Source organism: Populus nigra, chromosome 2 (genome assembly GCF_951802175.1).
Source record: "Populus nigra chromosome 2, ddPopNigr1.1, whole genome shotgun sequence".
Lineage (NCBI taxonomy): Eukaryota > Viridiplantae > Streptophyta > Magnoliopsida > Malpighiales > Salicaceae > Populus > Populus nigra.
The window spans coordinates 48,627,166-48,767,342 of NC_084853.1; the positions used below are offsets into that span (position 1 = coordinate 48,627,166).

General features: G+C 33.3%; 5 protein-coding genes, 2 long non-coding RNA genes and 3 pseudogenes across 20 annotated transcripts; 3 read left to right on the forward strand and 7 right to left on the reverse strand.

The window, feature by feature from the left end:
* Nucleotides 1-250: 250 nt before the first annotated feature.
* Nucleotides 251-3,914, forward strand: LOC133682388 (uncharacterized). 3 transcript variants are annotated; one of them, XR_009836678.1, is made up of 4 exons: nt 257-397; nt 507-654; nt 1,216-1,301; nt 1,414-3,914. It is a non-coding gene; the product is annotated as an uncharacterized LOC133682388 (long non-coding RNA). The 3 variants fall into 3 exon arrangements; XR_009836677.1 differs by having other exon boundaries at nt 251-654; XR_009836679.1 differs by having other exon boundaries at nt 252-654; nt 1,680-3,914.
* Nucleotides 2,989-42,186, reverse strand: LOC133682382 (putative disease resistance protein RGA3). 5 transcript variants are annotated; one of them, XR_009836671.1, is made up of 3 exons: nt 38,148-42,185; nt 3,537-3,701; nt 2,989-3,299 (listed from the first exon to the last, which is right to left on the reverse strand). XR_009836671.1 is itself a non-coding variant. In XM_062105712.1 (3 exons), exons 1-2 carry the CDS (start codon nt 42,125-42,127, stop codon nt 38,165-38,167), a joined length of 3,858 nt encoding a protein of 1,285 aa, XP_061961696.1. In that variant the 5' UTR covers nt 42,128-42,186; the 3' UTR covers nt 36,540-36,900; nt 38,148-38,164. The 5 variants fall into 5 exon arrangements, 3 of the variants coding, with proteins under 3 accessions (XP_061961695.1, XP_061961696.1, XP_061961694.1); XR_009836670.1 differs by having other exon boundaries at nt 3,537-3,723; XM_062105712.1 differs by lacking the exons at nt 2,989-3,299; nt 3,537-3,701 and adding an exon at nt 36,540-36,900 and having other exon boundaries at nt 38,148-40,075; nt 40,181-42,186.
* Nucleotides 5,382-9,444, reverse strand: LOC133682384 (disease resistance protein RGA2-like). Its single transcript, XM_062105713.1, has one exon. It carries the CDS (start codon nt 9,307-9,309, stop codon nt 5,770-5,772), a length of 3,540 nt encoding a protein of 1,179 aa, XP_061961697.1. The 5' UTR covers nt 9,310-9,444; the 3' UTR covers nt 5,382-5,769.
* Nucleotides 42,187-50,498: 8,312 nt separating the features above from the next.
* On the reverse strand, nt 50,499-55,199 carry LOC133682386 (U-box domain-containing protein 35-like; annotated as a pseudogene).
* Nucleotides 51,749-55,968, forward strand: LOC133682387 (uncharacterized). Of its 5 annotated transcripts, none has more exons than XR_009836674.1 (4): nt 51,749-51,890; nt 52,013-54,584; nt 54,695-55,336; nt 55,539-55,968. It is a non-coding gene; the product is annotated as an uncharacterized LOC133682387 (long non-coding RNA). The 5 variants fall into 5 exon arrangements; XR_009836672.1 differs by lacking the exon at nt 55,539-55,968 and having other exon boundaries at nt 52,013-54,139; nt 54,352-54,584; nt 54,695-55,132; XR_009836676.1 differs by lacking the exon at nt 55,539-55,968 and having other exon boundaries at nt 52,013-52,742; nt 53,325-54,584; nt 54,695-55,132.
* Nucleotides 55,969-63,103: 7,135 nt separating this feature from the next.
* On the forward strand, nt 63,104-68,336 carry LOC133683178 (beta-amyrin synthase-like; annotated as a pseudogene).
* Nucleotides 68,337-71,553: 3,217 nt separating this feature from the next.
* On the reverse strand, nt 71,554-73,866 carry LOC133681880 (pollen receptor-like kinase 4). Its single transcript, XM_062105064.1, has 3 exons — nt 73,182-73,866; nt 72,457-73,074; nt 71,554-72,372 (listed from the first exon to the last, which is right to left on the reverse strand). The coding sequence occupies exons 1-3, from the start codon at nt 73,864-73,866 to the stop codon at nt 71,711-71,713; spliced, it is 1,965 nt and encodes a 654-aa protein (XP_061961048.1). The 3' UTR covers nt 71,554-71,710.
* Nucleotides 73,867-74,474: 608 nt separating this feature from the next.
* On the reverse strand, nt 74,475-105,235 carry LOC133681460 (beta-amyrin synthase-like). Of its 4 annotated transcripts, none has more exons than XM_062104514.1 (13): nt 105,148-105,235; nt 101,032-101,217; nt 100,828-100,917; nt 77,417-77,605; nt 77,142-77,226; nt 76,318-77,033; nt 76,131-76,229; nt 75,951-76,007; nt 75,797-75,843; nt 75,370-75,691; nt 75,200-75,280; nt 74,989-75,072; nt 74,475-74,872 (listed from the first exon to the last, which is right to left on the reverse strand). In XM_062104514.1, the coding sequence occupies exons 3-13, from the start codon at nt 100,879-100,881 to the stop codon at nt 74,750-74,752; spliced, it is 1,857 nt and encodes a 618-aa protein (XP_061960498.1). In that variant the 5' UTR covers nt 100,882-100,917; nt 101,032-101,217; nt 105,148-105,235; the 3' UTR covers nt 74,475-74,749. The 4 variants fall into 4 exon arrangements, with proteins under 4 accessions (XP_061960498.1, XP_061960496.1, XP_061960497.1 ...); XM_062104512.1 differs by lacking the exon at nt 105,148-105,235 and adding an exon at nt 101,630-101,854; XM_062104513.1 differs by lacking the exons at nt 77,417-77,605; nt 105,148-105,235 and adding exons at nt 100,569-100,757; nt 101,630-101,854.
* Nucleotides 105,236-121,745: 16,510 nt separating this feature from the next.
* On the reverse strand, nt 121,746-122,658 carry LOC133683053 (beta-amyrin synthase-like; annotated as a pseudogene).
* Nucleotides 122,659-124,223: 1,565 nt separating this feature from the next.
* LOC133682242 (beta-amyrin synthase) lies at nt 124,224-129,700 on the reverse strand. The gene is made up of 16 exons (XM_062105528.1): nt 129,213-129,700; nt 128,031-128,216; nt 127,796-127,885; nt 127,499-127,696; nt 127,328-127,412; nt 127,062-127,228; nt 126,754-126,945; nt 126,548-126,661; nt 126,335-126,454; nt 126,099-126,221; nt 125,882-125,980; nt 125,702-125,758; nt 125,417-125,607; nt 125,065-125,323; nt 124,828-124,911; nt 124,224-124,604 (listed from the first exon to the last, which is right to left on the reverse strand). The coding sequence occupies exons 1-16, from the start codon at nt 129,411-129,413 to the stop codon at nt 124,482-124,484; spliced, it is 2,289 nt and encodes a 762-aa protein (XP_061961512.1). The 5' UTR covers nt 129,414-129,700; the 3' UTR covers nt 124,224-124,481.
* Between the last annotated feature and the right edge of the window lie 10,477 nt (nt 129,701-140,177).

A 140,177-nucleotide genomic window follows, 5' to 3' on the forward strand; every position in this document is an offset into this window, starting at 1 on the left:
TAACCATGCATGTTTATAGTTGAAATTGAATCTTTCATTTGAACTACATTATATGATGTTATTGAATAAGATGTGTTGTGTTGATGATAATAAGTTGGGTTGAGACTCAGGACGATTAGGTTGTAATTGAGTTATGAGGAGATGTGAGATATTAGAAGTGTAAACAGGGTATATGTCGATAACTAGGGACCTCCCAGTATAGAGGAGACTCTGCTGAAATTTTGGTGGAACCTGTATATCAAAAAAAAAATTACCTGAAAATTTTCAATGTATCACGAAAAATGAATGTAAAAAATCGGGGTTGTTACACTTCTCTTCTAATTCTAGATTGAAGGCACCAGGAACTGAGCTCTCTTCGTGTTGCTGGATGGCTTCTTTCTGGCCTTCTGGCATGCAAGTTTAGCGCGACTTCTCAACCCTTCTCCTCTTTCTTTTCTGCTTGAGTTTTCCGCTTGTTTTGTAAGAGATTCGTTGCTGATGTGACTGCTTTTTGCTCTGATTCGCAGGTCAGTCATTCCTGGATTGGTGCACTACTGCACTATAATGATTGCCCATGAAATGTGCTCCAATTTGGCAAGTTGTTCGGATTGTAATTTGTGTTGGGGGAAGTGCTGATTGCCCGGCCATTCCATCTTCTCTGTGGGTGGTAGCTAGGTATGGTCTTCATGTAACCAAAGTTTGGTAAAGCCTTATTTTCAGTTTCATTTGATTTGCTTTTTTTATTTATTTCCCACACACCTTACCACTCCATTTCACTTCTTTTTAGGATGGGCTGCCATGTTTGCTTTGGCTATCACAGCTACTGCCCGGATTAGCTTCTTTCCCATCATGTCAAGTTGTTTAATTTTGTTCTTTAAGAGAGTAACGGATTAGCTCGGATTAGCTCTCTCGGTTTCTTTCTTGCATTTGTTTTTTGGTTGTTTTATCTATGTTGTTCTTGGCTTTGGTTCTTTATTTTTTTTTCTCATAGCAATCTCTGTTCATTGTTAATTTTTTATTTTGATTGTGAGTATGGCTGTGAAAATTGATTTTGCTAATCTTTGTTGAATGTTTTTGGACGGTGGCTGTATCAGTTGTTTTGATCTATTTTCTCTGCATTTGTTTTGGCTTTTGGTTATTTTTTGCTCTTGCAATCCCTATTTGGTGTTTTTTCTTATTGTTTTGATAGGTTAACCAGAAGATTTGGCATCTTATACATTGTTTTTTTTTTTTAAGGTTTTGTTTGCCAGGTTTGCTTTGTGGGGTCTCTTCTTCTGCATTTCCAGCTTTGTTGGGTGAGCTTATGTGGTTTTATTTTGCTGGTAAGGCCAACCATTGAGGTCCTTTTCAGCTCTCTTTTTTTCCTTTAAAGATTAGTGCATTCATGTGTTGTTTTGTGTTGTTTTATGATGTTGTTCCTTCGTGGATTTTTAGGCTCTTGGTTCGAGGTGCTTAATCATGATCCTTGGTAGGGAATCATGCGGGCAGTTAAGAATTAGTCTTGGCTGCAATAAAATACCAAGCAGCTGGCGCTTTTAGTTCATTTGCTATGACAGCTTGTTGCTCTTTTCTCTTTTGATCAAACCTATTGGTTGCTTGGTGTTTTATAGCTTTGTTTTCCCTTTCCTTTTCGGGTTTTTCTCTTTGATGTTAACAAACTTCATTGTGCTTCTTTCTCACTCTTATTTGGTGCTCTCCAGGTGCTGCTGTTCTTCTGTTTTGCTGTCTATCTCTGATATATTAACAGCTTGATTTATCAAGATCTGTTTTATACTGTTGTCATGGTGTTCATGTCCCATGGACATGGTTGTCTGGTCTTTCTAGCCCTTTTGCTTTCATTTTTTGCTTTGATTTGGTAAATGTGTTTTTCTTTTTTTTTTCCCTTTCGCACCGGTTTGCTAGGGTGGGGAGATTGTTGAGTCGGGTCTATTGTGAACTGGGTTAGAATATTGCATTTTGAGCAGCTTATGTTTTCTCAAATGCACATTCATCTTCTATATATCTTACTCAAATCGGTTCTCCCTGTTTTCCAGCAAGCTTCATTCTTCCATAATTCCATTACACTTTTAAAAAAGAGAAGTGACCACATAATAGATCGCTTTGCAAGGCATATTATATAGATTTTGCCACATTTTTTTATTGGCACGAATTACGAATTTCTTAAGCATATTGTTCTTGATATATATATGCTTCCTATATGAAAAGTGATTACACATGATTGATGTCTTAATAAATTTTTATTTTCGAAAATTTATCACTAATTGTTTTGTTGTCACCTCTGCTAAGATCACGCCCATTCTCTCCTCGGTCAGCTTCTTGGTCTTGTTTCAAGGATCTGACAGTACATCTCATTTTTTTTCTTTCGCTTATACATTTTCTTAGCTTTTCATAGTTGTTACTTTAAGTCCTCCCCCTTCCTTTACTCAATCCTTATCCATCTCTCTTAAGTTTGCTTCTACACAGTTGTTATGCTTCCCACCTCCATTTTTACCACGGAAGCAGTTCCTTTTGTGTTTTTTTTTTCTGCGGCAGTTGTTTTCTTTTATACATTGTGCATGCACTTTTTTACCCTTTTTGTTTTTTATCCAACATTTCGTTTCGTTTCGCTGGCTCAGTATCCTATTCATCACTAGATTTACGACTTTGCAAGGTGTTGTTTATGTTGGTGCTCTGTTAGCGATCTAGAGCCCTATATCAGGTTTTTTAAGAGGCCTTTATTCTTCTCTCTCACTTTTTTTTTTTTGTTATTTTCCAGCCTGTTATTTTCCGAGAGAAGCTGAAAAAATGCCCCTCGTGTAAACGCCACTGTCCCTCCTAGGTCTCTGAAACAACAAACCAGTAACCCTCCCAGTAGCAGTAGCAGAATTGCTTCGAACACCCTCCCAGTCCCCTCCACAGAAATCTCTCCCTATCCATGATGAGAGAATAATCCTTCAGGAATTTGCAGTACAACTGCATAACCATCTATCCATCAAGAACAATGGTCATTCTACATTTAGAATATTCAGCTTTGAAAAACATTTATGGATATATAAAAGTAGAATTCTTAAATGTTAAGAAACAAAATCTGATATAAAATAAGAGAAGTTACATTGCACACAGATAAGAATTCACATCCATGCCCTCATTAAGCTCTTCTATTTTCGTGATAAGCTTCCAGCTCCATGCATTTTCTTACTATCTATTAAATATACTTATCTCATAAAGACAACAGAAAACTGTGCAACTCACATGTTTATCCACCATCCAGCCCGACAAACACTATTCTGCAGAAGCTTTAAATAACCATTATGTGGCTTCCTTCAGTCTTAGAGGTTCGACTGCACATACAATAGTTAAATCAACCAACTTCTTGTTAGTCTTGGAAACAAAAACAACGCTAAACGCTAAACTGCAAAATGCAGGATGATGTCCATTGAGTAGAGAAAAAGTGGGAGTTCTATATGGTTTCTACAATATTCACAATATGAGTGCTATTCATATATTCAAGTAATACAGGAAGGAAGGCATGGATAATCTTCTCTTTTAATTTTCAATTGAGTTGAGGTGCGACATACTCTTTGTTCATGTGAAGTATTGACTGAAACTAGTTCTTGTGGATTTCTATGCATCTATTTACAGCTGATAGTCTACGGTGCTGGCCAAGCAATACCATCCTCTCTCACTGTTTTTTTATGGACGTGTGATACTGGTAATGGAGAAGAACTTTTGTACTGATGCTGCTGGAAACAGAATTTGCCATCCCTGCCAATTCAAGTTTCTTTGTGCATTTTGGTGAGTTTTGTTGTTCATTCCTCGAGCTCTTTTTTGGAACCATTATTTGCAGCATTTTTCTTCCAAACTATTTTGTGCTTTGAGCTCAATAAGAAGGTTTAAACCAAATTTATGCATGTAACTAACAGAAGTTGAACTGTAAAAATTTTGCATCCCTTTTACATTGGATTCTTTTTTAAATCTTGGAAGCTGTTTGTTTAATAGCTATATGGAAGCAATTTGTTTCTGTATTTATAAAATTTCAGAAAAATAGGATTACTACATGGTTTCTGCAATATTGACAATACGAGTGCTGCTCATTCTCAAATAATACAGGAAGGCATACATGATAAGCAGTCGACATAGACTTTGTAATTGAAGATTAAATCAATCCTCTCACTACTTATCTAAGTTAACATTTGATTTTAAAAAAAAAAAAACTTGTACTTGTATTGGTTGGAGTTAGATAATATATTAGCAATATATAATTTATTAATTTATATTTTATATAAACTGGAGCCAATTAAGTTTGCCTTTTTTTCTTATTTAAATCGTGGGGTCAACTAAAGAGTGTTTTTAGCTTTAATTGTATTTGCTACTAAAAAGTGATTGGTTAGTAATCTCACTAATAATCTTATTGGTTGGTTAAAATTGGTTACTACATGTAGGCAAGAAACGATTAGGCAATTTTTTGGTTATAATTTTTAAATTATTGATTTCATGGTTATAATTTTTAAATTTTAACAAATCATCATTAAATTCCTATGCATATGATGAATGCCTCTATTTGATTGTGAGTTTTATCAATTGGGGTTAATTTTAAGATTTAATGGTTTGTTTTAAGTATCATAATTGCATATAAAGTTTATAATAGTGAAATAAATAATAGTGTATAGATAAAGCAAATATTTGTAATATATGGAAACAATCTTAAGTTTAAATATTTATGTTGTAAGAATGATATTAGAGTAATGATTGAAAGAATGCTGGATGGCTATTGATTTTATATTTTGATACATAATATTCAGTCCACGGAATCAAATTTAGGTTAAATGGTTGGTTAGTAATCTCAGTAGTAATAATCTTATTGGTTGTTATTAAATGAAATGATTAGGCAATTTTTCAAAAAAAGTAAAAGTCTAATTTAAATTATTGATTTCATGGTTATAATTTTTAAATATACATTTTGTTAACATAATAAAAAAAGATAATAAGATATTACTCTAAAGAATGCTGGGGTATGATAATGATTGAACGAATGCTGGATGGCTATTGATTTTATCATTGATAAGTATATATTTTGATACAAAGTAAAATTAAGCTAATTAATAATGGCATGCGATAGTGTCCGTCCCAATACATTCCACATAAATAATCATCTCTAAGTTATTTGTAATGCACAGAAATAATTAAAATTTAAAATATTTAGTGATATTAATATTCAATAATGATTGATGGTTACAATAATAAGTATAAATTTGGTTAACATAATAATAAAAGTTAATAAGATATTAGTCTCTAATAACTAATTGGTTAATCTTCAGATTTAGTGGTTTGTTTAAAGTGTCATAATTGTGTATAAAGTTGATGATATTAAAATAAATAATACTATATAGATAATGCAATTACTTTTAATATTAGAATAATGATTGAAAGAATGCTGGATGGCTATTGATTTTATTATTGATAAGTATATATTTTGATACATAGTAAAAGCTAGCTAATTAATAATGGCATGTCATAGTGTTCGTCCTATAAACATTCGTAGACTATCACATGCCATTATTAATATTACAATAATGATTGATGGTACAAGTAATATTACAATAACGAGTGACGGTTATTGATATTATCATTGATCACAAGTATACATTTTGTTAACATCATAATAAAAAAGATAATAAACCATTTTTAAGAGAATGAAGTCTAATTATTGCTTTCATTATTTTGAATTCTTTAATTGGTTCTCTCTCCTCACTGCATACTACAAAGTAACGGAATAACTAAAAGCCCAACTTAACTGTACACGTGTACCCTCTACCATATATAGATTTCTGGGATATGAGAAATCTTGGGCCACTCAGAGCCATTCTCCTTTCTACAATTTGCTGATAGATGTGGACATTCCCCCCCAATACTCAACGTCTTTAATTTGGAGAGGCGTTGAATGGCTGTTGAGCTTGGCATATACTTGAGATTGTAGCAAAAATAAATATGAAGAGATTGAAGAGAAGAAAGGTTGGCCACCCATTCTGGCAATGCTTCCTCAAACTCCTCTCCATTGAAATTACATATCCGCAATGTCTCGAGGGCAGTGAGGTGTTGAAGTTGGTGGGGTACACTCTTCAGTTTATCCCATCCATATATCCATAGGGATTTGAGGGACCCACTCAAGTTGAGGTGTTGGATTGAGTTTAAAACTCCTGCAGGAAAAGCCTCCATCTCCTCTGAGAAACTACCGATTATCAATTCCTTCAGTTGGGTGAGGCCGCCCAACCAATCATCCTCTGGGATATCACTCAAACGAGGACACGTGGCGATTGATAAATAAACAAGAGAACGCAATTGTCGTAAACCATGCCAGTCAATACTGATGAGCTTATCACAACCTCTAATCCATAAACGTCGAAGCGAAGACAATTCTTGCAAATCATTGATATGGATAAGCTCTCCGCAATCAATTATTCTTAATTCCTCTAGAGATGCGCAACATTGTAGTCCGCTTGGAAGAGCTCCCAATTTACACCCATTAACAATCAATTCCTTCAAAGAATATTTCAATTCTCGAAAATCACCAGGAATTGAGATCAACTCACGGCAGTCACCTATAATCAATTGCACCAGAGCTGTGCAGCGTTGGACGCTTGGAATGGATTCCAGCTTTGGACACTCAAATATCTTTAAAATCTGAAGAGACTTGAAGCCATCAAACTCACCAGAAAAATATCTCAGCTCATCACATCCGCGAATATCAAATTCTACAAGAGATGAAAGACGACATCTCGGAATGCTTTCCAACTTTCTACACTGCCTAATGCTCAATTTTTCAAGACGAGGAAATACTGCAACAGCTTCTCCACCTGGTACCACCCATTCTTCAAGACCACCCATGCTGGATAGAGCAAGTTCTTTTAGTGCTTGAAACAGCACTGCTGCACTGCCACTGCTGCTACTATAGAACTTCTTGCCTATACATTTCACATTAGGCATTCCACTCATCTCTAGAATCTTAAGGCGAGGAAGACATCCAAGTGTTGGGAGTTGTCTGCACTTGCTGCAGTCTTTCAATCTCAGCTCCATCAGATTATTGAGTAGGATTGTAGACATCCATGATGAGAAATTTTCACCCTTGTAACCCTTAATTTCCAAGCTTCTTAAGTCTGGGTGAGGCTGCAGGCCTTCCAGCACATCCTCGCTATTGACACTGCCGTTACCTTCATCATAACTCCATTCAAACACCAATTTGTTCATTCCTTTTCCACTCAGTTCTGCCTTCTCTGCTTCTTCTCTGTCTCTCACTTGCTCAAGCTTGCATATCTTCAATGCTCCTCTTAGTTTTTTCAAACATCCCAGCTCTTCAACCATATGATCTGGACCCACAACAAAAAAAGGCAGAGTTTGAAGGCGTTTTAAAAGTCCCACCTCAGCTGGCACTAGCTTTGGATCATTAAAATGAAGATGTCTCAAGCTGACTAAATTCCTCATTTTCTTGGGAAGCTTTTCTAGTGACTTGCAATCAGTGAATCTTAATGTTTCCAAATGGTAGAGCTTGGTGATGGATTCTGGCAATGCTCTGATACTGGTATGTGAGACATCAAGATATCTCAAATGTCTCAGCTTGCAAATTGAATCTGGTAACTCTGTAATATTAAGCCCTCGCAATTTGAGAGTTCTCAAGCTTTTGAATTTCCAAGACCCGTTGAATACATCAACCATTGAGAAAACAGTTCGCAATTTTCCAGCATCAACCTCTGAAAATGCTACCTCAACATCCCCACGAGATATGAGATTTAGACGACGAATATGAGATGCACCATCAACAGCCGAATCCTCCTCCAGATTTAACGCTTCTGATTTTGAGACCTGTAATGCAAGATCATGCACTAGATCATGCATCTTGCAACTTGTTACGATCTCACACTCATTCCTTTTAACATCTTGGAAAAAGGAATTTGCAAGCAAGTCATTGAAATACTTGTTGCCTTCGTCTTCCATCCTCCCATTTGATGTCCTGAGAAAACCTTCAGCCATCCAAAGTTGAACCAGGTCTTCCCTTTCAATTTGAAAATCTTTAGGGAAAATGGAACAGTATGCAAAACATTTTTTCAATGTTGGCGATGACAAGTAATCAAAACTTAATCTCAATATGAGCAAAACTTTATTTCCACCCTGATAATCCCAAATTCTACTATTTAGAATTGACTTCCACTCCTGTGCCTGCTTGCCGTGAAGAGTTCCTCCCAAAACTTTAGCTAGCAACGGAAGCCCTCCACATTTCTTTGCAATATCTTTTCCAATAGATTCCAAGTCTGAAGCTATTGTTTCTCGTCCACCCCCGATCACCTTTTGCTTGATAATGGACCAACATTGATCATCTGAAAGTTGCCCTGGCTCGTGCTGACTCCCTAGAGAAGTCCCCATCATGCCTGCTACTTTCTTACTGCGGGTTGTAACAACAACAGCATTCCCATTCTTGCTGTTGATTTTTAACAGTTGCTCCTTCAAATCATTCCACTTATCATGGCCTTCCCACACATCATCAAGTACAAGAAAAAATGTCTTCTGTTTCAGCTTTTCCATAAGGTTTTCCATGATTGCAGTTAGATTCCTCAACACAGGTCCACCAACAACAACTTCCAACATCTCTCCTAAAATCCTCCCTTCACTAAAATCATTAGAAACACAAACCCAAATTGTTACATCAAAAAGCTTTTTCTCCCTCGCTACTTCATAAACTTTTTTTGCTATAGTAGTCTTTCCGAGGCCACCCATCCCCACTATAGGGACAACAGATAGAACTTGTTGATCAGTCGAGCCAATCAGCAATTTCATAACTTTATCGACATCATCCCCCCTTCCTACTACAACTTCTGAGATTTCAGGGATCGCATTTGTCTGTCGGTTAACTTCAGGACCACTCTCTACACGTTGAGATACATTTCCCGGCCCAAAGTGTACTTTTGCGAGTTCATGAATCTCATCCAGTGATCCATTGATCTCCTTAACTTTTTTAACCATATTCAGACGGAATACAACAGGGTTGTGCAGTGAAAAGCAGTCACGTACCTTTCCCTTCTTTTGGTCTTTTCGGAGAATCTCATAAGCAAACTCGTCTAGAACATCTTCAGCATCATAAGCTACATCTTGTAGCCTCTGCAACCAAAGCTTCACCGAAACGTCTGTTACTGGCTTTCTGGCTGCATCTTGGAGTTTAGCTTGGATCATGGTCAAATACTTGTTGAGCCTTTGCTGCTGTCCCTCCAATCCCCAGGCAAGTCTGATCCCTTCAGCAGCTATGGAACTGACCCTTGTCAAAGTCGCCTCCATGGTAAACGTAAGAAAAAGCTCTGCTGCCATATTCTCTTGTTTCTCTGGGAAATCAAAGAAGAAAGATTGAGGAAAAGAGAGATAAGAATGGTCTGAAAGTTGTGAAATAGGGATGAAATGGAGTGTGTTTTGGAATGGGGAGATGCATTCAACTTGAAAGCAGAGGGTCCCTCCCTCACTGTATTATTTGATTGATGGCAGCTGCCAGCATCTTTGATGGCAGCTGCCAGCATCTTTCACGAACCACTACGGTCAAGACAAGGACAGTTCTTTCCATAAAAATTAATTCTTTTCTTTATTTTAAATTAAAATTATTTTTAACATGCTACTATTAAAAATAAAAAATTATTATTATATATTTTTAAATAAAAAATACTTTAAAAATAATTATTTTTATGTTCAAAAATATTTTTAAAAAATTTAATTAATTTTTTTTGTTAAAATTAATTTTTTTACAAAATTAATTGTGAAGTATTTTAAAGATGAAACGAAGTGCGTATTCGAATGCATTGTACATTAAAGCAGAGAAAGTGGCATGAGGGTCGCCTCCTCCCTCTACTAATTGATTGATGGCTGTTGGCAGCATCTTCCACGAACCACCACTGTCAATTTGTCATGCCATGGCTAAGAAATTTCCAGACACCTCTGTCGGCATATTTTCGTCAATTTCTCACTACAATTTTAGCTATAGAACATCATGCAAAGGCCAAACATGAATGTTCCACCTCCGCCATGAAACAAGACCTTTCTAAGACTCCACTTTCTTATTTGGTTTCTCTATTTTCAAGCCGGGATGAAAATGAGAGATCCCACCTGCATAAGGATATTGCTATACCTTTCGTCGTCTGCATATGTTAATTTGTCATGCCACGGCTGAGAAAATTCCACATTCGCCTCTGTCAGCATTGTATTCATGAAAACGATGTTTTTTTTTTCAGCTAACTTCTTATCAAGATATCAATCAATCAATCATGCATAACACCATGGTTTTATACATAAAGTTTTTTTAAAAAAAAAACTTGATGTATTTATCTATAGTCTAAGTTATTTTAGACATATTAAATTAAATAATTTATTCTGAATGAGCTTTCATATAGTTTAATTTAAAAAAATAAAAAAGATATTAAATGTTCAAATACAAACTCATACCTAAATAATAATGAAAAAATAAATTACTAACGAATATGGATGTCTGGTTAAATTAAAAACAAAACTATTAGTAAATATCAATATCTCAAAATATAGAAAAAATATTGAGCACGGGATGAAGAGAAGTATGGTGCGAAACTGGTTATTTGAGAATAGATAATGTAGTTTTTTAAAGTATTTATTATTTATAATTATTTAAAATAACAACGATGTGTAAATATAAAAAATTATTATATTAAAAAAAAATCTAATTTTTTTTTAAAATGATTTCAACATTCATTTAGACCGTGTTTGTTTTTCAAATTTTTTTTATTTGCGGTGAAACAAACGCAGTAAAGTGTTTGGTAACAAACCAAACTGGTTTTTGTACCGCAGGACTCACTAAAAAATTAAGTTTGAAATGCAGTTTTTGTGAAGTATTTTTTACATATTGTTTTAACTGAATTTGATAAAATCTTATTTATTTTTGTATTTCAAAAGTATTTTTGAAAAAAATTAAAAAATTTTATTTTTTTCTTTGCTTCAAATTGATATATTTTTTGTGTTTTCATATCATTTTGATATGCTAATATCAAAAATAATTTTTAAAAAATAAAAAATATTATTTAATGCATTTCCAAATAAAAAGCATGTTGAAAAACAATTGCAACCATACTTCTACCAAATATTTATATATTTTTTTTATTATACATAAACTTTAAATATAATTTTTTTAACAAACACGTGTCTAATTTTACCCACTATATTTTTTTTAAAAAGTTATAATCATAAAAATTATTTTAAAAACAAATACAATGATTGAAGATAAAATGAAATGTGTTTTGGAATGATGAGATACGATTTCAAATTCAAAACAGAGGGTCCCTCCCTCTTTGATTGATTGCAGCTGGCAGCATCTTCCACGAATCAAGGCGAAGAAAATGACCCTTCCTTCTTATCTTGTGTGTCCACGAAAGCCTGTAAGAAAGTAGTGTCAGTACATAGACTTTATTTATTAATAAAAATAAATAAACTTAACGAGGCAGAAAAAAATGTAATAAATCTCATAGTTAATTTTTTAATAATTAATAAATATTAAAATTTGAAAAAGTAAAATATAGATATTTATTGTTTATTATTTATATTTAATTTAATTTTAAGAGTAAAAATTAAAAATAAAAATAAGAGGTAAAGTAATAAAGAAGAGAAAACAGAACCTAACAACCGTAATCTTGTTTGCTGCTTATAATATACTGTCTTCAATAAATGATAGCAACTCATTGTGTCCATGAAAAGGATGTGTTCATGTTTACTGAACATGAACTGCTAAATCTTTATGATCTCATTTTCAAACCTTCGATTTTGTGTTCATGATAGCTACCCAGACTTTCTTTCCTATTTCCAGAAAACGGCAGCAGAGTTTCTACTTACGTTTGCCATGGAGTAGACTTTGACAAGGGTGAGTTCCATGGCTACTGAAAGGCTTGGGGATTGGCTCTGTTAGGAAATGAGAAACACTTTAAAGGTGTATTTGTTTACATGAAAGTGAATTTCTGGAATTCAATTTCCTTGTTTTTTCATGTTTGATAACAATATAAAAAAATAGTCAAAGAAAATTAAATTCCAGTCAAACTAAAAAAGCAACGTTATCAAAGGAAAATGTTTTCCTTTTGTTAAAGAAAGGAAAACACTTTCTTTTTTTTTTCAGCTCTGTTTGTTTTCTCAAATACACAGTCTCTTTTTCTTCAAAATCAATTGAAAGCTGAGCAGGAACAAGAGCATTTTTCTGGAACAAAGCATTTTTTTGGACCAATTAATTTCAAGTATTTTTTCCCCTTTTTATTTCCTTTATGTTTTTATCTTCTTCTTCGTAGATCTGTAAAAATTATGGCATAAACCCTTTGATATTCTTGATAAATCTGCTACTGTCATATTTTTTCCATAACATTTTCATAACTCTTCATCTTATCTCGTCACATACCACAGTTAAAACTAACCAAATTCATCAAGTAACCCATAAAAAACACATTTTTTCCATGACTGTTTTCTTCTTCATGAATCACAATCGGTAGCTCAAATCATCTAACCAAATAAGAGGGGAATTTCTAACCAAACAGAGAGACAAAATCGGTGGAGGGAGATAACTGTGAACAGAGAGAGGCAAAATGGGGGGGCGCAATTTCTGTGAACAGTGAGAGGCAAAACGGGGGGGTCATTTTTGTTAATATAGAGAGGCAAAACAGGGGGGCCATTTCTGTTAACATAGAGAGGCAACACGGTGGGGGGGGGGGCGATCGATTTCTGTGAACAGAGAGAGGCCAAAACGGGGGGCGATTTTTGTTAACAAAGAGAGACAAAACGGGGGGGAAGATTTATGTGAACTTTACTGTGAAGTAGCCCCGCCCTGTCCCCGGATCCGACCAGCGTTACAGCGTTACCAGAGCAAGTAGTCGGGGGAGAGAGGAGGAGAAACCGAGAGTGAGAGGGAACAGGGGAATAGGGGAATGAGAGAAACCGAGAGGGAGAGGGAATTGGGGAAACTGGAACCAGGAGAGGGGAATGGGAACAGGGGAATTGGGGGAACTAGAACCGAGAGGAGAGGGGAATGGGAACAGTGCAATTGAGGTGTTGTAACCCATTTTTGGGTCCCCCACAAAATATATATATATGGCCAAAGGAGGTTAAGAAAAATAACAGGAGCCAAAAGCGCTCAGAAAATTGTCGGAAAATACAAAGATTGGATTTTTGACAGTATATTCTTGAAGGAGGAGAGCCCTGTTGGGGATGAGAATTTTAAATTTGAGGAGGAAAGCCCAAATTTGGATGTTTATGGACTTAATTGGATTTTTAAATGAATTTATAGGGGATTTGATTGCAAGAAAAATTGATTTTTAAGTCAATTTGGGCTTTGGTTAGAAGAAATTTAAGTTCTGGGGCCAAAATATATTTTTTAGGAATTTATTAGGTCAAATCAAGGGCTTAATTGCATAAATATTGAAGTTTAAGGACCAATTAGGGACTTAATTGAAGAAATCCAAGACCAGGGACCAAAATTGAAGAGGCGCGTAAATGGAGGGGCTGGAATTAATTGAATCAGGGGCCCAATTGAAGAAATTGGAAGTTTATTGATCAATTAAGGGCTCAATTGCAGAAATCAAAGGCCAAGGACCAAAGTGAAAAAGGCGGCCAAATATAGGGACGAGGTTCGAATTCGGCAGGGGTTCAATTGAAGGGACAAGATAATTGAGGGCCGATTTGAAATTTGGCACGTTCTGGCGCCATTTTTTAAATGAAACGGCGCGTTTTATCCAAAACGACGCCGTTTCATACTTAAAAAAAAAAAAAAAAAACAAAGGGCTGAACGGTGCCGTTTTGAACGGCACTGTTCCCCTTTCTTCTTCCCCCGAACATGCAGCGGGGAAGAAGGAAAAGGAAACATTTGTTTAAGTTGTTGGTCCCTCTAGCCCACCGACCAACCCGAGGCCCCATGTCGTTGGACCACCGACCGAAGACGTTGGCCGACCACCCGCCGCGCTGCCGAAACCGAGGGAGGCACGCCTGGACAGCGGTGCCCCGACCAGCCGCCGCGCGGCTAGCTGCTCCCCATGCTCCACAGCGAAAAGCCACTCACTTGGCTCTATAAATAACACAAACACAGTTGCATTGTGAGGGGGAGAAAAACCGAAAAAACAGAGGAGGGAGGAAGACCGAGAGAGGCGAGAAAACAAAGAAAAAAAGAAAACAGACCGAGAGAAGAGAGTGAAGGGAAGAAAGAAAAAGACCGAAACATTGGAAGAGGAAGGAAAAGTTGAAAACTGGAGGGAAACTAAACCGGAGGGTCACGGGAAAACACTGTAAAATAGAGCACCGCCGCTACCGCTTGGAGCCGCCGTCCGTGAGCCAAGACGCCGCCACCAGCCTCCGCCACAGCCCCGCCAGAAACGCAGCCAGCCACCACCTCCGCGCCAGGTAACCCTTCGGCCTCCTTTTTTTTTCCGGCGTTTAATTTCTTTTTTTCTTCTCTGCATGCATAACGTTCTGCATGCAGGGGTGGGGAGGGAAATAATTCCCCCCGCCCGTTTTGCTCTGGGCCAGGCGGATCCTGGCCCAGTCCTGTCTTCTGGGCCGGGTTTGGCCCAGAAGAGAATAATAGTATTTGGGCCGAAATCGGCCCAATCCATTTTGGGCCGAGATCGGCCCAACACCTTTGGGGCTGAGTCTGGCCCAGCCCAATTGGGTGGGCCGGACCAGCCCAGCCCATTTAATATTATATATTATATATATTATTTTGTTTTTGTATTATTTATATATATATATATATATATATATATATATAAAATTTAAGAAAATTCTGAAAAAATTATTTCAAAAATATGTGATTTTTCGTAATTTTATTATTATTTTTTTATTAATATCGGTTGGTATTTTTATACTGTAAATATACAATTCAAGTATTAAAATACCCGGTTTTCGTCAAAGCGTCAAAGATTTTCAAAAAAAAATGTCTTTTGCTTTCCAAAAATTTTGTAAATACCTTTAAAAATATTGTCGATTTTTTTGCATATTTTTATCAAAGTGGATTAATATTTGGTTGTATTTTTATACCGTAAGAATACCAACCCAGTATTAAAATACCCGTTTTGCGTCAAAATATCAAAAAATGTATATATAATTAAAAAATGTTTTGTTTTAAAATACGGCCTAGCATCTCCAATATATATATATATATAAATATTATAACATCATATTTTCATACAACAAAGAAAGTTTTAAAAAAAACAATATATGTATTAGCATGCATTTTTTGCTTTAATAACCAGTTTATTCAAGCCATGAGAACTAGGCCAATATTTCAAAAATTCTAAAAAATCTTTTTGTCTTCTTTTAGTATATGGGATTATGAATTTATACGTAAAACGTATTCCTGATTTAAATATGTTTTTTTACATTAACGTTAGAACGGTTAGGCTTTACCTGATAAGATAAGGATCTCCTTATTGAGGAGGACTTTTCTTGAACCATAGACGGACCAACAACTAGGAAACACAACAAGACCTTGAATTTTATCAGACAAATAAACAATGCAGCTTACCTTAGGTATGGCGTATTTGGGGTGCTAATACCTTCCCTTTACGCAACCAGTCCACGTACCCAATCTCTTAGACCAGTTAGGGTTCCTAGTGACCAAAATACTAGGTGGCGACTCCCATTCCATTTTCTACCAACAAAAGACAATATTTTTTGTCTCCCCACATTTGCCAAATAGATACCATATACACTTTCCTAGATTTTTAAAAAGTGAAATTTCGCCGCGACGCCGCGCACCCGCGACATGAGGAATGTTAATGGGGAGTTATAGAAACCGGTTATAACAGGGGAAATGGGGAATGAATATAACAGGGAAAATGGGGAATTATAGAAACCGATAGGGTGAGGGGAATGGGTGGGGAATGGGAGAATGGGATGGGAACAACAAAATTATAACAGAACCCTAATAAACATAAATTTGTGTTTTATTTTGCTTTGATTAATTTATGATTAGTGTTTGATTATATTTGTTATATATGGATAAATTTGTGTGACTATACCGGTAATTATATGGATTTCATTGCGCAATGTCTATTGATCGTTGTGAACTTATGAAATGTATAATTTTCAAAACGGTTTTATCATCGAAAAATTGAATGTTATGGTCTTAAATAATATATTTTAAGACCTTGTTTGTTTAGGAAATCAGATATCATTGCCATAACTATTATACATTGTCCGCTTCTTTCAGCATAATTTATTGTATTAATTGTGTGAGTATTTTATATGCTTTTTTAATATTTATTTCCCTAAATTTTTAGGTTTGGTTATCAGAAAACTTCACTTTCATGTTATGGATAGTAAGATAATTCATGCAGCATGTATGGGAGCAGCTGTAATTGTGATAGCTACAGGGGTAGCTATTATTGAACAAGAAAGAAATACAATTTATATACCAAGAGAACCACGTATAAATGCAACTGCTCAACGAGAATTCTATATTGACAGCATTTTGAATCGATGTGATAGACATTGCGTTGAACAAATTTGTATGAAACCTGTTGTCTTATATAGATTGTGTGATGTTCTCACAAGTCATGACCTATTACGATCAACTCAAAATGTATCGATTAGGGAGCAAGTAATTGTGTTCTTACAAATTGTAGGCCAAAATCAAAGATTTCGTTTTATTAGTGGTATATACTATAGGTCTGTTGAAACTATCCATCGTTACTTTATAATTGTTTTAAAAGCAATTCTTAAGTTATACAAACACCTTATTAAAGATCTAGAGGATACAGTTCCAGCTGAGATAATGAATAATCGAAGATTCTATCCTTATTTTAAGGTATGAGAACAATACCAATATTTTTATACATTAATTAAATACATCTAGAAGAAAAGTTTATAAATCATTTTTTCATGTTTATATAGGATTGTGTGGGAGCAATTGATGGTACCCATGTTCCTGTTGAGATTCAAGGAAAGTTTCGAGGTCGAAAAGAAGAAACAACACAAAATGTTTTAGCAGCTATAACTTTTGGTTTGAAGTTTATATATGTTTTAGCTGGCTGGGAAGGAAGTGCACATGATTCACGGGTTTTAGGTGATGTATTATCAAGACCTAGTGGTCTAAAAATTCCATAAGGTATATAATAAAGTATTGTATTATATGCAATAAACATATAAAATGTCTTATCAGATAAAGATAGTAATAGGTTTTATTTTTTTTAATTTGTAGGGAAATATTATCTTGGTGATGCTGGTTACGGTATTCGAAAAGAAATCATTTTTCCTTTTCGTAGAGTTCGATATCACTTGAATGAGTTTACAGAACGTGCACCAGAAAATGAAAAGGAGCTATTTAATCTTCGATACTCTTCATTAAGAACCACTATTGAGCGAGGGTTTAGTATTTTGAAGAGTCGTTTTAGATCAATTGATGGAAAATCTTTTTGGTCTTATGAAACACAAGTAGATGTTGTGCTTGCATGTTGTATTATTCATAATCACATAATGGGGGTTGATCCTTATGACTTTCTTATGGAAGAAATATGTTCGGATAGTGAACCAATTAGACGAACAATCAACTTAAGTTAACGGGAGAAAAGGGAAGAGAATAGGGAGTGGATAACAAAAAAAGCAATGATTGCATCAACCATGTGGAATGATTATAACACTCAAAGAAACTAGTAATTGAGTGTTAATTATATGTGTTTGTTTTTATTATGTCTTGTTTGAGTTTGTATTATCTTTGTTATGTATTTAGAGTAGATGTTGACTTTATTATAATTTCTCTTTTAATTATTAATTGTAGTTTTTATATGAAATTTATTAAATCTAAATATTATATGATTTTATTTTGTATAAATTTGTAATTTCTTTTTTGTAGAAATGAGTTCCACACAGAATGAAAAATGCAACGGCAAGCACTTCACATGGTCTAAGCCTATGTCTCACATGTTGCTTGAGATATTAGTTGAGGAGGCACTTAAAGGAAGCAAACCTTCTTCCACCTTTAAAGCAGAATCTTTTGTTAAGGTGGCTACAGAAATCAGTCAAAAGTTCAACGTGCAATGCGAGCCTAAGCATGTGGACAATCATCTAAAGACTGTGAAAAAAAAGGGGAATAATAACCAAACTTAAAAATAAAAGTGGCTTTGGCTGGGATGATTGTTTGAAGATGATTACAGTTTTGAAAAATGTATATGATAAAGAAGTAAAGGTATGATAAATATTATACTCTTTGTAATTTTTATATTTACTTTTGTTTCTAAAATGTTATACAATAAACTAAAAAATTGCATATTCTAAACTTTATGAACAGACACATCCCAATCATGACAAGTATCTCAACAAAAAACTTGATATGTACGAGGCAATGACAATTGTTGTTGGAAAAGACATGGCAACCAGAAATTATGCCAAATCATATGTTGATGTCAACTTGGAAGAGAACACTGAAGAGCAATCAATTTCAATTGAAAATGAAGGGGAATATGAAGAAACTTCTAAGGGAAAAGAGACATCTTCCTCTAGTACACAAAAGAGGCAACATAGAAAGAGAAATCGCATGTATGAAGATGATGGTGTTGAAAAGTTGTCTAAATAGATTGGAGATGTAGCATTTGCAATTCAAAGACTCAGCAAAAATCAACTTGATGTTAATGCGTTGTATGCGGAAGTGATGAAAATTGAAGGCTTTGATGAGATCACTCTTGGGGATGCATTTGATCATTTGGTCCAAAATGAAATGTTGGCAAAAACATTTATGGCAAAAAATACTAATTTGAGGAAAATTTGGTTTCAGAATTTTGTGAACCAACATTACTACAGGCCTGCTTGCTAATATGGTTTGACTATGTTTAAAATTTGGATTCAGACTATGTTTGTTATTTTGACAAGTATGTTTACTTGTTTAATTCGGTCTAACATGTTTATGTTTGTAATTTGAACTAATATGTATGTATATGACATCAAAACTTAATATTTATGCATGACTTTGTTTGATGTTAGATATTTATATTTATTTCTTGATTCTTATTTGATATATATTAAAGGGATATTAAAGGGATAATTGCCTTTACCCGTAAAAAAAATATTTATCCAAAAAACCCATCAAAATATTTTTAAAATCTATTTATCTTTTTTAAAAAACTTCATACCAAAAAAAAAACCCAAATATATAACTCTTACCATAAACTAATTTGGCTTTCTTCGTATGAAAAAAAAACTTATTTTAAGCTTTTAAAATTGAAAAAAATATAGTAATAGGTTTTAATTAAAAAATATTTCACAAGCTTATTTCTATATAATATGATATGACATATATAGTATATTTTATAACATAAGCTATGTAAGAATATAGCATATAATAAAAAAAATTCATTATTATACTTTTTAGATTTCATTCTTTTATTGTAAGTGATTAAATATTTATATTAAATATTATATATATATATTAGATAAACTTGAAAAAAAATTAATTTATTAATAAAAAAATTTTCCGTTCATTTTTCATAATATAACCAAACATTAAAAAATATTTTTTAGTTTATTTTTTATAACACTACCATGCATAATCAAAAATACTTTTAAAAAAATTACTTTTTCTAAAATTTACTTTACAAAAAGTAACAATTTTCCTTCAAACAAACGGTTGGAATGCATTGAAAATTAAAGCAGAGAAAGTGGCATGAGGTCCCTTCCTCCCTCTACTAATTGATTGATGGCTGTTGGCAGCATCTTTCACGAACCACCACTGTCAATCTGTCATGCCATGGCTAATAAAATCCCACAGACGCCTCTGTCGGCATATTGTATTTAGTTCAACTTTTTGCAGATTTTTCCTTTTACATTTTTCGTAAATTTCTCAATACATTTTTAGCAACAGAGCATCATAAATTTCTCACTGTCAATCTGTCTCACCTAAGGATATTATGCTAGACCTTTCGTCGTCTGCTGCATATGTAGCCAGCCAACTCCCTCGATCCTATGTTCCCATTAAACGTAGGACAGAGTCAAAGATGAAGCAACTTATTAATCTATATATATTGAATTTCCGTAATTACTCTTTCTAGAAACAAAGAACTCACAAGAAAAATTACTAAATTCCGTAATGTTGTGGAATGGGGAGATGCATTCAACTTGAAAGCAGAGGGTCCCTCCCTCACTGTCTGTATTAATTGATTGATTGCAGCTGGCAGCATCTTCCACGAACCACTGCTGTCAAATTTAGTCATGCCAAGGCGAAGAAAATGACCCTAACTTCTTATCTTGAGTGTCCAAATCCATCTAAGCCTGTAGATAAACTTGAGCAGAGGGTCCCTCCCTCTCCCTATAATCCCTTGACACGCACAAATGCACAATGAATCTAAGAAAGTAGTGTCAGTACATAGACTTCGGTTGTGTATGAAATTAGGATTGAAACTATATTTTTAAAATTTTCGAATTTTTTTATTTTAAATTAATATTTTTATATGATTTTAATATATTAATATTAAAAATAATTTTAAAAAATATATAAAAATATTTTAAATCATTTCCATAATTTGTTATCCTTCGAAAGGTTGTTTTCTAGGATTTTACTTTTGGAATTTCCCCCCTAAAATCTAGAATATTCTGCTATTTTTTCTGCTATATAAATTTGTTGAGCCATTTATTATTATGTTACAGCTCTGATTGCTTTAGGGATAATTAATATAATTTGTGAACTCTGTGATTGCTCGTTTCCTTCCTTTTAAAAGGATAAAATTACTCTATTCATTTTGAAGTTTTGCATGCTATTTATTGCTTCTTCTTCTTTTCCCCGTAGTTTTCAAGTATACGGTTTCAAGTATCTTAATACTAACTTGAACACCCAAACAATTAGTCAATAAAAACTTTTTTAAAAATAGAGGATTGTTATTATAATTGATTTAATAACTAAAAAGTCCTTATAATTTAATGTTACAACTAAAAAGAAATTTCAGAAAGTCCAGTCAACCCTATGGAACCAAAAACTTTTAACAATAAAAACTTGTTGTATATCATTTTTATTTTATTTTTACATAAAAAGGTAAAATAAAAATTGAAATAAATGATAATAAAAATAAAATTTTAATTTTTTTTAAAACACCTTTTTTTTAAAAAAAAAAAACACTGTCATGCTTGGCTAAAACAATTCCACATTAGCCTCTGTCAGCGTTGTAAGTATTTAGAATAAGTTTTTGCGCATTTTTATATACATTTTTCGTAAATTTCTCAGTAGATTTTTACCCACAGAACATCTTGCAAAGGCCTAACATGCATTTCCCACCTAATCTCATTTGATTTCTGATCAAAATTATCAAACTTGTTTGAATTTAGTTTGACACAAAATCACCTCTTAATTAATAATCTCATAAATACTAATCTCATTTTGATCAGGTAAATAGTTTTGTTTTTGAATTATTAACTTTAGTGATTTTCACCATTTTTACTCCATTCATGTTGTGGAATTTATACTTTCCAGCCTCATGCAACTTTTAGTGATTATTTTATCATAAATCACGACTGATTATAACCCAAGACTGAGCATGCCTTTTGTCTTCTTGATTTGAGACTTTCATGTGAGTAAAATATTGTTTCTGAAGATTTGAGACTTTCAAGCTTGCACTTCTTGGCCAGTTTGGTTAAGAAGAACAAACGAGGGAAAAGAAATATGGGGTTTTCTTGCTCTTTTCTAGTTTACTCACAGAGAATTGAAAGGGACAAAATAAGATCAAGTTCATTGAAATGTATGTATGGATTGGTATAGTTTAGGACTTTTTTTTTTTATTATTATCGTGGGTGTCCGGGCCAGCTTGCGCGCACCTCGACTAATCCTACGGGCCCTGAAGTTAACGATCATGTAAGCTTCCAGTGGCCATCATATGAGCAATTATAGGGTTTGAACCTGAGACCTAAGAGGAAGCAAATCTCTTAGTCCCAAGCTCTTACTACTATACCACTACCTAGATGGTTATAGTTTAGGACTTTTGGTACTATGAGTTGTGTGCATGATATTGCTTGATCGGCTTTTCGGGCTACCTAGATTTCGACTACTGTATTGCTCATCGCTACTTGCAGAATGTTTATCAACAATATTTAGAATAAAATCTAATATCCCCAGTTTAGTTGGGAAAATGGAGAATTTATATGCTTGCTACTACAATTATATATTCTCAATACCTCCCTTTTTTTTTATCTTTTACAACTTCTTTCTTTTACTTTTTTTTTTATTAAAATATTTTTTATTTTAAATTAATATTTTTAAATATTTTAATCTACTAATATCAAAAATAATTTTTAAAAAATAAAAAATATATATTATTTTAATATATTTCTAAATAAAAATCATTTAACAAATTTACCCACACTCAGATTTATAAACGTTTTGGAATGATGAGATGCGTTAACTTGAAAGCTGAGGGTCCCTCCCTCACTGTATTGATTGATTGATGGCAGCTGGCAGCATCTTCCACGAAGCACTTCGGTCAAACTTGGCATGCTGAAGCTCTTTTGGAAACACGAGTTTTTTTAAAAATTATTTTTTTATTAAAAATTAATTTTTTTATATTTTTAAAATTTTTAATGAGTAGATATCAAAAATAATTTTTTAAAAATAAAAAATATTATTTTAATATATTTTTAAATAAAAAACATTTAAAAAAATAACTGTAGTTATATTTTATTATTTTAAAAGGACCTTCATTCCAAAATTTTTATAAAATTAATTGTGAAGAATTTTAAAGATAAAATGAAATGTTATTTTGAAATGAAAAGAACATTAAAGCAGAGAAAGTTGCATGAGGGTCCCTTCCTCCCTATACTAATGATTGATGGCTGTCGGCTGCATTTTCCGCGAACTGCCACTGTCAATTTATCAGGGTATTTAAAAATGTGATTATAGTTATTTATTAAAGTAATTTTTATTTTAAAATCTATTAAATTAATATTTTTTTATTTTTAAAAAATTATTTTTAATATTAATACATTAAAAAATATATTAATTTTCAAAAAAATATTAATATCAAAAATAATTTTTTTTAAATAAAAAATATTAATTTAATATTAATCTCTTTTAAAATACTTTTAAAACATAAAAAAATATATGTACACGTTAGCCTCTGTCGGCGCTATATGTATTTAGAATAACTTTTTGCGCATTTTTATTTATATTTTTCGTAAATTTCTCACTAGATTTTTATACACGGAACATCCTGGGAAGGCCTAACATGCATTTCCCACCTAATCTCATTTGATTTCTCATCAAAATTATAAAAGTGGTTTGAATTTAGTTTGACACAAACTCACCTCTTAATTAATAATCTCATTTTGATGGTTTTGTTTTTGAATTATTAACTTTAGTGATTTTCACAAATTTTACTTCCCTCGTGTTGTGGAATTTATACTTTACAGCCTCACGCAACCATTCCTGATTAAATTATCACAAATCACTAGACATTCATTCAATTATTAGCCTCTAATAATAATTAAAATAAATTACAAATAAAAAATTACCCAAGAATGGAAAAATATTAAATGTTCAATTACCATGAGTTTCACAGCTATGCCTAAATAACAATGAAAAAAAAAGCTATTAATGAATATAAATGTCTGGTTAAATTAAAAAAAAAATTATTAATGAATATTGATGTTTAAAAATAAAGAAACAATATTGAGCCCGGACAGAGAGAAGTATAGAGTAAAACTGGCTATTTGAAAATAGATAAAAGTTGTTTTTTTAATTATTTATTATTTAAAATAAAAATAATGTGAAAATATAAAAAATTATTATATTAAAAAAATTTAATCTAAAAAAAACGGTTTTAACAATTCATTTAAAGTGTATTTTTTTTTTAGAAGTTGTGATTGATGTTGAGGTGAGGTAGAATTTAATTATAGACAAAACTTAACTGTAAAAATTAACTTTTTTAATTTTTTTTTTTATGAATTTCATACACAAAACTAACCTCTAAAACCAACAATCACACTCAGGAAGATGAAGTAAATGTTTGTGATTGTATTTGAAAATCAATTTTAAAAATATTTGAAATTTTTTTATTTATTTTTATTTTAAATTATTATATTTTTATATTTTCAAATTATTTTGAAGTATTAATATTAAAAATATTTTTTAAAAAATAAAAAAATATTTTAATATATTTTCAAATAATCGAAATAAAGTGTGTTTTGAAATGATGAGATACGGTTTCAAATTCAAAACAGGGGTCCCTCCCTCTTTGATTGATTGCAGCTGGCAGCATCTTCCACGAACCAAGGCGATGAAAATGACCCTTCCTTCTTATCTTGCGTGTCCAAATCCATCTAAGCGTGTTGACAACTTTAAAGCATAGGGTCCCTCCCTCTCCCTATATCCTCTTGATACGTGTAATGAATCCAAGAAAGTAGTGTTAGTAGTCAGTAGTACATAGACTTTATTTATTAAAAAAATAAATAAACTTAACAAAAACTCAGAAAAAAAATCTAATAGTAATATGGTACCGGACATAACCATTATACCCTCAATTATTAACCATATTACTAGATAAATGAATCCAAGAAAGGAATATCGATTTTTTCTGTCCCAAAGCACTATTATTGGTTTGAAAAGTTTGCTTCTTCCATTGCACTCAGGAGAACATTTGGCTCGCAGCAGCTTTTTATTCAGCTCCTTGTAATCAAAATTAACCAAGTTATTTCTTTGTTATTTATCTTTCTTTTCGGCTGTTTTTTTTAAATACTATTTTTTTTAATCTTTCTATATTTATTGTTGTTGTTGTTGTTGGTGGTGGTGTAAACTAGATCAGGGATGATAACTAATTACAACCACCAACATCAGTTATCAATTTATTTTGTGTTTCAAAAACACTTTTAAAAAAAATTAATATTTTTTATTTGTTTTAAATTAATATTTTTCTGTATTTTAAAATTATTTTGATGTGCTGATATCAAAAATAATTTTAAAAAATAAAAAATATTATTTTGATGCATTTCCGAGTAAAAAACACTTTGAAAAGCAACTGCAACCATACTTCCAAACATGCTAACCACCTTTAAGTCTTGCCCAATAAAGCAACGACTCACATGCAGGTATGCAAGGCCAAACCTAATTATGAACCTTTTTTTTTTAATTTAACAGGGGGGCCGAACGTGTTATCCGCCCTAAATATTTTTTTTAAAAATTATGTATTGTCTGTATCAGTAGATAACACATTATTTATATAATTCAAAATCCAGTTAATATGACAGGCTGGCAACTGGAAAATCGGGTTCTTTATTATTTTTACTAAAAACTGATTTTCAATCTATTTTTGATAAAAAAAAATACCTTGAAAACACCTTATAAACCTCCTTGAACCAGTTCATGACCACCAAAAAATTGCCAAAAACTCGAAATCCACTCAAAATAAAAATCTTCCCGAGTTTAAATATATTTTTTTTTGGTGTTTTCAAAGTAAACAAACACCTAATTATAACCCCCTCATTATATAGAACCTTTTGATGGTTGAAATTGTTTTGGTGGTTGAAATCTTTCCCAACAATCACTTTTTCTTTCGAAGCTGAAATCTAATAACTCTCTATTGAGAAAACTAAAAAAATAAAAAAAATAAGGTTAGGTATTAAAATGTATTTCTTTAAAATTCAAATGATTGATCACCTAATATATATCTAAAAAGGATGGAGGACTAAAATAATTTTTTTTAACAAAATTTTCAACCAGTTTTATGTGCTATTTGAGATTTTCATCTCAATTCTTTATCTTTCGATTCAACCTTCACTTCTATAAAAAAAAAATATATAATTAATATCTAATTTAGGTTTAAAGGTAACAAATCACGTAAAATAAAAATTTAAAAATCAAAGTAAAAATATATTTTTAAAAAAGAAGCAATACCAGTGTTATATGAGAGAGTGCATGGTAAGAACTTAATTGTATGAACCGAAAACTCAACATTTCTATTACAAGAATTGAAAACCCTTACATGCACCCGAATGTTCTTGCAGAATTTATAGCCGGACAATTAAAGAATAGGGTGGGGTTACCATTATCCTTTTTGTAGTGATGAATCTTGTATGTGTTCCTAAGAAAAGGAATTTGTCCATTTTTCGGGGTCTCAAAGGGGCGTGGAGCTATCTTGTACTTCTCTTTTATTTAGCCTAGCTCAGGAGAAAGAGGCCCTAGGGAGAGATCTCCACTAGGGTAGACGGGCAAGCAAACTACCTTATGCAGCTGGAAGACCAGGGAAGGTATGCCGCTTTTAGGAATAATCTCTTTCGATGTATTGTATAATATATGCCACAAACCATCAAAAATAAAAATAAAACACGCTTGGATCATTTCCAACAAAAAAAAACAACCTTAACTAGGTTTTTTTAATTTTAATTATATTTATAACAAAAAAAAAATAATAAAACGATTGGTGAATCTACTGGGCATCAAGACACGTGTCTCTATTCAATCACTGGAGCAGCAGTCCATTTTGCCTCACGGTCAACTTATCTTGCCTGGCCTTTTATCCATCTGTTTGGGTGATGTTGCTGGGCTTTGGGCTGGGAGCATGATTGTTTTTATTCTTGGGCCTGCTACCTATTGCGTTTGACTCATCAACTCATTTTGCATCTGCCTTTACTCTGCCTCTCTTCACCTGGTTTCCCGCCCTGCCCTTCCCTCTCAATTGAAGCCACCAATGGGAGTGCATCTTGCATCAACTTTGATTGATGAGAGTTTAGGTATGAATTTTCAGCTTGATTTGAGTCGCTATGCTAATCTATCTCTTTTCTTTACATGGTTTTGCATTCCTGCTTTCTCTCTTCTGCACAGTGGTGTAGCTCTATTGGAATTCAATTTACCGTCGTTGGTTTTTTATTATCTTCCAGGTTTCCATTGTTTTTTCTCACCCATTTTCATTTGAAAGTCTTTTTCCCATGTATTGTCCCGAATTTATTCATTTATTTATAGTTGAATTTAGCTCAGTGGTGTTATTTTCTGCTTTCTTTCTCAGGATTTCGGCTCTTTTGATGACCTTTTGCTGGCGCAACCACCTGATGTTCCATGGATTTGGTTGCGTGATGTTGCTCCAGTTCGTGATTTGCGATTATTCTCTATGATTCGTAGTTTTGTTTCTTTTCAGAGACCCTGCTGATTTCTTTTTTTCTTTTTCTTTTTCTTTTTTGGGAAGCACTTTTTGATCAGGTTTAAGAGCATGTCTGTGCTTCCTCCTATTTTTGATTAGTGGTTTTATGATGAGTTTAGGAATGTTGTGTGTGTTTGATTGCTTTTGACTAGGCACGATCGAATAGCCCTTGTCAGGGTTATATGACCCTTCAGCTGGTTCTTAAGCAGGTATGGTTTCCCTTCACTGCATTCATTTTCGTATAGCTAAATGTTTTTCTCAAATGGTGTCTGGATGTTTAGTAAAGGTGATGCCAGGGGAAATTATGAGCATGGCTGGCTGGGAGGATTTGTGGGTATATTAACAAATTACAAGTTGCTTCTTTGATCTAGATGTTTAGTAAAGGTGATGCCAGGGGAAATTATAAGGGTGGTCTTGGCATCCGGACTGCTAGAGAAGCCATCTTTAGATGGCAGCAAAAGGATTTCTTCTCTGGCATGCTAGAATTCCTGCAGACATTTGCAACTACCTTTTCCTCTCCTGTGTTTACAAGTATCCTGTCTCGTCAAAGAATGATGAGTCACACAATATAGGCTAACAAGTTTTAACATTACAGTTAGTTGCTCTATTTCTTCATCTGCACATTACCTTCCTTTCTCAAAGAGTTGGCTTGGAAATACTTACTATCTTATATATTCCATCTTTTTGTTGTTTTCGATTGTGGTTTGTTTTTGTTGTTGTTGTTGAGGATGGTTGCATTCCAATAGCGGCCTCTTACCTACTTTTGTTCTATGTTTGCTCATGTGCTGTTCATTATCAGGTTGTCATTCTTCACTGCTTGCTGCATTTTTTAGCTGCAGTAATTTCTTTTCATTTTTTGGCCTTCTGCTGTTCTGTTTCTTTAGAATCTGTGTCTACAGATTAGTTTTCCACTCCTCTTCTATGCCATCCGAAGCAGATATCAACAGCAACTGGCAACCCTCATAATTCAACATGTCTGGTGGGTCAGCAGGAACAAACTTATTGCCCAAATTGGCCTTGTAGGTGAGTTGGAAACCTTGTAAATTGGGAACTGCCACCATGTTGATCGGGATTCTTTATGTGAATTATAAATGAGCCCTCACGTTCGATGTTAAGCGACTCTTGAGGCTCGTTTTCCTTGTCTTTTGATGGCAATTCTAGTAATAGCATGCATTCTCTTGCCTGGATTGTGCCTTGGTATCCGATAAATGCCTTCTCCTAATGCTCTTGCTGGATACTTGTGTCGAAGCCCTCTTGTCGCAGCAGTGTCATATTCCTCTGAGATGCAACAGGTAATCAAAATTTATGATCAAATTGAGGTCCATGAAACTGCAACAAAATTCAATGCTGACTTCTAGAAGACTTTTACATCCCATTTCTTCTATCAATCTCAAACAAGGGCTCTTTTTCATTGTTTACTACCTACAATCCAAGAGAAAAAGAAAGCACATTCATTGCTCTAACTACTAACTCTATTGTAAAACTTTGAGAGAAAAAATAAAAGTACTAGCATATTATATACTAAACACATATTTTTGGACAATATATTACAATTAATTACCTGGCTTCCGCGCCTGGCTCGAGCCATTGTGAAGCACTACTACTTCCACCATCATGATCAATACTGCTGAAATTTAAAGCCAGATTGAGGGAATTGCTTCTCCTCAACCGCTCTCTCTCCAGACTCTGGCCTTAGTACCAAGTACAAACGTTGAACGTCATATATATAGAATAATTTTTCAGTTTTTCCATAAATAAAACCACTCGTGAGTATTATATTGATAACAATAAGTTCCATAAATAAAATAAGAGAGAGAGAGAGAGAGACAAAACCTGAATCTCAACCTGGGCTTCACTTTTAGTCTTGACTTCTTCACTTTTAGTATTAGAAGAAGCTGATGAATGCAAGAACTGAGAAGTGGTGGTGTTTAACATGTTTGCAAGCTCAGAAAGGAAAGAAGCATGCAGGATACCTCGCAGTACGAGAAACTCCTACAAGGAGACACGTTTCCTATATACAAGCCACGCCACGAACGTATAGGGAACTGGAAACTGCCTGCAACTTGTCAAAAAAACAGCAATATTTCACGAACCTTAAACGACAAGGAATGAAGGTATAGGGTACTAACGACATGTCATCACCATTGGCAATGCTGTTTTTCAATATTTGTGCCAAAAAGTTCTTAACTGATCACTGTATGTAGGGTTTATAAATCATGTATACTTATAATTCTTTTATATCAGTTAGAGTTAAAGCCTAGACAGCTTACAAGTTATAAGTTTCAGATACTCTTTTTTTTAAATAATTTTTTTTTCTCAGAATAACTATATAATATTTTTTGAAGGACAGCTAGCGGATTTGGGCAAATTTTATCAACGTGAATTCATCCAAGACTGATCATAGCTGAGGTATTTAGTATATTTCACTATATAATTATCTTGTGATGTTTATAAATAAATGAGAGTAGGGAAAGGCTATAAAGCTCTTGGAGGCTTAGAAGCATGTATAAATGAATAAAGGATATAATGATAATTGAATAAAACTTGATAAATATAAATAGAAAAAAGAAAGAAAGAGGGATCTGAAAATTAAGGGGGAGTGACGGGAGAAGAGAAGAAAAGGGAAAGAAGAAGAAGAGAAAAGAGAGAAAGATAAAGGAAGAAGAAGAGAGTTAGTGAAAATAAGTTAAAAGGGTAAGATTTATGCTTCGATGTGTATAATGTGTTTTCTTTAGCTATAGAATTCTGTTTTGTTGAATATTAGGGTTTTGAATATTTTTTTTTGGGTTTGATTGATGAATTGATTTGAATGTTATGGATTGATTGTTATGGATAATGAATTATTTAGTTGATTTTAAAAGATTGTAGGTAAAGATGATGATTTTGAGTCATGATTTTGTTTAAATTGTGAATTTGAGTTAGAAATCTTGAGATAATAGGAGGTTTTCTGTGGAAATTTTGGGTTTGAAGTTGAAGATAGGGATGAGCAAAAAAACAAAAAAACTGATTAAACCAAGAAAATTGAAAAAAATAACTGGAAAAACTGAATCGTGAAAAAAAACCGATGAAACCGATTAGAATTTTTAAAAAACCGACTGGTTTGATTTTGGTTTATAAGCCTAAAATCAAAAAAACCAAACCGAACCAAACCTAAACCGGAAAAAAAACTGAGCAAAACTGGAAAAAACCGAGCCAAACCGGAAAAACCGAGCCAAACCAAAGAAATCGAGAAAAACCGAAAAAAACCAGTTTTTGTTCTAAAATAACCGAACCGAATCGAAACCGATCAGTTTGAACCGGTTTTGGTTTTTATTTTAAAATGGTTTGGTTACTTTTCTTTATAAAAACCAAACCGAAAATGATCACCCCTAGTTGAAGATGATGAAATTTTAGTTTGGTCCCTCAATTTGTGAAAATTTCAGTTTAGTCCCCAAACTTTGAAAAAATTACAGATTGATCCCTAGAGCGTAATATGAGATTCTGGATAGAAGAAAAGATGAATTATGGGTAGAATTCCAGTATAGTTATGAATTATAACACTTTCAATTTGGTCCTCCCATTTGACAAAACTTACAATTTGACCCTAAAAATTTGATAAAATTCCAGAATGGTCCCTGGAGCATAATTAGAGTTTCTTGACAGAATTGAGGATGAATTATAGAAAAAATTCCAATATAGTCATGAATTTATGACAATTTTAGTTTGGTCCTTGAAATTAACTGAATTACAATTTGACCCCTAAAATTTAATAAAATTCTAGATTGGTCCCTAGTTGTAATATTAGCTTTTTTAGATTGGTTTGATGAATATTTTAGGGTTATTTAGTAAATTATTATCAAGTTTTATTATTTATTTTCTTATGAATTAGATTTCGGGGAAACCATATAATTTTCGGGTTTTTGGAAAAAATAACTAGTTTAGTTCAAAAACATATAGGGTTATGGAATAGACCCTTAGTTAAGTGTATTAAATAGGTTGTATGCTCTTTCGAGTCATTTTTGAATATGTCTTTTTTTTATTCAGATAATCCTGATATTCTACCAGTGGGGTATCAGTAGGATTTCTTTCGGTATCTGCTTTCAAGTTATGTTTGCTTTTCAGTCAGGTGAGTGGATAATTTTCCATATGCATGTGAAATATTATAGATACTTGAGTTGTTAATAAGAATTGGATCATGCTTCTTGATAATATATAATTGACTTTTGAAATGACAGTTCCTCATTTGATTGATGTCACAAGTTGAACATTGATTATGATTATGAACCTATGGTATGCCAGTCAAAATATCCATGCTAACAGGATAGTGTTAGTCTTTGTGCACATCGTATCTGAACCCTAGTTGGTCAGAGTAGTGACCAACCTGTGTTGACTGATCATCCCATAGTACAGAGTCTCATGCTCATTGCATTTTGATTTTGTGATGAGCTTTACCTTATGATATTCTTGTTATGACTTATTTGAGAAATTTTCCTATAAGAACCTAAAACCATAATTGTATATGCATTCCTCATTGTTATATCATCTCGTGTGTGTATATTGAACGTTATCTACTCAATGAGTTCTTGAACTCACTCTCTCATTATTTATCTTTTCAGGCTTATAGCTTGTTAGTGAGTCATTTTTATTGGACCTTCAGAACCTGCTTTTTTTGTAGTAATTTGTACTTTTTTTATGTCTAATTAATACCCCACAACTATGAATTTGTATTAACTATTGTATTAAAACAATTAATTATATTATAAAGTTAGTTTTGATGTTATTGTTACGTTGAACTCTTATTGAGTTATTTAATAGATAAGTTTGTATGTAAGTTCGAGTTTGTATAAGTATGAATCCTTGAAAGGAAACATTATTTATGTGCCAGTTATAAATCCGGTAATTGGATTGTGACATATCTTATTTATACTGAGCATGCCTTTTGTCTTCTTTGTTTCAGACTTTCATACAAGTAAATTGTCTTCTTTGTTTCAGACTTTCACTAACTCTCGTAAATAAATCATAACAATTAAAGCTAATACATCCAAACCCGCAACCCCTCAATCCAATCAGCCACCTAATCGGTGACTTGCCGAAACCCACAAATTACAAACACCCCCTTGAGTCAAATAGTCCATAAACCAGCCTCAAAATCATCTATCTATAGCAAATGGAAACATTTTCAAATAAAATACACTTATCACTAAAAAATTAATTACCTGAAGATCAAAAGTAAATACAATTCAACTGTGGTTATGCAAAAGAAGTAAAAAACCCTTCTCTCAAAAACTTCTAAAAGTATAAACAAAGGGATGGAGATACATGGGGAAAAGAACCGCTTATAAGAAACAAAACAAAAGAAAAACCATCGAACCGAGATGGAAAGAGAGATTATTTCTATGATGGGGAGAGGGAAAGAAAGGAAGGAGAAAAAAGAAGTGCCAGAATGTTGTGTTAATCCATTCACCGGGCATGAAAAGCAGATAACAAATTTAAGTAATTCATGTGTTTTGTTTTTTTGAATTGATACATGTAGTGAAGAGTGCAAGAAGGATATGCCAGTGGCTTTATAAGTTTCCAAGGCCGTAGTCTTGATGCCAAAATCAAGATGAATTCTGGTTAGTTAAGTTCTATAATGTAGTCTTGATGCTAAGAGGCACTAATTTTTTTTTGCTATCTGATTAATCAACTGATTGTTTGTTATGATTTGGGGATTGTGAATGAGTGATTTGGTTTGTAGGAAGACAACAACCTTGACAGAGCCGAAAGCGAAGAAAGAGAAGAAAGAGGAGAAGGGCAAGGATCAAAATGCACTGAAACAACCTTCCATTACTTTCTTTCTCCTCATATAATGCCCTTTGTTGCTGCTTTGTGTGGTGTAATAAAATGTGATGATAATGTGTGAATATGGGGAGTGAGGTTTGTATTGATGTGTGTTGTTCTTTAATTAGGGGTGATCTTAGGAAAGAGTATGAGGAAGGCAACCGGCACTCTAATGATGTTAAGAAGATAAATGAAACGTAATGTAGTTTTGTCATTTTCAATTTTATTATGTTGTTCAAGTTGATATACTAATAATTATAAGGGGTGATCTTAGGAGAGAGTATAGTAATGCTAATGCTGCATTTGATGAAATTCAGGTTGCAAAGGAAGGTGGTGAGAGATGGAAATCAATGACCGATGGAGTGAGTGTTGGTTTATCTCTCTCTCTCTCTCTCTCTCTCTCTCTCTCTCTCTCTCTCTCTCTCTTTTTATATAAATCATTGGTGGACACTTATAATGCTGCATTTTGATTTCGATTTGTTTCAGGAGAAGAAGCCTTATGTGGATAAGGCTGCTGAGCTTAAGGCAGTGTATGATGGCCTTAGAGGGTAACAATGCTGAAAATGAGGATGTGAGTTCAAAATATCTCCTCAATTTATTGATTTAATGAGAATGTTGTTATGGGATTTAGAACCTTCAAGCTTAATCCTTTAACGAGTTTCAGGATTGTGCCTGAAATCTGATACATTTAAAATCTCCAGAAAGTTGTTTGTGCTGTTATTTAAAGTCCTTGAGAGAAACCCACTAAGCTGATTTCATTTGAGCTCCACTGAGGATATTACATCTAGCAATTTGATCTCTAAAATATCAAACTTCAATTGGTTATGTGACAGCTTGAGCTTTTGCAAATTAGACATGTTGGTGAAGAAACCAGTAATGCTATCCATTAGAAAGTTATTAGATAGGTCTCAAGAGCTCAAAGAATCTGGTCTTGTAAATTTTGGAAGGTTTTCTTTGAGTTTACAATTAGCTAGATGGATACCTGAAAGCTCTCTATCTTTGATTCAATTAAGAACTGACCCTAAACTAAGGTTGTTGTAAGTCTTGTCCATTGACAATAGATGAGGAAGACCCCTACCTTGAATAACTGGAAAAGGATTTGAGAGCTCATTTTTGGATAAGTTAAGGTGCTACAGGTTTTGTAAGTTTGAAATGGATAAAAGAATTTGACCTCTAAGACTATTAGAACTCAAAGAAGTGTAAGAGATTCTTGACCTGCAATTTGGCTTGGGATTTTTCCTGACAGCTAGTTATGATCCAGGGACAAGCCCTGAAGCTTGACCAAGCTGAACAATGAAGTTGGCAACAGCCCTGACAACTGGTTTTGGGACAGGTTAGTCATTCCTGGATTGTTAGCTGTAATTAACAAGATAGTACAAACTAACTATTTGTAAATAAAAATTAACATTAAAAAAAGAAGCAATTTTTTGATCTTATACGTTGGTTTTTTTGGTTTTGGGTTTTGTTTTCCATGTAAGGCCTCTTCTCCTGCGTTTCCAGCTTTGTTGGGTGAGCTTATGTGGTTTTATTTTGCTGGTAAGGCCAACCATTGAGGTCCTTTTCAGCTCTCTTTTTTTTCCTTTAAAGATTAGTGCATTCATGAGTTGTTTTGTGTTGTTTTATGATGTTGTTCCATTGTGGATGTTCTAGAATTCAAGTTTGTTGCTCTTGGTTGTGGCTGGTTGGGTGCTGAAAAAATTTCCTTTTTTGGTTTTTTTTGCATTCATAAGTAGCTTCATGTTGCGCATTGATGCATGTTTAAAGATTCAATTTTTTATTTTTCTACTTTAATTATGGCTACCTGAATGCTAATGAGGTTTCCTAGAAAATTGTAATTATGCTTTAAAGATGATTTACTAGATGTTTCAACACTTCCAAGGCTACATGCTTCATAAAGGATGATGCACAAAGGAGTTAAAAGAATTCATTGGTTTCTAAATGTTTAGGATTTGGTTTTTTGAAACTTAGTTGTGCTGACTTTTCTTTTGTATAGTGTTGTTTTCTTTTTTTTTGTTCTACTCTTCTTTCCTCTTCCCTTACCTTTGTTTTCTAATTTTTATTGGGGAACATCTATCACTTGCCTTATTGTTTTGCTGTCAACTCTGCTAGGATCATGCCCATTCTCTCCTCAGTCAGCTTCTTGGTCTTCTTTCAAGGATCTGACGATACATCTCACTTTTTTTCTTTCGCTTATACATGTTCTTAGCTTCTCATAGTTGTTACTTTAAGTCCACCCCCTACTCAATCCTTATCCATCTTTCTTTTAAGTTTGCTTCTACACAGTTGTTATGCTCCTAACCTCCATTTTTATCCCGGAAGCAGTTCCTTTTGTGTTTTTTTTTTGCTGCCGCAGTTGTTTTCTCTTATTCATTGTGCTTGCTCTCTTTTACCCTTTTTGTTTTTTGTCCAACATTTCGTTTCATCTTGCTGGCTCCGCTTCCCTATTCATCACTAGATTTATGACTTTGCAAGGTGCTGTTTATGTTGGTGCTCTGTTAGCGATCTTGGCCTTATAATCAAGTTTTTTAAGAGGCCTTTATTCTTCTCTTTTTCATTTTTTTTTGTTATTTTCCAGCCTGTTGTGCAGCACATATTCTTTTGTTGTGATCTTTGCTTATGTAAATTTGATAAGGCATATGACAAAAATCGTGGTTAAATGATTGTTTCTTTTGAGGTGAAAGATATTGGAAAACCAAACTTGAGAAATCCAGTCGTGCATGAAGCGAATGAGCCTCTATTAGAAAATCTTGAGAGAGCATATATACAATTAGACATTGATGAAGAAGAAGCAATAACCTAGAAGTTAAAAATCATGAGATCTTTTTTGAAGGGAACATGGAGCAGAAGAAAGAAACTTACTTTGCAGGTGCTAACAGTTCTAGCTTGAAAAATACTGTTGTCCTATGGTTTGATTTGGTTGTTAAATACGAAGCATCATGTTGGGAGATTGAAATGCAATTTTGGAGTGATTGTGTTCCCCTTTATAAGCCACAACTAACATGCTAGGATCTTCCAGGCTCCTTTCTACATGGGTTCGATCCATGTCACCTTTTGACCATAAGTTGTTAGATATTAGAATGGCTGGTGTATCCTCAGAAACCCTTGAGCTGTCGATTGAAGAGGGTTGGTTTTACCATTTCTGTTCTACCTGTTGTTTTCAGGAGTAACAAGTCAAGTTTTTGGTACTTCATTTTTATGTTAGCTATTTGTTTTGCTATTGTTCTGCAATTTAATTTCTTGTATCGTCTGACATTCTTAATCTCGGGTGTCATTATGCTGAGGGTTGCATCCACTTTGAACAGGTCTTTGGTATTTTACCACAGCAGTACCATGGTGATGGGGATCATCCTTGTAATACTTGTAGTTCTTTTTCAGGTAGTGTAGTTATAAAGCCTTAGTTCTTGAAATTGTGATCGTATCAGTTAGCCATCCCTGTTCCTAAGCAATAACCTCTGTCTCTTTGGAGTGATCAATACAAGGTGGACAACAGAAGCCAGAGGTTTCCAAAGCCTTTCTATAGATTCATGTGCTTTCACTTTGAGATTTCTGTCACTTATCAATGTTTGAATAGACTTATTCATGTGAAGTGAACCATTTTTCTTATCATGGCCTTTATGACTTGTTTCAGCTGTTTAAATTCTTAAAATAGAAAAAAACAGACAGAGATAGAAGGAAGAATTACAAGACAGAAGGTAGAATAAATCTTCAGAAATTTGCAGTTCATCAGCATAACCATCTATCCATCACGAACAATGGTCACTCTACATTTAGAAAATTCAGCTTTGAAAAGCATTTATCAGCATGAATAAACTCATAAAAATAGAATTCTAAAAATGTTAAGAAACAAAATATAATATAAAGTAATAGAATTTGCACTGCATACAGATAAAAATTCACATCCATGCCCATATGAAACTCTTCTGTCTTCGTGAATTCACATGTTTATCCCCCATCCAACCCGACAAACACTATTCTGCAAAAGCTTTGAATAACCACTCTCTGGCTTCCTTCAGTCTTAGCGGTTCCACTGCACATACAATAGTTAAAACAGCCATCTTGTTGTTAGTGGAGGAAAGAAAGCCAAATTTATTTTTTACGCATGCAACTAACAGAAGTTGGACTGTTAACATTTGGCAACCCTTTTACATTGGATTCTTGCGTTATAAGATTTTATTTATAACTATATAGAAGCAGTTTGTTTGTTTGTGTATTTATAAAATTTCAGAAAAATGGGATTACTTCATGGTTTATGCAATTTTTTTTTATTAATGTGAGTGTCCGGGCCAACTTGCGCACACCTCGACTAATCCCACAGGCCCTGAAGTTAACGATCATATAAGCCTCCAGTAACCCTGAAATTTGTAAAACTCGAACAGAGAATCTTTATAAAAGAAATGGTTTATGCAATATTCATAATCCAGAGTGCTGCTCATTCTCAACTAATACAGCAAGGCATGCACGAGAAGTAATGGACATAGAATTCGTAATTGAAGATTAATTCAATCCTATCAAAAAAAACTTTTACTTGTATTGGTTGGAGTTAGATAATAAATTATCAATATAAAATTTATTAATTTATATTTTATATAAATTGGAGCCAAGTTTGCCTTTTTCTTTTTTTCTTATTTAAATCTTGGGGTCTACTAAAAAGTGTTTTTAGCTTTAATTGTATTTGCTACTAAAAAGTGATTGGTTAGTAATCTCAGTAATAATCTTAGTGGTTGTTATTAAATGAAATTAACTAAATTAAAATTGGTTAGGCAAGAAATGATTAGGCAATTTTTTCTTAAAAAGTAAAAGTTTAATAACATTTTAAATTATAATTTTTAAATTTTAACAAATCATCATTAAATTCATATGTATATGAATGCCTCGATTTGAATTTGAATGTGAGTTTTATGAATCGGTTAATTTTAAGATTTAATGGTTAATAAATGGCTATTTATTTTATCATTGATATGTACGTATTTTAATACATAATAAAAGCTAATTAATAATGTCATGTGATGGTGTACAATCTGTAATGTGTATATTAGCTAACTAATTATATATTCCACGGAATCAAATTTAGGTTATAATAGAAAAAATAAATAATCATTTCTTTTAATTATCATATTAAAATATTCTATGCGTAGAAAAGTAATTCAGTCATGAAAATATAGTTTTCGTAGTTAATAATGCCATGCGATAGTGTACGGAATCAAATTTAGGTTATAGTAGAAAAAAAATCCTCTGCATGCAAAGTAACAGAAAAATATTTAAACCCCAACTTACCTGTACACGTGTACCCTCTACCATATATAGATTTCTGGGATATGAGAAATCTTGGGCCACTCAGAGCCATTCTCCTTTCTACAATTTGCTGATAGATGTGGACATTCCCCCCCAATACTCAACGTCTTTAATTTGGAGAGGCGTTGAATGGCTGTTGAGCTTGGCATATACTTGAGATTCTTGCAGTTATAAATCCCGAGAGATTGAAGAGAAGAAAGGTTGGCCACCCATTCTGGCAATGCTTCCTCAAACTCCTCTCCATTGAAATTACATATCCGCAATGTCTCGAGGGCAGTGAGGTGTTGAAGTTGGTGGGGTACACTCTTCAGTTTATCCCATCCATATATCCATAGGGATTTGAGGGACCCACTCAAGTTGAGGTGTTGGATTGAGTTTAAAACTCCTGCAGGAAAAGCCTCCAGCTCATTTGAGAAACCACCACCGATGCTCAATTCCTCCAGTTGCGTGAGGCTGCTTAAGCAATCATCCTCCTCTCTACAATTTGCTGATAGAAGTGGACAATAAACAATCTGCAATGTCTTTAATTTGGAGAGGCGTTGCATGGCTGCTGAATTTGGCAGATACTTGAGTTTCTTGCAACTAGCAATACAAAGAAGTTGAAGAGAAGAAAGGTTGGCCAACCAATCTGGCAATGCTTCCTCAAATTCCTCCCCGTCGAAATCACATATATCCAATGACTCGAGGGCAGTGAGGTGTTGAAGTTGGTGGGGTACACTCTTCAGTTTATCCCATCCTTGTATCTCTAGTCTTTTAAGGGACCCACTCAAGTTGAGGTGTTGGATTGAGTTTAAAACTCCTGCAGGAAAAGCCTCCAGCTCATTTGAGAAACCACCGATGCTCAATTCCTTCAGTTGCGTGAGGCTGCCTAAGCAATCATCCTCTGGGATATCACTCAAACTCCGACACCAAGTGATTTTAAATTTTTCAAGAGAAGGCAATTGTCGTAAACCATGCCAATCAAAACTGATGAGCTTACCACAACAACCAATCTCTAATGTTCGAAGCGAAGACAATTCTTGCAAATCATTGATATGGATAAGCTCTCTCCAATTCAATATCTGCAATTCCTCTAGAGATGCGCAGCATTGCAGTCCATTTGGAAGAGCTGCTAATTTACCTCCCCAAATTTCCAATTTCTTCAAAGAATATTTCAATTCTCGGAAATCACCAGGAATTGACATCAATTCCCTGCAGTCCCCCATTATATGCAATTCCACCAGAGCTGTGCAGTGTTGTACGCTTGGAATGGATGCTAGCTTTGGACAACCCCGTATCCTTAAATTTTGAAGAGACATGAAGCCATGAAATTCACCAGAAAAACATCTCAGTTCATCACATCCGTCAATTTCAAATCGTACAAGAGATGAAAGACGACATATCGCAATGCTTTTCAACTTGCCACATCTCTTAACACTCAACTTTTCAAGACGAGGAAATACTGCAACAACTTCTCCACCTGGTACCATCCAGTCTTCAAGACCATCCATACCGCACAGAGTGAGTTCTGTTAGTGCTTGAAACAGTACTGCTGCACTGCCACTGCCACTGCTGCTATAAAACTCATTGCCTATACATTTCACATTAGGCATTCCACTCATCTCTAGAATCTTAAGGCGAGGAAGACATCCAAGTGTTGGGAGTTGTCTGCTCTTGCTGCAACCATTCAATCTCAGCACCGTCAGATTATTGAGTTGCAATATCCATGATGGGAAATCTTCACCCCCGTAACCCCTAATTGTCAAGCTTCTTATGTCTGGTTGAGGTTGCAGGCCTTCTAGCACATACTCGTTGTTGACATTGTTGTTACCTTCAAGGCTCCATTCAAGCACCAATTTGTTCATTCTTTTTTCACGCAGTTTTGCCTTCTCAGCTTCTTCTCTGTCTCTAACTTGCTCAAGCTTGCATATCTGCAATTCTCCTCTTAGTTCATTCAAACATCCCAGCTCTTCAACCATATGATTTGGATCCACAACAAATAAAGGCAATGTTTGAAGGCGTGTTAAGAGTCTCACCTCAGCTGGCACTAGCTTTGGATCATCAAAATGAAGATGTCTCAAGCTCACTAAATTCCTCATTTTCTTGGGAAGCTTTTCTAGTGACTTGCAATTAGAGAATCTTAATGTTTCCAAATGGTAGAGGTCGGTGATGGATTCTGGCAATGCTCTGATACTGGTACGTGAGACATCAAGATATCTCAAATGTCTCAGCTTGCAAATTGAATCTCGTAACTCTGTGATATCAGACCGTCGCAATTTGAGAGTTCTCAAGCTTTTGAATTTCCAAGACGCATTGAATACATCAACCCTTGAGAAAACAGTTCGCAATTTTCTAGCATCAACCGCTGGAAATGCTGCCTCATCATCCCCACGAGTTATGAGATTTAGATGACGAATATGAGATGCACCATCAACAGCCGAACCCGCCTCCAGATTTAACGCTGCTGATTTTGAGACCTGCAATGCAAGATCATGCACAAGATCATGCATCTTGCAACTTGTTACGATCTCATACTCATTCCTTTCGACATCTTGGAAAAAGGAATTTGCAAGCAAGTCATTGAAATACTTGTTGCCTTCGTCTTCCATCCTCCTATTTGATGTCCCAAGATAACCTTCGGCCATCCAAAGTTGAACCAGCTCTTCCCTTTCAATTTTAAAATCTTTAGGGAAAATGGAACAGTATGCAAAACATTTTTTCAGTGATGGCGATGACAGGTGATCAAAACTGAGTCTCAATATGAGCAAAACTTTATTTCCATCCTGAGAATCCCAAATTCTACTGTTTAGAATTGACTGCCACTCCTGTGCCTGCTTTCCGTGAAGAGTTCCTCCCAAAACTTTAGCAAGTAATGGAATCCCTCCACATTTCTTGGCAATCTCTTTTCCAATAGTCTCCAAGTCTGAAGCTATTGTTTCTCGTCCACCCCTGCTCACCTTTTGCTTGATAATGGACCAACATTGATCATCTGAAAGTTGCCCTGGCTCGTGGTGGCTCCCTGGAGAAGTCCCCATCATGTCCGCTACTTCCTTAATGCGCGTTGTAACAACAACAGCATTCCCATTCTTACTGTTGATTTTTAACAGTTGTTGCTTCAAATCATCCCACTTATCATGGTCTTCATTCCACACATCATCAAGAACAAGAAGAAATGTCTTCTTTTCCAGCTTTTCCTTAAGTTTTTTCATAACTGCATTTAGATTGCTCAACATAGTTCCATCAACATCTTGCAACATCTCTCCTAAAATCCTCCCTTTACTAAAATCATTAGAAACACAAACCCATATTGTTTCATCAAAAAGCTTTTTCTCCCTCACTACTTCACAAACTTTTTTTGCTACAGTAGTCTTTCCGAGGCCACCCATCCCCACTATAGGGACAACAGGTAGAACTTGTTGATCAATCGAGCCAATCAGCAATTTCATAACTTTTGAGACGTCATCCTCCCTTCCTACTACAACGGTGTCCAGGATTGAATCTGTCTCTCGATCTATATACTGGGTAACTTCAGGAGCTCCATCTACAGGTAGAGATGTCGATACAAGACTGATTCCAGCTGCAACTTTCCAAATTTCATCCAGGGCTTCATTGATCTTCTTAACTTCTTCATCCATCACATGATTGAATGCAATAGGGTTGTGGGATACAAAGTCACATACCGTGTCAAGTCCCGTTCTCTCCTGTTGTTCTCTGCGATGAATCTCATAAGCAAACTCATCGAGAACATCTTCAACATCATAAGCTACATCCTGTACGTTCTGCAGCCAACACTTCACAGAATTGCCTGTGACTGGCCTTCTGGCTGCATCTTGGAGCACATATTTGATCATGGTCAAGGACTGATTGAGCTTTTGCAGCTGTCCCTCAAATCCCCAAGCAAGTCTGATCCCTTCAGCAGCTATGGAACTCACCTTTTTCAAAGCCTCCTCAATGACAAACGTAACAAATAGCTCTGCTGCCATATCCTCTTGTTTTCTTTGGGAAAAGAGAGAAATGTATGGTCTGAAAGTTGTGAAATAGAAATGAAATGAAGTGTATTTTGGAATGGGGAGATAACATTCAACTTGAAAGCAGAGGGTCCCTCCCTTTAATTGATTGATGGCAGCATCTTCCACGAAGCACTACGGTCAAACTTGGCATGCTGAAGCCAAGACAAGGACCCTTCCTTCCAAAAGTTTTACAAAATTAATTGTGAAATATTTTAAAGATGAAATGAAGTGCGTATTGGAATGCGAACACCGTTGGATAACGCGGTACAAACCGTTTCTAGAACACCGTTGGATAACGCGGTACAAACCGTTACTGTATCAATTGATTGATTGCAGTTGGTAGCATCTTCCACGAACCGCTACTGTCAAACTTGGCACGCTGAAGCCAAGACAAGACCCTTCCTTCTTGTCATGTGTGTCCAAATCCATCTAAGCCTGTAAACGTGGCTAATAAATGTTGAATTATAATCTTAAGAAATTGTTTTTCATTTGAAGTGTACCAATATTCTCTTGACACGAATAACGAACCAAGATAGTAGTGGCAGAACAGACTTTTCGTCATAAACTAGCATTTAGATTTTTCAAGACATTAAGAAATTACGTTGTTAGATTGTATCTAAAATCTTGGTAGACTCAAGTCATCAAAAAAAAAAAAAAATTTGGGAAGAATTTTGGAATAGAGGTGCAGAGAGTTGTAATATTTTTTCTTAGGAAAAAAAAACTTATAATCTTATATAGTGTAATTTGTAAACAAGATTTTCTTTCATATTTCCAAAAAAAACCAAAAACGGCAGCAGAGTTTCTTCTTACGTTTGCCTTGGAGTAGACTTTGATAAAGATGAGTTCCATGGCTACTGGACTTGCTTGGGGATTGGAAGGCCACCTGCAAAAGCTCTGTTAGGAAATAGGTGAGTGTCTTTTTTTAAAAAAAAAAACTTTAAAAAACAATCTTAATTATATTCTCAATACCCCTTTTTTTTTCTTTTATAATTTATTTCTTTTACTTTTTTTATTAAAATTTTTACAAAATTAATTGTGAAATATTTTAAAGATGAAATGGAGTGCGTGTATTGGAATGAAGAGAACATTAAAGCAGAGAAAGTTGCATGAGGGTCCCTTTACTAATTGATTGATGGCAGCGTCTTCCTTTGTTTGTCAACTTGAACCAAGGCGAAGAAAATGACCCTTCCATCTTATCTTGTGTGTTCAAATCCATTTAAGCGTGTTGACAACTTCAAAGCAGAGGGTTCCTTCCTCTCTCTATATCCTCCTAACATGTGTAATGAATCTAAAAAAGTAGTGTTAGTACTCAGTACATAGACTTTATTTATTAAAAAAATAAATAAACTTAACAAAAACTCAGAAAAAAAATCTAATAGTAATATGGTACCGGACATAACCATTATACCCTCAATTATTAACCATATTACTAGATAAATGAATCCAAGAAAGGAGTGTCGATTTTTTCTGTCCCAAAGCACTATTATTGGTTTGAAAAGTTTGCTTCTTCCATTGCGCTCAGGAGAACATTTGGCTTGCAGCAGCTTTTTATCTAGCTCCTTGTAATCAAAATTACCCAAGTTATTTCTTTGTTATTTGTCTTTTTTTTCAGCTGTTTTTTTTTATATTATTTCTTTTTCATCTTTCTGTATTTATTATTATTATTATTATTATTATTATAGTAGTAAACTAGGTCAAGGATAAACATTTACTACAACTATCGACCACAATTTTCCATTTATTTTTGTGTTTTAAAAGCAATTTAAAAAAAAATTAATTTTTTTTATTTAAATTAATATTTTTTTAGTATTTTCAAATCATTTTGATGTACTGATGTTAAAAATAATTTTTTTTAAATAAAAAATATTATTTTGATGCATTTCTTAATGAAAAATACTTTGAAAAACAACTGTAACCACACTTCCAAATAGACTAGCCACCTTTAAGCCTTGCCCAATAAAACAACGGCTTACATGCAAGTCTGAAAGGCCAAACCTAATTATAAATCTTTATTTATTTAAAAAAATTTAATAGGTGGCGAACGTGTTATTTGCTTCAAACATTTTGAAAAAAAATTATATATAATTTATATAAGTAGATAACGCATTGTTTGTATAACCCAGAATCCGGTTAATGTGGCAACTGGAAAATCAGGGTCCTTTATTATTTTTATAAAAAAATGATTTTTAATCTATTTTTGATCAAAAACACTTAGAAAACACCTTATAGACATTCTTGAACCAATCCATAGCTACCAAAAAATAATCAAAAACTCAAAATCTACTTAAAATAAAAAAAATTTTAAGCTTGAATTTATTTTTATTATTGTTTTCAAGATAAATAAATATCTAATTATAACCTCCTCGTTATATAAAATTTTTTAATGGTCGAAATTGTTTTGGTGACAGAATTCTTTTCAAGAACCTCTATTTCTCTCCCAACAGAAATCTGACAACTCCCTCCATTTTGCCTCACGGTCAACTTATCTTGCCTGGCCTTTTATCCATCTGTTTGGGTGATATTGCTGGGCTTTGGGCTGGGAGCATGATTGTTTTTATTCTTGGGCCTGCTACCTATTGCGTCTGACTCATCAACTCATTTTGCATCTGCCTTTACTCTGCCTCTCTTCACCTGGTTTCCCGCCCTGCCCTTCCCTCTCAATTGAAGCCACCAATGGGAGTGCATCTTGCATCAACTTTGATTGATGAGAGTTTAGGTATGAATTTTCAGCTTGATTTGAGTCGCTATGCTAATCTATCTCTTTTCTTTACATGGTTTTGCATTCCTGCTTTCTCTCTTCTGCACAGTGGTGTAGCTCTATTGGAATTCAATTTACCGTCGTTGGTTTTTTATTATCTTCCAGGTTTCCATTGTTTTTTCTCACCCATTTTCATTTGAAAGTCTTTTTCCCATGTATTGTCCCGAATTTATTCATTTATTTATAGTTGAATTTAGCTCAGTGGTGTTATTTTCTGCTTTCTTTCTCAGGATTTCGGCTCTTTTGACGACCTTTTGCTGGCGCAACCACCTGATGTTCCATGGCTTTGGTTGCGTGATGTTGCTCCAGTTCGTGATTTGCGATTATTCTCTATAATTCGTAGTTTTGTTTCTTTTCAGAGACCCTGCTGATTTCTTTTTTTCTTTTTCTTTTTCTTTTTTGGGAAGCACTTTTTGATCAGGTTTAAGAGCATGTCTGAGCTTCCTCCTATTTTTGATTAGTGGTTTTATGATGAGTTTAGGAATGTTGTGTGTGTTTGATTGCCTTTGACTAGGCACGATCGAATAGCCCTTGTCAGGGTTATATGACCCTTCAGCTGGTTCTTAAGCAGGTATGGTTTCCCTTCACTGCATTCATTTTCGTATAGCTAGATGTTTCTCTCAAATGGTTTCGATATCGACTTTGCCTGGGTCCACCTTTTTTTGGCCTTCTGCTGTTCTGTTTCTTTAGAATCTGTCTATACAGACTAGTTTCTTGTGAATTAATGAACTGTGGTTTCTTTAGAATTTTTTTCGGGTCGGACATGATTCAATAAACTATGAAGTTACTGTTCATGCAATGATCTGTGAATTAATTCACCTGAAACTGTTCACATGAACAATGCCGAGTGAATTAATCCACTTGGCAATGTTCACTTCTTTAAGTGATCATTGTGTAGCGTGAATTAATTCACTCTATACATATGGCAATAGGCAAACAATGAAAAGTGAAAAGCAATAATTTTTTGCTTCACCAAAACCAACAGTATAAACTCAATTTTTAGTGGGACTCATCTCTAAAGTCTGTGTTCAAAATATTTTCCAAACGGCTATAAATTATGGTCGGAACAAAACACGGTTCCAACTACAATACCAAATAGTTAAATCAAAGTATCTACAAAAGGTACTCTAGCAATTGAGATTTAATTTGGACTCAAAAGGGCCTAATCATACAAAATAAAAGTTCAAAGATCAAAGTGAAAATTACAAAAAAAAATACAATTTTCCAATTCATAGTGTTATATGAGTGTGACGTTTTGAAAATGAAAGAGAATAAGAAAAAGGCAACAAAGCATTGAAGGCTTAGAAGTGAGTATAAATGAATAAGGTGTATTTTGGTAATTGAATAAAAATTGGTAAGTATAAATAGAAAAAAAGAAAGAAAGAGAGAACTAAAAATCTAGAGAGAGAGATGGCAAAGGGAAAGAAAAAGAAGAAAAAATAAAGAAAGGTAAAGGAATGAGAATAGATTTAGAGAAAATGAGTTTAAAGGTAAGATTTAGGTTTTGATATATATAAATGTTTTTTTGTTTAGCTTTAAATTATTGTTTTGTTGGATATTAGGGTTTTGAAGATTTTATTTTGAGTTGATTGATGGGTTGATTTGAATGTTATGGGTTGATTGTTATGGTTAATGAGTTATGTAGTTGATTTTGGAAGATTTTAGGTAAAGATAATGATTTTGAGTTATGATTTGTTTAAAGGATGATCTTGAGTTAGAAATCTTGATATATCAGTAGGTGATCTGTGGAAAATTTGGGTTTGAAGTTGAAGATGATGAAATTTCAGTTTGGTATCTCAAATTGTGAAGATTTCAGTTTAGTCCCTGAACCTTAGAAAAATTACAGACTGGTCCCTGGAGCACAATCCGAGATTTTGGACAGAATTGATGAATTATGGATAAAATTCCAGTATAGTTATGAAATTATGATATTTTCAGTTTGGTCTTCTAATTTGGTAAAATTACAATTTGACTCTTAAAAATCTGCTAAAATTTCATATTAGTCTCTGTAACATAATTTGAGATTCTGTACAAAACTGAGGATGGATTATGAGAAAAATTCCAGTATAGTTATGAATTTATGACATATTTATTTTGGTTCTTCAATTTGGCAAAATTGCAATTTGACCCTTAAAATTTTGACAAAATTCTAGATTGGTCCCTAGCTATAATATTAGCCTTTTCAAACTGTTTTGATGAATAATTGAGATTTATTTAGTGAATTATTATCAATTATTATTATTTGTTTTCTTATGAATTAGATTTCAGGAAAATCGTTTAATTTTTTGGTTTTTGAAAAGAATTACTGGTTTAGTTCAAAAACATACAGGGCTAAGAAATAGACCCTTAGTGAAGTGTATTAAATAGGTTGTACGCTCTTTTCGAGTTGTTTTTTAATATCTCTCATTTGTATTCAAATAATCTTGATATTCTGCATGTGGGACATCAGTAGAATTTCTTCTGGTATCTACTTTTGATTACTATTCATTTCTGAGTCACGTGAGTGGATAATTTTCCTTATGCATGAGAAATATTATAAATATTTGAGTTGTTAATATGAATTGGATTATGCTTCTTGATAATATATATTTTGATTATTATCCATGTTACGATAAAGCATGATCAATTGTTGATTCTTAATTTTTGATATGAACTAATATATATTTTGAATTGACTTCTGAATTGATAGCTTCTCATTTGGTTTAATATCATAAGTTGAGCATTGAGATATAAATATATTTGTGTTGATTATCATTATGAACCTATGTATGTCAATCAGAATACCTATACTAACATGGTAGTGTTTGTCTTTGTGCACATCGTATCTGAACCCTAGTTGGTTGGGGGAGTCACCAACCTGTGTGGACTAATTATCCCACAGCATGGAGCCTCATGCTCATTATATTTTATTTTTTTGAAGAGTTTTACCATATGATATTCTTGTTATGACCTATTTGAGAAACTTTCCTATAAGAACCTAAAGTTATAATTATATATATGTTCCTCATTGTTATATTACCTCATGTATGTATATTGAACGTTATCTACTAATTGAGTTATTGAACTCACCCTCTTATTATTTATTTTTTCAGGCTTATAGCTTGTTAGTAAGTCATTTTTGTTGGACCTTCATAACTTGCTTTTTTGGTTGAAATCCGTACTTTTTCGTTACGTTTAGTTAATGCTTCACAACTATGAATTTATATTAACTTTTATATTAAGATAATTAAATTACATTAAGAAGTTAGTTTTGTTATTACTGTTGTGTTGAATTCTGAATGAGTTATTTAAAGGTTAAGTTTGTATGTGAGTTTGTGTTCGTATAAGTATGAAATCCTGGAAGGAGACCTTATCTATGTGCCGGTTATGGATATGAAATTGGGTTGTGACAATGAAATAGTACATAATAAAAAAAAATAACTGATCTCTCTTCTGTATATTGTATAATATATGCCACGAACTATAAAAATAAAATAAAACATATTTGGATCATTCAAAACATAATATCTAAAAAGATGGGGGGCTAACATGAATGTTTTAACAAGATTTTCAATTTGCCCTCTTTATTATCCGAGATTTTCACTTCAGTTCCCTATCTTTCAATTCAATCATTTCTTCTAAAAAAATACAATCAGGATCTAATTTGAGTTCAAAAGATCAAATCATGCAAAATAAAAGTTTGAAAATTAAAATGAAAACTTTTAAAAAATACAATTCTTCAATCTATAATGTTACATGAAAGATTGCATAATAAACAAAAAAAAATAATTTTTTTTTTGTATATTGTATAATATATATTACAAACTATCAAAAATAAAATAAAACAGCTTGGATCATTCAAAACATACATGCATTATCTATATACGTCCTATCCAACAAAAAAAACAGCCTTAACTAGTTTCTTAATTTTAATTATAATTATAAAAAATATAAAATAAAAGGATTGATGAATTCACTGTGCATCAAGACACGTGTCTCTATTCATTCATTGGAGCAGTATTACGTCTACATTTTGCCTCACGGTCAAGTTACCTTGCCTGGCTTTTGTCCCATCTGTTTGGGTGATGTTGGTGGGCCTTGGGCTGGGAGCATGATTGTTTTTATTCTTGGGCTATTTGTTTCTTTTTCTTGGGCCTACGTCCTATTGCGTTTGACTCATCAACTCGTTTTGCATCAGCCTTTCACTCTGCCTCTCTTCGCCTGGTTTCCCGCCCTGCCCTTTCCTCTCAATGGAAGCCACCAATGGGAGTACGTTTTGCATCAACTTTGATTGGGAAACCTATGAATTTTCCAATGGTATGAATTTTCAGCTTGATTTGAGTCTGATTGGGAAACCTATGAAGGAGTCGCTATGAAAATCTATCTCTTTACTTTACATGGTTTTGCATTCCTGCTTTCTCTCTTCTGCACAGTGGTGCAGCTCTATTGGAATTCAATTTACCGTCATTGGTTTTTATCATCTTCCAGGTTTCCATTGTTTTTTCTCACCCATTGTCATTTGACAGTTGTTTTCCCATGTATTATCCCGAATTTATTCGTTTATTTAGAGTTGAATTTAGCTCTGTGGTGTTATTTTCTGCTTTCTTTCTCAGGATTTCGGCTCTTTTGACGACCTTTGCTGGCGCAACCACCTGATGTTCCATGGCTTAGGTTGCGTGATGCTGCTCCGGTTCGTGATTTGCGATTTTTCTCTATGATTCGTAGTTTTGTTTCTTTTCAGAGATCCTGCTGGTTTCTTTTTTCTTTTTTTTTTTGGAAGCACTTTTTGATTAGGTTTAAGAGCATGTCTGAGCTTCCTCCTATTTTTGATTAGTGGTTTTATGATGTGTATGTTGAGGAATGTTGTGTGTGTCACCAGACTCGGGCCCCAGCACCAAGTACAAACGTTGAACATCATCAGGGCTAGGAGCTTCTTCTTTCTCGACTTTCGGCCTATAGAAGAAGAATATAACTTTTCAGTTTTTCCATAAATAAAACCACTCGTGAGTGCGTAATTACATAATTTTTCCTACACGCGTAACAATAAGTTCCATAAATAATAAAAGAGAAAGAGAGACAAACCTGAATCTCAACCTGGGTCTCACTTTTAGACTTGACTTCTTCACCTTGACCCTTTATTTTATCCGTTTCCTTTTCTTGATTTCAAGTATCAGAAGAAGCTGATGAGTGCAAGACTGAGAAGTACTGGTGTTGTTTCTTGCTCTTTTCTTGCTCACTCTCTCTTTTCTTGGCCAGTTTGGTTAAGAACAAACGAGGGAAAAGAAAAATGGGGTTTTCTTGCTCTTTTCTAGTTACTGACGGAGAATTGAAAGGGAAAAAATAAGATCAAGTTCATTAAAATGTATGGATTGGTATGGTTTAGGACTTCTGGTACTATGATAAATGTGTGCAAGTGAGAATTTTGATTTTTCCCATTGTTTGCCAGATTTTCAGAGTAGAGTAAAATTACAGCATTTGAGTTATGCGAGGTATATATATGGTTTGAAACCTTTTGCTGATAGCAGAAAAGGTACCTGTCTGAAAAAGTTGTAAAATAACAGCATTTGAGTTATGTGCATGATATATATATACATTGAAAACCCAAAGCAACACAAAATTCCCAACTTCATGTTTCTGCTGTCAGGGGCTAAAATTGCTTATTGGATGGATTCTCTGTAAAAATGTGGCTGCAAGAAAACTACCATTGGCCTTCTTTTAGCTTTCTTGTGTTGGCTCTGAGAGTAAGATTTTTTGAACAAGTTAATAATAATTAAGGTGACCTTTAATTTCCATGTAATAACATAATCGTTTTCAGTACCTGCTTCTGCTTTTGTTTGCCATTAACTGCTTGATTGGCTCTTCGGGCTTCCTAGATTTCCAACTACAGTATTGCTCATCGCTTCCTGCACAATGTTTATCAACAATATTTAGAATAAAATCTAATATCCCCAGTTTAGTTGGGAAAATGGAGAATTTATATGCTTGCTACTACAAAACAATGATCATGTCAAATCTTGTGATGGCATTTGTTTAATACTTCTTTCTTGGAATTTCATGTAACAGTCCCTTTTCTTCCTCATTCTTTAATATTGTTGCCCGAGTTTGACTTTCAGTGGGTTCATAAGCAAAGGAATTGTGTCAGTACTAACCTGAGTTATTGAAACTTGACTGAGGTTGGTGGGAGTTGCAGAAGTTTGGCTAAGGTTGGTGGGGGTTATTGAGATTTGGCTGATGGGAGGAGTTATTGAAGCTAGGCTGTGGTTGGGAGAGGGGCCGAAAGCTTTAGCTAAAAAAAGGTAGTTCATCTTTTCTTCAGCATAATCTCTCAGTCTGTTGAGCTCTGGCAAGACTTCTGTGCCAAGATCTGGCCTGTCTTTCCGTCTCAGTTCTGCACATTGGAGTGCAAGCTTTGCAAAACATAAAGTCTCTTCAATTGGCCAATCAGGCACATCTGAGTCTAGAACTTCTTTGAGCGTCTCATTTTCAATTGCTTGTTCAACAATGTGAGTCAAGCCCATTGGTGGCTTGGCTGTTATGACTTGCAGAAGCAAGATCCCTAAGGAATATACATCAGATTTCACACCAAGCATTCCAGTTTGTTGATACTCTGGATCAATATAGCAGAAAGTTCCAGCAGCGGATGTCATGTGGTATTGTGTTACATTCTCAGAAGTTGTGGGAACAAGCCTGGCCAATCCAACATCACTAATCTTACTGGTGTAATTGTTGTCTAGCAAAATGTTTCCTGGCTTGAGGTCACGGTGAACCAGTGGCTCTGGCTTGGTCTGATGGACAAAGAGCAGACCTGTGGCTATCTCAGCTGCAATTCGGAACCGGATTTGCCAAGAAAGAGCTGGTGTATTCCCTCTCTTGAAGAGACAGTCTTCTAAGCTTCCTTTTGCCATGTATTCATAGACTAGAATACCATACTCTGGGCAGGCTCCTAGAAGCAGTACCATGTTTGGATGCCGTATTAAGCTAAGCACTTCAACCTGCAAGGTACAGACTAGATTTTCAATTCCATAATGCTCATTTTCTTCTCTTAAAAAACTGTCTACATAACTTCGATTCATATGCTTTGAAAACGTTATGCTCATTGTTGTTTTTCTCTTTCAATTTAGAACACTCAAGGCACTGCAGGTCAGGTGATTTTCAATAAGGTTTTGGTTGAGAAAACATCCATTTGATGCATTTACTGGTGTTTTTTTAATGGTTTTGATATGTCAAAGTCAAAATCATTCAAAAGCACCTAAAAATCATCAATCTGGTACCTTTTAGACAAAAAGCACTTTGGAAAAGCATTTTCAATCGCATTATTAATCAGTTTTCTTTGTTTCTCACCTCTCTTTGAAATTGAGACCTTCCTTGGGCTGCATCAGGACGTAAAACCTTGACTGCAACTGGTGTATGATCAAGATAACAGTTGTAAACTGGGCCATAACCTCCTTCCCCAATCTTCTTTGATTCCAAAAAGTATTGTGTTGCTACTTCAATCTCCTCAATACTGTATCTCCTGTATCTGATACCATGATAAGATAGATTATCCTTTGCTCGTTTCGTTTTTGCAGCTTCTTTGAGGGTTTTCTCTATGTTGAGTCTCCTTTGCGCTTCTATTGCAGCTCTCTTCTCAGCTTCTTCAGCAGCGTCTATGGCTTCTCTGCACCTGGCTTTCTCTTGCTCTATAATCGACAGTGCAGCTTCTTCAGAAAACCTAGACTCTTCCAATCTTCGTTCTTCTTCTATTCTCCAGCGATTCAGCTCTGTTGCCTATATACATACCATTTTAGAACCTACTGGGAATCTTACTAGTGCACGTAGAAAACATGAATTCTCTGTACCTTCCGTTTTGCTGTAAGTGCTTCTCTACATGCTGCGTTGTACAAGTCCATTGTTTGCTTCAACTCTAGTTTTAGCCTCCTCATCTCAGACTCCATGTCATCCTATATGTTTCAATTACAGATTAGGAGAAAGCATTTAGATCATGCATCTGTGCTTTATTATCACACTTTGCGCAGTCTTATTGACTTTAAAGTTAAAACAACAAATGAAAGGCTAAAGAAATCAAAATATAAAATTGCCTTTTCCAATCATGGAAAGATCGATGTAAGATTATGCTACAAGCCATCATATATAAGATGTTACTCTATCTAAATTGACCGAATAATCTTAGCTATTTTGCAGAATTCAGTGTATAACCCAAGAAGAAAAACTTAAATTGCATGTTCTTGACAATATTCACAGTGTAGCCTGAATCAAACAACTTGAGGATATGATCTAACTAGATTAATTTTCCTGTTAATAGGAAAAAAATGGTTAAAATAATAACTCTATTATTATACATCCTTTATTTCCTTAAGTGTTTACAGTGTTTGGTGGTTAGTTGAGCTTATTTACCTAATCATGCTATTGTCAAAACGGGTAATTGCTTACCAGGCTGTGTGTTGAACCAGTAAAAGATGTTCTGCCGCTATCTTGTGAAATTGATGAAAATCCCTGATGGTAATTGGGGCTAAAGAACTTTGGTCCTGATTGTATAGATGCAAAGCTAGTGTCTGAGCTAGTTGAAAACCGAGGGGTTGCTCCAGAATCCATGAAATCATAGGTTACAGAAGACATGCGGTCAGTGCTTGGCCTGCTGGAGCTGACAAATGATATGTCAGTTTCTGACATGAGATCTGCAAATGATTTTACACTATGACCCTGTCCTCCTCTTCCAAATGGTGACCTGTTGTTACCAACAATTGTATTATGTTCAGCCTTTGAACAAATTAAATCATAGCCAAACTTTAGCAATAAAAAAAATAATATATTACAAAGACATCCCAGACTATCACTCCATAAATATTTACTGATTATATATGCACGTTATATTATATCATGTTCACTGCCATCCCCTCTCATCTTCTAAAATGATTTGATGCATTCCTTACTTACCTGAAGGTTTCACCAACTGAGATACGAGGCTTGACTGGCATCGTTCTCTCTGTCAGCAGAAGACCATAAATTGGATTTTGGATTAGGATTAAGACAAAATAAAATGGAAAAAGGACCATATGATTGGGAGAATAAACCTTTTATGCTCCAAACATGTTTGTATAGTGCTTCAGAAGAATCTACCCTTGGACTATTTTGGTTCTGTTGGTTTTGTATTTGATCTAGAAGTGGGGAGGCGAATGGGGCAGGACGAGAAGCATTTCTCATTGTAGAGACCTTTCCTTTTGATACAACATACACAGTACAGAAATCAGGTGCCCCTCTTGACACAGTGCTTGGTACATCTGCCTTGAATTTTCTGTATAACAAAACCACTGGAGTTAAATGAGTCTGGTCGCTCAATGCACAAATACATCAGCAAAAAATGGAATTGAATTCTCAATTTTCATCTCTCGTGATTGTTATTGTTGATTATCTTTCCATCTGTATGTGATTTATCCTGACTGTTCAATGATTTGCTTATCAGATATTGCCAATCAAAGTTCAGAGTTGAGGAGAATATATAAAATTCTGCTAGTATTCTGAAAGTTGACCTATGTGAAAACAAAGTGCTTTTCATCTGAAATAGCACCAAAACTGATGCTGTTTTGAATGCTTTTCAAAGTTTTTGATGTGAGGGTCTCGAAACCATAAAAGAGGACCTAAAACAGCATCAATCCAAATGCATTTTGGAACACACCCGAACCACAATACCAAAAGGTGTACTCTTCAAGTAAAACTGAGTTCCTTCTGTTGGAAATAGTCTGTTCTTCCTGTTTGTACACAGATTGAAGGTAACCTGAATTTAAATTCTGGTGGGGTGTGTGCAGGTAGAGTTGCCAGGTCAGGAGGGGGCTAGGGACTGCAAAAATACCTCATAAATCCACTCCGTGATGGGGTTCCGAGAACCACAGTCTCGATTGCTGCATGGGAAACATATTCTGTTATTGCTTTTGCTATATCTGTGCTTTCAAGTGCAACATCAAGGCAATGTACCTGATACAAAAAAAAAAAAATAAATCTGTATGTTGAAATTGAAAGGAGAAAACAAGGTACATGTGCACATCTATCTGCATAAAGGCATGAGACATTGAAAAATGATGGTTTTCTTCCATTATTTTGGATGCTTGTGTTTATAAGAGAGATTCCTATAGATTTTAACTTCTTTTATTCTTCTCATGTTCTAGACATTTTCCATGCCTAAAGGTGCATATTTATATCGTGGAAAGGAGGAATAACAATGACAGGCTCAGAAACGTACATCTTTGCGAGTACAATAGCATCGAAATGTAAGGAAGAGATCCTTTGCCATCTTCTCAAGCTGCTGCTTCCCTGGTGAAGAATAATCACCAGGCGATCCATGGCCTGGTCGTGAAACAATGCAAACATGTGGAAGAGAAAGAAGATTAGAACATGAAACCTAGAACTTGAAAAACCACTTGAGAGATCAAAGGAGCTGTAAGGCATTGAATGTAAGCTGAGCAACCCCCTTTCAACATCATAATCTGTGATTATTCTAAATAACGAATCAGATAGAGAATTATAAATTACTTGTAACAAATGATGATGATGATTTATAAAAAACATGGATTAGAATAAGATTTTGGCCCTTGGAGAGAAGATTTTCCACAGTCCATTTCAATGCGTTTTGGCTCCCCTTGTCTTTATCTACAGCAACTGCCACCAGCCCATTTCCTTCTCCTCCCTTCTTGGTACCGTGTCCCTTCGAGAGCCACATTTGCTGTCTTGTATCTTCTCAACACAGAAAAGAATTCAAAGGACGGGAATCCGCAAAAGTGGTCAAGAATTCAAAGGCCTGTAATTGTCATCAAGAGAAGACCGCCTAAGAGGCCTTGAAACCTCTCTTCTATCACCCTGGATGTGCTCTGATGCTTTCTGGTCAAAGAGGAGTTTTAAGTGCTTTCTGAAGGGAAATGCCAATTGGATGCAAGCCTCAGTGTGTTTCCAGCAGAAATGACACCCCTCATATTCTCAGTCCCTGTTTAGAAGCTTGCCTATATTTAGTGATCGAGGGCCATTGATGAAGCTGTGCCATTTCAATGGACACACGATGTTACTAAATAAAGGATGGTCTTCGGTATACTTTTTTGTGTCCCAGCATAGCTGCATTGTATGATAACATATACATCGGGATTTTTTGTGTCCCTGCAACAAAAAAAATAAAACTTAGCCCTCAATATCTATTGAAAAACTAATAAAAAACAAGAAGGCATGAACTCGGGTTTTTTTTAGAGGAAATGGTGTGTTTTTATTCTCTTTCTGTCGCCATCCTTTTTCTTTTTCTCTTTTTTTTTTTATTTGATTGGAAATCCTAATCTCCTTTTCTATAACAATCTGGCATAGCAATTGATGGAAAAAAATTCTTATAATAAAAGAACTTGAAACAATACCAATAAAAACTAAACTGTAATTTTTAAATCTAATAACATAAAGGAAAAATGAATGAAGGACCATTGAATTGCACAATTACAATCCATAATGAGTCACGGGCAACAATCCCATAAACAATATTTTAGCCACATGTTCTAGGTAGTGTTTGATATTAAGATAACAGTTTATTTTTAAAGTGTTTTTTATTTAAAATTATATTAAAATAATATTTATTTTTATTTTTTAAAATTTATTTTTTATATTAGCACATCAAAAATATCAAATAATACCATAAAAGGTATTTTAGCCACGTGTTTTAGAGTTTTACTAAATCATTGACCCATGCTACATTATGGGCCAAGTCAAATCTTTCTTTAACTTAAAAAAAAGGTTGAGATGTTACGAGTGTTTTTTTTTTCTAGTGTAAAAAAATTAAAATTATGTTAGGGTTGACTCGGTTAACTTTACAGGTCCAAAAGCAATCCAGATGACTTGTAAAAACGTAGTTTGACTTAAAAAATTCCAAGGTGACATATTTCTTTAATATTATAGAAAACAAATAAAAATAAATTATGATAATGATAATCTTATAGAAAACAAATAAAAATAAATTATAAAACCTAATCCCTAATCAACCCAATATTAAAGGATAACATTGAAACAACAAATCAATTAAGGAAAGGACCTGAAAAGGCGACCTTAACTAACATGTAAAATCCGTGACTCAGGTCATAGGATCAAAATAACTATATAAAAAGCAAATCGGAACAAATTATAAAGTTTGATTCTTAATCAGCCTAATGTTAAAGGATGACATTGAGATTAAAAAGAGAGAGAAAGAAATCAAATAAAAACAATAAAAAAACAACCAAGGTGAACTTATCATATCCGTGTATTTAATCATAAGACTAAGATAACCTCATATAAAAAAAATCAAAATAAATTATGAACTATAGAATTTGTAAAAAATCTAATTAAAAAATAACACAAAAACTGAGTCAAGTCAAATTTGATTAACCCGTTAAACATTATTCTCAAATCATGAGACCGAGATAATCTAATAAAAAAACAAACCATAAAACTTAATTCTCAATCAAACATAATATTAAATGATGGAATTGATAAAAAAATCAATTAAAAAAAACTGAGTTAACTAGATTAATCCGCATAGCCTATGACCCTGATAATGGGACGGAGACAATCCAATAAAAAAACAAATTCAATGTTTAATGATTTAATCGTGTTTAAAATGCCAAAACCTGAAACCTGATTGTCATAAGTCAATTTTAGCTTCCCAATTTTATATATATTTTGAAAAATGAAAACAAATTAAAGTATTTGTATTTTTAGTTATTTTAGTTAATTTTAATCATTTCCTTATTTTCTTTCTATTTTTTTTTTAATTTTTGTGTGTTAAAAACAATCTTGAATATCATGAAAAATACAAAAATACAAAAAAAATATAAAAATACAGAAAATATAGTTGGGATTGAAATTAAACCTACAGTTAAGCATGAAGAGCAAGCAAAATTGAAGTTTTCTCCGAATTCCATCTTGGAAAATCAAATTAGGAGTTGGATTGATTAAAATTATATAATTCTAGAAATCAAGGATGAATTTGTAACAAATAATTAAATTTGAAGAAATAAATTGATTCAATTAGAAACATAATAAAAAGAAAAATATAATAGTATATTTGAAAGTACGGTTGCAGTTGCTTTTCAGAGTGTTTTTCACTCGGAAATATATTAAAATAATATATTTTTTATTTTTTAAAAATTAATCAAAAAATACTAAAAAAATATTAATTTAAAATAAATAAAAAAATAAAAAAATTTCAATTTTTTTTAAAAATACGTTTCAAAAACAAAGGTAATTAAGATTAATTGAAATTGAAATTGGAAAGATAAATTGATACATATAAATAAAAAGAAATTATAAAATTAAATATCTTAATCGAATGAAATTAAAAAACTCAAAATCTATGAACTGTAATTAAGAGTAGGAAACATTCCGAAGATCAATTATCTTAGTTATAATTTCATTTCAGTCCCATTTGTTTCACTCCAATCAATTCAGTCCAATTAAATTGAACTAATTCAATTTAACCCATTCAGAGCATATTTTCGGTCTGATTTTGTCCAATTGATTTAATCTAGTCGAGTATCCAAATTAAACCCCAAATACCAGCAAAATAAACCCAGATTCTAATCTCCCAATTCCATCTCTAGGAATCAAGTCCCATGAATCATTCAATACTGCATTAATTCCAGATTTTCTCTCCTACAAAGAAAGGGTGGACACTGGGGAATTCAAAAGGGGAAACCAGGGAAAAAAACCAAGAAACAACAGCAGAGGACAAGCCTCCCACGGAGAACAACAAAGAAGTCTGGAAATGTTTCCAGATTTCAACCGACCCGAGAGACCCACATCACCATAGCCATCCTTTCAAACACAAACCAACACCATACCCATCAGATCACGAGCTATCTCCACCATATCCCAGCCTTTATAAACATCATCCTCTTCCTTTCCTTCCATTAAACCCAAAACAAACAGCACCAGGGAGAGGATAAAAAATATTCATCCTCTATTCCTCAGGAACGAATACTGGAAATTTCTCCAGTTTCTCCCCCACCCGTCCCTTCTCTCATTCAATCTCCTCCATGCCTGAAACCCAGTGCCTACCCTTCATTTCCACCAACCATGACCCACAGTGCTCATTAACCCAGCCAATCACTAGTGAAAAAAACCAAACCTAAACCCCTCTCCCCTGCCGCTATTGCCCTCACTTTCTCATCCTAATAGACCGGTGGCCACTGAATCACTACAACAGCAGCCCTCTCGTCTCCTTCCAGCAACCAACAAACCCAGCAAATCATCTCCACTGCCCCTAACCTCTACTGCCCAGCCACCCTCCTTTCTCTTACCATTAAATAGCCACCACTGAACCACCGAACCGGCCATCATCATCAACCTCTCTTTTACCCACAACCACCAAATCTCCCTTTTGGCCACACATACCCAAACAACAAATCACCCAAACAAAACCTGTTACTGCTGCCTCCTTCTCCACAGATACCCACGACAGTAACCCCAAACACCCACGGTTGCCACTCCCTCCAAGCCCACGCCCACGACAGCACCGACCTCAGCCAACGATACAGACCAGCCACCACCCGAACCAACCCAGCCGTGAACTGGTCTGACCTCTTCCACGAAATACAGAAGCCACGCCCACAGACCCATAGAATAATAATGTTGACCTTCGGGTCTTTTTTGCAATTCACCTAAGTGAACGGGAAAAAGATCAATTCAAGTTTTAGCATCCTTAAAGGTTCAACTTTCACTTAAAAAAAAATAAAACTTGATTAACACATTTTCTTTTAAATAGATCAATATTCAGATTTTAAATTAAATATAAGTTATGTTCATTTATAGAAATTTATGTGAAAATTCATTTTTAAAACTTAACTCATCACATCAATAAATTATAAACGGTAATATTATTTTTAGCTTTTGACAAAATAATTAGAAATTAAAAAAATGATCTTACAAAAAAAGTGAAAAATTAATTCTACAAACCATAATTTTAAAACAATTTAATAGTTGATCTGATTTAATAATTTATTCATAAATTAAATAGGTTGACTTGAGTTAGCTTAAAAAAACATAATAATAATAATAAAATTTATTAATCACATGCAAGAGCCGGTTAAGAAGAAGAAGCTCATGTGACTTCCATTGCCAAATTGACTTAATGAGATGAGATTTATCTTCCACTCACTCGGATTTGAAATATTTTTGATTGAGTTCAAGGCACAGAGAACAATAGAGAGTAGTTGAGAAGAATCTTGTCCTCGCGCATCTCCTACATTCCAAAAGCTAGAAGTACAAACTATGTACCATCTCCCATTAAAAACATTAATTAACCCGCCCTGATTCGTTTTATGATAATAAGATATTTTAATAAAAAATAAATCTAATATTAGAAAATAGTATTAAAAAACCATTGAATGAAAAAAAGCAAAGAAAAAAATTATTATTATAATGAATAGTAGGATACAATAAAACCTTTTATTTATTTATTTTAAATTTAATTAATTATATAGATAGATAGTCTTAGAGAGAGAGAGAGAGAGAGAGAGAGAGAGAGAATGTGGAGGCTAAAGATCGCAGAGAAAGGGAGCAACCCTTACATATTCAGCACAAATGATTTTGTTGGAAGGCAGATATGGGAGTATGATCCGAATGCTGGAACTCCTGAAGAGCGTGAACAAGTGGAAGAGGCTCGCCGGAATTTTACCAGAAACCGCTCTGAGGTCAAGCCCAGCTCTGACCTTCTTTGGCAATATCAGGTACGAACTCCATGTATCAATTATTAACAACAACAACAATATTTTTTTTAACCACGGATATTATATGATGAGTTTCTTCTTTCTTACATTATTTATTTATTTATATATATTTATTTATTTATTTATTGTGGCTTACGATCAAATAAAAAAAAAAAGTTTTAGGGGACAGCGAAAACAGCTTTATACAAGTCTCATCGCATTCATTTTTTTCCCTCTTAATTACTGGCCTGACTTGTAGATTCTGTGCAGGATTGAATGAATCAACCTAGTTAATTAATTAACATTAAACCTCCAAATTAAGTAGGTTATAGAATGACTATTGATGATATGCATGGACCCATTCAACACTTTTATTTAATTTCATGGAAATTATTATTTTTTAAAAAATAATAATTTAAATTCAATTAAGACAAACTAATTTCCTAATATAATTCTTCTTTTTCTTATTAATATTTTTCATTTTTTTAAAATCTAATTTTTTATTCTTTATCATCCATTTAATAAAAATCAAAAGCAATTAGAACACTAAATAAAATAAACAATTTAAAATAAAGATAAAATATCTCTAATTAAAATTCTATCCTTCTTTGGCAATACCAGGTTCGTGCTGTATATCTATATATTCTATCCTTCTAATAATTTATTTACTATTTAGTAACCATAATAATTCCAATAATAATACTATTATTATTTCTTTTTTTTTTTACCATATATATATATATATATATATATATATATCACCATGGTTGAAGAGACTGATTATTAATACTAACAGTTTTTAAATGAATTTTTATAATTTTTAAAAATAAAATACAAGAAAATATATCTCTTTATCTTTATCTTTTTTTTTTCAGGATAATAATCAAATGCAACCTCACTTGTATAATCATCTTTGGTATTGCGGTAACTGTTGTGGTTGTGGTTTAAAAAATATTCATCCTCTATTCCTCAGGAACGAATACTGGAAATTTCTCCAGTTTCTCCCCCACCCGTCCCTTCTCTCATTCAATCTCCTCCATGCCTGAAACCCAGTGCCTACCCTTCATTTCCACCAACCATGACCCACAGTGCTCATTAACCCAGCCAATCACTAGTGAAAAAAACCAAACCTAAACCCCTCTCCCCTGCCGCTATTGCCCTCACTTTCTCATCCTAATAGACCGGTGGCCACTGAATCACTACAACAGCAGCCCTCTCGTCTCCTTCCAGCAACCAACAAACCCAGCAAATCATCTCCACTGCCCCTAACCTCTACTGCCCAGCCACCCTCCTTTCTCTTACCATTAAATAGCCACCACTGAACCACCGAACCGGCCATCATCATCAACCTCTCTTTTACCCACAACCACCAAATCTCCCTTTTGGCCACACATACCCAAACAACAAATCACCCAAACAAAACCTGTTACTGCTGCCTCCTTCTCCACAGATACCCACGACAGTAACCCCAAACACCCACGGTTGCCACTCCCTCCAAGCCCACGCCCACGACAGCACCGACCTCAGCCAACGATACAGACCAGCCACCACCCGAACCAACCCAGCCGTGAACTGGTCTGACCTCTTCCACGAAATACAGAAGCCACGCCCACAGACCCATAGAATAATAATGTTGACCTTCGGGTCTTTTTTGCAATTCACCTAAGTGAACGGGAAAAAGATCAATTCAAGTTTTAGCATCCTTAAAGGTTCAACTTTCACTTAAAAAAAAATAAAACTTGATTAACACATTTTCTTTTAAATAGATCAATATTCAGATTTTAAATTAAATATAAGTTATGTTCATTTATAGAAATTTATGTGAAAATTCATTTTTAAAACTTAACTCATCACATCAATAAATTATAAACGGTAATATTATTTTTAGCTTTTGACAAAATAATTAGAAATTAAAAAAATGATCTTACAAAAAAAGTGAAAAATTAATTCTACAAACCATAATTTTAAAACAATTTAATAGTTGATCTGATTTAATAATTTATTCATAAATTAAATAGGTTGACTTGAGTTAGCTTAAAAAAACATAATAATAATAATAAAATTTATTAATCACATGCAAGAGCCGGTTAAGAAGAAGAAGCTCATGTGACTTCCATTGCCAAATTGACTTAATGAGATGAGATTTATCTTCCACTCACTCGGATTTGAAATATTTTTGATTGAGTTCAAGGCACAGAGAACAATAGAGAGTAGTTGAGAAGAATCTTGTCCTCGCGCATCTCCTACATTCCAAAAGCTAGAAGTACAAACTATGTACCATCTCCCATTAAAAACATTAATTAACCCGCCCTGATTCGTTTTATGATAATAAGATATTTTAATAAAAAATAAATCTAATATTAGAAAATAGTATTAAAAAACCATTGAATGAAAAAAAGCAAAGAAAAAAATTATTATTATAATGAATAGTAGGATACAATAAAACCTTTTATTTATTTATTTTAAATTTAATTAATTATATAGATAGATAGTCTTAGAGAGAGAGAGAGAGAGAGAGAGAGAGAGAGAATGTGGAGGCTAAAGATCGCAGAGAAAGGGAGCAACCCTTACATATTCAGCACAAATGATTTTGTTGGAAGGCAGATATGGGAGTATGATCCGAATGCTGGAACTCCTGAAGAGCGTGAACAAGTGGAAGAGGCTCGCCGGAATTTTACCAGAAACCGCTCTGAGGTCAAGCCCAGCTCTGACCTTCTTTGGCAATATCAGGTACGAACTCCATGTATCAATTATTAACAACAACAACAATATTTTTTTTAACCACGGATATTATATGATGAGTTTCTTCTTTCTTACATTATTTATTTATTTATATATATTTATTTATTTATTTATTGTGGCTTACGATCAAATAAAAAAAAAAAGTTTTAGGGGACAGCGAAAACAGCTTTATACAAGTCTCATCGCATTCATTTTTTTCCCTCTTAATTACTGGCCTGACTTGTAGATTCTGTGCAGGATTGAATGAATCAACCTAGTTAATTAATTAACATTAAACCTCCAAATTAAGTAGGTTATAGAATGACTATTGATGATATGCATGGACCCATTCAACACTTTTATTTAATTTCATGGAAATTATTATTTTTTAAAAAATAATAATTTAAATTCAATTAAGACAAACTAATTTCCTAATATAATTCTTCTTTTTCTTATTAATATTTTTCATTTTTTTAAAATCTAATTTTTTATTCTTTATCATCCATTTAATAAAAATCAAAAGCAATTAGAACACTAAATAAAATAAACAATTTAAAATAAAGATAAAATATCTCTAATTAAAATTCTATCCTTCTTTGGCAATACCAGGTTCGTGCTGTATATCTATATATTCTATCCTTCTAATAATTTATTTACTATTTAGTAACCATAATAATTCCAATAATAATACTATTATTATTTCTTTTTTTTTTACCATATATATATATATATATATATATATATATATATATATATATCACCATGGTTGAAGAGACTGATTATTAATACTAACAGTTTTTAAATGAATTTTTATAATTTTTAAAAATAAAATACAAGAAAATATATCTCTTTATCTTTATCTTTTTTTTTTCAGGATAATAATCAAATGCAACCTCACTTGTATAATCATCTTTGGTATTGCGGTAACTGTTGTGGTTGTGGTTTAAAAAAAATTGTTTTATAAAAAGTACTTTTAATTGATGTTGGTTTGAAAAAATAAGTGTTTGGTTAAAACTGTAGTTGAAATTGAGGTTGAAGAAAAAGTAGTTTAATGTGTTTGGTTAAGAATGCTTTTGAAATTGAGGTTATAAAATAATTTAAAAAATTATATATTAATATTGATGGTTTTAAATTTAAATATTGTAGAATTAATTACTCCTATTACATCATGAAATAAATAATATTTTATATTAAATATTTTTTTTTATTCCATTAAACTATTTATAATTCCATTACGTACAAAACTCATCTGATAAGAACTACAGTTTTCATAATTTTTTGAGCGTGTAATAAAATTAGATAAAATATTATCAGGTATAAAATTAATATTACAATGCAAGTGAATTTAATTCACTTTAAACTAGTTTTTTTTTTAAAAAACTGTTAATAAAATTAACACACTGAAAAAAAAAAAAAAACTGTTCACGTTAAAAGTGCAAGTGAATTGCACTGTTCATTGTTTTCTAAGTGAACAGTGTATCAATGTACATTGTTCATGCTAATTGTACTGTTCAGTGAACAGTACAATTAGCATGCACAGTGCGTGAAAAGCAGGAATTCCTTGCTTTTCATCACCTACGTTTCAGATGCAAAAATCATGTGGGACCCATAAACAGTAAATCACTTTTTTTTCATTATCAAACAGCTACAAACTGCGTTTTAATTAAAACGCAGCCGTAGCCTCGTAAACTAGAAGCTTGCTGAAGTTGACCAATAATTAACTGCAGTAAAAATATGCTAGGGTAACATTTTGCAAAAAGGGCTATAATTAAGTGAAAGTAAAAAATGAATGGTCCATGCAGATTCTGAGGGAGAAAAATTTCAAGCAAACAATTCCTGCAGTGAGAGTTGAGGATGGTGAGGAGGTGACATATGAAAAGACCACAACAGCATTAAGGAGGTCAGCCAACTTTCTTTCAGCTTTGCAGGCAAGCGATGGCCACTGGCCTGCTGAAAATTCTGGGGTCCTTTTTTTCCTTCCTCCTTTTGTAAGTATCTTTTTTTTATATCATTATGCTAATTCATATTTTAATAGAGTAATTAATACTATATATGGATGGACTTTGGCAATTGAGAAATAATTATCCAGGACAAATAATATTGTAGGTGTTTTGCTTCTACATTACTGGGCATCTCAACACCATGTTCCCTCCTGAGTACCGCAAAGAAATCTTTCGTTACATCTACAATCATCAGGTCATTAATTTCATCAGGTATCTAATTAATTATGCAGTTTTAACATATTAATTAACATGATATGTTGCAGAATGAAGATGGTGGGTGGGGATTGCACATAGAAAGTCACAGCAACATGTTTTGCACAACCTTCAGCTACATTTGTCTACGTATGCTTGGGGTAGGGCCAGATGAGGAAGCTTGTGCAAGAGGAAGAAAATGGATTCTTGACCGTGGTGGTGTCACTTCCATTCCCTCTTGGGGCAAGACTTGGCTTTCGGTATCGATTTTTTTTTTCTTTGGGTTTTTAGACAATCACTCAAATATTTATATATATACTAGCTAGTCCAATTTATGATTGATAAGTGTAGTATAATAATGTTTCTTCTTAATTTTGTTGTAGATTCTTGGTCTGTTTGACTGGTCTGGATGTAACCCTATGCCCCCAGAGTTTTGGATTCTGCCTACGGCCCTTCCTGTTCATCCAGGTAATTAATTAGCAAAATAGTACATTTCACTGTTTTTTTAGCTTGATTTGCAAGTTAATAATGCTTATTAAAAAAAATGCAGCAAAAATGTGGTGCTACTGTCGACTGGTTTACATGCCAATGTCATATCTCTATGGAAAAAGATTTGTTGGACCAATTACATCTCTGATTCTATCACTGAGAGAAGAACTGTACCTTCAGCCTTACGAAAGTGTCAAGTGGAAGCAAGTTAGACATTTATGTGCAATGGAGGATCTTTACTATCCACATTCCTTGATTCAGGACTTCCTTTGGGATAGTCTGTATTTGATGTCTGAACCTCTTCTTACTCGCTGGCCCTTTAACCAGTTGATCAGAAAGAAGGCTCTTGAAGTGACAATGAAGCACATTCATTATGAAGATGAGAGCAGCAGATACATTACTATTGGATGTGTGGAGAAGGTGCTGTGCATGCTTTCATGTTGGGTTGAGGATCCAGATGGTGTTGCTTTCAAGAGGCATTAGGGTTCCTGATTACTTTTGGGTTGGAGAAGATGGAATGAAGGTTCAGAGCTTTGGTAGTCAGTTGTGGGATGCTACGTTTTGTTTTCAAGCTTTGTATACTAGTGAGCTTGGTGAAGAAATCAAGCCTCCACTGGCTAAATCTTTCGATTTCATCAAGAAATGTCAGGTTGTGGATAATCCAGCAGGTGACTTCATGGGAATGTATCGACACATTTCTAAGGGATCATGGACTTTCTCTGATCAAGATCATGGTAGGCAACTTTCTGATTGTACTGCAGAAGCTTTAAAGGTTAAAATGACATCGGCTATATTAATTTTTTTAAAAAACATTTTTATAAAATAAAGTGGCACTGATTGTCATCCTCTTTGGTTCAGTGTGTTCTCTTTGCTCAAATGTTGCCTACAGAATACACTGGTGAGAAACTGGATCCTCAGATGATTTTTGAAGCTGTCAATATCATTCTTTCACTACAGGTGAGTGAGTGATTGGTTTTACCTTTTTTGTCTTATCAAATTTTCTGTTCTGCACTTCTCTTTCTTTCAAAGAACGGCATCAGAATTTTTATCTTCATCCTTAATTTAATTAAATTCAGGGACCAAGAGGTGGTCTTGCAGGCTGGGAGCCTATTCGCGGTGAAATGTGGTTAGAGGTAACTTCTATGCTAATATCTTTTCCTTGTCTTTTTAAAATCAAAATTGTCTTCAATTAACTCCATCATATCAACCGAATTGTTTTTTTTTTTTTTTTTGTGTGTTCTTAGAAACTCAATCCTATGGAATTCCTGGAGAACATAGTCATCGAGCACGAGTAGGAATTTTCATACAATCTTTTTTTTTTATTTTTTTATTTTGTACTATAAGTATGAAATTTCTCTGGTTCTGATTATGTATATGTTGTCGTACAATGCAGCTATGCTGAGTGCACATCATCTGCAATCCAAGTATTTGTGATGTTTATGAGGATGTACCCAGGACATAGGAATAAAGAAATTGAGACTTCTATTGCAAGAGCTGTCGAATATCTCGAAACGATTCAAATGCCTGATGGTTCATGGTATGGAAACTGGGGAGTTTGCTTCATTTACGGCACATGGTTTGCACTCGTTGGGCTAGCTGCTGCTGGAAAAAACCTACTCTAACAACCTAGCAATGCGTAGAGGCGTCGATTTTCTACTCAGGGTACAGTCTCCAGATGGTGGCTGGGGTGAGAGCTACCTAGCTTGCCCAAACAAGGTAATTGAATTCATTTCTGCAATTGAATTATGCCTAAACAAGAGGGAAAATACTTTGATTAAAGATTAATGCTGTGCATCATTTGTCAGATATACACACCTCTCGAAGAAAACCGATCAACTTATGTGCACACAGCTTGGGCTATGCTTGGTTTGATTCATGCTGGCCAGGTCAGTTCCTTATGTACTAGCTAATCTTTTCCCAGCTGCTTTGGTTCTGCATGCACATTATGTTAATTTTCTTTCGAAATTTCAATTCATGTAGTGATCTTTCTGTAATTATTAACTTCTGTTTGAGATAGGTGGATAGGGATCGCACTCCACTTCACCGTGCTGCTAAGTTGTTGATCAATTTTCAAGCCGAAGATGGTAGCTATCCTCAGCAGGTATCTTGTCATGACCTAGATATTGTAAAAATATATTCTGATAAGGCTATTGTTACTCCCATTAGCTTGACTTTTCCACTTGATTTTGCTTAATCATTGTCTGAATTTTCTGCAGGAAATTACTGGAGTTTTCAAGAATAACTGCATGTTACACTTCCCTATCAATAAGAATGTTTTCCCCTTGTGGGCTCTAGCAGAATACCGAAAAAACGTTCCATTGCCATCCAAGAAGCTTTGAATCAATCAATGGATTTTGTAGAACAAGATATAGATATATGAGTTCGTTTGTGTAGAAAAGCCGGAAAACATAGTCATCGAGCACGAGTAGGAATTTTCATACAATCTTTTTTTTTTTTTTGTTATTTTGTACTATAAGTATGAAATGTCTCTGGTTCTGATTATGTATACTTTGTTCACTGATGGACTCGATCTATACCATTGTTTACATGATTATTGAATTATATTCAAATTTTTGTACGAGATTCCTAGGCCAGTTCTATTGAGAACCATCATCTGCTACATGAAAAATCTAAAATTAGGCTCGAAATTTCATGTTTTGCCAATTTCCCTTAATTTTCTTATTCGGGGGTGTTTTTTCTTTAATATTGCCAATATATATATATATATATATATATATATATATATATATATATTTTGTTTTTATTTTCAATAAAAAAATTCAAAAAATTTGATATGATATAATGTAATGTAATCTAATAAAATATATATAATATGATAAAAGATGTAATGAAACATAATGAGATGTTTCATCGAACAAAACTTATAGTGATACAACGGAGATTTTGATAGTTTCATTTTAGTCCTAGTAATCTTTGAAAAAATCATTGTAGTCCCCATGTTTTATGTCTATTTATAAATAGGCTCTTCTTGTATTTTATAAAAATAAAATTTAGTCCTTTTGATGAAGAATATTTTGCGATTAGATGCATGAACAATAACACAAATGTAACGGTTCACTACATAACTTACTCTTTTCTTAATGCAATACTTATATAATGTAATGAGTCAACACAATTGTAATATTTTTTTATTACATTATAATATTTTTTTTAAAAAATACACAGAATATAATGAACTATACAGTACCAGTGATCAGTCACTTCCAACAATTATTATTAAACCACCAAAGAGAGTTCATCAATACAAGATCCACACCCTCATTCACTCCTTTACCGCTTGACTACTAGGTGCTTAATAAATTAGCTTGTAACTTGTTCATTCATCGCACCTTCTATATTACGATCGAATCAATTTTTATTTAAATGTGAAAAAATATTAAAAGTATTAAATTTTTTCTTACAATATTATTAAACTTGATTAAATAGATGAATATTTAAACCTCCCTACTCAATTCTTTACCTAACTTAAGTTACCAATTAAATCGTGTGAGAGTTAACTCAAATTAAATCAATTAATTTCATGGGTCTAAATGCAATTTTGATAACTAGTAAAAACATGGATTATATTTTTTAAAAAAATAAACTTCAAGATGACAATTTAATTTTTTTATATTAAGATAGAGACAAATTAGATTGATCTTGGTCCCTCTACGACCCGGGTCATGGACTCTACTGAGTTTAATAAATAAATATTTTAATCAATAATTTTTACTTAATTATATGATAAAAATAGATGCTTGTAAAATTAAGCACCAATCTAAAATAAACACCTATTTAAGACAATGATAACATTATATAAAACAAACAAGAATAAATCATTTTGTCTATTTCTCAACCAGTCCAATATTAAATGAAGAAATTGAAAAAATAAATAAATTTAGAATAATTAAAGAAAAAAAAGACATATCTGGACAGTGAGTAAACTCTCCAAACCTGCAAACCGGGTTATGGACTCTAGTGAGATTATAATTTATTTTTTAAAAACTATTTTTTATTTAATTATATGATAACAAAAATAAACACTCATAAAATTGAACACCAACTCTAATATTAAAGGAAGAAATTAGAAAAATAAATAAATTTAGAACAATTAAAGAAAAAAAAGCATATCCGGACAGTAAGTAAACTCTCCAAACCTAAAAACAGGGTTTGAACTCTAGTGGCCAAGTCAGATTATAATTTATTTTTTAAAACTATTTTTTATTCAATTATATGATAACAAAATTAAACACCAACCCAATACTGAAATTTTTCTTATACCATGATAACCTCATAAAAAACAAAACAAAATCAATTATAAAATTGAATTCTCAATTAACTCAATATATAAGGATAAAATAAAAAAAAATTGAAAAAAAAATTTAACTTATAAAACTCACGAACGAGGTCAACCAACCAAACTTATGAACATGTCTATGGACTTTATAAAGTTTAATAATATAACTTTTATCTTAAACTATTTTTTTTAATTATGAGGAAAAAAAATAGATAGTAAAAAAATTTAAGTTTAATTAAAAAGATACCTTATCAAACCCTTAAATCAAAGCAATCTGAGTTATTCTGAAAAATTTATAAACCATGTTAATCCTATAAAAAAATAAAATAAAAAAAATACAAAGCTAAATTTTTAATTATCTAATATTTAAAAATAAAATCAATAAAAAAAAATAAAAAACAAATTGTAATCCGCAATGAATGCGGGGGGAAGTTAATTTACCCCACCCTTTAGTTTTTGTTGATTAATGTCATTTTTCACCCACATGAATTATCATCAAGTGTATGTATTTCTACCTTCAACTAGATACGCACTGCTGGTCAAGGTGATCTCTGTAATTTAATTAAATCTGCTGATTCTTGTTCCAAATGTAATGATCAGTCTGAAAGCATAAAGTTCTCAGTAAATAAAATTGTGACTTTTTAAATCTTCATGAAGAAATCTTTTTTTTTTTAATTCCTTTTGAGGGATATCTGGTGATAGAGATTGCAACATTAACTATCCATTTGATCAAGCCTTTAAGGGCAAGAAAACCTTAACAGCATGTCATTGGAAGACTTCCCTGTGGAAAAATACTACCCCCGACTCTAGTTTGAGTTTAAGAATGATAGATAGCAAAGCTTGAGCCTATGAAGCCTTATGACAGGAGCATACACTGCAGGGAGAATTCAAATGCATCATCAACTTACCGAGAAAAGAGACAGAAAATATATGGTAGGACGAGGACTTGCGTGTGAATTCTAGCAGCTGGAAATAAATTGCACTGTCAAATGAATGCCAAGTTTACAAAATTCTGCCGTAGTCAGGAGTGAAGAATAACAAGGATTGTTACAAATCAGACCTGGTTTCCTGTGATGCGCTATGAATCAGGCGTACCACCTATTAGTACTACTTTTCATGCGGGGGAGATAACACAAATGATGACCAAAATGATTTGAATGGAAGAAGAAAAAATATTCTTACAGGTTTCCTTTTTTCCTCTTTCCCTCTAAAACCCAAAAACATAAAATTAAAATTCTATCAGCTAATTAACCCCCATTGTTGCTTTACAACATTTTCTACAGTTAACAGAGAAAGCTAACCCTCATAACAGATCACTCCACTCTTCATGTTGTTCTTCACTGTGTGGGAGTCAGGAAACCTGTCATCCCTTGTGATATTGTTCTATATGCCTTTTACTTCATGCTCCTCCGACAATCATCGATCCACTGTGAAGGAATATCCTTCCTGCTCATTCTCTCTAACACTATATGCATTCCCTTCACTCCCATAAAGTTCTTCATCTTCGTCTCCTTCTTTCAGTACATCAATCTTCTCGACAACTTCCTTAATGTCCAACCTTCTCTCTACATCCTCTTCACAGCAACTTAATCCAATCTTCAAAAGCTTTATCATTTCTCCCTTGCTATATTTTGTTCCCACTATTTCCTTATCAAACACTTCACTTGTTCGCTTTTCCTTCACCATGTTATTAACCCAAGTTGCTAAGTCTGCATCACTGTTATAACATGGTGTTAGATAGTTCTCAGGGAACTTGCCAGTTAACATCTCCAGTATTAAAATGCCAAAACTCCATATATCTGTCTTGTTTGATGTCCGGCTTTGTTGTGCATACTCAGGTGACTTGTAAGCCATCATGAACATGTGGGCATGTTCAGGGTTGACCACGGGTCTTAGAGCATAATCTGTCAAGAGAGGCTCGAACGACTCGTCTAGGAGCACGTTGGAAGATTTTAGGTGTCCATGAGGAGCAATTATAGGAAGCTCATTGTAGAGAAAAGCCAAACCCCTGGCTACTCCTTTGACGATTTTCAAGCGGATGTGCCAATGAAGTCCATCTTCTTCCGGTGAATGATTTCCTGTAGAAGACAGGCAGAATGGCTGTAAGAACACAAATACTTGACGATTTCAGAAAAAGTACAGTTAATGCATCATGAACTTACCATGAAGGTGACTAGCCAGGCTACCATTCTCAGCGAACTCTGTAACCAAAAGCTTCTCATCCCTCCTATTGTAATATGCCGCAAGAGGCAGCAAGTTGGGATGTTTCAACCTCCCTAACCTTCTCATGTGCTCATGGAACTCTTCTCTCCCCACATTGCTCATATGCCGATACCTCTTAACAACCACAGGCTGTCCAACGACAACTGCCTTATATGAAGATCCAAATGTACCACTCCCCAAAACTTCTGCTGAGGCTGTAAGCAAGTCTTGCATATCAAACTTCTCAATGTCATCCTTCAGGAATGTCAACTTTCCATGATCAGCCTTCTTTGCATGAGAACTAGTCTCTGACAATTCACGATGTACATCTCTATAATAAGAAGCCACCATTTTGTTGGAGTTCTCCTCTGGTGATGATGCTGTCCTCTGTATTCGACCTTTACATTTTTTTCGGGAAAACAAAAGGAAAGCAAAAGCAATGGCTGCTAGCATTAGCAGCACAATCAATATAATGATTACAATGTATAGAATGCTAAATTTCTTCCCACTGGATTTGGGGGTAGAAGGTGGAGAGGGTATGCATGGCCCTAACGGGGGTCCACATAGTCCTTTATTGCCTGAAAATGATTTAGTTAAGAAAGATTTTCTCAGGAAAATGCTGGTGAAAGGTTAAAGATACATCATAAAGTTGCATAAGTAATCTGTGCTTGGATAGAAAGATTACCCGCAAATGAATGTGGACTCAATCTGCTTAGGGCTTCTGGGATTGGACCCTCCAATTCATTGCTGGCTACATTTACTGTCTTCATACTCTTCCGTTGAAAATTAGGTATTTGGCCTTGAAATTGGTTTCCTTCAAGTTTCAATTCCATCAACTTAGACAAGGTAGCAAGTGACGAAGGAATCTTGCCTGTAAGAAGATTATTTGCCAGATACAGTCTCTTTAATGAACCCATGCCTTCAAATTCTTTGTCAGGAATGTCTCCTGAGAATCGGTTATTTGACAAATACAACGCTTTCAACTTCCCTAGTTTCCTGAAATCAGGCAATGGACCATCAAAATTGTTGTCCATAAGGCTTAGTGTTCTAAACGAAGGCAAGGGAGCAAGTGCATCCAAATCAATATAGCCGGAGAGTGCCATATGTTCAAGCTGCAAACCCCGAATGCTTCCATTCAAACACAGCACACCGACCCAATTTGATCTCTCCCATTCACATGGTTTCACAGAGGGATTCCAGCTATTAATAGCCCCGTTGTTCGCTAGCTGGTTCTTGAACTTTAAAAGAGCATCGGAATCTGGTGAACCAAAGGATGTAACCACAATGGAAAACACAAAAGCAAGAACAAGGGGGACTAATGATGAGGAGGTTGCGCGCGCAAACTTAGCTACGTGCGCAGCCATAACCATCAGTACAGTGCTCAAGAATTCTCAAATGTTTACTATTCTCTCCAGAATTATCAATTGTCGGAATGAAAGCATATTTTTGTCTTAATTTCTTGGTCTTTCAGAAATGGAGAACGCAATAACCTGGACACCAACATAGTTGATGTGCAATTCCAGGAATAGTAAAGATGACCAGGATGCAGAGATAACAATGGAAAATAAAAATGGAAGTTGGTCAAGCAACTAAGATTTGCCTGCGTGACAGCGTAGAAGGGAGAGGTGAGTACAGGAGAGATCCAAGGCCAGCCTTCGATTTTATTATGATGATTAGTTGTTAGTGCTGTTATATCAGGGAGATATGCTCATTTTAGGTTATGTCTAATGTTGGATTAATAGTTATCCTGTCTGCTATATCTATGCAGTTAATGTCTGATATATATTTTTATTTTTTCAGTTTTAAACTTGCCGTGGTTGGCTTCCAAGGCACTAACAAAAAACAAAATGAAAACAAACCACCTAAATCCCTATTGACAGATGAAACTAGCTGGAATTGTAGGCTATTCATGCCTAGAAATGATGATCAGTCGCATCAAAATATTGAGTAGTTACATATAGAAGATCATCCATTCTAATTTACAGGGTCAGAAGACTGAATTTTTTTTATTAATATAATAAATACATGGGATTATGAGAAACTTAGTTTTTGGTTCAACTTTATACAAGCTTCTGTGAGCATATATTTATTGACTTAAAATAAGCCTGCCCCCTGCCCCATATATGCATATGGGGTCTGCAGTTTCAACACTCACAATTTTCCTGCTCCCCTGCACAAACAACTATATATATATATATATATATATATATATATATATATATATATCTTGTTGTACAAAATCCGTAGGTTGATTCAAAGCTTCTTGGAAGGAAATGGAAATTTTTTTCGGTATTCTGCCAGAGCCCATAAGGGGAAAACATTCTTATGGATAGGGTAGTGTAACATGCAGTTATTCTTGAAAACTCCAGTAATTTCCTGCCGAAAAATTCAGATAATGATAAAACAAATTCAAGTGGAAAATTCAAGGAAATGGGAGGAACCATATCCATATCAGTATGGATTGTTACAATGGCTAGGTCATGACAAGATACCTGCTGCGGATAGCTACCATCTTCAGCTTGAGAATTGATCAACAACTTAGCAGCACGGTGAAGTGGAGTTGGATCCCTATCCGCCTATTTCAAACAAAAATAATGACAAAAATATTAATACACGAATTGAAATTCAGAAAGAAGATTAGCATAATGTATATGCAGAACCAAAGCAACTGGGAAAAGATCAACTAGTACATAAGGAACTGACCTGGCCAGCATGAATCAAACCAAGCATAGCCCAAGCTGATTGTACATAAGTTGATCGGTTTTCTTCTAGAGATGTATATATCTGAAAAATGAATCTCAACATTAATCTTTATTCAAAGTATTTTCCCTCTTGTCTCGGAATAATTGAATTGCAGAAATAAAGTTAATTACCTTGTTTGGGCAAGATAGGTAGCTCTCACCCCAGCCACCATCCGGAGACTGTACCCTGAGTAGAAAATCAACGCCTCTACGCATTGCTTGGTTGTTATAGTAGGTTTTTCCAGCAGCTGCTAGACCAACAAGTGCATACCATGTGCTGTAAATGAAGCAAACTCCCCAGTTTCCATACCATGAACCATCTGGCATTTGAATCATTTTGAGATATTCGACAGCTCTTGCAATAGAAGTCTCAATTTCTTTCTTTCGATGTCCTGGGTACATCTTCATAAACATCACAAATACTTGGATTGCAGATGATGTGCACTCAGTATAGCTGCATTGTATGACAACATATTCATAATCAGAACCAGAGAAATTTAATATTTATGGTACAAAATAAATAAATATATATATAGGAAGATTGTATGAAAATTCCCACTCATGCTCGATGACTATGTTCTCCGCAAATTCCAGAGGATTGAGTTTCTAAGAACACAAAAGACAAAAAAAGGTATTCAGTTGATATGATGGTGCTAGTTAAAGACATTTTTTATTTTAAAACGAAAAGGAAAAGATGTTAGCATACAAGTTACCTCTAACCACATTTCACCTCGAATAGTCTCCCAGCCTGATAGACCACCTCTTGGTCCCTGAATGTAATTATAGAATGAAGATCAAAATTCTGATACCATTCTAGATGCATTTCTTTGGAAGAAAAAAAAAGTGCAGAACAGTTCATAAGATAAAGCAGCTAAACCCAATCACTAACTCACCTGTAGTGAAAGAATGATATTGACAGCTTCAAAAATCATCCGAGGATCCAATTTCTCACCAACGTATTCAGAAGGCAACATTTGAGCAAAGAGAACACACTGCACAAAGGATAACAATCAGTGCTACTTCATTTTATAAAAATGTTTTCAAAAAAGAAAATTTTAATATAGTTGATGTCATGTTAACCTTTAAAGCTTCTGCAGTACAATCAGAAACTTGCCAGCCATGATCTTGATCAGAGAAAGTCCATGATCCTCTAGAAATGTGACGATACATGCCTCTGAAGTCACCTGCTGGATTATCCACAACTTGACATTTCTTGATGAAATCAAATGCTTTGGCAAGTGTAGGCTTGATTTCTTCACCAAGATCACTACTATACAAAGCTTGAAAACCAAATGTAGCATCCCACAACTGACTACCAAATGTCTGAACCTTCATTCCATCTTCTCCAACCCACAAGAAATCAGGAACCCTAGCAAGATGCCTCTTGAAAGCAACACCATCTGGATCCTCAACCCAACATGAAAGCATGCACAGCACCTTCTCTATACATCCAATAGTAATGTATCTACTGCTCTCATCTTCATAATGAATGTGCTTCATTGTCACTTCAAGAGCCTTCTTTCTGATCAATTGGTTAAAGGGCCAGCGAGTAAGAAGGGGTTCAGACATCAAATACAGACTATCCCAAAGGAAGTCCTGAATCAAGGTATGTGGATAGTATAGATCCTCCTTTGCACATAAATGTCTGACATGCTTCCAGTTGACACTTTCGTAAGGCTGAAGGTACAGTTCTTCTCTCAGTGATAGAATCAGAGGTGTAATTGGCCCTACAAATCTTTTTCCATAGAGATATGACATTGGCATGTAAACCAATCGAGTATAGCACCACATTTTTGCTGCATTTTATCATGGGGATCAAACTAATTATAAGCATTATTATTATATACTTACATATTAATTAACTTCCAAATCAAGCTAAGAAAACTGTACTAATACATAACTACCTGGATGAATAGGAAGGGTAGAAGGAAGAATCCAAAACTCCGGGGGCATTGGGTTACATCCAAGCCAGTCAAAAAGACCAAGAATCTACAACGAATCAAATTAAGAAGAAACATTAACACACTCACTTAAAGTACCTTGCTTAAATCACAGATTGTACAACACTGCATATACAACTCTGCATACGTCTAAAAAATAAATAAACAAATAAAAACCATCTTAGTTTTGTGAGATAAAAGCGTGTATTGTTATATGCATGATGGCAATTACAAAATACCGAAAGCCAAGTCTTGCCCCAAGAGGGAATGGAAGTGACACCACCACGGTCAAGAATCCATTTTCTTCCTCTTGCACAAGCTTCCTCATCTGGTCCTACCCCAAGCATACGTAGACAAATGTAGCTGAAAGTTGTGCAAAACATATTGCTGTGACTTTCTATGTGCAGACCCCACCCACCATCTTCATTCTGCAACATATCATGTTAATTAATATTTTAAAACTGCATAATTAATTTGATCTCTGATAAAGAAATTATTTTTTATTTCAAGTGATAAGAAATTAATTAATTAATAACCTGATGATTGTAAATGTAACGAAAGATTTCTTTGCGGTACTCAGGAGGGAACATGGTGTTGAGATGCCCAGTAATGTAGAAGCAAAACACCTACAATATTATTTGTCCTGGATAATTATTTCTCAATTGCCAAAGTCCAACCATGTATAGTATTACTCTATTAAAATATGAATTAGCATAATGATATAAAAAAAAGATACTTACAAAAGGAGGAAGGAAAAAAAGGACCCCAGAATTTTCAGCAGGCCAGTGGCCATCGCTTGCCTGCAAAGCTGAAAGAAAGCTGGCCGACCTCCTTAATGCTGTTGTTGTCTTTTCATATGTCACCTCCTCACCATCCTCAACTCTCACTGCAGGAATTGTTTGCTTGAAATTTTTCTCCCTCAGAATCTGCATGGATCATTCATGTTTTTTACTTTCACTTAATAGCCCTTTTTGCAAAACGTTACCATAGCATATTTTTACTGCAGTTAATTATTGGTCAACTTCAGCAAGTTCCTACTTTACATCATACCTAGCTAGGGCTGGAGTCATAGGAAAAATGACCACAGATATTACATTACATTACCAAAAGAAAAAACCACCTAAAAGAGATAGAGAATTCTTTGTTCACTGTCTAACAAAATATCATGGGGTTATCGCGATTTTTCCTGACTTGATTTTGAGTTTTAAAAATTATTTGATATCATGAGATTTTAATTGTGTTTATTAAATATTTATTGGTAAAAATGAATTGAAAATGGTTTTTCGGATAAGAAAACTCCGGCCTAATTTTTTGGTCATCTCTCCGGTGACTGGAATTCAATCTAGCAGAAGATTCCTAATCCACCCATCATTTAAATAAAAAAGGCTACATTTTACTCTTTATATTTATATTTTTTTTCCTTCAATTTAAATTTAATTACTTTAAAATTAATTGATTCAAAATATATTATATTTATTATTTTATTAAGTTCTTAAATTAATTAAGAATATATTTAAGATATTATTTTATTAAATATCATTGATCTTTTACTCTATTTTTGAATTAGATTATATCATTTATTTTATAATATTAAAAAACATTTTTTTTAATGGTCCATCATGATTGTCCTTTCATGAGCCGACATTCGGCGTCTATTTTTATAATCATATAATCTAATAAAAAATAGTTTTAAAAAATAAAATTATTAAACTCGGTTGGGTCCGTAACAAAGTTATGGTTGTGGTAGGTTAATTTAAGTTGACTCGAGTTGATACAAGATGTCGTTGTCTTAATATTATAAAAAAAACATGGCATCATGAAATTTTTTAAAATAAAATTAGGTTTTGACCAATCATCTAGGTTGTTTTTTTATCTGCAAAGCTGATCGAATCATATTAAATCAACTCTACATGATTTAATTTGAAATTCAAGCGAGACAAATAGTTGGGAGTTGGGAGGTCTCCAGATTGAACCATTGAGCTAGATTTATTGACATTGACTAAGACTTTCTCGCAACAACACGGTAGCATTATATTTTTCCTACGCATGTGTGTGGAAATTATAAGAATATTATATTTTTAGAATTGAGACTTGTTTTTAGAATAATGATAAGATATTTTCTAAAAGATTAATGTTGGAAAAAATTTCTAAAAAAAAATTTAATGTTTATTAGACAAAGGAGTTTTAAGTTTTAATTATAGAGATTTTTTATCTTTATTTAAATTTTTTTTTTGAATGTGTTCTGATTGTTTTTGATTTTTATTATATGAATGATAAAGAATAAAAACATCAATGTTTTTTAAATGAAAAATTCTAATAAGAAAAAGAAGAATTATATTAGGAAATTAGTTTGTCTAAATTGAATTTAAATTATTAATTTTTAAAAAATAATTATTTTCATGAAATTGAATAAAAGTGTTGAATGGTCCATGCATATCAATAGTCATTCTATACCCTACTTAATTTGGAGGTTTAATGCTAATTAATTAACTAGGTTGATTAATTTAATCCTGCACAGTGCACAGAATCTACAAGTCAGGCCAGTAATTAAGACGGAAAAAAATGAATGCGACGAGACTTGTATAAAGCTGTTTCGCTGTCCCCTAAAACTTTTTTTTTTATTTGATCGTAAGCCACAATAAATATATATATATATATATATATATATATATATATATTGTAAGAAAGAAGAAACTCATCATATAATATCTATGGTTAAAAAAAAATATTATTGTTGCTCTTAATAATTGATACATGGAGTTCGTACCTGATATTGCCAAAGAAGGTCAGAGCTGGGCTTGACCTCAGAGCGGTTTTTGGTAAAATTCCGGCGAGCCTCTTCCACTTGTTCACGCTCTTCAGGAGTTCCAGCATTCGGATCATACGCCCATATCTGCCTTCCAACAAAATCATTTGTGCTGAATATGGAAGGGTTGCTCCCTTTCTCTGCGATCTTTAGCCTCCACATTCTCTCTCTCTCTCTCTCTCTCTCTCTGTAAGACTATATATCTATATAAACTAGCGACTGAAAAAATATTTATAGCAGTGTCGGCCGTGACTGTGCAAATGCACAGTGATCCTTTTTTATTTTCTTTTAATTATTAGATTTTTAATATAATTAATTAAATTTAAAATAAATAAAAAAGTATCCTACTATTCATTATAATAATATTTTTTTATTTTTTTTAATTCAATATTTTTTATACTATCAGATTTGTTTTTTATTAGAATATTTTATTATCATGAAACAAATCAGGAATTTGAATTTAACATGTTAATCCATTTTTGTTAATGAGAGATAGTTAATAGTTTGTAGGATCAATTTTTTACTTTTTTGTAGTATTGATATTGATTATAAGCCTTTTTTAAAAAAAAATTAATTTTTAATTATTTTGTTAAAAGTTTTACATTAATTTTTAAACATGTCAGAAAATAATATCAATTTTTTTTAAAAAAAAACTCAACAAAACATTAACATTAGTTCTAAAAAGGAATTTTCACATAAATTTCTATAAATGAACATAATCTATATTTAATTTTAAAATTTGAATATTGATCTATGTAAAAGAAAATGTGTTAATTAAATATATTTTTTTTAAGTGAAAGTTGAACCTCTGAGGATGCTAAAACTTGAATTGATCTTTTTTAAATCCTATGGTCAGAAAATATTACCGGAAGGTCAACATTATTATTCAATGGGTTTTAAATCCTATGGTCAGAAAATATTACGAAATAATAATGAATCATTTTATTATCTTCTCCTTTTACAATTCTTTTTAATTTTTTTATGAAAATATCACCACCAACAATTAAAAAAAAATCAGACTTTCCCAATAATAAAACAAAAATATCAATATACATGAAATTTAAAACACAAATAACAAAACACCAGAAAATGCTGAAGAAGCCTCCAAGGCCACGTGGGCGAGTCTACATCACGCTCTGATCAATTGACTATCTTGGACTTACTCGCGCGTGTAAACACGTGCCATATAAAAGACCTGCAAAAAGACAAAGAAATCGTAATTTTTGGGAGAAAAGCCTTGAATTTTTTCTGTAATTTTGATTCCCCACACCTAAGGGCCTCTTCCTTAATTTCATTTTTTTTTTTTTATTATTACTGGAGTTAGGGCTGGTGGCTAGATGGTGATGGAGAGGGAGGCGATTCGGGTCTGTGGGCGTGGCTTCTGTATTTCGTGGAGGAGGTCAGACCAGTTCACGGCTGGTGGCTGGTCTGTATCGTTGGCTGAGGTCGGAGCTGCCGTGGGCGTGGGCGTGGGCTTGGAGGGAGTGGCAACCGTGGGTGTTTGGGGTTACTGTCGTGGGTATCTGTGGAGAAGGAGGCAGCAGTAACAGGTTTTGTTTGGGTGATTTGTTGTTTGGGTATGTGTGGTCAAAAGGGAGATTTGGTGGTTGTGCGTAAAAGAGAGGTTGGTGATGGTGGCCAGTTCGGTGGTTCAGTGGTGGCTATTTAATGGTAAGAGAAAGGAGGGTGGCTGGGCAGTAGAGGTTAGGGGCAGTGGAGATGATTTGCTGGGTTTGTTGGTTGTTGGAAGGAGACGAGAGGGCTGCTGTTGTAGTGATTCAGTGGCCACCGGTCTATTAGGCTGAGAAAGTGAGGACAATAGCGGCAGGGGAGACGGGTTTAGGTTTGGTTTTTTTCACTAGTGATTGGCTGGGTTAAGGAGCACTGTGGGTCACGGTTGGTGGAAATGAAGGGTAGGCACTGGGTTTCAGGCATGGAGGAGATTGAATGAGAGAAGGGACGGGTGGGGGAGAAACTGGAGAAATTTCCAGTACTCGTTCATGAGGAATAGAGGATGAAGATTTTTTATCCTCTCCCTGGTGCTGTTTGTTCTGGGTTGATGGAAGGTAAGGAAGACGATGTTGTTTATAAAGGCTGGGATATGGTGGAGATAGCAAGGCTGGGAGTTTGATCTGATGGGTATGGTGTTGGTTTGTGCTTGAAAGGATGGCTATGGTGATGTGGGTCTCTCAGTCGGTTGAAATCTGGAAACATTTCCAGACCTCTTTGTTGTTCTCCGTGGGAGGCTTGTCCTATGTTGTTGTTTCTTGGTTTTTTTCCCGGTTCCACCCATTTGAATTCCCCAGTGTCCACCCTTTTTTCTTTAAGGAGAGAAAATCTGGAATTAATGCAGTATTGAATGATTTTTGGGACTTGATTCCTGGAGATGGAATTGGGAGATTAGAATCTGGGTTTATTTTGCTGGGATTTGGGGTTTAATTTGGATCCTGGACTGGATTGAATCAATTGGACAAAATCAGACCGAAAACATGCTTTGAATGGGCTTAATTGAATTAGTTTAATTTATTTGGATTGCATGGATTGGAATGAAACAAAGGGGACTGAAATGAAATTATAACTAAGATAATTGATCCTTAAAATATTTTATATTTTTAATTACAGTCTATGGGTTTTGAGTTTTTCGATTTTATTCAATTAAAATATTTAATCTTATAATTTCTTTGATTTATCTCCTAAAAAATGAATTGATTTATCTTTTTAATTTCTAATTTCAATTTAGTTTTGGTTTTTTAAAATTCTTAAATTATAATTTTTTTTGATTGCATCCCTCTAATTGAATCAATTTATTCCTCCATATTTAACTATTTATTACAAATTCATCTTTAGTTTCTAGAATTATATAATTATAATCAATCTAACTCTTAATTTGATTTCCCTCTTCAAATAAGTCCTTAATTAACTTTTTAATTTGATCAAGTGTTCCAAGTTTATCTAGCTCTTCAATTTTTCTAATCGTAGCAGAATTAAGGTCAAATTAAGTCTTTTTTTTTTCAATTAAATCCTCAATTATGGTCTAAAAAATCTCAAACTTTATTTTTGCTCGTGATGCACAATTATCGATTCAATTTGAACCCTAATTATATTTTCTGGTTATTTTGGTTTTTTTTTTGCATTTTTTTTGTTTTTTATGATATTCAAAATTGTTTTTAACACACAAAAAATTAAAAAAAATAAAGAAAATGATTAAAATTAACTAAATTATTGGAAAAAAAAACATATATATATATATATATATATATATATTACTTTGTTTTCATTTTCAAAATATATATAAAATTGGAGAGTCAAAATTGGGTTATGACAATTAAGGTCTCAAGTTTTGGCATTTTAAACCCGATTAAATCATGTTTTTATTTTTCAATTTATTTTCTAAGAGATTATCTCAATTTCATGACTGGAGTCATAGGTCCTTAAACATTGGATATCCTTATTTTGGGTTGTCTTCGTCTCATGATCCGAGTCATAGGTTTGACAGATTAACCTAGATGACTTAGTTTTTTTTTAATTGACTTTTTTCTCAATTCCATCATTTAATATTGTGTTTAATTGAGAATTAAACTTTATAATTTGTTTTGGTTTGCTTTTTATTAGGTTATCTCGGCCTCATAATTTGAGAATAATGCTTAACAGGTTAACCAAGTTTGACTTGACTCATATTTTATGTTATTCTTTAATTAGATTTTTTACAAATTCTATAGTTCATAATTTGTTTTGATTTGCTCTATATGGGACTATCTCAGTCTCATGACTAGATACATGAATATGACAAGTTCGCCTTGGTTGTTTTTTTATTTCATTTATTTTTTTAATCTTTATCACATCCTTCAACTTTAGGTTGGTTAGGAATCAGATTTCATATTTTGTTTTGATTTGCTTTTTATATGGTTATTTTGATTTTATAACCCGAGTCGCGAATTTGACAAGTTAACTAAAATCGCTTTTTCAGGTCCTTTTCTTAATTGATTCTTTGTTTCAATTTCATCATTCAATATTGGGTTGATTAGGAATTAGACTTTATAATTTGATTTGATTTGTTTTCTATGGGGTTATTATAGTCTCATAACCTAAGTTGAAAGTTTGAAATATTAACTCTGGTTTACCCAAATCAATCCAATATGTTGTTATTTTAATATTAAAGAAAGATGTCATCTTGGAATTTCTTAAGTCAAACTATGTCTTTACAAGTCAACCGGATTGCTTTTGAACTTGCAAAGTCAACCTAGTCACATTGGATCAACGCTCACATAATTTTAATTTCTTTCCACTAGAAAAAAAATCATTCACAACATCTGAATATTTTTTTAAGTTAAAGAAAGATTTGACTTGACCTAACCTGTAGTGTAACACGGGTTAATGATTTAGTAAAACTCTAAAACATGTGGCTAAAATACCTTTTCTAGTATTATTGCTCGTGACTCATTGTCACTATAGATTTTAATAGTTCAAATTATTTTTTTGATGTTTTTGAATTGTTTTGATGTGTTGATATAAAAAATAAATTTTAAAAAATAAAAAATATATATTATTTTAATATATTTCTAAGCAAAAAAACATTTTGAAAATCAACTATTACCTTAATACCAAACACTACTTAAAACATATGGCTGAAATATTGTTTATGGGATTGTTGCCCATGACTCATTGTGGATTGTAATTGTGCAATCCAATGGTTCTTCATTCATTTTTCCTTTAGGTTATTAGATTTAAAAATTAGAGTTTAGTTCTTATTGTTATTGTTTCAAGTTCTTTTATTCTTTTATTATAATTTTTTTCCTTCAAATTGTTATGCCAGATTATTACAATTAACGATTCAAATTAACAATTAAAAGTGATGGTTTGCAAAATTATTATTCTCAATTATCTATTGATAATTAAAAAGTTATAGTTAGAAAACAAATAGAATATTAATGAATTAATAATTGACAACCAACATTTTACATTGATAAATTGAATTAAAAAATAAATTATCTATGTATGGAGATTCATCTCTAACTTAGTAGGTCAATGACAACCATATATCATTTCGTCACCAAAGGAAGTTCAGTGCTTAGGGGCAACAAAAGCTTCCACTGAGAGTGAGTGTTGAGTTTAGTAAGACTATGCCAAAGTTGAAACGCATCTTCCAAGGTTGGAACCCTAGCTCTCCCTTCAAAGTCACGAGAAATATGTTGGTAAAATCCAAACTGTTTACTAAATCTATTAGGATAATAAGGCTCAATTATAAACATATCATCATAACAAAGAGTCAAATAGCCAAATCGAATACACATAAAATAGTCACTCTTGAGAACTGATAAGTTGTCATCATCATGCAAGACAACAACTTTAGCCAAAGGAAGTAATGCAAGAGATATGATAATCCTTTTGGGATTTCTAAAAAGAGCATTAGTTTGAGATTCATTAAAATATTTTGCTAACCCTACGCCGGTATATTTTGTCATCTCAACTAACTTGGCAGGGCTAATGGCTATTTGATGGATGCCAAATTTTTCTACAAGCCAATTGTTGAGAAAATAAATAGAAAAAGGGATGTGTTGTGCAATCACACCTAATACATATTAGATTTCCTTTAGACCTTTGAAAATACTTGCTAGAACTGGTATCGCAAGAGAGGATTGCCTTCCCGTCACCATCATGGATGCTACTTTGAAAGTACTAGGACGAATGTAACCAATATCTTCGCTAGGAAATACAAATTTGCATAGCCAACATGAAAGAGAAGTCACTAAATAAACTTCATCCTGAATGTGAGGAGGGAGATTAAGCTCTTTAAGAGGATGAATGAATTTGCTGGAGTGAATATGAGACTTGTCAATTGAGCCAGATGAATAAGTAATCTTATTGGATTTGCTAAACTTACCCATATAGAAAGACACCTTGTATCTCAAGTCTTCTGGAAACTAGAAATCTACATAATTTTGAAGAGTCATTACATAGTCACCACGAACGTTCTCACATTCGTTATAAAAGGTAATTAATAGGTATTTGCAACTATTTGAAAGAAAAGAACATAATTTCTTATCAGCTTCATTAAATTCATCAACACAAAGGATGACTGCATCATAAAAAGTGCGGGAAGGCTGTTATATGATTTCAATTCCTAAAGTGACACAAACTCCTTGCTATTCGGGGTAGATAACGTGTTATAGCAGGAGTCCAATAATGTAGAAAGAAAGGATAACATTCATCTACCAGTCATATGTAAAAAAGGATGCAAAAATGTTGTCTCAAATATATGCCATCTCGAGGATCGGCTTATAATGTTTCAAAATATCTTATGTCCATTCCCAATACTTTGGAGTATACTCAAGTGCATCAGAGAGTAAGAAATAATCCTTGCAAGTAGCATCTTTATCACATTTACGATATTCTAACGGTGATGGATCAACTAGAAAAGTTGTTGAATATGAAAAGGATTGAAGTTGTAAAACTGATTAAGGCAAATCACCATGACCATAAAGTTCATAAAAAGTCTCCAGTGACCACAAAGTCAAATGCTTGATGCTTTTAAAAGACCACTTTTTAGCGAATAGATCGATGGCTGGTTCATATACGCGAAGGCTGGTTCATATACGCGAAGGCTTGTTTAGCAATACTTGTCCTCAATTACTAAGAATCTTTTAGAGGAAGAAAAAAAATTCCTGAAAGTCACCATCTAAAAAGAACTACGTATTAGGTGCTTATTTGAAAGAAGGGATAGGGAACAAGATTACAAGTCCCATAATATTTAGATGTCTTAAAAAAAAAAGGATAAGAACTTACCTTGATCAAAAGCCAAAGATGTATCATGCTCTTGTGTTTAAAAAAAGGTTATGAATCGCCAAAATAGATGGTTCGTTAAAAAGTAACAATTATGATAGTTAAGAAATGACTCCTTAAGCACCAAGTCTCAAGAAATATTATGGCTGGAGAATTCAAACCGCCGAAGCAACTCTCATAAAACGTTAAGTCAAGCGGTTAACCTACATTCAAGTTTCAAAAAACGTTTAAATTTTTTTTTCAAGATGAGTGCAAAAAGTTTTTTCGCAAAAGGATAATATTAAACACCCATGGAGGATATCCCAAAGGTTTGTTTTTGATGTGCAAATAATGAAGGCAAGTGATGCACTTTGCAGCCTAAATATTATTTTCATGTTTTTGCAGCATATAATGCCTTGACATTCTTGCCAAAAAAATAATAATCTTAACCACTAGTCGGAAGAACTGCAGAAGCTGATGGACAAATATTGGTCTCGCGGTGAACTGCAGAAGCTGTGATGCTAATTATACAAGTCTCAATATTCTTGAAGTCATGCTATAAATCAAATTCCGCCATGTGTCATTTGTTATTTTATTTCTACATAAAGGATAAATTAAATTAAAATAAATGACATTAAAAATAAATAGGTCTTCATGTACTTCTTGACCAATAAAAGGTTGATACTTGGGATAAGATATCAAGATATCTTATCATAAATACAAGTTCCCATCAATAAAGATCAACCAATAAAATCATGTCATGTGGCATTGAAAAATGACCTGAAAAGTACCCCTACAAACCTCTATAAATAAAGAGCCTCAACCTAAAAAAAAAAATATTCTTGGATATACAATTTTTTTTCAAGATAAGCTCTCTCAAAAGTTCTTATGCCTCCTTCATCTATGCTTAAAGTCTATAAAGAACAAAGCTTTGTTAAATCAAGTATAAACATCTTATAAGAGTTTTTCAATAACACTTTGAAGACAAATAAAAAGTATTCTTTAAAATATCAAATCATCAAATGTTGTTTAACAATACATGTTAAAATTCGTATTCTTGCAAAACACAAATCATGGTAGGGATTTCTCAAATAGATCAAGTTATTATATATCAAATCTAAAGGTCTTATTCTTTTAAAATAATACTTTAGATAGAAATTATCTCTATTTCCAGTTATATATTTAATAAAATAATTATATATTTATACACATGTACTTATTTAATCTCGTGTGCTAAAAATTATATCTACAAGCATATTTATTGACTTAAAACAAGCCCTGCCCCTACCCCATCTGCATATGGGGTCTGTGCAGTTTCAACACGCACAATTTTCCGGCTTCTCTACACGAACAACTCATATATCTATATCTTGTTGTACAAAACCCCTTGATTGATTCAAAGCTTCTTGGATGGCAATGGAACATTTTTTCGGTATTCTGCCAGAGCCCACAAGGGGAAAACATTCTTATAGATAGGGAAGTGTAACATGCAGTTATTCTTGAAAACTCCAGTAATTTCCTGCAGAAAATTCAGACAATGATTAAGCAAAATCAAGAGGAAAATTCAAGCAAATGGGAGTAACAATAGCCATATCAGAATATATTCTTACAACGGCTGGGTCATGACAAGATACCTGCTGAGGATAGCTACCATCTTCGGCTTGAGAATTGATCAACAACTTAGCAGCACGGTGAAGTGGAGTGGGATCTCTATCCACCTATTTCAAACAGAAATAATTACAGAAAGATCACTACATGAATTGAAATTTCGAAAGAAGATTAGCATAATGTATATGCAGAACCAAAGCAGCTGGGAAAAGATTAGCTAGTACATACGGAACTGACCTGGCCAGCATGAATCAAACCAAGCATAGCCCAAGCTGTGTGCACATAAGTTGATCTGTTTTCTTCGAGAGGTGTGTATATCTGAAAAATGATGCACAGCATTAATCTTTAATTAAAGTATTTTCCCTCTTGTCTAGGCATAATTCAATTGCTGAAATGAATTCAATTACCTTGTTTGGGCAAGCTAGGTAGCTCTCACCCCAGCCACCATCTGGAGACTACCCTGAGTAGAAAATCGACGCCTCTACGCATTGCTTGGTTGTTATAGTAGGTTTTTCCAGCAGTAGCTAGCCCAACGAGTGCAAACCATGTGCTGTAAATGAAGCATACTCCCCAGTTCCATACCATGAACCATCAGGCATTTGAATCGTTTCGAGATATTCGACAGCTCTTGCAATAAAAGTCTCAATTTCTTTCTTCCTATGTCCAGGGTACAGCTTCATAAACATCACAAATCCATGAATTGCAGATGATGTGCACTCAACATAGCTGCATTGTATGACAACATACACATAATCAGAACCAGAGAAATTTAATACTTATAGTACAAAATAACAAAAAAAAAAAAGATTGTATGAAAATTCCTACTCGTGCTCGATGACTATGTTCTCCAGGAATTCCATAGGATTGAGTTTCTAAGAACACAAAAAAAAAAAAAAAAAATTCGGTTGATATGATGGAGTTAATTGAAGACAGTATTGATTTTAAAAAGAAAAGGAAAAGATATTAGCATAGAAGTTAATTACCTCTAACCACATTTCACCGCGAATAGGCTCCCAGCCTGCAAGACCACCCCTTGGTCCCTGAATTTAATTAAATTAAGGATGAAGATCAAAATTCTGATGCCGTTCTTTGAAAGAAAGAGAAGTGCAGAACAGAAAATTTGATAAGACAAAAAAGGTAAAACCAATCACTCACTCACCTGTAGTGAAAGAATGATATTGACAGCTTCAAAAATCATCTGAGGATCCAGTTTCTCACCAATGTATTCTGTAGGCAACATTTGAGCAAAGAGAACACACTGAACAAAAGAGGATAACAATCAGTGCCACTTTATTTTATAAAAATGTTTTTTTAAAAAATTAATATAGCCGATGTCATTTTAACCTTTAAAGCTTCTGCAGTACAATCAGAAAGTTGCCAACCATGATCTTGATCAGAGAAAGTCCATGATCCCTTAGAAATGTGTCGATACATTCGGATTATACTCCCATATCTGCCTTCCAACAAAATCATTTGTGCTGAATATGCAAGGGTTGCTCCCTTTCTCTGCGATCTTTAGCCTCCACATTCTCTCTCTCTCTGTAAGACTATCTATCTATATAATTAATTAAATTTAAAATAAAAAAAGGGTTTTATTGTATCCTACTATTCATTATAATAATATTTTTTTTCTTTACTTTTTTTTCATTCAATGGTTTTTTAATACTATTTTCTAATATTAGATTTATTTTTTATTAAAATATCTTATTATCATAAAACGAATCAGGGCGGGTTAATTAATTTTTTTCATGGGAGATGGTAGATAGTTTGTAGAATCAACTTTTTACTTTTTTTGTAGGATCATTTTTTTAATTTCTAATTATTTTGTCAAAAGCTAAAAGATTATATTACGTTTATAATTTATTGATGTGATGAGGTACATTAAGTTTTAAAAATGAATTTTCACATAAATTTCTATAAATGAACATAACTTATATTTAATTTTAAAATATGAATATTGATTTATTTAAAAGAAAATGTGTTAATTAATTAGTTTTTTTTTTTTAAAAAAAAGAGTGAAAGTTGAACCTCTAAGGATGCTAAAACTTGAATTGATCTTTTTCCCATTCACTTAGGTGAATTGCAAAATAGACCCGAAGGTCAACATTATTATTCTATGGGTTTTAATAGAAAGTATTACATCCTATGGTCAGAAAATATTACGGAATAATAAATTAATCATTTTATTATCTTCTCCTTTTACAATTCTTTTTAATTTTTTTTATGAAAATATCACTACCAACAATAATAAAAAAAAATTCAGACTTTCCCAATAATAAAACAAAAATATCAATATACATGAAATTTAAAACACAAATAACAAAACACCACAAAATGCTGAAGAAGCCTCCAAGGCCACGTGTGCGAGTGTACATCACGCTCTGATCAATTGACTATCTTGGACTTTGTCGCGCGTGCAAAAACGTGCCAAATAAAAGACCTGCATAAAGGCATAGAAATCGTAATTTTTGGGAGAAAAGCCTTGAATTTTTTTTTCTGTAATTTTGATTCCTCAAACCTAAGTGCCTCTTCCGTAATTTTTTTTTTATAATTACTGGAGCTGGGGCTGGTGGCTAGATGGTGAGGGAGAGGGAGGCGATTCGGGTAGGTGGGCGTGGCTTTGTATTTCGTGGAGGAGTTCAAACCAATTCACGGATTTTACAGGTTAGTTAGGGTAATTTTTTCAGGTCATTTTTTTAATTGATTTGCTGTTTTAATTTTATCTTTTAATATTAGGTTGATTAAAAATTAAGTTTTATAATTTATTTTGATTTACTTTGTATAGGGTTATCATAATCTGATAACTTGGTTTGCAAGTTTGAAATGTTAATTCTAGTTCACACTAGTCAATTCAATATGTTGTTATTTTAATAATAAAGAAAAATATCACCTTGGAATTTCTCAAGTTAAACTACGTTTTTACAAGTCATCTGGATTGTTTTTGGACTTGCAAAGTTAATCGAGTCAACCCTCACACAATTTTAATTTTTTTCCACTAAAAAAAAAAAACACATTCGCAACATCTCAACCTTTTTTTCAGTTAAACAAAAATTTGACCTAGCCCATATTATAGCATGGGTCAATGATTTAGTAAAACTCCAAAACAAGTGGCTAAAATACCTTTTTCTGGTATTATTGGATATTTTTTATGTGCTAATATAAAAAATAAATTTTTAAAAATAAAAATAAATATTATTTTAATATATTTTTAAACAGAAAACACTTTTAAAAAAAAACTGTTACCTTAATATCAAACACTACCTAGAACATGGGGCTGAAATATTGTTTATGAGATTGTTGCCCAAGACTCATTGTGAATTGTAATTGTGCAATCCAATGGTCCTTCATTCATTTTTCCTTTAGGTTATTAGATTTAAAAATTACAGTTTAGTTTACATTGTTATTGTTTCAAGTTCTTTTATTATATGAATTTTTTCCCTTCAATTGTTACGCCAGATTGTTATGGAAAAGGGGATTAGGGTTTCCTATCAAATAAAAAGAAAGAGAGAAAGGAAGAGGGTGGCGACCAGAAAGAGAATAAAAACACACCATTTCCTTTAAAAAACCCGAGATCATGCCTTCTTCTTCTTCTTCTTCTTCTTTTATTAGTTTTTCAATAGACATTGAGGGCTAAGTTCTTTTTTTTCTTACTAGGACACAAAAACCTTCGGATTTCAAGAACTGTGAGATTTATTTTACCTTTTCTTTTCAATTTATATGATGAATATGTTTGTTTTTCTATACTTATTTCATATGATTGTTTATTTTAATTGCTAGAGCGAAATCTAAGTTATTATTATAAACAATATATTTTAAAGTTTGCTATCAAAACAGGAGTTGTAGTATATAAACTTGTGAAACAACTGAGTTTTAATAATCATAGCAGATATGTGTTATTAATCTTAGGGAAAGCATTCGATAAAATCAAATATGGATTGCGAACAATTATGTTGTCTAGATTAATCAACTTATCTAGTTCTTAGGGCTACCATTGAATTAAATTACTAGTGCGGACATTGTGGTTGTTTGATGGTTAATGTTAGTTATACGACGGATCTATTAACTGATCAACATAAAAAAAGATAAATATTCAAAGTATAAATTAACATTTTGTTTATCAGGGAAACCTGTAGAGAATCTGCTCAAATCAACACAGAGAAGGAATAGCCAAAAATCATGGCAAAGACTCTGCCATCAACGATATATTTGGAACATGAAATCTGCAGCTGTATATTGTAATAGCACAGTTTTAGCATTACCATTTATTTGTTTCCAAAACTGAATTCCACGCTGCTGTATATATTGCACACAATATTTATCAATAAAGTGTGGTGAATTGCTCATTGAAACAGCTGTTGTGTATAGCTTCTATATGGTATCAGAGCACTCAAATTCTAACGAATAACCGATCCAAAACACCACAATGTCATCATCCTCCAATCAAAACCCAAACTTCACCCTCAATACCCAACCCTCTTCCACAACAGACAAACCACTCATTGCTTTCAATATCACAGCACAAATCAATGAAAAATTAACCCCCTCCACCTTTCCTCAATGGCGTGCTCAATTTGAAGCACTCCTTATTGGTTATGATCTGCTCGACTATGTCGAAGGACACTTCTGTGTCCCTCCTTCTTTGGCACCGCCACTGATGAGCTCTGCAAGCTCTACTGGGTACGGCAGGACAAACTTATTCTGAGTGTTATTTTAGCCTCCACATCATCTTCAATCACACCACTCATTGCTACGGCAAAAACTTCTCATGAAGCTTGGAAAAATCTATATGCTAGCCGATCAAGAACTCGTGCTATGCAGTTAAAGGAGAAACTCACCTTAATCCAGCGTGGACACTGGTCAATTACAAAATACCTCCATGCTGTGAAGACCTTGGCTAATGAAGTAGCCATTATTGATCACTCAATTTCAGATGATGACCTAACGCTTTATGTATTGAATGGTTTAGGTTTAGAATTTCAGGAGATTGTAGTGCCTATTCGAGCCTGAGAATCACCACTGACATTTGAGGAGCTGCATGATCTGTTGGTGGGACATGAGGCTTATCTGAGGTGCTTGGAAATAGCAACACAACACCTAGTAGCTTCCGACAACTACACAAAGATGAAGCCTTCTAATTATAGAGGGAGTCAACAGTGGTCCCTCAAACCAAATGACAACCCTCACGGGTCTCATAGTCCCAACACTGGCAGAAACTTTAGTGGCGCTCAACATGATGGACGTCGTTTTAATTCTAGCAAAACCAACAATTTCAATCGACGCTATCAGCCTAAATGCCAAATCTGGGACCAATTTGGTCACATTGTAAAGTCTTGTCCTCAGTTTCATCCACAGAATGTATCTGTCAATTGTGCTACAACCTCTACCGGGAAGAACAACAATTGGTTACTTGATTCAGCCGCTTCACATAATATCACGAGTGATCTTTCCAATTTATCTGTTCATTCCGAATATGATGGAACTGATGAAGTAATACTCAGTGATGGTTCAGGTTTGGCAGTCTCACATATTGGTTCTTTGAATTTACAGTCTACCCACCGAAACTTTACACTCCATGACACCCTCTATGTTCCAAATCTTCACAAAAATTTAATTTATGTTCATCACTTCACCAAACAAAATAATGTTTTTGTTGAACTTCATCCTTTTCATTTTTTTGTGAAGGACGCGACCATGGGGGCGATTCTACTAAAAGGAGCATGTAACAATGGCATCTACATCTTTTCGAATTCAATGGTGACACCCCAAAAAGGTGCTAATGTGTATGAACAGACTTCCATTGATGGATGGCACAAGCGTCTTGGGCATCCTTCTCTTAAAATTGTTCATCATCTTGTTAAGAACTTTTCTCTTCCCATTTCATCGCAAAAACATTTTTCATCTTTATGTCATTCTTGTTCCATCAATGAAAACATCAACAACCCTTCGTGGCACCAGTCTTCAAAGCCATGCACCTCTTGAACTTATTTACACGGATGTGTGGGGTCCAGCTAGTTATACTGGAATTGTTGGTTCACGATACTATCTTATTTTTGTGGATCACTATACAAAATACATGTGGTTCTATCCAATGGAAACTAAATCAGGTGTCTCTAATATTTTTCCATAGTTCAAAAAGTTTGTTGAAACCCGTTTTCAAAAACCAATCAAAACACTCTACTCTGACAATGAAGGTGAGTTTATTGCTTTAAAATCTTATTTCTTACATCATGGCATAACCCACTACACCACTGCTCCATACACCCCACAACAAAATGGCGTTTTCGAACGCCGTCGCTGTCACCGTCACATTGTGGAAACGAGCCTTACACTACTTCAAGATGCAAATCTTGATTTTTCATACTGGCCCTATGCTTTTCAGACAGCATCCTACCTCATAAACCGGCAGCCCACACCACTTCTACAACACAAATCACCTTTTGAAGCTCTTTTTGACCAAACCCCAAGTTATTTAAAATTTAAAAAATTTGGCTGCCTTTGTTATCCCCTCACACGACTTTATAATTCAAATAAAATACAGCCAAAATCCAAAGCATGTATTTTTCTTGGTTATTCATCTACTCAAAATGCCTACAAATGTTTTGATCCTCATTTACAAAAATTCTTTATCTCTCGTCATGTGTTGTTTGATGAAAATCAATATCACTACACCTCCTCACAAATCTTGTCCACACCGGTCAGTCAAGCCAGTCATCAAGTTACTCCACTGCATTTTGGTTCCCCGCAGATCGTTGTGCCACCACCAATGGTTTCCACAACACCAGCCTCATCACTATCTCCGGAAGACTCCCCTGCCATTGTTGCATCCTCCCCAGGTAATTTCAACACCTATGAGTCCTCTTTAAATTTGGAACCACACCCCTCTCTTCACCCTACTGCACTGCACCATAGTCCAGCTTCTCCTCTCCCACATTCCATTGCTTCTAGTCCTATCCCACCAACCAGTCCTCCTCTTTGCACACACACTATGACCACACGCTCCATGAACCAAATCTTCAAACCTAAACAAATTCACACAGTAACCAAACACCCTCTTCCTCAGACCATAGAACCAACTTGTGTGAGTCAAGCCATTCCTCAACCTCACTGGCGTGAGGCTATGTCAAATGAACTCACTGCCCTAATGAAACATGGAACATGGGACCTAATGCCATTACCTTCCAACTGTGCACTTGTGGGTTGCAAGTGGATCTTTCACGTAAAAAGGAATGCAGATGGCTCTGTCGATAGATTCAAAGCCCGCCTAGTTGCTAAGGGTTTCCATCAACATCCAGGGGTTGATTATAAGGAGACGTTCAGCCCTGTAGTAAAACCAGCAACTATAAGAGCTGTATTATCTATTGCAGTCATGAGTGGCTGGGAATTACGTCAAATGGATGTCAACAATGCGTTTCTTAATGGTGTATTAATTGAAACTGTCTTCATAGTGCAGCCTCCAGGGTTCAAAGATTTGTCCAAACCTAACCATATGTGCAGGTTGAACAAGGCCATCTATAGCCTTAAACAAGCACCTAGAGCTTGGTATACAACACTCAAAACTGCTATTCTTCATATGGGATTTCACAACTCCAAGGCAGACTCTTCTCTATTCATTTACAACAATGACTCCAATCTCTGCTACTTACTGGTTTATGTTGATGATCTTGTCATAATAGGGAACAATCCTACTCTTATGACTACCTTCATTCAGCAGCTAGGAGACATGTTTTCTCTCAAGGACATGGGATCTCTTCACTTCTTCTTGGGTGTTGAAGTCATTCCCACCAAGGCCGGCTTATTCCTCACACAACATAAATATGTTCGTGAGCTTCTAGCTAATAGTAACATAAGTGGTGCCAAAGATATCTCCATGCCTCTGTCCACATCACAGTCACTTCAACTGGTTGATGGCACCGCTGCTGTGGACAACATAGAATTTCATCGCGTTATGGGCAGCCTTCAATACCTCTCTTTGACGCGACCAGATATATCATTTGCAGTCAACAAACTCTCTCAACCTACTACCACTCACTGGACAGCAACCAAACGGCTTCTAAGATACTTAAAACAAACCATTTTCTATGGTATTCAACTTCACAGAGCTGGACCTTCAGTGTTACACACATACTCTGATGCCGATTGGACTGGGAATGTGGATGACCGCACGTTGACATCTACATACATCAGTTTTTTGGGACCTAATCCCATTTCATGGACATCCAAGAAACAGAGAGCAGTTGCACAATCCTCAACAGAGGCTGAATACCGGGCGGTGGCCAATACGGCCTCAGAAACAATTTGGTTGTCCACTCTTTTCAAAGAACTTGCATTTCCAATCCAAGACTCTCCTCTGCTGCTATGTGACAATCTTGGAGCCATGCACCTCAGCTTCAATCCAGTGAACCATTCGCGCATGAAACATATTCAAATTGATCTCCACTTTGTACGAGATTTGGTGCAACAAGGAAGTCTTCAGGTCAGACATGTACACACACAAGACCAACTCGCTGACCTGTTAACCAAGCCACTGTCCAAACAACGAACGACTGTGTTACGTAACAAGATTGGTCTTGCCGATGGAAGCTCAATCTTACGGGGACGTATCAGGGGAACCTGTAAAGAATCTGCTCAAATCAACACAAAGAAGGAATAGCCAAAAATCATGGCAAAGACTCTGCTATCAACGATATATTTGGAACGTGAAATCTGCAGCTGTATATTGTAATAACACAGTTTTAGCATTACCATTTATTTGTTTCCTAAACTGAATTTCACACTGCTGTATATATTGCACACAATATTTATTAATAAAGTGTGGTGAATTGCTCATTGAAACAGCTGTTGTGTATAGCTTCTATATCGTTTCCATGATCAATTCTGATTTCTATAGATGGACGTTTACTTGCGACCAAGGTTTGTTTTCTTGATAAATTTCGGATTTCTTTGATTTAACATTGATTGTTCCATTCTGTTTAATATAGCATAGCCTAGATAACTTCACAACCCCCCAAATTGCACATCGTATAGTATAAAAATCTGACTAAACCTTTCTCGTAGGATCGACCTCATGCTTGCTTTATACTATCTTGTTTATTTAAGATAGGATAATTAATTTATGTGACCGCAACATCGCAACAATAAAAATTTTGTTTTTTTTTTTCCTTCAATTGTTATGCCAGATTGTTACAATTAACGATTCAAATTAACAATTAAAAGTGAAGGTTTGCAAAACAATTATTCTCGATTATCTATTGATAATTAAGAGTTACAGTTGAAAAATAAAATATCAATGAAATAATAATTGACAACCAGCAATTTACATTGCCAAATTGAATTAAAAAATCACAAGTTGGATTAATAATTGTTCTAAATCTACGCAGTCAATGTCTGATATGGATTTTTATTTTTTTTCGGTTTTAAGCTCGCCTTGGGTGGCTTCTAAGGCACTAACCAAAAAACAAAATGGATTATGAGAAACCTTAATTTTTGGTTCAACTTTACACAAGCTTCTGTGAGCATATTTATTGACTTAAAATAAGCCCTGCCCGTACCCCATCTGCATATGGAGTACTTTCAACAGCCACAATTTTCCGGCTTTTCTACACAAATAACTCATATATCTATATCTTGTTGTACAAAATCCATTGATTGATTCAAAGTTTCTTGGATGGCAATGGAACGTTTTTTCGGTATTCTGCTAGAGCCCACAAGGGGAAAACATTCTTATAGATAGGGAAGTGTAACATGCAGTTATTCTTGAAAACTCCAGTAATTTCCTGCAGAAAATTCAGACAATGATGAAGCAAAATCAAGTGGAAAATTCAAGCTAATGGGAGTAACAATAGCCATATCAGAATATATTCTTACAATATCTAGGTCATGACAAGATACCTGCTGAGGATAGCTGCCATCTTCGGCTTGAAAATTGATCAACAACTTAGCAGCACGGTGAAGTGGAGTGCTATCCCTATCCACCTATCTCAAACAGAAATTAATAATTACAGAAGGATCACTACATGAATTGAAATTTCGAAAGAAGATTAGCATAATGTACATGCAGAACCAAAGCAGCTGGGAAAAGATGAGCTAGTACATAAGGAACTGACCTGGCCAGCATGAATCAAACCAAGCATAGCCCAAGCTGTGTGCACATAAGTTGATCTGTTTTCTTCGAGAGGTGTGTATATCTGACAAATAATGCACAGAATTAATCTTTAATTAAAGTATTTTCCCTCTTGTCTAGGCATAATTCAATTGCTGAAATGAATCCTATTACCTTGTTTGGGCAAGCGAGGTAGCTCTCACCCCAGCCACCATCTGGAGACTGTACCCTGAGTAGAAAATCGACGCCTCTACGCATTGCTTGGTTGTTAGAGTAGGTTTTTCCAGCAGCAGCTAGCCCAACGAGTGCAAACCATGTGCTGTAAATGAAGCAAACTCCCCAGTTTCCATACCATGAACCATCAGGCATTTGAATCGTTTCGAGATATTCGACAGCTCTTGCAATAGAAGTCTCAATTTCTTTATTCCTATGTCCTGGGTACATCTTCATAAACATCACAAATACTTGGATTGCAGATGATGTGCACTCAACATAGCTGCATTGTATGACAACATATACATAATCAGAACCAGAGAAATTTAATACTTTTAGTACAAAATAACAAAAAAAAAGATTGTATGAAAACTCCTACTCGTGCTCGATGACTATGTTCTCCAGGAATTCCATAGGATTGAGTTTCTAAGAACACAAAAAAAAAAAAAAAAAACAATTCGGTTGATATGGAGTTAATTGAAGACAATTTTGATTTTAAAAAGAAAAGGAAAAGATATTAGCATAGAAGTTAATTACCTCTAACCACATTTCACCGCGAATAGGCTCCCAGCCTGCAAGACCACCCCTTGGTCCCTGAATTTAATTAAATTAAGGATGAAGATCAAAATTCTGATGCCGTTCTTTGAAAGAAAGAGAAGTGCAGAACAGAAAATTTGATAAGACAAAAAAGGTAAAACCAATCACTCACTCACCTGTAGTGAAAGAATGATATTGACAGCTTCAAAAATCATCTGAGGATCCAGTTTCTCACCAATGTATTCTGTAGGCAACATTTGAGCAAAGAGAACACACTGAACAAAAGAGGATAAAAATCAGTGCCACTTTATTTTATAAAAATGTTTTCAAAAAAAATTTAATATAGCTGATGTCATTTTAACCTTTAAAGCTTCTGCAGTACAATCAGAAAGTTGCCAACCATGATCTTGGTCAGAGAAAGTCCATGATCCCTTAGAAATGTGCCGATACATTCCCATGAAGTCACCTGCTGGATTATCCACAACCTGACATTTCTTGATGAAATCGAAAGATTTAGCCAGTGGAGGCTTGATTTCTTCACCAAGCCCACTAGTATACAAAGCTTGAAAACAAAACGTAGCATCCCACAACTGACTACCAAAGCTCTGAACCTTCATTCCATCTTCTCCAACCCACAAGTAATCAGGAACCCTGGCAAGATGCCTCTTGAAAGCAACACCATCTGGATCCTCAACCCAACATGAAAGCATGCACAGCACCTTCTCCACACATCCAATAGTAATGTATCTGCTGCTCTCATCTTCATAATGAATGTGCTTCATTGTCACTTCAAGGGCCTTCTTTCTGATCAACTGGTTAAAGGGCCAGCGAGTAAGAAGAGGTTCAGACATCAAATACAGACTATCCCAAAGGAAGTCCTGAATCAAGGAATGTGGATAGTAAAGATCCTCCTTTGCACATAAATGTCTGACTTGCTTCCACTTGACACTTTCGTAAGGCTGAAGGTACAGTTCTTCTCTCAGTGATAGAATCAGAGGTGTAATTGGTCCAACAAATCTTTTTCCATAGAGATATGACATTGGCATGTAAACCAGTCGACAGTAGCACCACATTTTTGCTGCATTTTTTTTTAATAAGCATTATTAACTTGCAAATCAAGCTAAAAAAACAGTGAAATGTACTATTTTGCTAATTAATTACCTGGATGAACAGGAAGGGCCGTAGGCAGAATCCAAAACTCTGGGGGCATAGGGTTACATCCAGACCAGTCAAACAGACCAAGAATCTACAACAAAATTAAGAAGAAACATTATTATACTACACTTATCAATCATAAATTGGACTAGCTAGTATATATATAAATATTTGAGTGATTGTCTAAAAACCCAAAGAAAAAAAAAATCGATACCGAAAGCCAAGTCTTGCCCCAAGAGGGAATGGAAGTGACACCACCACGGTCAAGAATCCATTTTCTTCCTCTTGCACAAGCTTCCTCATCTGGCCCTACCCCAAGCATACGTAGACAAATGTAGCTGAAGGTTGTGCAAAACATGTTGCTGTGACTTTCTATGTGCAATCCCCACCCACCATCTTCATTCTGCAACATATCATGTTAATTAATATGTTAAAACTGCATAATTAATTAGATACCTGATGAAATTAATTACCTGATGATTGTAGATGTAACGAAAGATTTCTTTGCGGTACTCAGGAGGGAACATGGTGTTGAGATGCCCAGTAATGTAGAAGCAAAACACCTACAATATTATTTGTCCTGGATAATTATTTCTCAATTGCCAAAGTCCAACCATATATAGTATTACTCTATTAAAATATGAATTAGCATAATGATATAAAAAAAAGATACTTACAAAAGGAGGAAGGAAAAAAAGGACCCCAGAATTTTCAGCAGGCCAGTGGCCATCGCTTGCCTGCAAAGCTGAAAGAAAGTTGGCTGACCTCCTTAATGCTGTTGTGGTCTTTTCATATGTCACCTCCTCACCATCCTCAACTCTCACTGCAGGAATTGTTTGCTTGAAATTTTTCTCCCTCAGAATCTGCATGGACCACTCATGTTTTTTACTTTCAATTAATAACCCTTTTTGTAAAATGTGACCATGTCATATTTTTACTGCAGTTAAATTATCGGTCAACTTCAGCAAGCTCCTAGTTTACATCTTACCCAGCTAGGAATAGAGTTATTGTCTTAGTAGAAGAGATGATTATACAAGTGAGGTTGCATTTGATTATTATCTTGAAAAAAAAAAGATAAAGATAAAGAGATATATTTTCTTGTATTTTATTTTAAAAAATTATAAAAATTCATTTAAAAACTGTTAGTATTAATAATCAGAGTCTCTTCAACCAAACATGGTGATATAATAATAGTATTATTATTGGAATTATTATGGTTACTAAATAGTAAATAAATTATTAGAAGGATGGAATATATAGATATACAGCACGAACCTGATATTGCCAAAGAAGGTCAGAGCTGGGCTTGACCTTAGAGCGGTTTTTCGTAAAATTCCGGCGAGCCTCTTCCACTTGTTCACGCTCTTCAGGAGTTCCAGCATTCAGATCATACTCCCATATCTGCCTTCCAACAAAATCATTTGTTGTGAATATGTAAGGGTTGCTCCCTTTCTCTGCAATCTTTAGCCTCCACATTTTCCAGTAGTTAATATTCTTATCCAAAATCACACCACCTCTGCCCTCAATATTGATATCTCCTACTCCCCCCTGCATGCAAATTCAATAATGTTCTTTGTTACCCCCCACACACACACACACGGTGATATATATATATATATATATATATATATATATATATATATATATATATATATATATATAATGGGAATATAATGAGAAGATATATATGCAATTAGCTAAGAAAATAAAAAAAGAGGAGGGTTGAGGGATGTTAGGATTGTTGCCATTAATATGCAGCAACTATTAAAGAACGGAGCAGTAGCCTATGTGCAAACTACCAAATGTCAAAATTTTATAAGTTTGGCAAGTTTGGTAGCCATTATTGTTGAAAATGAGTTGGAGTTGGTAGCATCATTCTTGTCTATAAGCAGACACCAAGAGAGCAACACAAAGTGAGAGTGAAAGAGTCAACAAAATGTGAGGAATATAGGAGAGAGTGAGGTGACAAGAGCAGCAAGCAGTGGTTGCCATTGCAGCACTGCTAAGAGAGAAAAACAGTGAGTTTGAGAGTTGAGTAGAGTGGATGATTCCTCCTTCTCTATTATTGTAAATCTTGTTCTCTCCCTGTATAAAAATAGCTTCTCATGTGAATGTAGGTGAATTGTCAAACCATGTTAAATATTGTGTGAGCATGTGAAATTAAATTAAATATTGGTCAACTTCAGCAAGTTCCTACTTTACATCTTACCTAACCTAGCTAGGGCTGGAGTCATAGAAAAAATGACCACAATATTACATTACATTACCAAGAGAAAAACCACCTAAAAGAGATAGAGAATTCTTTGTTCATAGTCTAACAAAATATCATGGGGTTATCGCGATTTTTCCTGACTTGATTTTGAGTTTTAAAACTTATTTGATATCATGAGATTCTAATTGTGTTTATTAAATATTTATTGGTAAAAATAAATTGAAAATTGTTTTTCGGATAAGAAAACTCCGGCCTAATTTTTTGGTCATCTCTCCGGTGACTGGAATTCAATCTAGCAGAAGATTCATAATCCACCCATCATTTAAAAAAAAGGCTAAGGTTCGGGCGACTTGCCATATTTTACCCTTTATGTTTTTATTGTTTTTCCTTCAATTTAAATTTAATTACTTTAAAATTAATTGATTCAAAATATATTAGATTTATTATTTTATTAAGTTAAATTAATTAAGAAAATATTTGAGGTATTATTTTATTAAACATCATTGAATTTTTACTCTACTTTTGAATTAGATTATAACTTTTGTTTTCTAATATTAGAAAACGTATTGTCTTTTCATGAGATGACTTTTCTGCAAGCGTCTATTTTTATAATCATATAACCTAATAAAAAATAGTTTTAAAAAGTAAAATTATTAAACTCAGTCAGGCCTACAATAAAATCATGGTTGTGGTGAGTTAATTTAAGTTTACTCGGGTTGATACGAGATGTCATTTTCTTAATATTATAAAAAAACATGACATCATGAAATTTTTTAAAATAAAATCAAGTTTTGACAAATCATTTAGGTCGTCTTTTGATATGCAAAGCTGATCGAGTCACATTGAATCAACCCTACATGATTTAATTTGAAACTCAAGTCATACAAGGAGTTGAGTTGGGAGGTCACCAGGTTGAACCATTGGGCTAGATTTATTGACACTGACTAAGACTTCCTCACAACAACGCGCTAGCATTATATTATTTTTAAATTTTTTAATACAAGTGTGTGGAAATTATAAGAATATTATACTTTTAAAATTGAGACTTGTTTTTAGAATAATGATAAGATATTTTCTAAAAGATTAATATCCGGTAAAAAATCTTCAAAATTTTTTTTTGTATTTATTAGACAAAGGAGTTTTAATTAGAGATATTTTATCTTTATTTTAAATTGTTTATTTTATTTAGTGTTATATTAGTAAATGGATGATAAAGAATAAAAAAATAGATGTTTTTTAAATGAAAAATACTAATAAGAAAAAGAAGAATTATATTAGTTAAATGAAATTAAATAAAAGTGTTGAATGGGTCCATGCATACCATCAATAGTCACTCTGTAACCTACTTAATTTGGAGGTTTAATGCTAATTAATTAACTAGGTTGATTAATTTAATCCTGCACAGTGCGCAGAATCTACAAGTCAGGCCAGTAATTAAGACGGAAAAAAATGAATGCGACGAGACTTGTATCAAGCTGTTTCGCTGTCCCCTAAAACTTTTTTTTTTTATTTGATCGTAAGCCACAATAAAAATATATATATTGTAAGAAAGAAGAAACTCATCATATAATATCTATGGTTAAAAAAAATATATTATTGTTGTTGTTAATAATTGATACATGGAGTTCGAACCTGATATGGCCAAAGAAGGTCAGAGCTGGGCTTGACCTCAGAGCGGTTTTTCGAAAAAAAAATCATTTGTTGTGAATATGTAAGGGTTGCTCCCTCTCTCTGCAATCTTTAGCCTCCACATTTTCCTGTAGTTAATATTCTTATCCAAAATCACACCACCTCTGCCCTCAATATTGATATCTCCTACTCCCCCCTGCATGCAAATTCAATAATGTTCTTTGTTAACCCCCGTACACACACCTGGTGATATATATATATATATATATATATATATTGGGAATATAATGAGAAGATATATATGCAATTAGCTAAGAAAATAAAAAAAGAGTATGGGTTAGGGATGTTAGGATTGTTGCCATTAACGTGCAGCGCAACTATTAAATAACGGAGCAATAGCCTATGTGCAAACTATCAAATGTCAAAATTTGGTGAGTTTGGCAAGTTTGGCAGCCACTATTGTTGAAGATGAGTTGAAGTTGGTAGGACCATTCTTGTCTATAAGCAGGCACCAAGAGAGCAGCACAAAGTGAGAGTGAAAGAGCAAAAAATGTGAGGAATATAGGAAAGAGTGAGGTGACAAGGACAGCAAGCAGTGATTGCCATTGCAGCACTGCTAAGAGAGAAAAACAGTGAGCTTGAGAGTAGAGTGGAGTGAATGATTCCTCTTCCTCTATTATTGTAAATCTTGTTCTCTCCCTGTATAAAAATAGCTTCTCATGTGGATGTAGGTGAATTATCAAACCATATTAAATATTGTGTAAGCATGTGAAATTAAATTAAATTAAATTAAATTAAATATTAATCAACTTCAGCAAGTTTCTACTTTACATCATATAAACAATAAATAAATAAATAAATAATGTAAGAAAGAAGAAACTCATCATATAATATCTATGGTTAAAAAAATATATTATTGTTGTTGTTAATAATTGATACATGGAGTTCGTACCTGATATTGCCAAAGAAGGTCAGAGCTGGGCTTGACCTCAGAGCGGTTTCTGGTAAAATTCCGGCGAGCCTCTTCCACTTGTTCACGCTCTTCAGGAGTTCCAGCATTCGGATCATACTCCCATATCTGCCTTCCAACAAAATCATTTGTGCTGAAATATGTAAGGGTTGCTCCCTTTCTCTGCGATCTTTAGCCTCCACATTCTCTCTCTCTCTGTAAGACTATATCTATCTATATAATTAATTAAATTAAAAAAAAAGGTTTTATTGTATCCTACTATTCATTATAATAATAATTTTTTTTTCTTTACTTTTTTTCATTCAATGGTTTTTTAATACTATTTTCTAATATTAGATTTATTTTTTATTAAAATATCTTATTATCATAAAACGAATCAGGGCGGGTTAATTAATTTTTTTCATGGGAGATGGTAGATAGTTTGTAGAATCAACTTTTTGCATTTTTTGCAGGATCATTTTTTTAATTTCTAATTATTTTGTCAAAAGCTAAAAGATTATATTACGTTTATAATTTATTGATGTGATGAGGTACATTAAGTTTTAAAAATGAATTTTCACATAAATTTCTATAAATGAACATAACTTATATTTAATTTTAAAATATGAATATTGATTTATTTAAAAGAAAATGTGTTAATTAATTAGTTTTTTTTAAAAAAAAAAAGAGTGAAAGTTGAACCTCTAAGGATGCTAAAACTTGAATTGATCTTTTTCCCATTCACTTAGGTGAATTGCAAAATAGACCCGAAGGTCAACATTATTATTCTATGGGTTTTAATAGAAAGTATTACATCCTATGGTCAGAAAATATTACGGAATAATAAATTAATCATTTTATTATCTTCTCTTTTTACAATTCTTTTTAATTTTTTTTATGAAAATATCACTACCAAAAATAATAAAAAAAAATTCAGACTTTCCCAATAATAAAACAAAAATATCAATATACATGAAATTTAAAACACAAATAACAAAACACCAGAAAATGCTGAAGAAGCCTCTAAGGCCACGTGTACGAGTGTACATCACGCTCTGATCAATTGACTATCTTGGACTTTCTCGCGCGTGCAAACACGTGCAAAATAAAAGACCTGCATAAAGGCATAGAAATCGTAATTTTGGGGAGAAAAGCCTTGAATTTTTTTCTATAATTTTGATTCCCCAAACCTAAGTGCCTCTTCCTTAATTTTTTTTTTTTTATAATTACTGGAGTTGGGCTGGTGGGGAGAGGGAGGCGATTCGGGTATGTGGGCGTGGCTTTGTATTTCGTGGAGGAGGTCAGACCAGTTCACAGATTTTTCAGGTTAGTTAGGGTCGCCTTTTAAGGTCCTTTTCTTAATTGATTTGTTGTTTTAATTTTATCCTTCAATATTAGGTTGATTAGGGATTATGTTTTATAATTTGTTTTGATTTACTTTTTATAGGGTTATCATAGTCTGATAACTTGGTTTGCAAGTTTGAAATATTAATTCTAGTTGACACTAGTCAATTCAATATGTTGTTATTTTAATATTAAAGAAAGATGTCACCTTGAAATTTCTCAAGTCAAACTACGTTTTTACAAGTCATCTAGATTTTTTTTGGACCTGCAAAGTCAACCGAGTCAACCCTCACACAATTTTAATTTTTTTCCACTAGAAAAAAAAATACATTCGCAACATCTCAACCTTTTTTTCAGTTAAACAAAGATTTGACCTAGCCCGTATTATAGCATGGGTCAATGATTTAGTAAAACTCCAAAACAAGTGGCTAAAATACCTTTTTCTGGTATTATTTGATATTTTTTATGTGCTAATATAAAAAATAAATTTTAAAAAATAAAAATAAATATTATTTTAATATATTTTTAAACAAAAAACACTTTAAAAAGAAACTGTTACCTTAATATCAAACACTACCTAGAACATGTGGCTGAAATATTGTTTATGGGATTGTTGCCCGTGACTCATTGTGAATTGTAATTGTGCAATCCAATGGTCCTTCATTCATTTTTCCTTTAGGTTATTAGATTTAAAAATTACAGTTTAGTTTTTATTGTTATTGTTTCAAGTTCTTTTATTTTTTTATTATAAGAATTTTTTCCCTTCAATTGTTACGCCAGATTGTTATGGAAAAGGGGATTAAGGTTTCCTATCAAATAAAAAGAAAGAGAGAAAGGAAGAGGGTGGTGACCAGAAAAATAATAAAAATACATCATTTCCTCTAAAAAAACCCGAGATCATGCCTTCTTCTTCTTCTTCTTCTTCTTCTTCTTCTTTTATTAGTTTTTCAATAGACATTGAGAGCTAAGTTCTTTTTTTTTTCTAGGGACACAAAAACCTTCGAATTTTAAGAACTGTAAGATTTATTTTAGAGAGAGAAACAAGAGACCCAAACTTTAAAGCCCCCGATCTCTCTCCTAGAACAATATATGGTGACTCCCACCGCTAGCATCACCGTGAAGAGAAATATGAGGACTACCTGATCGAGTACGGGGGTTACTTGTTGTCCAAGTCACGCGCCACTGTTCACAGCCGCACATTACTCCCACATGCTGACACTACCACCACCAATTCTAGCAGATTCCGACCACTCCAAGCCTCCATTAAAGGTCGAGTTTTTTAACCTCAAATCAAATATTTTTTAATTTTGTCATGAAATGTGTTTGGGATTTATTTGAATTATTGTGAAATGTTTGAATGGATTGTGATGTGTTTTTGAGATGGTTTGATTGTAATTTGTTGATTTGTTAACTTGATAAACTTGGGATTAATTTTTGTGTGGATGAGATATTAATTATTTGTTTAGAATTTTAATATGTTATTGGATTTGTCATGGAATATTATGAAGATTTTATTAAGGATTTGATTTTAGAATAATTGAGATGTTATTGTTGAATCAGTATTGAATACTTGGATTGCTTTTGTTCATATTTGATTGAATTGGTAAGATATTACTTTGACATAAAAGAAATTATGTGATGTTTGTGAGTGGATCTTGTGGAAATATTATGAGATATTTTTATGATTTGGAAGAGTATCATTGAATTGATTGTGATTTTGTTAAATTAAAAAAAAATTCAGTTTCAATTGTTAGATTAAAAATGGTTAATAACTTTATTATAGAATGTACTTATATAGGAAATACTGTCTACATACTCTTGTGTGGTAACCTCCACCATTGTTATTGTATATTGCCCTACACACACACACACACACACACATATATATATATATATAGAAAGGGTTGGCTAACCATTAGGTTAAGCCTCCCAATTATTCTCAACTTGTCAAAGAACCAACTCAACCCAATAGCTTAAGCTGTTAGGTGAGGTCCCAGGATATGATTTATATTATTCTCTAACACACCCCCTCAAGTAAAAGCCCTTTAGCCTTGAAACTTGCACATGCCCACATTACCTTGTGCTTAATTTTTATTAAATAAATAGAGATGGTGAGATTCGAACTCGTGACCGTTTGGTCATCAAGGCTCTTATACCATGTCAAAGAACCAACTCAACCCAATAGCTTAAGCTGTTAGGTGAGGTCCCAGGATATAATTTATATTATTCTCTTACAAACTTTGTGAATTTAACAATTGAGTTGTGCATTTTAAGAATAAAATTGATTATGTATGAATGATTGTGAAATTTTGAGATAATGAATAATGAAAATTGGATTGATTTTGAAAATAATTTTGTTACAAGCATTACGTGAAAGAAATGGAATAATAAATAAGCACCGCCATTAATTTGATTGTGGTTTTGTTGTGTTGGCTATGTTTTTTTTTTTTTAAAAAAAAACAATTATGAACATTTTGATTTGTTTAAAAATAAATGACAAGTTTGTGAGTTTAAATTGTGAATATTTCTTTGCAATTTTGTAAACTTTGAGTGTACTATGCTTTATTTTTCATGTGATTTTAATTTTTGGCATGTTGTATTTAGTGTATAATTTTTTATGAGCATTTTCATATAAAAAAAAATGTATACCTTGTTTTTGTTAACCACTTTATGTTCTTGATAATTAGTGTGTTTTGTGACAATATTTTTTATTGTCAATGAATAAAAAAAAATTTCATTGTTATTTTTATTGTCTTTGTTCTTACAGCTTCATATGCAATTGATATATGATGTTTATTATCCGTGTAAGAGAAATAGTTTTCATAATTTTTTAACCAAGCAAGTAATTAATAGAGTACTGTTAAAGAAAAACATGTGTAAAACTAGTTTAGCATCATTGAAAATTAAATTATTTGTAATTTTAATCTAATTTAACTGCATTAAAAACCAAATTGCTTGTAGTTAGTCAGATAAGAATAGTAGCCATGTCTTCCTCTGAAACCTGTCATTAACCATCATTGGCTATTGAATTTGGAGCTTGTCAAGTGTGTGCGGAAGACACGAAATGACACACCCGCCATGAAATGAATTTGGTTCATAATTTCCATGCAAATTAATTCACTCATCGCGGCTTCGATTGATATTTACTTGCGTAATACAAAGTATCCATTAAAAGAATATGGGCTGCGTTTAATAGCCACCACAGTACTAGTTACTCTTGATCGTAGATATATAACTAATTATCAACCAGCAGGCCATCGTGACCAAGAGACAAGCTTTTTGGCCCTGGTCCCTTGTATATATATATATGGCATGCCCTTGTTAACGCCTAAAATACAACCAAGGGACATTAATTTTGCTTTTCTTTTGGCTCTTATATATATATATATATATATATATATATATATATATATATATATATATATAGACACACACACACACACACACACAATGCAATCTTGATTTAGGTAACAAGACATGGATAATTATAACGTTAATTTCTACTTAATTTACTGCTATTTTGACCAGGCTACTTTAAAAAAGCATGAAACAAACATATATTTGAGCAACCAAGTCATGCATGGAGGTTGCTATACGTAAAGCATGAGAAGTGGAGGATGATGATTTCTTCTAAAGAATGAGAGTTTGAGTAACCATTTTTCTTATTTTACTGCTGACTCCAATATTTTACAAGTCTAATTTATAATTGAATATAATTAAGATTTGTCAGTGATGCGGGACAATAAATAATAAGAATTAAAGCAAGAGAAGAAAGAAGCTTTTAGAGAATAATGGAGATTGGAGATATGCAAAGCCTGCAAATTTTTCATTAATCATCAAAACTGTCAAACATTTAGAAAAATAGGATATAAATACTAAAACCCTAACTAGAGCAAGTGTTTGGGCTTATGACCCACTAAATAAAATACCCAACAATAATTAAATCAAACCCAACAAATAAAACCAAATTAATAAACCTTAACTAAAAGTTCATATAAATTAAACCAAAAAACATAAGCTAAAGCTCAATTTCTCAATGGTTTGGGCTATCCTCCATCGTATATGATCATACGCGTGCGTAAACAATGTTTCTGGTTCGATGTCCCCATCAATTCTCCCGGGGTTGGAAGAACTCGACCCCGTCGAGTATAGGTCAAGGCAGCTCCAATAATGCTCTCAAAGATAAGGATCAAGCTGTTGTGATGTCTCTTTGATAATCCAAGTATAGTCTGAATCTGGTCGTCGATCCCATATACTAGGATTTGTTGAAGTTCATCATCCCTAGTAAAAATAACTTGTGCATTCAAAGTAGCATTAATATGTTCCTTTTGTGCCAAAGATATGGATAATGAGGTAGGGTATCAAAAGGAGCATTAAGGATAGGTTGTATTTTATAAATAATTAGGTATTTCATGTTAAAAGTAGAGCTAATATCAAAGTTTAATGGCAATTTAATGATATAATTATTTGATTCAATTATTTGCAACACTTTGAATGGTCTAGCACTACTTGCAATTTATGATCGGTTTTCAAAGGGCACCGTTCAGGTTTAATCTGTATCATGAAATAATCTCCAACATTAAATGCATCATGATACTTAAGTAAATCAGCTTGAAATTTGTATTGTTCATTACTTGCTTGAATTTGTTTCATGATCTCAAAATGCAAATTATGAACTCCACATGGTAACGACTCAGTTGACTTAGACATCCTATCATGAGAAGATATGGAAAGGTGTTCTATAGGCTTCTTAGGTTTATAACTATGAACATTAAATGATCGAGGGTGTGGAATGAGACAAACATTATTTGAAATTTGTGTAGATATGGTATGGACACAATCAAGTAAACTAGGATTATCTTCATCTTCCTTATCACGTGCATGAGGTAAGGGGTCAGAAAGCTCAATATGTTGTTCTAAGCTTATGATGTGCTGGACACCAAGCACGTGGGGTAAGAAATCAGGTAGTTTAGGAGGACTAATATCATATGACTCTTCTAAAACCATTGACACAACCAAAAGATTGATGTCTTCTCCCAAGTGCAGGAGTGTCGAAGTAATAAATAACCCAGCAACACCGGGGTCGAACCACAGGGAGGTTAATTGTATAAATTATAAACAACAACAACAACAATAGTAATAATACTAGTAGTAGTAGTAGTAGTAGTACTACTACTACTACTACTACTACTAATAATAATAATAAAGAAGAAGCTGATGAGAACTTTGAGATGGAAGTTTAATATAAGGATTAAATAATAATAAAAACAAATGTCAAGGTTAGAGGATCCACTAATGGTATGTCAAACAAGTATAATATAAACTCTTATTATTCAATTGGAAACCACACACAAAGGAGGTTCCAATTAGAGTATAAATTGTTAACATGATTACATTAGTTATCTTATTTGAATAATGCTAATACTTGTAAATGTTGTCAGGCATTCATGATTATAACTTATGTTAACAACAAATCAAGTTCCTTTCATAGCACAGGTGTCGGTTATACCATACGGTTTGGGCTATGAAAGTGTCAAGTATTTATAGTACCAAGGGTTATACATCATAAATCTAGATTAACCATTTAACAAGCAAAGTATTAAAAGTGAACAAGATAACAAATATAAAACATGTTAGTATTAAACATTAAGGTCCATGTTGAGTTTATATTATACTTGTTCTTAGACCATTAGTGTAACCTTTTCACATTGCCATAATAAACTTAGCTAAACATAATGAAAGAAAGAAACATAAATAAACAAGATAAAAATATAAATAAGATAAAGTTAACTGATTAAAGGGAAGAAAATGAAAGGCATAAACAAGAGATTAATATAAACAAAACTTAAGTATTATAAAATATAAAGAGAGGAAGCAAGAGCATGATCTTGATCTGAACACCAAGATACCTAAACACATGGTAAATGCCTCCTTTTATAGGCTAAAATTTAGAACTATTGATTTGATGAATAATTGATGAGTGGGTGACCACATCTTGACTTGGTGACAATTCTTATCTTCTTGTCTGAACAAAACGTCATTGATAACGTCAGAATTTGAACCGGATTAAATCATGAAAGTTCTAGGAAATTGTCTCAAATTTCCAGGAAAAAAAAAGATGAGGTCATTTGAACTTCTAGAACTTGAGATATGGGCTGAACACTAAACAGTATTTGGGCTGCAGGACAGATTCAAACTTCTCTGTTGTTGCTACAATTTGGTCTTGAAAATGGCCTTTTTGAATCTTGCATTACCATGAAAGTTTTAGGCCTATGTCTTAGCTTTCCATCCATATATAGCAGACCTAAATCCAAGATCTACAGCTTCAGATATGACCTAATGACCGAACAGTGTTCCAGTTTGGACTAAACCATCTCTTTTCTAAGTTTGACCCTCTCTTTGTCCTTTCAATTTCAGTACTTAAACTCATCAATCAATCCTTTCATTTATGTGATAGGCTTGCATTTAAGATGAGCATTTGCCACAAATTAAAGGTATCTTATAGTACCGGACATGTTATTATAAAACATGATCTAGTTAAGGAGTTATCGATACTTTAAGTGCAAAATGATGAAATAAAACCTTGATAAAATGCACTTTTAAGTACTAATCACACCCCCCAACTAGCTTATTACTAGTCCCTAGTAATCAAAGTGTTAAAATAGAAAAAAACAATTTTCAAATTCCACAAAGCAAGGCATTCATCATTCAACTTCCATTAATCTATCCAGATAAATAAACTCTCATTAAATTTATATATCTGCTCAATACCTCTTAAACAAGATATTAATAAACCTTTCTTTTGTGGTCAAAATATCAACATATAGTTATGGGGCTTTACTTGGAAGAAAACAATATTTTGTTCTAATGTTTAAGGTTAACTTCCTTGGGTTGAGATTTTTTTCTTTTTTTTTTAATATATACATATAACTTAAAACACAATGCATCTTTAACCCATGTAACGAGCTTTCGACTAATGATTCCCAGACCAGTTGGTCTTAGGGCACTAGGTGTCGAGACACCCCTACAAGCTTAGTAACTCGGGTTGTAGATACTGATACGTAGATAGTGCAATGTTTGATTCCCTTAAGTTTTTCTCCTTAACCCATGTAACAAGCTTTGGGCCAATAGCTCCCAAGTCAGTTGACTTTAGGGTATTAGGTGTTAAAAAACCCCTTCGGGCTTAATTGCTTAGGTTAAGGAGGCTACAAAACCAAACTTATCTACGTTTTTATTATCATCATTTTTTTTTTCAAATTATATACCATTCATTTCCCTTAGTTGTTACCTTTAACAAAAGAACATAAATAATGTAATAATCCAATATGCAACCCACACGAAAGTTTCGTAAGGGGACTGAAGTAGGCTACTATGAGACAAAAGATCTTCTTTTTAAAGAGATTCGATTCGAAACTATTCCATGTCCAAGGTCCAATATTGGAATAATTTTAGAGGTTTTCCGAACCAAGAGACAATTCATTTATTCTGAGAGGTCATGGGTTAACCCTACAAATGAAGTAAATATTGAAAGAGTAAATATTCACCCGCGAAGATTTTTATTTTATTTCATTGACTAATAAGGTTAGAAAATGAATTATAATTAGAAAATAAATTATAATTACAATTGAAACGACCGAAAAAGATATATGAGTTAATATATGTTCTAAAGTCAAAAATATCATAAAAAAGGGGGGGAATACTTTAATTATCAAATGGGCCCTTTTAACTTAGTGGTAGAGTAACGCCATGGTAAGGCGTAAGTCATCGGTTTAATTTTTCTAGAATACTCTTTTCTTGAATATCATTTAAAAAAGTTTCGGATTTATATGATGGGAGTTGCCGGTGTATTGGGCGCTGCTCTACTATGCGCTATTCATGGTGCTACTGTAGAAAATACTTTATTTGAAGATGGTGACGGTGCAAATATATTCCGTGCTTTTAACCCAACTCAAGATTTAAATTATTGTAGTACCGCTATCGAACTAATCTCATTCTTTCTCGAAAAAATAAAAATTGACACTTTAATTTTTATTTCTATTTCAAAATAGAAATAATTATGGATAGAATTATGACTATATTAATAGATTTTCAATCCAAATTAAGCTGCGCTACAATTCTAGTTCCTACTGCTTTTTTACTTATAATATATGTAAAAACTGTTAGTCAAAGTGATTAATTTGAATGAAAGAGTGTCTAAGGTGGGGCCCGGAGGAAATCGAAGAATTTCTTGGGAATCCTACAAGATCCATTCGTTCTTTTTTCTCTGATAGATGGTCAGAACTTCATCTGGGTTCGAATCCTACTAAGAGGTCCACTAGAGATTAGAAATTGTATCATATGTTAAAGTGTGTGTATGTGTGTGTGTGTGTGTGTGAAAATGAAGGCTTACGAATACTTGTTAAATGAGTATATGAGCAGAATTAAGTGATAACAATGCGAGAGTTTGTAAACCTGAATATTTCAAGAAGTATTCTGATAGACCTTGTTAAGAATGTTTACTAAGATGCATCTCAAGAGTCACTTTAACAAAAGAACTCCTTTACTCTGCCATCCTAGTAACAACAGTTTTGCACATGCTTTATGAAATAGAAAACACAGTTAGTTAATTTTTTCTTTTGTTAACTACTACCTTTTCCCCCCAACCAAAACGAGACATTGTCCTCAATGTCCTAAGGTAGAAAGATAGAGTATAGAAGACATCACCTAAAATAGCGAACACTGACAAACCTGAAACACACTTAAATAAATATAAGAAACAACAAAACACAATAATAAAACTAAAAGACACAAAGTTTTTACAAACGAAGGCTCAAATCCAATCTAAACTTTTTATGGCTTTCCTTAGTTGACCAATTTATGCGACTCATAGCGGGATCAATTACAGGGATGAAAGATTGTAGTTGGTCAATCAATTGTTCAGCAGTAGCAGCAGAGATTATGATTTGTCATGCCAAAGATGTTAGAAAATTCTGTTCCATAGCATGATCAAGAAAAGACAACAAATTATCATAAAAACCATTAACATTTAGCAAACCTATAGGTTTATGGTGAATGTGAAGTTGGGCCCATGAGAAAATATGAAAGATCTCTTCCAATGTGCCCAGACCACCTGGTAAGGCAATGAAGGCGTCAGCATGGTTAAACATTGCATTCATTCGATCAAACATTGTGGAGACATATAGTTCCTCTCCAATTATTTTCCCAATGATGTCCCCTTTTGCTAAAGCTTTGGGGACGACCCCCAAAACTTGACTACCTCTTAAAAATACAGCTATTGACATACCCCCCATTAACCCAAGGCTGCCTCCCCCATATATTAAATGAATCTTTCTCTCAGCTAGTACCTGATCAAGATGATTTGCTGATTCTAAAAACGCTATTTCCTTCCAAGGACTGGATCCACTGAAAACACAAATATTTTTTGATGTGATAACTTGAGGGACCTGCCATTTCTACACACTTCTATTTCTGTCTAATGTAACGGTTGAGTAGAAATGAGGGGAAGGAAGAGAAGATTTTATAGATGAGAAATTAAAAATGCAATCATATCACCTATATGTAGGCCAGCTGGAGTCTCACACACACACACACTCTCTCTCTCTCTCTTTATGTATTTATTTATTTACTTATTTTGAAAAAAACATGTGTATGTATAGGCAGTTGTGATTGTGGCTCACATCTTCCCTTGGTTTTACGTTCAAAAACGGCTTAAACGCCCTTTATGGGTCGGGGATAGGCTTCCTATCCAATTTTCTTAAAAACTGGCAAATAAGGTCTTTTTTAGTCAGATTTCCAAGACTATGTCGAGCATGTTCTTTATGGAATTGTGGCCATAAATCATGAATTGCATGATGCACATATCCACTAGGATGCGTCTCAAGACTCAATAAAAGATTATCTAAAGACCCCTTACTCAAGCCATCCTTAATGAATTGTATTTTATCTTTACGGTTTACAGATACCATTCCTAAAAAACGACATGTTGCATTACAAGTCCATCTGGCACATCTATGACAGACTTTCAGTCGTTTTGCACGATATTTCTTTGCAAAAGTGCTTTTACCTGTTCCAGGCATGTGTAAAATGAAAGAATTGGAGGACTCACCTAATAATCGGACCTTTGCTTCAATCAGCCAACGAATATCTTCAGGAATTCCATGATTCATTAACAACCTCAATCTTGCACATCTAGCATGGTAAATTTTTGTAATCGCATTCTGAGGCAGAGCAGGAAAATATTTTTTCAAATTTTCAAAAGTGATGTCCATTTTCAAATGAGAATTGGAGAAGAGATTCAAAGAAGTGAGAAAGAGCAAAGAATTGCATAAATATGTACACAGATATCAGTTATTATGGGAAACTGAAAGAACCGACTTAAGTTACGAAGTACCGTTATCCGCCATTTCACCGGGGTGAGAGAGACTAGCAAAATGAATCACAAAACAATGCAAGAAAACGAATCATATATAGGATCACTCAATTCAATAGAGTCATTTTCAACTAAAAAATTGTCAAAGTAAACTTTCAAACGATGTCCATTTACCTTGAAAACATTGTCATTCTTTGGATTCTCGATATCAGAGGCCCCATATGGATACACATGTTTCACAATAAAAGGACCGCTCTATCTTGATCTTAGTTTTCTAGGAAATAAATGGAGTTGAGAATTATAAAGTAAGACTTTTTTACCAACATTGAATGTTTTTCTCAGTATTTTCTTGTCATGAAACTCTTTGATTCTTACTTTATGAATTCTTGAATTTTCATATGCATCATTTCTTATTTTCTCAAGCTCGTTTATTTGTAATTTTCGCAGCTGACTAACATCATCAAGGTTTGAATTGAAAGCTTTAATAGCCCAATAAGCTTTATGTTCAAGTTCCACTAGCAAGTGACAAGGTTTTTCATAGACTAGTCTATAAGGTGACATACCTAATGATGTTTTATAAAACATGTTAGTATTAAACATTAAGGTCTATGTTAAGTTTATATTATACTTGTTCTTACACCATTAGTGTAACCTTTTCACATTGACATAATAAACTTAGCTAAACATAATGAAAGAAAGAAACATAAATAAACAAGATAAAAATATAAATAAGATAAAGTTAACTGATTAAAGGGAAGAAAATGAAAGGCATAAACAAGAGATTAATATAAACAAAACTTAAGTACAAAATATAAAGAGAGGAAGCAAGAGCATGATCTTGATCTGAACACCAAGATACCTAAACACATGGTAAATGCCTCCTTTTATAGGCTAAAATTTGGAACTATTGATTTGATGAATAATTGATGAGTGGGTGACCACATCTTGACTTGGTGACAATTCTTATCTTCTTGTCTGAACAAAACATCATTGATAACGTCAGAATTTGAACCGGCTTAAATCATGAAAGTTCTAGGAAATTGTCTCAAATTTCCAGGAAAAAAAAAGATGAGGTCATTTGAACTTCTAGAACTTGAGATATGGGCTGAACACTAAACAGTATTTGGGCTGCAGGACAGATTCGAACTTCTCTGTTGTTGCTACAATTTGGTCTTGAAAATGGCCTTTTTAAATCTTGCATTACCATGAAAGTTTTAGGCCTATGTCTTAGCTTTCCATCCATTTATAGCAGACCTAAATCCAAGATCTACAGCTTCAGATATGACCTAATGACCGAACAGTGTTCCAGTTTGGACTGAACCATCTTTTTTCTAAGTATGACCCTCTCTTTGTCCTTTCAATTTCAGTACTTAAACTCATCAATCAATCCTTTTATTTATGTGATAGGCCTGCATTTAAGATGAGCATTTGCCACAAATTAAAGGTATCTTATAGTATCGGACATGTTATTATAAAATATGATCTAGTTATGGAGTTATCGATACTTTAAGTGCAAAATGATGATATAAAACTTGATAAAATGCACTTTTAAGTACTAATCAACCATACTTATCTCTATAGGATATTCTACTGAAGAGTTCCCTAAAACTTCCTCTACCATTAAAGCAGACATATCAGGCTCTTCCCTAACGTCATTCTCAAGCTCACGTGGACCCATTGTGTTAAGTCCCTCTTCTTGCACATCCTCATCATCTAGGTCACTAAAATCCTTAAAATTAGGCTCATACACTTCAACGCTACAATATTCCTCTTTATCTATATCCTTATATTTTTGAATGACTAAAGGTTTAGAAGTACAATCTAAAGAGATATGACCAAAACCTAGACAATTAGTACACATAACCATTGAATTCACCGTAGACACTTCATTAACAACTCATTTTCCTTTATCTTTATTATAAAGTTGGGAGTTACTAGGATTAAGTCTATGGGATGGAGCACCTAACAAATAATCACTACTTCTGAATTGGGACCTGATAGGGATACTATAAAAGTCCTGACGATTCTTTCATTGATTCTTTGTGACCAACTTGTAGCCTTTAACTAAGGTATAAGCTTGGTCAAGGGTAGATACACCTTAAAATACAATTTCTCTTATAAGATCATCTTTCAAGCCTTTATAAAATCTACGCAAAGTTATGGCTTCATTCTCTCTGATGGCATATCTCATCATGTAATCGTTAAACTGTGTTATATACTCATTGATAGACTTATTCCCTTGTCTTAGATTGTTCCATTGGTCTAAGAGTTTATTCCTATAAAACTGGGTAGGTACTTCTCCTGAAGGTTTTGTTTCATTTTGATCCAATCAATTATAGGAGGTTTACCTCTCATCTCTAAACAATCTTTAACTTCTCTCCAATAAGTTTTGGCTTCACCAATAAGTTTCATCTCAGCAAATCTAACTTTCCTATTATCAGATAGGTTATGCCACTCAAAGAATCTATCTATATCACGAATCCACATATCAAATATCCAAGGGTCATGACGACCGTCAAAAGTGGGGGCTTCTATTTTGTTAGGACTCAAGACTCGCTCATCAAAGTCATCGTATTTAGAATAACCTAAATGATAGTCATACTGGTGTTGCTCAGAGTGAACTTGTCCATAATGATTATTCTTGTGATATTTATTGGTCTTTGAGTGCCTTATTCGAAAACTCTCTTGGGGCTCAATTCTTTTAAACATGTTGATCACCTAAGTTTGCAATTCCTTTTAAATGGTCGTAAGAGTATCACTAAAGGTTAAGTCTACAGTAAGTGTAAACTTAAGCTTGGACACTAGATGATCATGACACAAATGCATGCATCACTAACTTGTAAATGGAATTGAGATCACAAATGGTTCTTGCATGTAAAATCACAATACAAAAATAAAGCTAATTTTTTTATTTTTTTTTACACTAATAAAATTATAAGCATGTAACACTAGATTCTTAAGTGTAAAGGATTAATCAAACACGATGTCACAAGTAAGAACTCATAATTATCAAATAGAATAAGATATTAGTTATCACTGATGAAAGAGATTGATGGAAAAAAATTAACAATTAAAAATGCTAGGTGAGAATTTTTTTTTATGATTTTTTTTTACACCAAAGTAATATTAATGATAATTTTGAATACCAAGTGCAATACCAAAAAGGTAAAATCAACAAATCAAAAAGGTAGAGTAATTTACCGATGAAGATTTAAACTGTGGAATTGATCATGAATGGACCTCAGATTACGTGTCAGCTGACGTGGCAATAGGCTATGACATGGTGATGCCTGCTGACGTGGCGACCAGTGGCGTAGCTGACTGAACTGAGGTGGCTCTAGACTGCTGACGTGTGGATGGCGTGGATCCAGAGAGCTGGCGTGGCGGATGACATGTCAGGGTTAATTAATTTCGCCTTGAGAGCTTCTGTTTTCTTGCTTTCCTACCTCCTATGATTTGTTGTTGCTGCTGACAGCGATGGCGCATGAAACAGGGCTTCGTGATTCTGCTTGGGCCCGGTAGTGCGAGGGAAAGGGTTGTGGTGTCTGTGGTGTCACTGCTAGACGGGGGCCTGTTGATCCGTTGTCGTTGCTGAAGGCGAGGGCACTGTGGATGGTGGCATTATGGCTGGTGCCGCTGCTGGAGGGTGCGAGTCAGTGGTGGTTGCAGCGGATGGTTTATAACGTTGATTTGGGTTGCTGAAGACGATTTGGTGTGATCTATCGATGGTGTGGGGAGTGGCCTTCTGTAGGAAAATATGTCGTCGTGGGTCTTGTTGTGACCGGCATTGATGCAAAATTTCTGATCGGCATTGATGCAAAATTTCTGATTGACGTTGATGCATTCAATGTTGATTGCGACGGCTGTTTGCTGGTGGAGAAGACATGCCCAATGTCCTTTGTATTTTGAAAAAACATAGATTCTTTCCAAAAAAAAACATAGATTCTTTCCAAAACAATCCTGGAATATATTTATTTTTATGTTTTTATTATTTTTGTATCTATTATTTATATCTGAAAATATTAATAAAAAATGATCGTAATACTAGAAATTTAAATTACCGATACTTATGTTTATTTGTTTAATGGTTTCTTGATGTTTTTATATCTTTTTTATGTTGCACGATAATGATTACTTTTTCTGACTTGCAAGGCTGAGAGGGGACCTGCTTCCATAAATTCTCAAATGGAGAAAGGAGATTTTCCTCAAGAGGTGCATTCTGTTTCTATAAATGGTTTGTAGCGCATAAACACTTTAAAGTTTAAACTGATTATGTAACGTGAGAGCCTTAATTATATATTTTCAGTGTCATCTGCTACCACTTTTCTAAATAGCTTGGAGAAAATCTGAGGAAAAAATTTCAAGTTGCTTGACACAAAGTTGTAGATGTAACATCACTGGGAAAAAAAAAGGTATAAACATATGAACTTCCGAAGTAAAAGGTTGGCGTCACATCATTATTTGAATGATTTGACATGTTCATTTGAAGTTAAAACTAGAAGGAGCTGCTAATATATTCTTGGCATGCATGCCACTAATTTGTCTGTTTGATGACGGGAGATCGTGAGGGACTGGGGTACTCTTCAACAAGAATTGTATGATCAGCTATTCTGCCTACAGGAACATTTTCCCTATATTGGCCCTCGGAGAGTGTTGTCGCCAGGTATTGCAGGCTCTTTGAAAGATTTGCATTAACTTATTTGAACTATGTTTGCTGATATTACGATGCTGCATCTGTAATTTAAACTCCAGAACAGAGCATTCTGTTACGAAAAGCAATATTATACAAAAACCTTTATAATTCTATGAGAAAAATATTATATAGGACTCGCAGTATTCTATTTGTATTTACAACAATGGGTTGAATGATTTACTGTTGAGTTTAGATTCATTTGAAAGGCAATGGAACATGCCTCTGGTATTCTGTCAGAGCCCACATCGGAAAGATATCTCATGTAGCATGCATTTTTTCATGAAAACACCAGTGATTTCCTTTCATGAATAAGATCATAGGCTAAGGGTTTTGATTCAAGTGATTTCCTGACTAGATTAGTTTCAGAAAGTTACCTGTTGGGGAAAATCACCATCTTCCAAATGTGAATTGACTATCAGCTTCGCCGCTCGGTGAAGTGGCCTAGGGTCTCTATCCATCTGTAGCCATAGATAGGAAAAAGATTAATGTTAAAGAATTATGAGGCCATTTTCTTCAAGAGCTAAATCTGTCCTGCATGAATTAGACCCATGCATCATAGCCCATGCTGTCTGTACCAAATTCGACCTATTTCCTTCAAGAGGTACATATTTCTTCTTAGGGCATGAAAGACAGCTCTCTGCCCAACCTCCATCATCTTTCTGCATGCTAAGAAGAAAATTAACACCTTTGCGTATAGCTGCACTTTTACTCTAGCTCTTGCGAGCAGCTGCTAAGCCTCCTAGGGCCAGCCATGTCCATGTCCCATAAATAAAGCACACCCCCCAATTTCCATACCTGTAGTGGAAACATTTTCTCCTATTTATTACTCACGACAAATTAAAAAAAAAAAAAGAGAGAGAAATTAAAAATGCATCAGGGGAATGTACCATCCACCCTCAGGAGTTTGTAAGCTTTCAAAGTGCGGTACAGCTTTTGTTATGAAATTATCGATCTCCTGCTTGCTATACAAAGGATACAACTGCTTGAACAACAATAAAGCTTGGATTGCTGATGTAGTGAACTCAACATATTCTTGCTCAATTACAATGCTGGCCCTTCTGGTAAGAATTATTTCAAATGATATTGATAGTATTTCAAAATCTAGCATGCTCAGAAATAAGGTTTTTAGAAATTTTAATAGTGAGTAATCATATGTTCATATCAATATCTCATTCTCTAGAGTTTAGAAAGTTGATGATTGGTGGTAAAAGACCCCCACACTTGCAAAACAATCTTTTTTTATAGGGTTTAAAGATCTTCCGATAATAAAATCAGTAACTTTAAGTAAAAAATTGTAATTAATGAGATAATGAACTTTAAATTTTAAGAATAAAAGTGTATTTTTTTATTTAGATATAATAAATGTTCTGGCATTTAGAAATGTTTGTTTAGATAATAGAAATTATAAACATTTTACCTGGATGGTTTATAGGGTATTTAAAGCCTATGGACCTTGTCATTTTTGTTGGAGTAGAAGGGTTGGAAAGTTATTTTCTCTTGATAACATTAATGAGGGATAAATATCTCTTACACAATATAAATGAGGAATAAATATCTCTTATATAATATTAATGAGAAGGGAAAATAGTAGTCTATTGAGGGATTTTTTGTACACCTATAAGTGTAAGGAGACGAATATCACTGACATTAATATTTTGTTAAAAGTCATAAGAATAAAAAAAAAAAAAAGCCATATGGCCCAACATGGAGCCTACAACAATCTTCTAGGCCTTAACCCTCTATCCTTGGTAAATTGCCGAGAACATGATCGATGGGTTTGACAGTATATTAAATACATGTCCCCTTAGGCCAAGCTACAAGTTAGGTCTAAGGACATGGAGTTTGACAACTCATCTAAACCGTGTCCCTTTAGGCTCAGCACATAATTGGGTCCAACAACATTAGGTTTAGGAGCTCATCAGACTCATGTCCTCTCTACTCAGCACATAGCTGCACCCAAGAATGATAGTTCTTACAACTCGTCTAAAAATGAGCTAGACTCATATCATTTGGACCTATTATACTACTTAGCTAAGATTGATGAAGTTTCTTAAACCTTCATACCCATAATACATCAATTAAACAACTATATCTCAAACTCATAATTTCTAACAAAAACATCTAAAATCAACTAATTAAATCATTATTCATATCAATTAATCCTCCAAATTTAAAAATATAAACTTTAAATCTTCATATATCTCAATAGATGCAAAATCACAATTAATAACAACAATCATATATATAAAAGTATAAATCTTATCTTAAAAATCTATTTTCTCCACTCTCCTCTTCTTCTTCTTCATCTTTTCTCTCTTTCCTTTTATTTTCAGTTCTATCTCTCTCTAAAAATTTGATTCTTTTTTTTTTACACGCACACACATATCAAATCATGTGAAATTTCTAATTTGCCCCTCAATCATTAATATACATAATTATACACATAAGGGCAATACTATCTTTTTCAATGCAAAATTTCATAATACCACATTCTCCCCCACCTTCAGAATATTACAAATGGCCAATGAGGAAGAGAAGTGAGACTCACAGCTTTTTGTGAGCTGCATAAGAGATAGTGCTTGTTAGATTTGATGAAATTAAGGGGAAGAAGAAACAGAGAGAAGGGACAACAGTGACTGAGAGTGAGACAGCTAGATCAAATAAGACAAGCAATGCAGAAACATTTATGTTACTTCGATTCTATAAAGTATAAACATGATACAGTTCAGGGTACAGCTTTCTGCTACAGACATTCATCTGTGTACAAAGGAGTATTATTATGCAGAAACATGTTTCTCTCTATACATGCTAGGAAAATTCTAAAAGAACAAACAGAACAGAATGGTATAGAGGAGTGCTATTTGATTTAAATTCATTATTCGGTTTGTGTTTATTTACAATGAGTTAGATAGTTTGCTATTGGATTTAGATTCACTTGGATGTTGAAGGCAACGGAACACGCCTCCGGTATTCTGCAAGAGACCACATTGGATAGATATTTCTGTATGCTGCATAGTGTAACATGCAGTTTTTCATGAACACGCCAGTGATTTCCTGTCATGAATAAGAATATCACAGGTTAGGAGACTTGTGAAATAAAAGTTGAAGGGCAGATGCACATCAGTGATTTCCTGTCTGTCTATCATAGGATTTAGCTCCCGCCCACTAAGTACTGACAGGAATCGCCGGCAGACTGTTAGATGTCGAGTCATTTCTTCTTCTTCTTTTTTTCAATTGAAATGGTTCTCTGACTGTAGCTTAATAGTTAGAAAGATACCTGTTGGGGAAAATCACCATCTTCCAATTGCGAATTGATTATCAGCTTGGCTGCTCGGTGAAGAGGTGTAATGTCTCTATCCATCTATAGGAAACAGATTCTAGTATCAGAAATCCTAAGGCCATTGCCTGCTTTTGTGGAGGCAGGGTCGTGAAGAGGGAATACACAAGTAAATGAAACAACAACGCAGCCTAAAACATAGACTCGTGAATAGTTGGTTAGTATGCTCATGCTAACCTGCCCGGCATAAATCAGACCCATCATAGCCCATGCAGTATGTACCAAATTTGATCGATTTCCTTCAAGAGGTATATATTTTTTATTGGGGCATGAAAAATAGCTCTCTCCCCAACCTCCATCGTCTTTTTGTATGTTGAGAAGAAAATTCAAACCTTTTTGCATAGCTGTGCAATTGTCGTAAGTCTTGCCAGAAGCTGCTAGGCCTCCAAGAGCAAACCATGTACCATAAGTGAAGCAAACCCCCCAATTTCCATACCTGTGGGAATGGAAATATTTCTCCTTGTTAATAGGTTCTGAAGAATTTCCAGGAACAAATTAACAGAACTTAAAAATCATCAGGGTGACCTACCATCCACCCTCTGGAGTTTGTATGCTTTCGAGGTATCGTACAGCATTTGTTATGAAATTATCAATCTCTTTCTTCCTGTGACCTGGGTATAGCTTCTTGAACAATACTAATGCTTGGATTGCTGATGCAGTGCACTCAACATATTCGTGCTCAATGACAATGTCAGCGAAAAACTCTGTGGGATTTAGTAACTGAGACAGACAGAGAACCAAACACCATCAGTTCATGATTACCACAAGTGAATATGAAAGAATAAGAAAACATTGCAAATGTTCAAGAACTTACTTCCAACCATTTATGAGCTCCAGCTGGCTCCCACGCTGCTAAACCTCCATTTTCACTCTGAAAGTTCAATAACAAAGCTTATTATCTGACCCTGGAAAGTTTACCTAATACCCAGTGAAGGAAACATAGTGCTACATGTTTTTGTATAGAGAGTTAAGCTGAGTTTAGTTTAGTCCTTACTTGTAGAGAAAGAAGAATGTTGACAGAATCGACGAGCCTCTCAGGCTCTAGCTTCTGACCAACAATTTCTTGTGGCATCATCGAGAAAAGTAGGCAACACTGCATAGTTGATGTAATGCAACATGGTTTAATTTGGTGAGAGGCATATTCCAGTTTGAACAAAATGGCACAGAAAATTAGTGAGTTTTAAAGTGATTCAACAAATTAAGCTTGCTACCTTCAATCCCTCTGCAGTGCAATCAGAAACTTGCCATCCATGATCTTGGTCAGAGAAAGTCCACGATCCCTTGGAAATATGCCGGTACATGCTCTTGAAGTCACCTGAAGGATTGTCCTTGACCTTTAAAATGCTTAATCAGGTTAAATATATAGAATGATAATCCAAATGAAAATTAGCAGTTACTTCATGATTAAGGCAAAAGATGTGAGTTCTAAGAGGGAAAAGTAACAAACCTGAGATTTCTTTATGAAGTCATGTCCTCTCTTGAGTACATCTCCGATTTCATCTGTAAAATTAGTAGCAAGCAAGGCCTGAATGGCAAAACCAGTATCCCATTGTTGACTTCCAAAACTCTGCACACAGATTCCATATTTTGTTAAGTACATGATAACCTCTGTGGGGTCTCTACTCTCTACAGCTTTGTAAAAGAATGCAACCCTACTAACCTGCATTTTCATACCATCTTCGGCCACCCACAAATAATCCGGGATCCTTGCGAGATGTTTCTTGAAAGAAATTCCGTCAGGATCTTCAATCCAGCAAGCAAGCATGCATAACACCTGACGTTTCAAGGTCAAAAAAGTATTAGAAATTATCAGATAGAAGTAGAATATTATATATATGGTGCCCATTTTATGCAGCAGCAAGTTACCTTTTCCACACATCCAATAGTAATATAACGACTGTTTTCATCTTCGTAGTGAATGTGCTTCATTGTTACTTCAAGAGCCTTCTTTCTTACCAGCTTATTGAAGGGCCAACGAGTAAGAAAAGGCTCGGTGAACACATAGAGACTATCCCATATCAGATTTTGAATCAAAGGATGGGGATAATAGAGATCCTCCTGAACTAACAGTATTGCAGAATCAATTACATTATGTATTATTTATTTGTAGCAACAATATCATAACAAATTTTCAGAATGGTAATAATTATATATCAAGTTTAAGGTGAACTCACCGCGGCACACAGATGACGCGTTTTCTTCCAATTGATTTGATTATACGGTTCAGCATAGAGTTCTTCTCTCAACTGCAGAATGAGAGGGGTGATAGGACCAACAAACCTTTTCCCATATAGATATGACATCGGCATGTAAACCATCCGACAATAGCACCACATTTTTGCTGCATTGAAGCCAATAGACATGTTAACACAACGGCTACAGAAAGGGAAACTGAACAGATGGTGGTAGTCAGAGACGGAAATATTAGAAACTAACTAACCTGGATGCATAGGAAGAAAAGTAGGAAGGAGCCAAAATTCTGGGGGCATTGGATTACTTCCAGACCAATCAAATACACCAAGAATCTGCACATTGATTTCAGTTACAGAAAACATAAGTTTTGTTGTTCGATCGGTTCTGTGTTCTATTCAATATCGGGGTGGATGATTACCGAGAGCCAAGTCTTTCCCCAAGAGGGTATGTGTGTTACAGTACCGTGTTCATGAATCCATTTTCGGGCTCTTGCACAAGCTTTGTCTTGACCACCATTAGGACCTTCTCCGAGAATTCGCATACAAATGTAGCTGAGAACTGTGCAGAACATGGTGCTATGGCCCTCAATGTGTAGCCCCCAACCACCATCTTCATTCTGCATGCAGCATAGATTTCCATGGCCATAGATATAATTTTTAGCATATTACCTACCAAAAACTAAACCGTTAAGAGCAGATAATCAGCATAAATTTACCTGATGATAATAGATGTAACGGAGGATTTCCCTTCGATGCTCAGCAGAGAATACAGAATCTAAATGTCCCGTGATGTACAAACACATTACCTGCAATATTTTGAAGTAAACCAGAAGAGAAAATCAATTATATGCAAGCTGCTCTTACTAGTGAATACTGACACAAGTCCTCAAAATATATATATATATAGGGAAATTAAGCAAAAATATTTTTGTATAGATGCAAGATGCTCACCAAGGGAGGGAGGAAGAATAAGGGGCCAGCATTTTCAGCAGGCCAATGGCCGTCGCTAGCCTGTAGAGCTGAAAAGAAGTGGACAGCCCTCTTCAATGTTGTCGTTGCCTTTTCATATGTGATTTCCTCACCTTCTTCAATTTTCACTTGAGCTATTGTTTGCTTAAAATTCTTCTCCTTGAGAAACTGCATTAGTAATTATACATATACATTTTCTGGTCAAATAAATTAAATAATTAAGGATATTCGATAGTATTAGTGACACCACCTTCCTTCAATAATATTGTTATATTTGTATTACAGTGAAAGAAAGAAAGAAAAAACCCTAGTTAACATTACTAATTATACGTGAAAATCGCATTTATGATTATAGTTTTTTAATATTTAACATTACTGCAATGAAATGATCATGAACCTAATTAGCGGCCAACACTTGTGTCCATGAAACGATGTGCACAGAGCAAAGCTCCGAAAGCACAAAAGGCATGGCCCTTATTTTATGGTCAGGTTTGATGACAACAGTAAGAGAACCGTAAGAGAAGTGCTATAGCCCATGAGATTGGTAATCTCTTTCTTCCAGTAGCTGCTGAGATCTCTTAGCCATGCCTGTGATGCTGTCTTGGAATTGATTTTGCCCTCTTTTATTACTAAATAAATGGATTGAACTAACATACCGTGCTGGGGATCACTACTGTCATTAAAACTCTACCATGCCAAAAGATATTAAACATTAATGGGAAGAGAAAATAATATTCAAGTTGATCGGCGGAGAGAAGTAGCTATTTGTTTTCCCCCGGAAACACAACAAAGCAATATTCTACGTAAAATGACAAAACTAAGAGCAAAAGATGCATCTATTAAGTTCCTAACAGTATTCATTATAAATTTCTTATTATTTTCTATTAATGATCACAACCAAATTAAGAAAGGAACAGACTAACCAGCTAAGTAATTAGCCATGAAGATGCTAAAATAAAACTAATTAAAAGAAATTAGCAACTGCAAGATATAAATCACCCTGGATCCTTCTACCAAGAACAGGATTCAAGAAAATTAATCTCTCCTGATCTGTTAAAGGAAATACATAAAGTACTAGGTAGGTTGCAGCTAGTACTTAACTAATTAATTAATTACAGAGGTATGTATTGTAATTAAGTAGGAACTAATTAATACAGAATATACCTGCATACGCCAGAGGAGATCCCCGCTGGGCTTCACTTCATAACGATTGTTGTAGAAATTGAGGCGAACTTCTTCAACCTCAGCTCTCTCCTCAGGACTCCCACCTTCAGGATCATACTCCCATGTCTGCCTCCCTACGAACTTGTTTGTGCTATACAAGTAGTCATTGCTGCTGCCTTCTGCAATCTTTAGCCTCCACATAATATATATCGACACGCTATATATTGGTCGATCGTAATAATGCAAATGAAATGTAAAGAGGGGAGGGGAGATTGGATATGTATATGATGAGCAAGAGCTAGCTAGATGAAATATAGTAGCGGTTGCCTCTTGGCAACAACCTACAAATAAACAAGGGAGAATATTGTACTATACTATTACTTGTTAATAATCAGAGAAGAGACAATATAGTGATCTTTGGCAGAAGAAAACATGAACTACTTGCTGCTGCTGCTGCTAAGTAGTACAAATAGATGAACACACAGCTATATAGCTTAGCTTTCAAGATTGATGAGATGTATAGTAGGGGAAAGGTAGAGTTTTATTTTTTATATATTTATTCTTTCTGTGTGTGCTGCTGCTACATCAACGGGAAAGGTTGTTGACTAGCAACCCTTTTAAATTTTTCCTTTTTCTCTTTCTCAAAGTAGAGAAGGGAGTAGAAAAAGAAATAGCAGTCAGTCCCCATCCTATTCAATCAATTTTTGGTCTGCAAAAAACTTGTTGCTTCAGAATTATTGATGTTTTTAGAAAAATACTTGCGTAAAAATTAACTTATATTTGCTAATTTGAAGTTAAAATATGCATAATTTGAGAATAATTTAATTATAAGATCACATTTCAAACCCTAAATAATGCAAAAGAATCGTCTTCCTCCATCCTTGTAAGCTATTTATATATTGTAGAATTAATAAATTTTATCTATCAATTTTAACTCTTAAATTTAAATGATTTTTTTACTGGTCATTGTATATAGATTTAACTTCCATGTTATTATAAAAAAAATATATACATATTTGTTTCTCATTTAAGTAAGAAATTAAGGAACTTGGCCTTAAAATTAATGTATTTGTTTTTGCAGTGCAGTGGTCTTATATTTTTTTTAAAATTAATTTTTTATATATTTTTTAAATAATTTCAATGTGTTAATATCATAAATAAATTTATTAAAAAATAAACACTTTAAAAAACAACTATATTCTAATTAGAAAAGCATATTTTCATATAAATACGTGTTTCACTGAATTATTTGATAAATTTTTAGGAAGGGGAAGTGTGCCATATTCATATTCTTCGTCTTAAACTTTAATAATTTTCTTCATATTCCCAACAATATTTGGCCATCAATCAAATCCACCCTGCAAAAAATATGTAATACATACAATCTCAGGCAATACTTTATTGATTAATTCTTAGGATTAATCAATCCTAAAAATTATTGTCGCCCTGCCCTATGGACATTGCTTGAGGGCTACAATCATTCTTAATTAATTTTCTCCACCCTGCAAAAAAATTATGTAATACATCCCTTCTCAGGCAATACTTTATTGATTAAATCTTAGGATTAATTAGGGCAAAAAGTTGTGATTTTAGGATTAATTATTGGACGAGGGCCACAATCACTCTTAATTAATTTTCTGTCTTTATGTCATGTCTATATATATATTATAAAAAAATACATTAGTATACTCAGGCGTGTTAGACTATTACGCTCTGACCCCAAATGCCTCTAATACAGGCACGCTGGGCTAAGTCTGACGCTTGTCAAATCCAATTTTTAGGTCTGGTAGGTGTTGACAGGCCTAGCAGCTTGGTCCTGTCAAGTTAACGGGGTGGGCATGACAAGCATCTCCTGCAAGTGTCGAGCTCAAGGTTTTTTTTCATTGCATCCCGAGCATGGTTGCATTTTCATTTAGGCCTACCACATGGCCGAATCTACTACGTCCATGAATTCAAATATAAAGTCGAAATTTAATATCATATCTCCATAAATTTTATATAAATTTTAGATGAATTACTTTTTAACAAATAAAATTAATTAAATAAATCTACACTCCATCAATATCATTAGATATATTAAAATCACTCATGGCTCATCATGTCTTCATCTCTTAGCAGGATAAAATGAGTGGAATACATCTCACAATAAAAAAATTAACTTGTAAGGATAGAATGACTCTGCAGCTCCTCCACTCCAACAAAATGACAAGATTCAGAAGTTATAAATACCTCATGAAACATCAAGGAATAAATGTTCGCATCCTCTCCATTCTCAATATTTTTTAACATATATATTTTTAAAGTTTATCTCTCTAAAATATTTTCTCTCTAAAAATATATTTTTTAAGTATCTGAGAATCCTCAAATTTACAAAGAAAAATATTTTTCAGGTATCAATCATCATCCACCTTAGTCAATTAGACACCCGTTATAAATTATCAGTCATCTTAATTAAGAAGAATGGATCATATTGTTATAAGCAATAAATTAATCAATTATCTAACCATAACTATTTTTAATAGTTAAAAAATAATTTATTGGATTCAAACTTTCAGCTTTGAATTTAAAAAACTTTATTATATTTTTTTTAATTAAGTTGATATTAAAGTACATCTTTAAAATTGTATAAAAATAAAATATAAACTCAAATAACGCGCAAATTAGTTTGAAAATACTCCTTTATCATACAACTAGACAGACAAATAATAGTGTTTTTATTATCCTTGAGCAGTACAACACAACAAAACATGAATGGACTAAAACTAACATCGTCAACTTCATCATGTGATCTCCACCAGCTATATACCTAACAAATGTAATTTGGTAAAAAAAAAAATTCCATTGAAGTTTATATAAAATTCTTGTTCAAAGCTCGTTGATTAATTACTCCGTGAGTTGATAAAATTTTAAGGTATTCATTGCTATCCCCAACATTTAAATGGTTGTTTGATAATTAAATAGATATATTTTATTTTTTGATTTTTTTAATAATAAGAAACAAATTAGAGAGTAACACGTTTAGAAAGTAGTTTTTTTATAAAGTGATTTTTATAAAAAATATATTCCTTAAAAATAATTTTTTTATGATTGATAGTATAATAAAAAATTAGTTAGAAAATATTTTTTAGTGTTTAATTATATTATAAAAAATAGAATGTAAAATAACTTACTAAATTTTTTTTTTCAAGTTTATTAAAAGAATAAGGACCAAATCTAATAAAAAAAAGTTAAATAATGATGAATTTTAAAAAAATATAAATTATTTCAAATAAAACAAATAGACACAGAAAGAATGGAAAACAAATCTAGTATATAAAAAAGTCAAAAGATAATAAAATTTTAAAAAAATTTGAAATAAAAAAAATAAAAATTTATTTTTAAAAAATATATTTTTAAAACATAAAAATAAACCAAAATTATTAATAATGCGACCAAAAACGTTTTTGAAGCAGCTGGACCAACTAATTAAAAAAAGAGAGAGAAAAAGAGTAAAGGCTTTCTTGAAATATATAGAAAAGGTGTACTATCACGTGCAAGAGTACGTGTTAATTAGAATTAATGATGTATGGAATGACGATTATACCGAAGACTACACCAAACAAAAAGCCAGAGGACCAACTAAGATAAAAAAAAAAAAAAACGAAAAAAACGAAAAATTAAAGGCTTTCTTCTTCTCTTGTCAAGGTTTGATTTTTTTTTATTTATGATTGTAGGGCGCTGCGGTTAGGTAATGTTTTTTTAAAAAGAATTAATATTTTTTAAAATTAATTTTTTAATATTATCTTGATGCGTTGGTGATAAAAAAATTTAAAAAAATAAAAAAAATATTAATTTAATATATTTTTAAATAAATAATATTTATCCCTACCATAAACACCTCTTTGTCAAACAATAAAAAAAAAAAAAAGCATCCGGTGATAAGTCTTATTGAAAATATCTATTAACAACGAGACAGGAATTTAATAATAAATAAATACTTGAAAATTAAAAAAAAATCTTTTTGAAAAATTATTTTTCATATAACAACGAGAGGGGAATTTAAATTCTTCTAATTGCATTAATACTATGTCTAAGCCATCATATAACACTCTTTACAATAAAATAAAATAAAATAAAAATAGTAGTAATCCAATTTAATTAAATTTAAATTACCAAGGGTTACAGCTAGGGTTTATATAATTAAATTTACTCCAACTAAATTATTAACACAATTGCGGGGTAGGCGAAATACAGCAAAATTAGCTATGCGTCCCATCCAACACATGCATGCATGGTTCACTTTTTTACTGAATAAACAATTTTATTGTGGTTTTTTTTTACTGTACATTAGCTAGACGTCCCATCCATAGGTCAATTTTGTTTCATTTACCAAGCAGAGGGGAAAACCAATTTCCATTACTCTTCCACCTCCATAAAACTAAAAGGCATGGTTTTTTTACTGTACTTTATCTCATTATTTATTTTCTCACACGTTATTATGAATGAACTGTGTAGAATTTTTTGTTTTTTCTATTTGATTCTCAATTTTTTTTTTGATGATTTAGTTCTAATTAAAAGCTATTTAATTTTAATTTTTTTTATGAAAGATGAGATTAAAGAAGAGAAATTTAAACAAAAAAAGACATCAAATATAAGTCGCATGACATAAATTTAAAAAAAAAAACACTTTGATCCTCGAACTTACAAAATAATGTAGATCATACAATTTTGATACCTCAATACTTTTCAAATTTAATTTTGATATAAAAATTTATTTTTGTTATTTTTAGTCCCTGGTTGAAAGAAGAGAGAGAGAGGTCGCTAGATTTCAATGATAGAAAAAGAAATATGTCGTTGACACTGATTTAAGCCATCAAAACAAATGAAATTTGTGTCAGATGGTTTTTTTTGACGAGGAAAGTTCATATTAGGTGTTTTTTTTTTACATTTAAACTTCATGAAAAAATAGATTTAACCTCATGTTGATTTTTTATTTCGGGTAAATTTTGGTTTTTGGAATGGTTTCTTGGTTTTTTGAGGTCATGTATATGTTTATCATTATTCTTAAGGTGTTTTTATAGGTTTTTGGGATCAAAAATAGATTGAAAACAAGTTTTAAAGTTAAAAAAAAAATTTAATCTCTCATTTTATGGCCACCACTGTGGTCAGAATTGGAGCAAGATCAGATAACATAATGTCTAAATTATTTTTAAATTTAGAGGTGGACACCATGTAATCTGCTCCAGGTGCAGCAAAAAAATATTGAGGGTCCGTCATGTGGGCCTGACAGGGCATGCCCGCTCGTGGGCCTTAACAAAATGGCTCAAACTTAGTAGCGTCTGACTTTTTTTATTATCATTATTTCAATTAATGTTTCTTTTTTATACGTTTTTTTCAAAAAAAATTGTTTATATTTAGATTAATATCACCTCTCTCTTTTAAACAAAAGTTATTTTTTTTACTATTCGTTTAATTTTTGAAGAGATTTTTATAATTCATCTATAATTTATTTCTTTTTATCTTTTCTATAGATGAAATATATTTTTGGAAATAAAAAATTTATTTTCAAATAATATTTCTAATATATGTAGCCATGCATAATATTTTTTTATTTTATTTTATTCAATCAATTTAATATGTTTGTCTACATACTGGGTAAAAATCAATCTTGCGATATTAAATATTTTGAGTTACATCTGTCTTTCTATTTTTCAAGTTTTTTTAGGTATAATTAATGATTTTTTATTTATTTATTAGCATAAATAGTTATTAATTTATTTGATTACGATTACATGCATGTATAAACTTTTTTATTTGCACTTACATTTTTTGAACCTCATATATTTTGTTTTACAAAAAATAAAAATATTTAATTCATGACAGCGGGTCAAATTACTAGTTTTGTTTTCTTCTCTAAACTAGGAGTAGATGTTTTATGTCTCACCAACTATATGCATAAATATTTGGATGAATTACATCAATCTTTTATAATTATGAAATTACATTATAATATATTTGAAATCATCTTAATTAAACTCAATTAAGAAGTTGTAATAAAATCTCACGAGAAGTGTTAATATTTGAATTTTAAATAAAATTAATTTTTAAAAAATAACACAAAATTAAATCAGAGATGAATATTTTTTATTTACTACAATAAAATAAAAAAATAATATTAAAACTAGTTTCCTCAAAATATGCATCAACCTATTTTTTTCACTCTTCTTCTTTTTATAAAGAGGGTAATATAGGAACAAGGTAAATTAGATTCAATAATAAAATATTTCTCTTAAGATTATAAATTCAATTTATTTATTAGTTAAATTTAAATTAAACATTGTAATTAAATTTAATTATGGTAGAGAATAACCAGTTAATCTCTTTCTGATATACATCAAGAGTTTCATGTATGATTAATTGTAGTGTATGTTATTGTTGCGTGTGAGTGTATGTATATAATTTTACTTTCCTTAGGTGTCGTCATCATCTTTGTGTTTATGCCAAAAATGCTTTATTTTTATCCTAATTTGATCGTCAGAAATATTCACATGACAACAAACGCTCAGCATCCCCTTCATGTCAACCCCTCCTTATTAAATTTAAAATCATGCTTTAATGTCTCAAATCAATAACCTAACTGAACCCCTACCTATTTAATTTCAAATTATGCTCTAACTAGGTCTCAAATCAACAACCTAACTGAGTTGACCTACTTATCACACTAGATTTAATAATATAAGGTTTAAACTTAAATCCAAGTCGGCTCAAACCCAACCTATGTTAACCTACGTATACCTAAATCAACCCAAACTCAACCTGTGTTAACCCAGGTTTATAAGGAAAAGTTGTAAGAGAATTGTTTTTCTCTCTTCTAAGTCTTGTGGTCGTTGTGACTCTTCTCTTATCAAACCAAGGATTTCAGTTTTTGATCTTGAGTTTTTGGGTTAAGAAAGATGGAACTACCAAATAAGTGGTTTTCTCTCATGTTATTTTCAATTATGATTTGTTTATGGAATGATTAAAGAAGAGATTATGGTCTATAAGGATTTAAGTTTATGTTGTTAAGATTGATTCATGATTATTGAAGTTTAAGGTTAAGTAATTGATTCCAGGTGTATTGTTAGAAATAAGAATTTATGAGTTAATTTGTTTATATTGATTTTTTATGGGTTAAAAAATTCATTTCAACTTTGCTGGAAAATCTGGACAGAATGGTCTTGAAGTTGAAGATGATGAAATTTTATTTTGGTCCTTGATTTATGAAAATTACAGTTTAGTCCCTAAACTTTGGGAAATTATAATTTGACCCTAAACGTATTTTGGAATTCTGGAAGTATTATTATGAAGTTAAAGATGATGAATCTCAAGCCATGTTTATTTTCCGGAAAGTAGTTTTGGGAAAACCACTTTCCAAACTTTTCTATGTTTGTTTGCCATTAGGAAATGTGATCAACAGAAAACAATTTTCGGTCAGCGGAAAACACTTTCCGGTCAAAGGAAAATTTGACTTCGTTTTCAGAAAAGTATTTTCCCTTTTGGGTGTGTTTGTTTTCCGGAAAGTGGTTTCCGAAAAACCACTTTCCAAATTTTCATGTGTTTGTTTGCTATTAGGAAAGTTGGTCAACGGAAAACACTTTTCAGTCAAAGAAAAATTTGGCTTGGTTTTCAGGAAAGTGTTTTCCTGAAAAATTTGGGCAGAAAACACTTTCCGAAAGTTGTGAAAAATTTAGAAATGTCATTATTTGCTGATTATATCAAATTTGATCCTCAAACTTTTGATTGCTATATATATTTTGTTTTGAATATTTATTTTTTAATTTCATCTCTTAAAATTTAATTTTTATATTAACTTTGGTCTTTATTTTTATAATTGCTATTTGCTTTTTCCTTATCATTTTTTTATTGAAAGTTTTTATCTATCAAATTTGGTCCTCATTATTTTAATTGTTACTTATTTTATTTGAAATAATTTAAGAAATGTTAATTATTATTATTTTAATTTCTTCATCTTTTAATTTTTTTATTTTTTATTTGATCTCTATTATTTTGATTATTATTTATTTTATCTAAGATAATTTATGAAATTATATTTTTTTTCAATTTCATTCTCATTCAACTTTTTAATTTGTAAGATTTGTTCATTATTATTTTAATAAACTTGAAAAAATAAAACATTAATAAGTTATTTTTCAGCTCATTTTCCATAACATAACCAAACACTAAAAAGTGTTTTCCAACTTATTTTCCATTACACTACCAAACATCGAAAAATACTTTCCCAGAATTCACTTTCCCTGGAATTCACTTTCCAAAAGAAAACTACTTTCCAGCAAACAAACGGGGCCTGAAAATTGATTTGGAATATTTTCAGTTTGGTACTTTAATTTCAGGAACTTACATTTTAGTCTCTGAACTTTAAAAACATTACAGTTCGGTCCCTAGTTCGTTTCTGGAAAGAATTGAGGATTTGTTATGGGTAAAATTTTAGTATGGTTACGTATTTACAGTTTGGTCCTCCAATTTTGGTAAAATTACATTTTGGTCCCTGTTTTGGAAAATTATCATTTTAGTCCCTAAACTTAGGAGACTAAATCTGCTTTTCTTTTATGCATTGGAATCTTTTATTTGTGTTGTTTTGGGTTTTTTTTTAGTATATTTTATATATTTTTGTAGGTTCTACTAACGATTTTCAATAAAATTTTCGATTGTTTCATCCGATATTCCTTTTAGTTCTATTTTTTCTGGATGAGTGTGATAATCTTTAATATACATATAATATAAATAAATATGTATGTTGATTATATGATGAGCACGACTAGTTAATTTCTTGAATATTTATATATGTTAATTTATTTTCCGAGTACTCATCTATTCTTGAATTTATACTTGCATTTTATTGAACTAAATTCTATTCGATATGATATATGTTGCTTTGATAATTATGTAAATATCTATTATACTTTGATATAGGAATTAAAAACATTACAGTTCGGTCCCTGGTTTGTTTCTAAAAAGAATTGAGGATTTTTTATGGGTAAAATTTCAGTATGGTTACGTATTTATAGTTTGGTCCTCTAATTTTGGTAAAATTAGATTTTGGTCCTTGTTTTGGAAAATTATCATTTTAGTCCCTAAACTTAGGAGACTAAACCTGGTTTTCTTTTATGCATTGGACTATTTTATTTGTGTTGTTTTGGGTTTTTTTTTAGTATATTTTGTATATTATTGTAGGTTCTCCTAACGATTTTCAATAAAATTTTTGATTGTTTCATCCGATATTCCTTTTAGTTCTATTTTTTCTGGATGAGTGGGATAATCTTTAATATGCATATAATATAAATAAATATGTATGTTGATTATATGATGAGCATGACTAGTTAATTTCTTGTATATTTATATATGTTGATTTATTTTCCGAGTACTCATCTATTCTTGAATTTATACTTGCATTTTATTGAACTAAATTCTATTCGATATGATATATGTTGCTTTGATAATTATGTAAATATCTATTATACTTTGATATAGGAATTAAAAACATTACAGTTCGGTCCCTGGTTTGTTTCTAAAAAGAATTGAGGATTTTTTATGGGTAAAATTTCAGTATGGTTACGTATTTATAGTTTGGTCCTCTAATTTTGGTAAAATTAGATTTTGGTCCTTGTTTTGGAAAATTATCATTTTAGTCCCTAAACTTAGGAGACTAAACCTGGTTTTCTTTTATGCATTGGAATATTTTATTTGTGTTGTTTTGGGTTTTTTTTAGTATATTTTGTATATTATTGTAGGTTCTCCTAACGATTTTCAATAAAATTTTTGATTGTTTCATCCGATATTCCTTTTAGTTCTATTTTTTCTGGATGAATGGGATAATCTTTAATATGCATATAATATAAATAAATATGTATGTTGATTATATGATGAGCACGACTAGTTAATTTCTTGAATATTTATATATGTTAATTTATTTTCCGAGTACTCATCTATTCTTGAATTTATACTTGCATTTTATTGAACTAAATTCTATTCGATATGATATATGTTGCTTTGATAATTATGTAAATATCTATTATACTTTGATATAGGAATTAAAAACATTACAGTTCGGTCCCTGGTTTGTTTCTAAAAAGAATTGAGGATTTTTTATGGGTAAAATTTCAGTATGGTTACGTATTTACAGTTTGGTCCTCCAATTTTGGTAAAATTAGATTTTGGTCCTTGTTTTGGAAAATTATCATTTTAGTCCCTAAACTTAGGAGACTAAACCTGGTTTTCTTTTATGCATTGAAATATTTTATTTGTGTTGTTTTGGGTTTTTTTTTTAGTATATTTTGTATATTATTGTAGGTTCTCCTAACGATTTTCAATAAAATTTTCGATTGTTTCATCCGATATTCCTTTTAGTTCTATTTTTTCTGGATGAGTGGGATAATCTTTAATATGCATATAATATAAATAAATATGTATGTTGATTATATGATGAGCATGACTAGTTAATTTCTTGAATATTTATATATGTTGATTTATTTTCCGAGTACTCATCTATTCTTGAATTTATACTCGTATTTTATTGAACTAAATTCTATTTGATATGATATATGTTGCTTTGATAATTATGTAAATATCTATTATAGTTTGATATAGGAATTGTCAGTAACTCTTTGCTAACAGAGAGTAGTTAGTCTATGTGCACATAGTATTCTGTATACCTAGCTGGTGAGAGAGGCATTAGCCTATGGCGACTGATCCTTCCACAGTGGTCACCTTCGGGTGTCATCTGTTCACCTTCGATTGTCATCTGATCTCTGACATATATTCTCCTACTTTATGATAATATACTTAGTATGTATATGTATATCAAGATAAATCGATTTGCAGATTATTAATATCTAAAATATATATTAAATATTATTCCCTCATTGAATTGGTTGAACTCACCTTTTATTTTTAATATTATTTCATGTTCTTAGTTTCTATTAACATGTG

Bases quoted from the DNA above. Each gene is read 5' to 3' on its own strand.
- LOC133682384 (XM_062105713.1), bottom strand. From the start codon at position 9,309: ATGGCAGCAGAGCTTTTTCTTACGTTTACCATGGAGGCGACTTTGACA.
- LOC133682382 (XM_062105711.1), bottom strand. From the start codon at position 42,127: ATGGCAGCAGAGCTATTTGTTACGTTTGTCATTGAGGAGGCTTTGAAA.
- LOC133681880 (XM_062105064.1), bottom strand. From the start codon at position 73,866: ATGGTTATGGCTGCGCACGTAGCTAAGTTTGCGCGCGCAACCTCCTCA. The intron at 73,075-73,181 runs GTAATCTTTCTA...AATCATTTTCAG, and splicing joins GAGTCCACATTCATTTGCGG to GCAATAAAGGACTATGTGGA. The intron at 72,373-72,456 runs GTAAGTTCATGA...TGTCTTCTACAG, and splicing joins CCTGGCTAGTCACCTTCATG to GAAATCATTCACCGGAAGAA.
- LOC133681460 (XM_062104512.1), bottom strand. From the start codon at position 101,830: ATGTGGAGGCTAAAGATTGCAGAGAAAGGGAGCAACCCTTACATATTC. The intron at 77,034-77,141 runs GTAGTTATGTAT...GATAAAATGCAG, and splicing joins TACCCTTCCTATTCATCCAG to CAAAAATGTGGTGCTATACT. The intron at 76,008-76,130 runs GTGAGTTAGTGA...AATTACATTCAG, and splicing joins ATATCATTCTTTCACTACAG to GGACCAAGAGGTGGTCTATC.
- LOC133682242 (XM_062105528.1), bottom strand. From the start codon at position 129,413: ATGTGGAGGCTAAAGATTGCAGAAGGCAGCAGCAATGACTACTTGTAT. The intron at 127,229-127,327 runs GTTAGTTAGTTT...GCTTCAATGCAG, and splicing joins TTTTCTTCCTATGCATCCAG to CAAAAATGTGGTGCTATTGT. The intron at 126,662-126,753 runs GTAACTTGCTGC...TTGAAACGTCAG, and splicing joins CTATTGGATGTGTGGAAAAG to GTGTTATGCATGCTTGCTTG.